This window comes from Mya arenaria, chromosome 2 (genome assembly GCF_026914265.1).
Source record: "Mya arenaria isolate MELC-2E11 chromosome 2, ASM2691426v1".
NCBI lineage: Eukaryota > Metazoa > Mollusca > Bivalvia > Myida > Myidae > Mya > Mya arenaria.
The window spans coordinates 38429235-38573413 of NC_069123.1; the positions used below are offsets into that span (position 1 = coordinate 38429235).

General features: G+C 34.0%; 5 protein-coding genes across 6 annotated transcripts; 2 read left to right on the top strand and 3 right to left on the bottom strand.

Moving 5' to 3' along the window:
• Window positions 1-14797: 14797 nt before the first annotated feature.
• Window positions 14798-18553, bottom strand: LOC128214754 (uncharacterized). Its single transcript, XM_052921391.1, has 4 exons — window positions 18387-18553; window positions 17967-18009; window positions 17574-17684; window positions 14798-15195 (listed from the first exon to the last, which is right to left on the bottom strand). Exons 1-4 carry the CDS (start codon window positions 18546-18548, stop codon window positions 14798-14800), a joined length of 714 nt encoding a protein of 237 aa, XP_052777351.1. The 5' UTR covers window positions 18549-18553.
• Window positions 18554-36174: 17621 nt separating this feature from the next.
• LOC128214763 (uncharacterized) lies at window positions 36175-37593 on the top strand. Its single transcript, XM_052921403.1, has one exon. The coding sequence runs from the start codon at window positions 36175-36177 to the stop codon at window positions 37591-37593; it is 1419 nt and encodes a 472-aa protein (XP_052777363.1).
• A 1247-nt stretch (window positions 37594-38840) lies between these two features.
• Window positions 38841-40142, top strand: LOC128214772 (uncharacterized). Its single transcript, XM_052921414.1, has one exon. It carries the CDS (start codon window positions 38841-38843, stop codon window positions 40140-40142), a length of 1302 nt encoding a protein of 433 aa, XP_052777374.1.
• A 5909-nt stretch (window positions 40143-46051) lies between these two features.
• On the bottom strand, window positions 46052-60577 carry LOC128245666 (uncharacterized). Its single transcript, XM_052963880.1, has 7 exons — window positions 60463-60577; window positions 54343-54458; window positions 53689-53775; window positions 53112-53434; window positions 52686-52728; window positions 52298-52408; window positions 46052-50334 (listed from the first exon to the last, which is right to left on the bottom strand). The coding sequence occupies exons 2-7, from the start codon at window positions 54449-54451 to the stop codon at window positions 49931-49933; spliced, it is 1077 nt and encodes a 358-aa protein (XP_052819840.1). The 5' UTR covers window positions 54452-54458; window positions 60463-60577; the 3' UTR covers window positions 46052-49930.
• A 31572-nt stretch (window positions 60578-92149) lies between these two features.
• Window positions 92150-96423, bottom strand: LOC128203447 (uncharacterized). 2 transcript variants are annotated; one of them, XM_052904876.1, is made up of 6 exons: window positions 96353-96423; window positions 96039-96124; window positions 95464-95816; window positions 94636-94678; window positions 94079-94189; window positions 92150-93292 (listed from the first exon to the last, which is right to left on the bottom strand). In XM_052904876.1, the coding sequence occupies exons 3-6, from the start codon at window positions 95788-95790 to the stop codon at window positions 92886-92888; spliced, it is 888 nt and encodes a 295-aa protein (XP_052760836.1). In that variant the 5' UTR covers window positions 95791-95816; window positions 96039-96124; window positions 96353-96423; the 3' UTR covers window positions 92150-92885. The 2 variants fall into 2 exon arrangements, with proteins under 2 accessions (XP_052760836.1, XP_052760827.1); XM_052904867.1 differs by having other exon boundaries at window positions 96039-96127; window positions 96353-96409.
• Between the last annotated feature and the right edge of the window lie 47756 nt (window positions 96424-144179).

Sequence of the window (144179 nt, forward strand, 5' to 3'; positions counted from 1 at the left end):
TTAAGAGTAGATGGAAAGTTTCTGATATTCATGGGCGAAGGAGATGGAATTTGTGCTGAGTAAAGGAGTACTGGAAGATGAAAGTCTGATATTTGTGAGCTTTGGAAATATCTTACCCCTTAAATGATTTCATCAGGATACGATTTTTTGGTACCGGAATTGGTCATTGTCAATTTTAAAATAATTTTGCTAAATGATTATTTAAATTTCAAGTTCTTGTATATTGTTTACACAATGATGGTCATTGTAAGAGCTGATGTCAATAGTATGCTATGGTGGTCACTTCTGTTGTGATTGGTTATGAAATCCTTTTTACGATCATTCGCACTGTACCACTGCCACTGGCATGTACAGAAGTTGTCAGTTCCTTGCAAAGGTAAAGGCACCTAGTACTGGTTCTGCCCAGGTGCGGTGGTTGAACTGTCACTCTGGGACCCTTCAATGTGCTCACGCCGGGACCCAGAGTATAAACTACTAACACCATGCTATGGTGATTTGTAAAAATATTTCTTGATATCATTTTAACTTAAAAACTAGAAATAAGAAATATACATGCATATCTTAATTAGTTAATGAAATTGCTATTCACTTCACCATTGTATTAACAAAATGCAGTTATTCATCATTTACAGCTTGAAATTAAAGCTGATTATTAACTTAAAATATGATGTTCAAGATAATTGCTGTTTATATTGTTGTTGTTTAAATAAATTAATTATTTAATTGTTTTTCATATATAATAAATGTGATATTAAACTAAAATTTTACCCAAACCCCTGTTTGTGTTAAGTATATTAACAAAAATATACATAGAATATATAAAAACAACTTAATTTTCAAAAAAATATTGGAAAACATCATAGCTTTTATCATCAGTTGATGTATTTAAGTATAATTTACATTGCAAGTAAAAAATGGTGATTAAAAGTCAAATATCTTAAAGCTATCAAAGAAATTTTAATAAAAGAGATTCAGTTACAACCCTTTTGCGCAAAATGTATTTAAAAATATCTTCAATTTTTCAGGCAAAACAGTTGTAACTGACTGTTACAACCCTTTTGCGCAAAAATAAATTTAGAAAATTCCTCATTTTTGTGTGCAAAACGGTTGTAACTGACTGATTTACAAATATCTCTTTTAGAAAATGAATGCAAGGTGTTATTGTGATTTATTCATGAAAAGTACACAAAATTAAATCTATAATTAAAAAACAAATTGAAAATGATAGGAACTAGGAAAATAAATCAGTTTTTATGCTCTCCTGAACAATTTTCAAAATGTCAGTTACAACCGTTTTGCGCTAAGCCCGTGAGATAATGATCATTATCTTAAATCAATTACAAGCCAATTCATAGTCATGCATATAGCCGCCTTTTCAAGATATGATAGTGATTGTCTCAAATGACCAGTCTTTCTCTGTGGGGGTGGGGGCTGTCAGTCATAAGGAAACCTTTAAAAGGCATATTCATTCAGCCAATCAGATGTCAGGTTCAGTGAAAGGGGCGATGCCAGGTCAAGTAAAAGGGGTGGAGCTAATATAAATACTGACATTCAATGAAGATAGATCCCCCGTCCGCCAGGTTAGCTCAGTCGGTAGAGCGTTGGACTGTTAATCGGACAACCCGAGTTCGATTCCCGGGCGGACCAGGTCACTTCTGTTGTGATTGGTTATGAAATCCTTTCTACGACCATTCGCACTGTACCACTGCCCCTGGCATGTACAGAAGTTGTCAGTTCCTTTCAGAAGTGAAGGCACCTAGTACTGGTTCACCGCCCAGGATAGGTTTGCGGTGGTTGAACTGACACTCTGGGACCCTTCAATGTGCTCACGCCGGGACCCGGAGTATAAACTACTAACACCACCAGATAGATCCCCCTTTGGCCTCACAAATATGTTTCAGTCACACTAGGGGGTGTGACAGGGTCAAGCCATAATGGAGCCATAGGCAAGCAGACTTTTATTAACCCAACAACAACAACAGGTGTAATTCTTACCAACTGAGGAAAAAACTTTAGACGTTTTATTATTGCTAATTTTTTTATACAAATTAAATATCTAACAATGACAAATATAAAATATGATAATTCAAGCATAATATTGACACCAAACATGACAGTCATCTTGCAAATGGTCTTGAATAAAATTCCTACACTTTTTATAATGATAATACATGGGACCAATATCAAAACCATTATCCTGTTAAATAGGACAATGGATTTGATATTGGTAATTCGCAGACAATACAATGTAATTAAGTAAAAAAATACACAGTATGCACATCTGGCTTCAAACAAAAATTGTTGCTTAGGCCAAAAAAAAGTATTCATAGTTTCCATTTAAATATCAAAAAAGGTAGGCATACGGTAACTGGTTTTTTTTTTAGGACCATGTTTCTTTGGCAAACTGACCTATATCAGGGAATTATTAAGGTCTTTACTAAAAAAGCACATATTGGTCAAAACACCAAAAACAAAAAAGGATCAGAAGGATAAAAATAGGGTCAGTTGGGCGGAAACAAAGATTTTTGAATCCTTATTTTGTCAATGATGTCATGTCAGTGATCAAAATGATAACACAATTTAAGCCCTGCATTCTGGAATGTGGGGCTAAATTCTTGATTGTGTTATAGTAGGGCCAAAAATAAAATGATTTGGTTAGGGTTACATCCTTTTTAAAAACAGAAAGAGTAAAAAGTATAAAGGATTACATTTTTAAAATACATAATATATATGGGTTTTCACTTTAAAATACATGCATTGTTACAGTCTTGTTTTCAGTAAGTAACTTTTCCTTAAATGCATTCTTTGGAAAGTAATTTAAGGTTTATTATTCAAAATATATGTTAGTCAACTTGTGTATGTATTGATTTCCAACTTTTTTATTTTTTGTTTAAACTTTATGTATTAGAATTTCTTTGCGTAAATACCTGCTTATGTGATAAAAGACTGCTGACTAAAGATTAGATTTCAGATTTTGATATTTCCATTCCAAATTTAATGCTTTACAGCTTAAACTGCTACTAACAGTTTAAGAAAAATGCATAAAACATCAATTTTGGATGAAAGTATGAAAAGCTGCAATCTGATATTTTGTCAGCAGTCTTTTATCGCTGGTTTGCAGATATTTACGCAAAAATTCGCTTGTTCGAAGACAATTTTTTTTTAAAAAGTTGTCAAAACGTTCAATCTGTGAGGTTGCAGCTTTAATATAAGACTAACGTAAATATTAAAAACACATGAGGCCCCTTTAATATTAACATGTCAATATCAAAAAGAAGATGAAAACTGAAAACTATGAGAAAGTGTTTTTATAATTAAAAATAAATTGCTTAAAGCAAATATCTGAAATTAATAATTGTCATGCAAAGCAGCCTGTAATGAATATGAATATTAGATTTTGGCCTTGAACACCTTTTTAAGAAGAGTGTTTTGAAGTAAGGATTATCATAATGCTGAACTTAATATTGTACTGTATCCTTATGATTAAAGTCACTGTGTCTTCCTTATGCTGTGATAAAGATCTCCATAGTAACATTTCTAAACCTAATAAATTAAGTGAAAAAGGGTGTTTATTGGGGGTAATAAAACACATCTTGATAATGGCCAATTAGTTTTAATCTTTCAAGTGTTGGTAGGATGGGAGGGGGGTCTTAACTTTTTGAACTGCCAATATTTTCCTGGTTATTTTGTCCACCATGTCAAAATGATCTGGGTTGTTTTGTCAACCCTGTCTAAATGGGTTGGACGTGTTTTGTCCCCTTAGTCAAAAATGACATGGGATGTTTTGTCCTACATTTTTATAAAGGAGTTCAGAATAAGTAACACATTAGTTTTCGTGCTTATGTAAAATAAATGCAAATGACTTTCATTATAAGTTTAAAAAATACTCTTAACGCTGCATTCTCACAGATTTACCATTTTTACAACTTTTTTTATTTTTGTCTTGGAAAGAGCAAATTTTTGCGTAAATATCTGCAACCCATTGATGTAAGATTGTTGATAAAAAAACAGATCTTAGATTTTCATATTTTCGAAAATGTTTTAGAGCTTAAAACCTTACTAACGGTTTAAGAAAAATGCATAAAACATCAATTTATGAACTTAAATATAAAAATCCGCGATCTAATTTTTTGTCTGCAGTCTTATTAACTGGTTTTCATGGATTGTAGCAAAAATTGGCTTGTTCCAAGACAAAAATTAAAAAGTTGTCGAAATGTTTAATCTGTGATAGTGCAGCTTTAATTATGGTAGCTTTTCAGTCATTTGCCTATATATGTCTATTTGATTCAGTAAATACTTCATAATATTAAAGCTAGGCTTATTAGGATATGCTTATTTTTTTATTGGGTTCTATTTTTAGCACATAACAGCTTCATTACAAGAATATATTAATTATGTCTCCCCCTCTCTGGGGGAGACATATTGTTTTTGCCCTTCACTATTTTTACCCATAAATACCATAAATTAAGCCTTTTCATACAATAGATCTCCATCACCTCTCCGACTCCTTTATAATTTGTGTAAATATATGAACATAATCATGTGGTCTTTAACAAAGATAGAAGTGTAAAAAAGTTTATATCTTCGACTTCAAAGAACTTCATTAATGCTAATTCTTGACCAAATTTTAGTTGCCTTTAACCTTGAAAATAATCGGTTAAATGGCAAGATGTTTGTAATCAAGCTTAACGACAGCGTTTTTGTGACATTGATGAAAGATGGATTTTTTTGTTTGTCTTTTTTTTCAATCGGATAAAAAATTGTACTAGTATCTGATACAGGGTTAATGAAGCAATACGATGGTTAGACGTCATGCTAACCATTGTATAGTATAACAGCGATGAGGAATATGGATAAGTCGACAGTTGACAGGTAAGGACATTGTAAGAAGTGTCATTTTGCTAATTTTTGCTTTAAATATGGCAATATTTTTCTATATTCCCATTTCCTACATGTTCCCATTACAAAATCTTACCTGTCCTTCCAATTGGAAATTTCCCATTTTAAAACTGAACTTTATTCTCCAATTGGAATTTTCCCATTAACCAAATATTCCAATTGGAATTTTCCAATGTTCATACTTACCCACTTTGAATGTGGGAATCCTCCAATTGGAAAGATTCACTCATGGGAAGGATTCGCAAACAAATGCCTTAAATGAATCTATCGGTTTTTCATTTTTAATGAATATATTATTTTTCATGTAGTGAGTGTAAAATATTCTTAATTAAACAGTCAATTTCAATTTTAAAAATTATGTTCCAAATTCTCCCACAATTTTAATAGAGCCAGTTTTCCTATTGGAAAAGCTTGAAAAAGCCATTTTCCAATGGGAAGGCCATTTTCCAATGGGACTCCCATTGGAAAAGTTGACTTTAAATGCCGAAAAAACATATTTCTAAATTAAATTTCAGGAAACAAAAAATATCTCTTATTAGTATTACCTAACACATTTTAAAAATACAAAAATAAAAAACATTGGGTGAAAAATAAAAAAAATAAGTTTGCAAAAATTCCGGATTTGCAAACTTAATCCGGATGCTGTTTATACATGGATTTTACTCTACTTTTGGGAACCTGAAATAATTCTACAATCTTAAACACGCATGATTGTAATGTTTCTACACAATCCCTACTCAATTGTGAAATGCAATATAAAGGTTCAGGGCAAATCATGATAAAAAAGAATAGCACAGAATCTTAACATGGTTATACAATATCAGTACTTGGCTGGTTTTTTTCCTTTATAGGAATTGTATCTTATTGGTTTGTAAAACGAAAATGACATTTAAACCACAGTGGTTTAGGTCCCTTTATAGAAGTTATGTACTAAATTTTATGTTTTTTCTTTGGAATTCGTTGTACTGGTACCATTACAACAAATTATCATTATTCCACAACATTACCACATACTTGCAAGCTAGATATCCTTTAGAATTAATATTTTGCCAAGTAAAAAGGTGGATAAATGTGGCATTGAATGATACAATCTGGTGCCTGTGGTTGTAGTGGTCGTTATATTCTAACAAGCAGTGTTTTTTCACTATCAAATATTTAGGAAAATTAATAAGTGGTCTGTAACAACAGGTGTGTGGTTGTTAATAAGTGAGGGGGCTGTAGGGGTTATTGTGAAAGAAAGAGTGTATGCCCGAATAGGGGTTTGAACCCTGTACCTTTCGGCCTGCCACCAACACCACATCCGCATTGTCATAAAAGCTAGCTCAACAGTGAGTCTGTTGGAAGTGCCCTACCACTACAGGGTGCTGCATAACCACTCACCCTGTCCATAATGCATCAATCTTTGTCAAACGTTTAAACCAATTTTTGCGATGTGGAAGACCTTTTAGCCAGAATGAACCAAACTTGGTCAAACCTTCAAATCAATTGATGCGATATGGACACTACACTCCTCCCTCTTTTACCTTATTAAGGACCGGACCGAAACCCCCTTAACCTAGATGTACAGACCTGTACAGGTTCTGATACCGCCTGTTACCGCCCAATTACATTCAGGCGCAACCGAGTTACTTCTGACATCATTATTGTGAAAGAAAGAGTGGATGCCTGAACGGTGTTTAAACCCTGTACCATTCGACCTGCAGCAGACACCACAACCGCATTGCCATAAAAGCTAGCTCAACAGCGAGGCTGTTGGATTTGCCCGTTACGGTTGACACAACAGGGTGTTGCATAACCACTCGCCCTGCCCCTGTGTTCTTTAACCTATATGTACATTTATTTTTTCATCCGAAATCGGTATCCAGAAAATACATCTAATTTAGCTTCCCGATGAAAGCATGCAAATGTAAAGAAATCATCATTATCCTTAAAAAAATTAAATCTCTGTTTCCCTTTCCAACTGTGTAAATGTCATTTATTATGTCATCAGCAAGTAAAAGTAGAAAGTATAGAAACCAGAAAGAAGAAACAAACAAACACGATTTGGAAAGCATCATACAACAAAACCTCCAATGGCTGACAGTCAACAGATCACTCTTATTCCCATAATCGCAGTGATTTTTCCTTACACGTATAAAGGTATTTTTAAAATATACTGTAGAACGTAATGATAGAATATGCCATGTGTGTTCCAAACATTGCTTATGAATGTTTCTGTATTGTGAATATACGCATTCTAGTGTTGATAGAATAAACACATTCCCCAGTATCTCTGAAGGGCATTCCATAATAAATAAATGGGTAAAAAGACCAAATATTAAAATGTTTAAAATGTACATGTTTTATTTAGTTTTGAATAACATAATGTGAAACAAACGTCCTTTTCAACATGTTTTGGTGTAATAAGGAATGATCTGTCGACAATACTGTAAAGACATGTATTTGTGTCAAAATGTCAAAGAATACCAAATTAACGATATTTTGTAGTTTCTTGTTTACATGTTTTCAAATATGTAAGATATTCATTAAAATAGTGAAAACAAGTGAAATAAAATCACTTCCTCGGTACAAAAACGCAAATATCTTTCTAAAACTGAAACAATCACCACAAAGATACAATAAAATTGTTGATTGGGTGGAATTGAATATTTTGAAACAAAAACATACTAGTATGTAATGTGTAGAAACACTTTTCCCCGTAAAATGCAAGCCAAATAATCTTCTCATTTTCACACCTTCGCATGTTGCAAAGAATGTATGTGCAATGCGTGCTAAATATTCAAACTCAAAACCAAAACAAAAAAAGAAAATTTGAAAAGTTTTATCTTTTAGTCAAACCTTCGAACCAATTGTTTAGATGTGGAAGGCCCGATAGCCAGAATGAACTAATCTTGGACAAACCTTCAAACCAATTGTTGCAATGTGGAAGGCCCTTAAACCAGAATGCACCGATCTTGGTCAAACCTTTAAACCCATTGTTGCAATGTGGAAGACACTGAAGTCAGAATGCACCAATATTGGTCAAACCTTAAAACCAATTGTTGCAATGTGGAAGGCCCTTAAGCCAGAATGCACCGATCTTGGTCAAACCTTTAAACCAATTGTTGCAATGTGGAAGGCACTTAAGCCAGAATACGCCGATCTTGGTCAAACCTTTAAACCAATTTTTGCAATGTGAAAGGCACTTAATATTTATGCAAAAAGCTACAGAAACAAGCTCATAAGCAAACATGTTAAACATAGACCCGGTTTAGTGGCACTGAGTTAACGCCAAAGACATAGAACATAAAATCACAATCAAGAAACATAAAAGATTAGCACAAAACTCCACAAACAGCACAGTGCATACATAATATATATGAAAAAATAGGTATGTTTATCAAGAATATATTAGGTACCACCTTGGAACGGTCAGTAAAATGTAAATTTACTGGGGTTTAAACCAGTTAAACCTCACTCTTATCCCAACAATTCTTAATAAAGAACTTAATAAACTTAAGTCAGAATGCACCAATCTTGGTCAAACCTTTAAACCAATTGTTGCATCGTGGAAGGCACTTAAGTCAGAATGCACCTATCTTAGTCAAAAAGTTAAACCAATTGTTGCAATATGGCAGGCCCTTAAGTCAGAATGCACCATTCTTGGTCAAACCTTTAAACCAATTGTTGCAAATTGGAAGGCCCTTAAGCCAGAATACTCCGATCTTGTTCAATCCTTCAAACCAATTGTTGCGATGTGGAAGGCCCTGAATCCAGAATTCACCAATAATGGTCAATCCTTCAAACCAATTGTTGCGATGTGGAAGGCCCTAAAGCCAGAATACACCAATCTTGGTCAATCCGTCAAACCATTTGTTGCGATATGGAAGACCCTTAGGCCAGAATACACCAATCTTGTTCAATCCATCAAACAAATTGTTGCGATGTTGAATGCCCTTGAGCTAGAATACACCAATCCTGTTCAAAACTTCAAACCAATTGTTGCGATGTGGAAGGCCCTAGGGATAAAACGATGTCGAAAGTCGATTATTTGTGTCCGAGGTCTGCGATAATCAATTTCATTATTCCATAATCGATTATCGCTAATGTACGGCAAAGGGAAGTAACCGTGTTGTGTATGTACTGATTTTCTTTAAAACGGGAAACGGTACGGACTTATACGGGGTTATACGGCAATTAGAAATCAGGGGAGCTAACTCTCGCAACATCCGTTTCAAAATTTCAGCTCACATGAACGAATGTGTCTTTATTAAGTAAAAAATCATCTTCATTGTAATTACAAATATATTTTTTTTTATCCAGTAAAAATAATTATTTATTCAGCATTTCCCCATGTTAAATCTTGCTAGAAAAAAAATTAAATTCATTTCAACATGATGTCATGACAATTGATAAGTATTTCATGTAAAAGATTGGAACATTTTTAGAAATGCTACTTGTAAAAACATTTTGTACTACATTTTTGTTCCAAAGTATGTTATATCTGTTTTAAAGTGATTAAAATGCTGATAAATATGTAAATAATTCATCAGTTTATGGTTGATCTTTTTAATAAATATCAAACTACTGTCTGGTATATACTTGTAGTGTGGGAAGATCAAGTTTTTATTCTCAATAATTTTAGAATTAAGTTATCTTCTAAAAACATTTTACTAAATTATCAATTGTAACCTGGAATGAATAACAAAACAGCATATAAAACATAACTGATTGTAATATGTTGATTCATTTAAAGACATGTATGAACAAACCAATATAGTTTTGGATATATTTGTAATATATTCACTTGTTCCGTTTCGATTATATAATCGATGATTGATCGAAATGGCTCGTCCGATTATTTTCGATGATCGATTATGACTTTGGTCCGATTTTCAATCCCTAGAAGGCCCTAAAGTCAGAATTCACCAATCTTGTTCATTCCTTCAAACCAATTGTTGCGATGTTGAATGCCCTTAAGCCAGAATGCACCAATCTTGTTCAATCCTTCAAACCAATTGTTGCCATGTTGAAGGCCCTTAAGCCAGAATACACCAATCTTGTTCAATCCTTCAAAGCAATTGTTGCGACGTGGAACGCCCTTAAGCCAGAATGCACCAATCTTGGTCAGACCTTCAAAGCAATTGTTTGGATGTGGAAGACCTTAACATAGTGATAGTATAAGCTAAACGATGTGAAAATGGAAGTTGCGTGACTTGAAAATGTGTTTTAAGTCAAAGTGTACCATTCTTGTACCTATTTCAGCTATTTTTATTGAGGTTTTGCATTTTTTTTCTTTCCGATAGTTTGTGCACTTAACATAGCCAATTCTTGTAAGTTTAAACACCTTTTATGTCTGGCGTGGAAGTTGTATGCAGTTTTTACTCGATGCAGAATCAGAAAAAGCGTGCTTTAATATAAGTGTAATTAAGACACGAGCTGTAAGACCCGTTAATATTTATAACAAAAGGCAATTTGTTACCCAATAAGAACGTCCTGCTTATTTTTTTTTTGCAAAATTACCCATCAGGTACACTTGTATACTATTTTAGCAATTCGTTTATGTGCTCATTAAATCACTACTCTTTATATCAATGTAGGAACTCTTGATGTAACACAAACGTCCGAGTCAAAACTAGACAAAGCTTAGGCCTATGGTCCTCAAACATGGCATGGCCAGAATATGGAGTGTGGGGTCACCGGGTCCAAGGTTCAGTTCAAAGTGAATATGAACGCAAAACGTTTTCCGTGTGATAACTCAAAATGCATGGATCTTTGGTAAATAAACTTGACTTGGAGATCACATTGACATTGCCAGTGACCATGCTGCAAGGAGGATACATGATTATCTGCGAATATCAGTCATCAGCTCAGCTGTAGCTTCTTTCCTCGATATACACACTCGAATAAACATAGGCATCCAATGTGAAATGATAAATCAGCATGCATTTCTGTCCATTTAATATTTTATTCAATTGTCCAAACATTCCTGACAGCATGAACTTTCGTTGGGGAGGTCGCATTATGTTTGACAAACATCTCTTGTTTTGATGCTGATTTCATGTACATCAAAGTTTCAACACATCTTCTCCAATCAATATAACATCTGAGGTTGCAGGTACCTTAAAGTAAACTAGCAAACTCCAGAAAGGATGGAAGTGAATCGATGTGGCTTCATGAAAGCCTTTGCATAGTTTACATTTAAATTAAATCATCGTCAAAGTTTTAGCACTTATACTCGTTAGAATAACAACTTTTGTCGAAGGAGAAGAATTTATATTAAGTATCAGTGATTTATTTCGGGAATACTTAAAACACATGATATAAAAATATATTTTGGCCGGAAAAGGGCTGCATAATTATTACAAACATATGATACAGAACAATAGCAGCCAAATCACCCAAAACAAAAACTCTGCCAAAAAAATTAAATTGACAGAGCTACATGTCTAACGGCCTGAATCAAAGATTCGTCAGAAAAAAAGTAAATAACGTAAATAGCATCTAGAACTCTACACTTAAAGTTAAAAGAAGCACCTCCTCTTCTAAAAATATAAGACGACCGTTCCCGCGACTTAAATTCTAATAATGAATACGAGCGCCAAATAAAGGAAATCAAGCGTAGAATTACCGTAAAGGAATTAAAGGTACTAGAGGTACAAGAGTTAACTCACTTATAATTAAGATTTTAGAAGCAAAAAATGCATACTGTGAAATCATTAATGTTCGTGGGGCATTAATGTTCGTGGTTTTCGTGGGTTAGGTGATCCACGAATTCAAGATCCCACGAAATATAAACCCATTATTCACTTTTTCAATTGCCTTGTTACGTACATACTCTAGTATATTATTTACAGAGGTCGCAGTATACAGTGTTAAAACCTGTCTCACTGTATAACTTACGATCATTATTCTGTTAATATATTATAACTGCCTTTAACAAATAATGAACCAAATCAATTAAATGTGTTTTATGCAGCAAATGACAGTTATAAGCACGTGTTTAAACGTGTGCTGTTAATGAAAATCTCCAAGTTTACAAGATGTGCGTGATGAGTGTCTGTACTCGATTTTTAATTTAATGAAATAATTAATCGATTACTAGTTTATTGAAGGTTACTAAGCACCGAAGGTGACAATATACGCATCTTTTCGGTGTTTTCACAGTTTGCAAAATTCTTAATTGGCATTAAATGGCTTCCCCTATCTGTACTTATGATCAGGGTACATCTTCTTTTATTACCTTTATTCCCAATTAAATCGATAAGTGACATGGGTATATATGCACTAATTGGCATGTCGTACCACATTAACGAGTGTCATAAACCGAGTGACGTAGAAGACAGAAATCACGGGCCAGCGCGTGAATATTATGCAGACGATCTAGGACGATCGCATCTTCGATTTTTTTTTCAAAAATGAAAATCCACGAATTTAAGTACCCACGAAATTGTTTTTTTTCGGCAAACCACGAAATTTCATGCCCACGAACATTAATGATTTCACAGTATTACACAGCAAGTTGGTATGATCCGTGATTCAAACGTTACAACACATACAATGCAAATGTTTCTTTTGCAATAAAACATAACAACATTACATTGTGTTTACACAAGCACTTGCTTTTCTTTTTATAAACATTAATCGGTCAGTGTCAAATACAATAAAAACAACATTGTAGCAGTCTAAAGCGATAATACACAATATTTTTGAATAAATCAGTGTCAAACACAGTACAAACAACAACATTGAAGCTGTCTAGAGTAATAATACCCAATAATAATAATATACAAATGCATCAGTGTCAAGCACAATACAAACAACTATCTTACTGCTGTCTAAAGCGATAATACCCAATATAAATATTGAATGAATCAGTGTCAAGCACAATACAAACAACAACATTGAAGCTGTCTAACGCGATAATACACAATAATAATAATAAATGAATGCATCAGTGTCAGATGCAACACAAACAACAACACTTAAGCTATCTAAAGCGATAATACCCAATATTAATATTGAATGAATCAGTGTTAAGCACAATACAAACAACTACTTTGCTGTTGTCTAAAGCGATAATACCCAATATAAATATTGAATGCATCAGTGTCAAATGCAATACAAACAACAACATTGAATCTGTCTAACGTGATAATACCCAATAATTATAAATGAATGCATCAGTGTCAAATGCAATACAAACAACAACATTGAAGCTGTCTAAAGCGATCATACCCAATAATTATAAATGAATGCATCAGTGTCAAATGCAATACAAACAACAACATTGAAGCTGTCTAACGTGATAATACCCAATAATAATTATAAATGAATGCATCAGTGTCAAATGCAATACAAAAAACAACATTGAAGCTGTCTAACGCGATAATACCCAATTATAATAATAAATGAATGCATCAGTGTCAAATGCAATACAAACAACAACATTGAAGCTGTCTAAAGCGATAATACCCAATAATTATAAATGAATGCATCAGTGTCGAATGCAATACAAACAACAACATTGAAGCTGTCTAACGCGATAATACCTATTAATAATTATAAATGAATGCACCAGTGTCAAATGCAATACAAACAACAACATTGAACCTGTCTAACGTGATAATACCCAATTATAATAATAAATGAATGCATTAGTGTCAAATGGAATACAAACAACAACACTGAAGCTGTCTAACGCGATAATACCCAATATAAATATTGAATGCATCAGTGTCAAATGCAATACAAACAACAACACTGAAGCTGTCTAAAGCGATAATACCCAATAATTATAAATGAATGCATCAGTGTCAAATGCAATACAAACAACAACATTGAAGCTGTCTAACGCGATAATACCTATTAATAATTATAAATGAATGCACCAGTGTCAAATGCAATACAAACAACAACATTGAAGCTGTCTAACGCGATAATACCTATTAATAATTATAAATGAATGCACCAGTGTCAAATGCAATACAAACAACAACATTGAACCTGTCTAACGTGATAATACCCAATTATAATAATAAATGAATGCATTAGTGTCAAATGCAATACAAACAACAACACTGAAGCTGTCTAACGCGATACTACCCAATATAAATATTGAATGCACCAGTGTCAAATGCAATACAAACAACAACATTGAAGCTGTCTAAAGCGATAATACCCAATAATAATAATAAATAAATGCATCAGTGTCAAATGCAATACAAACAACATCATTGAAGCTGTCTAAAGCGATAATACCCAATAATAAGTATAAATGAATGCATCAGTGTCAAATGCAATACAAACAACAACACTTAAGCTATCAAAAGCGATAATACCCAATAATAATAATAAATAAATGCATCAGTGTCAAATGCAATACAAACAACAACACTGAAGCTGTCTAACGCGATAATACCCAATATAAATATTGAATGCATCAGTGTCAAATGCAATACAAACAACAACACTGAAGCTGTCTAACGCGATAATACCCAATATAAATATTGAATGCATCAGTGTCAAATGCAATACAAACAACAACATTGAAGCTGTCTAACGCGATAATACCCAATAATTATAAATGAATGCATCAGTGTCAAATGCAATACAAACAACAACACTGAAGCTGTCTAACGCGATAATACCCAATAATTATAAATGAATGCATCAGTGTCAAATGCAATACAAACAACAACCTTGCCGCTGTCTAAGTACATTAGCAAAGAATAAACGCTTGGATGTGTCTGGTTGATGCAGCGAATATAAAAAAAAACATTGAATGAAGTCATTGTCAAAAACAATGGTAAATCAAACATTGAAATTTTTATAGACACAATTTAATCCGTGCTGTCCGATACATACTATTTTACTATGGACAAGTTGAACAGATTTCTTTTTGAGCAGGAAATCGAATTTAAAACATGTCGTACGTGTAGTAGGCAGTGAAATGGTGGTTAGAATTGTTATAAGCTAAATACTTTGGGTCGCTGACAGATATAGATATCCTATCATTTACATAAAACTTAAAAACCGCGGATATAAAACTTGTAAAAATAACATTGTTTGATTCTCTGATGGATCTTTTGCGTTGCATAAGAACACCAAACATCCATAATTTGTCGGACTGCATATTAAGGTTGTGACTGAATGTTTTTGTTGTATTGTTCGTTCCTGTGGCATTAACATGTAGCGTTGAAGATACTATGTAGTAGCCTGGTCTCTTGATGAAGATTTCTCCCTCGAGCTCGAGATGAATGCATTTGTTTTCGGTGAATGTGCGGCTGTTTTTGTTCCATCGAAGTTTTGAATGACCTTTAAAGACAATATAATAAGAAATCTGGTATTAATATAGTGTATTAAAGTTACACAAAGGATCATGCTTAAATATATCTGTCGTTATGTGTGTGTGAGTGTGTGGGTGTGTGTGTGTGCGTGTGTGCGTGCGTGCGTGCGAGTGTGCGTGTGCGTGTGTGTGTGTGTGTGTGTGTGTGTTTTAGACGCCATCAGACTTTATATAGACGTGGCTTCAATATAGAATATTGAAATATCTTGAAAGGTTGTTGGTAATGTGCACATAGAGGATGCAACGCTGGTTAAGGCTACTCTGGTTATAGAACGTGCACCAGCGTACATCACTGTCACGCAGTTCTTCCGTCTGATGTCCCTCAGACTGTGTTTTAGGTGCATCAGCGATATGTTTATCTTTTCGTACTTAATGGGAGGATGTCCTTTTATGTGATGATCGGTCAAAACCTAAACCTTACAAATTTAGTGTCCTGCTGCCTCCGTAACGCCTATGTTAATTGGCCATAATGGCCTTATAGAGCTAATTGCATTCTGCAAGTAATTTGTTCTGGCCCCAATATCACGATAATACTCAAGTCAAATCTCAATCTCAGTCTCAACCCTTTTTATCGAATTACAGCATCATATGATTCAAAATTATAAACGTTTTACCCTTTTTAAAATTGCATTCTCTCATTCATCATGTTGATAAAAAAAATTGATAAATATTTTATAGAAAAAATATTTGAGAGCAAAAATTGTACTTGAGTCAAATTTATTATTTTTGAGTTTGACTCAAGTACATTTTGTGCTGTAGAAATAATTGTTTTTAGAATATTGAACAATAATGATAATGAACATAATGCATGTGAGAATGTGCTTTTAAAAATAGTAAAACATTAGTATTTTTTAATAATGTCATACTGTAATGTGGAAAAATGAGTTGAGATTGAGATTGAGATTTGACTTTTGTGATACTGGGACCTGAAATACTTGGTAAATGTTTACGAATTGAAAAAGGAAAACCTAAAACTACGTAAAAATGTTTTTCTATATAATTTTGAAGATAATCCAACGCTCAAAATTATCGCTATTAATTAATTCACTCATCCCCTTTTTTCACTTTTTTCACCAGCATCTACCTATACTATATTCAAAAATGTGTCATAAAGAATAATTGCTAATTTAGATGGTTTCGACGTCGTATTAAAGCATTTCGTGCAATCATCTCACTGTAGGACTACAACAAATAAACTGCTTTTTTATAGTACCCTCAAAGATTCACTAACTAAATGAAATGACTCGACTCCTTCCGCAAAGTGGATGCATGCTTCCGCATAGATCATGCAAACTGTACATTATAATTAAAACATTGCTCACGATTTTTATATAATATTGATATTATACTAAAGATGTATAATTTGAGTACTTTCGTACATTTTGATTATTATTAGACATGTTTAATTGAGTTTGAAAAAAAAATGCTTTACGGAAAGGGCTACGAAGAGGGCACTTTTTTCACGGGAAGGACATTCAAAATTTACATTCGGATTAAATTGCACATGGTTGTAATTAATATTGTTATTATACATAAATAAATCATATGTGTTAATTTTATATTCTTGAAATTATAATAAAAATATATTTGCTATTTCATTTTGAGAATATCGTAAACGTGTTCATTTGACGTCTATAAGTGTTTTAAGTAAAACTTTTAATGTAGTTGAGTATACATTTAAGTTGATTGTTTAATTTTATAACACAATACACCAAAGTGTTTTAGTCGTTGTGTGCCATAGACAAAAACGTGTAAAGATTGCATTTAATTTTAATAAAAAACATTGACTTGGATCTAATTTTTGATCATTACAGTGCATGTTTTTAACGAATTCTACTAATTTTATGTTTAAACGCAATCAAACTCGGTGAAACATATATATATTTTTTAACACACCAATTCTCATTTTTAAAGAAAGTTTTTGCTAGTTGTAAATAGGGAAATCGAAATTGCAACATCTGGATTAACAGTCAAATGTGTATCAATAGACCGCGGATTCGTAACTACTCTGTCGTTGTATGTCCGATTTATTTAAACATTTACATATGCATATTTTTTTCAGAACACTAGCTTTCTCTACCCTGGGTCTTTTTGAGATATTGGATATTGAACATAAATACATGCAATATAATACACAGGTCAGAAGCTGTACTTTCCCGGCAACCACAATCAATAGGATACAAGTTCCAATACGGCTATGTACATTCTTTTTAAATAACACATACAATTTTTATATATTTCATTGTGCTGTCTTCATTAAAAAAAATTAAATCACATTATATGATCATTTAATTATAATATCGAAATTAGAATCTCACTGAAACGTTGTTGACGGTGTTATGATTACCTTGGACTATATCACTTGGTACGCTATCTACCACTTCAACCAGCTTTGCTGTAGGCGTTTTGATCCCCTGCCACTCACAGTCGGTGATAAACGATTCTCCGACAAATTGACCTATATTAAGGTATTAATAAAACAATTAATTTTCGTTACCTTTCCTTGATTTTTATTAAAAATAACATATATATTTGAAATTTAAAGTTGGTGCATGCAAATGTTATGTTTTAATAAAATTGATAAGGTTTGCTATATATGCAGTACATTTAAAATTCAAATGATTAAAATGAACGTATTCAAACATAAAATACAAATGGGGTGCCAAACTACATTTTTCTAAATCTTCTAACTTGTTCTCATTTATCATTTTAGGTAGATTCTCGTCAATGCATAACTAACTCGAATTTGCTTGTCTGTTTTCCAGGTATTGTTTTGTCATCTCCTGAGAAAAAAAGCAAACATTATAAACACCATTTAGACATATGCACAGCGAACATTTCTTGTCAATCTTATTTTCTAAAGGCAAAACCACGAAAAGGAATGTTGCATTAGTATAAAATATTTGTAAGCACTTCTAACTTCTCACAACAGTTATAAAAATAAATCGATGTTTTATTTTGAGAAATTAAAAAAGTAATGGAAATGACTGGTTTCGAAGTGCTTTGTCATCTACTGAGAAATAAAATCATGAATCCATTTTGAATTGTGTACAACTTATATTACTGGCTTAAGAACGTTTGGTTGATAGTTATAGTAACAACATGCATATCAACTAATTAACTTCTTTTTAAAGGCAAAACCATGAAAAATGTTCATTACGTTTTTAATGCGGAGCTCCATAATTTGGCGAATTGGACCACAGTATACCGATATTTGTCTCCATGCATCAATGACGTGTTCTGTGACAGTGTAAGGGTACGTTTGTGTGATATCATCGCATGTCACACAGTGCATGCTGCTCTCCAATGGCGGCGGTTCCATATGGATTCTCCACGATACAGTCAAGAAGAGTAAAAGGAGTAACTGTACAATTGTCGTTATGAATAATCCAACAGTTGCACGTCGTAATGTTTTTTCTTCAAACGTGCACTCAAGACCCATCCTTTTGAATTTAAACCGAATGCTGGTGGTTCTCATGGTCTCTATTTTCCAAATGTAAAGATATATTAAACTCATAATCAAGTACGCCCAACTTATATGTATCATACTGTATTTGAATCCAAATACATCACTAAGCCAATAAACCAAACGATAAACTATGATACAAATAATGCACAAATAAGAGAAATATAACTGAATAAATTAAAACGTTGTTTTTGTTGTTTAAATAAAATGTTTATATATCTATAACAATTTCAAATACTTGTATGATAAATCGCAACTACTTTCACCTTTTACTGGGACCGTCATAGTTTGTCTGGCAGGGTTACGGTGGTGTTTGTGGTATATCAACTTTAAATGCTTCCGTAATGCTGAAAAGTGCATTCATGGTTTTAAACTGGTGATAATAATAATGGGGCGCTTCAAGCATAAATAAGACACATTTTAAGTTTAGAATTGCAAGTGTTTTGGAATAATTTCAAATATAAAACGAAGAAAACCTTAAAATACAGATAACCCTTAAAATGGCTACATAACGCTATACTATATTATACAATGGATGACGGCATTCAACATTTAGCCACAAGAAACCTCATGTCTCTCGCGTAGGATTTTAATGCTCTCGTCATGGCCGTTTTACCCTAAGGCCTAATTTTTGGTTAATTATGTATATATTGATAAAGACGAATTTTGATATAAAACATTATCAGTAGAGGCGAACAATACATTTCAAATCCAGTCTTCTAATGTATCATCTATTACTAGTTTTGTTATCGTTTTTTTTCATGTAAGATTGAATATGTTTAGTAAAAAAAAAATGACGGGCCACAGAAAACGTCAATTAGAGACAAACTGGCATTGTATATACGGTTGACTATTATACGTATTTCCAAGTACGTTTCTATAACAGTGTATAGCATATACTTACATGATAATTTGCCACCGCCCTCCCCCTTTTTGGCATGAGGATCGGCAGACATTTTGTTGCAGATTTGCGTTTTTCTCTTTATATAGCTAACCCATTTCGAATGCATCAAAATCCTGAATCCTGAAAAATGCATCAATGGTTTTAGAAGTGCAAGAGTTATGAACCGCGACAAGCAGAAAAGGGTCGAGCATTTATTTTTATAGTCGTCATAATTTGTATGTATGTATCTATAGCAATTTAATACACTAACGTGATCAATTGCAAGCGCCCTCCCCTTGGACCGAGCTGGGGACCGGCAGGGTAACTGAGTTCTTTTTAAAATAACCCACTTCAAATGAATCAAAATGCTGAAAGGTGTTTTTAAATTTGTTAAGATTATGAATCCTGACAAACAGAAATAGGTCGTATGTTTAATTTTAGAGTTCTTTGGCAGTATGTCAAATGTGTTTAAAAAACGAAGAGTACCTCAGAAATACCTCAGAAATGTTACACGATGTATGGTGGCATTCTATATAAAAGTATCAAGAAACATCACATTTCCCACGTAAAATGGTGATGAACTTGTGCTGCTCCTTAAAACGTCAATCTGACCAAAATTCACTACTGGAGCGATTCGCCCACAAGCCAATACAGAAACAAACATATATTTGATATGGTCGCAAATCATGAGGCGGTATATGGTATCAAATCACGATGGAACTACTTTGAAGCCGGCCATGGCAGGGGACCGTGTGACGGTTTAGGCGGAACATGTAAAAGACTTGCAGATGAAGCAATGAGAAGCGGAAAGGTAGTCATACAGGACGCAGAGGGCTTCTACAGATTGGCTATACAGTCGAGCATGGTTAATGTCAACTTCAGATTTGTTTTGACCAAGAAGTGTGAAGAAGTACAAAAGAAAATAGAGAAAAGGCCAATTAAACCTATAAAGGGCACTATGAAGATTCATGCTATAATTGGGCTAGGTGAATCGAAGATTAAAACCCGAGAAGTGAGCTGTTATTGCAATGTGTGCTTGTCAGGACAGATATGTGACACTTGGGTTGTCGCAGGTACCAGAGTCACAAAGGCAGCAGAAAAGATAGAACACAGAAATAATAAAAAAGCATCAGACAAAGAGCCGGAAAAGACACCATCGAATGTAGATTACAAGAAGAATACACAAGAAAGCAAGATGTATGACATAGAGGATTATGTTAAAGTTTGGAAAGACTATCTCAACCCATACACAAGTTATTCAGTATCATAAGTCAGTTTGACTCTGCCCATCCGAACAAAGCCGTTGTTTGCGCCATTCTTACAACCAGGTTTCGCTATGTGAAAACCTAATTTAAAAGCGAACAAGCTCGCGATGCACAAAAATCAATAAGATATTTGTCGTGACTTGATTTACTAGTTTTATGTATATACAAAGATATGATAACACAATAAAGAGTGTTAAAATAGCACAAATAATTAAATAAATAATAAGATAAGACAAGTTATGTGTATAGTGAGATAATAACATACAGTGAACACTCTATGCTCTATATAATGGTAATATAACATTTAGAGTTTTTTGATATAGTGTACTACCATTTGTAAATTGCGTATGTTTTTACCATAAATACAGAATGATACGTTTCTTGTACCGTACTTACAATTAAGTTTGAAGGTGAGAATACATACGTCTTAGGGTATGCACACTTATCAAAGGTGGGCATACTAACCTATTTCCTAACTCGCTAAATAAAAATGTTAAATTTATACAGACTCATGATTGATCCTTTTATATATATATTCGATAAAATCAAAATAGCCATTGAGAGTCCTTTAACAAACAATTTACAAAATAAATTATAAGTTTTGCCATTTTCTTAACTATTCAGGCAAAATATGCGAAACAAAATATAAAAGCGCCGCCGTAAATATTATTTTAGTGATTAGTATATAAAAACTCTTGACATATCCTTTTTATTTGATTTACGATATACAATTAATATGCAAAATAAATTAAATTTTGAAATTTATTAATAATACAGGAAAATTCTGCGAAATAAACTTTAAAAGCGCCAGCGTATTTTTCATTCCTTTCTTTTCTTTCAATAGTTGTTTCCAAACTTTGATATCAAGTTGATTGTCAAAACAATAATTAAAAAAAAGCCACTACGCTTTACAAAACGAAGACAAACATTGTAAAATAAACAGCACAATTAGATATAATAAAAATAAAAATAAAAATAAAACCTTAATTATTATCCTCCTTTCTTCGTGACTGATAGACCCAAACTGATCATAACTCACTCCCTTAAACAAATATAACTGATATAATGCTGACATCAGCGAACGTACGATGATTTAGTAATTGTGGTATGACATGTCATTTTCTTATCTAAAATACCTTGTTATCAAAAAATTTATATCTCTATGTATCTAAGTTGTTACAAAATACGTTGTAAACCAATCAGAAAAGCTCGGATACCTTGTGTTGAAGTTTTATAAATAAAGAGACCGAGTCGCCATTATATGTTATTAAAGCTTCAATTAGACATAAAATCGAGATAAACTAAAACTATTCCTACACCTACACTATACAACTGTTAATGAATATCGGCAATAAAAACCACCTATCCTCAACAGGATTCGTGTCATATTCGTAAACTTTGTATCAAAACAAATACATGTACTCAAACGAGTAACATCAATTTATGAGAAACAATAATTTGGGCATTTGTTGTCTGTAAAACATAACAGAACCATTGCGATAGCACCATAACGTTCATAAGTCTGCCCTGAGTTTTGAAAAATCGTACCTGTGCCAAAAACGTCATGTTTTTAAAGGTGCGATTGTCTTGACATGTGTAATTAAATCGGGCGATTATTCTTGTGACAGAGAGTCATGCAGGTTTATTAGAGTTAATCAGGGTCTGCCTGCGCCGAATGGCTTCTCTATGACTTGACTCCGCCGAAATATAAATGCTTTTCAAATGTCAAATTTGACATGCGATATTTAGAGTTTTCAGCCAAACCCATATATTAGAAGATTTAAAGAAACTGAGTTAGATACGGGGAAGTCGGGTGCGAAACCTAAACTATTTTCGAAATTACTTTTCGGATCTTTACCCTGCTCGACGTAAGGCATAATAATTGGGATACAACAGTTCTACGTTTAAACTAGTACCGAGTGTACGCTTTTACCACTGTTACCTCTTTTGGACGATAACTGTCCCATTTTCACACGTCTGCACACTTTAAGTGGTTACAAACAACTTCAGCAATAATTCCATTCAAAATGCACATCTTTATATCAATTCATTCGACGTATCCCCATGTATTTGAAGTTACAGTAAATGATCTTTTTAATCGTTTTTTTGGTGCTTTGATTAGATAGCATACGTTAGACAACTTTTAAGAACTTACACGTTTTAATTCTTTAAGGAAAATGATTTTATTTTTACGAGCAACTTTAGCAATAATACCCTTTAAAATGCAGAGCTTATCAGATTTTGTCGTTTTCCCGCGGTGAGGACAAACATGTGGTCAGTTAATGTATGTTGAAACTATGTTTAGAATATAGGTCAGTTAATGTAGTTGAAACTATTTTTGGATTATCGGAACTAGTCTGTTTTTATAAATGAGAATATGATTGTGCTTTTTTAAAGTTTATTGATAAATTTAATGTTATTAATGTTTTATGTAAGTATGTATAACTGTGTAGAAATAGTACTAGTACTGTTATGAATGCTTCGTACTCTTTGGAGTTTAAACAGGTTTAATCCGAATTACTTTGCTTCACCCAACGTATGCATGACTCGCTGTCGTATCAGGGCATGTGTGCTTATATAAATTGAAAGCCTTATGTCTAAAACTATGCCCAGAATATACCGGAAGAAGCTTTTATGCAAAAAATGAAAACATCTCATTAGAAATATAAACGCCTAAAATCATAAAATGAATAGTATCTTGTTATTGTGTAGCAGGTAAATTACAATGTATAGTATTTGAAGCATTAGCAATGCGAAACCTGGGATACAACTATTTTAACACTACGACAATAATTATATTTGTTTCTTATCTCATAAAAGTCAAATAAAAAATCACCATTACAAATAAGCGTGTTTCAAGGTCACGTCAGGTTTAAATAACAAATCCTGCAGGCGCTGGGACACTTGCGGTCGGTAATAATTTCTGAAACATCACGGGCTAAACTAGAGTGAATATCAGTACTGTGTGTTATCTTCCTACCAGAGCCTCCATTATCTTGACCCTCATTAATCTGATAAATACAACGATCTAAAAATAGTTATATTCTGCTAAAAATAAAACGCCGGGATACATAATTACAGCGCGGAAATAGCCGAACAAGCAAAAACTCATACTCGGACTGCAACACGACCAATCTATTTGTATTGTTTCGACGTCATTCTGCTAAACATAGAGCGCATTGAGACAAAAAATGGGTTAAAACGACATGAATAGAAGTAGTTCTTTTGAGAATGTGGTCTTAAGACTACCTGAGCGCATGCGCAGATAGTCTAAAAATTAAGTTGAAGGTAAGATTAACTTTGCGTTGCACCTTTGAACATTTAATATACACCGTATGGATCTTAATGTTAGGGTAAGGGTTTTAAAATCTGCTATTAACATATGACTTAGAACAATTAACCATTCTTGGGTATTAACTAGTGTTATCTCATCAAAGAACCCGACGGGGATCTAATTACGTAACCCCTGATCCGAAATCCGCCAACCACTAGGTCGTAGTCACTGATAAATCGGCCAAAGTACTCGCCAATTCCTGAACATGACTAAGCATCTCTGTACGCAAAGCTGGTCCTGTGCGTTTCGCATTAAACAGTTTAATTATATTTTCATTGAATCTAAATTTCATGTTGATTTCTTGGCAAGGATATTTCACTTCAACAATGCTTTGCTCGATTTGAAAAAGATGAGATATTGTCATGGCTTAGTTTTGTCAGTGCCGCATTAAATATAAAATTATCAACTTTAACCTTAGCACAACCTCCTTTTTAATTACAGTTAATGTATAGCGCGTTTCATAACTCTGACAAAAGATGTGCGAAAGTATGCGTTGCTTTATTCCCCCTGTTTAACTACAATTGGACGATTTTGGCATCTACTTGTGTCGCTCCTGTTAGTTGATATTTTGACACAGTCATTGTGTAAAATCCAGTATTTATCATCTTTATACAAGAATAATAATCATGATTTGACGCATTATCGTAAGATAGCCAAAAAAAAAAAAAAAAAGTTTAATCTTTGAGAGTGCAGCTTTGAATTGCGAAAAGTATAGTTTTAAAGTGGCACTCTTATTCAAAATCAATACATAAACATTTATAACAAACATAAATTGTGAAGGATAAACTTTTAAGTACTTACTAAATAATGTATTTGACATGTGTGAACTATTAATTACTGATAACACGATTGTAACCGAGGTTTTTAATATCTAAATGCGCACAAATATTAAATGATGGTGAATTCCTAAAGGTTTACAGTGATCACCTATCGTCTATGATGTACATATATCGTGTTTTTCTGCACCTCTCTTCCCAATGCCACACGTTATCCTTCATGAGAAGAAAGAAGGAAATGTTGGAAACGGGTCTGCACGTGGACATTTGCATTTCCTCCTAACAAGAGCCTACGATCTCTTAGATTATAATGCAACCATTAATTAAATGAAGAACAAGTTCGTTACAAATATCCGAAGATTTGTTTTAGCTCAGTATCTCACTTTTGACATATTAATGCCTCCATTTCTGTAAACTTTGGATAGACGTTGGGACGTCTCCACTTTTACACAAACAAATTACTGATATTGTCTGATTTATTAACTGAAGGCCATAAAACGTGTTTATACTTACAGTCAGAAAATATTGAAAAGATACAAAACTCTGGTTATAGGATATGTTGCATTATGTCTTTGATAAACTTAACTAGGAGCATTGCTATTTCCACATATGGCTCCCCATGTGTGTTGTCCTCTTGCTATTTTCTTTTTCTTAACCCAGATCTAATGTTAAAACACTACACTATGTTCACAAGATTGATATCGCATATAAGCAACATCGGAATTGGATGAATAATTATTTTATTATCTAAACCAGTGTTTTCGATGCGTATAAACATGGAGCAAAGCTATCAAGAAATTACGGATCTTCTCTAATTGGTTAGACCTACTAAATGTCATTTTCGTAACATGAAATTTAGTTAGATTCACGTAAAGTGTTTAATATGTTTAATTTAAATTGAACAGGAAATTTTGCCTAACGAGTCGACACGTGGATTTATTTATTTTGCGCGCCAAAAAGGTCCTCTTAATATGCAGCAAATTATGACATATTTTTCTGTTGCATTCTCTCTGGAAAACACACCAGCAACAACTAAAAGGGCCAATAATAAAGCGCTAACTCACACTTGACATTTTTTATTCAAATGAGATTTTTATGAATATGAAGCACACTTTATGCGAAAACTGATAAAACAGGCCTAAATGCTTGCTTATAATGTTTTCCAGTCAAAAGGAAATCATAATTATTGTTAATGTTTGTTGGCTTGTGCGATTCTCTGTGGTTATCTGTTTGATGTTGATGTTTTTGCAGTGTTGTTTGGGATGATGGGTTTCCCTCTAGAGTTTCCATTGTATGACCAATGAATAGATAAACACAAGCTGCATTTATTGTATCAACTTTAAACTTGACAAGAGCTTCGTTATTAATATAGCTCTTGTATGAACCGTACTATAACTCTGACGAAAAAATGTACGGAAGAATGTGTAATGTAATGTCTCCTGATGAACACGGACGATTATTGGCATCTTCTTGTGACGCACAATCTTGCAATAAACATTCAAACAAAGTATCTCAATATTTGCAAATTAATGACATTGGTTAGGTGATTTAATTTCTCTGGTATCCAAATGCCAAATCTATACCTCCAAGAAATGAATTTATCTCAAACATTATTTATCTCATAAATCTTGCTGAATCAGCAAATATTTAAAGATAAACGAGTATTTCGTATTCAATACTGTACTGAAAAGACCAGGAACTCGACTGATAATTGCTCAATATACATATTAACACATGTTTGTTATTGTTTGCATATTTCTAAACGGAGGAAAACTAGTGAAAGTGGAAAATATGAAGAGAACATTTCAAACTTTTTTTTAAAGCTATTTTTTTATGAATAAGACAATAATTAGAAGATCTTCTCATCGACGAACATTTCTACAGATTTTTACAATCTGCTATGTTCATGTAGCTACATACAATATACCATTCCTTGGTGAAAACCTGTACTTTCTATATGTAATACCTTGGGATCGAAAAAAAGAACCTGTGATCCAGAGTGAGATCCACAGTACCGCTCGGCCATCACGGCCGAAAAATCGGCGATTGGACTCGCCCAATCCCCAGTGTGTATAATGACAAAATGACCAAGTACAATTAAGGCTATCGTGACACATCTTCGAAGCTTTCTGTCTGGGAAACAGCTTTTACGACTTTAACAGACAAAATGTACTTTAATTAGCTCTAAAGCTTCCAATTATTTATTTGTGTGCAACGTGACTCAACAACAACCAGCTGTCTTTAATGGTCGACTTTGCTTAAAATTTGGTCTCAATTTGTTAGGCTTTTTTATTGTTTTTTTCAGAGAGGAAAGACAAGGTATTGTCATAGCCTTGCTACCTACAGTAGTTTAATATTTTGTCACACTTATTCTAAAGGTCGCATTAAATATATCAGCCTTACAGGTTTTGCCTCTGTCTGTTTGTTAACCCGAATCCAGTGCTCATGATCTCATACATGGTTCATGTGATTGATCTGACATACTATAAGCAAATATATCAATAACTTACGGACATTCTTTTACTAATATATGTTTCTGATGCGACCCATTAAATGTCAGTTTATTTACCTGAAATGAAGGTAAAATCACTTGAAGTGCTTTAGTATGGTAAATATAAATTGCAAAGGAAAGGTTGCAAACGATTCGGTACGTAGATTTTCGCATTTCTTGCGAAAAACAATGCAATGTCCTCAGTACAAGCGGCATTGTTAAAATCACATACGATTAAATTATATATTACATGGAAGAAAAACTGGTATTCTTTAAGACAGAAAAGTGTAAAATCAATATTCATTCTTTCATATCTTTGTTTTTATCTTCCTAAGATGACAAAATGTGGACAAAAGAAGACACAAAAGATTGGTTTGTCCGATGGAAGTACGTCATTCATACACCTTGGACTAGTTTCCTTCCGGGAAAACATCAGCTGAAAGATTAATTACTTTCCTTGTCTTCTGATGGATTGGCGAAGACCCCGACAACGTTTTGCTTTCAACCGCCACATCTCCTTCTCTTGTCGGCAACTCCTTTTCCTATTGTTGACCCTAAATATCGCGATAAAATGTTCTGAACCGTAATTTGCAAGATTAATAGTATGTCTAGTCAACGCCGAATGTATCATTTCTTGATTCGTTTTTTTTTATATTGAATTAAAGATATTCATTTATTCAATGATAGAAGCAATGTAAATGGTCTTCATTTGTTGAAATATTTCCCGTTTCTTCAATTCCTATAATAAAGTCACGTTCTCGGCGTAAGTCAGCATTTATAGTGTGTTTATTTTAGAATAAAGAAAGAAAGCGTTATTCTGTAACATGTTCATTTTAACTACAGCAATAATCATAAACATGTGAATTTTGATACAGTGCATATAAAACCGATAAAGTCATAGTTTGTGTTACATAAACATGTATAGCTTCAACTGTGGTCTGAGCTGTAGCGGTCTGGTGAAGCAAATAAATGGTCCGAAGTACGAATCCTGCTATATATTTTTATTTCTAATGAACTATTTACTTAAACTATATAATTATTATATGGTATATATAACTATTGTTTTCAATTTATTGTAATACCAAATTGAGAATGTTTATGTTAAGACATTATTATAGCACATATGACTTTAAAATTCATGTTCTAACTTGAACCTAAATTTCATCCATAGCTACCAAAGGATAATGTCATTACTTAAACACTTCAAAGAACAGCGTTTCGAACGAAAATGTAGGGGTTGGAAAATATTTTTATTATTTAATAATTATATTGAGACATAATGATGGATACAAACAATATCGAATTATTAGTTATTATTTGAACATGTTAATTGAACTATATTATTAGTTACACTGTTAGTAGCTGGGGAGCTGGGGGGTATGTGATATACACCCCAGTGGTTTCATACCATGCGAGAGCGAAGCTCCCCCCAGCTACCAACAGTGTAACGAATATATCTCACCGAGTACCTTTAATAATAAGATTATATTAAAATATAATGTATTTGTTATGAAAATATTCAGTGACGCTTAAATATTGTCTCAAAATTATATTTTAAAAAGTACAAAAAGATTATGTAATCAAGTTTATTTGGAATAAATACAATAACAATGTAAATCTAGTAATAACATGGTTTGACAGCATATATATATATTCTCAGTAAGATTATGTTAAATTTTGACTGTACAAGAAAGATGTATCACAGTCAATAAATGTAATAAAAAGGAAAAAACAACAGCTATCTGTTTTTAACAGTTATTTTTTTAACAATTTCTTGAAGGTAACTCCTCAGCACATTTGCAGATTTCTTGTTGCATCAAAGCGTCTCTTCTGAATGAGTTAGCTCCCCTACAGTGAAAAGATAAGCCGAGAGAGAAATATTTCGGCCGCTATTTTGTTATGTCTTTTGTGGATTATGAAAGTTACAGGGGTGGTATGAAACATACTGGAAATTACAGGGGAGGGGGGATTATACACGTCGTGCACGTGACCGCTCTAGGCCAATCGGATATCATCATTCATGTAGGAGGTGAGATATATACTTATTCAATAAGTATGTTGGCTTCTTTTGGAATGAATTTGATGTTATTGCAACACTACAGTAAAATTGAATATATTATATATTACATGTGTATCACAAAGAAAAACTCTATAAACCTAACAATTCTAAAAGGGATTGCTCTGTGTGCAACAGTCGACCTCAGGCACACATGGTTAGAGGTCATTATTTGAAAGATCATTCTTAAGTGAATACCTCCAATTGTTAAACATCCTTAAATATGATTTTATATAACCGTCCTTATGTAATTCATTAATATCGTTAACAGTAGATCGCGAACATAAAGCCCTAGCGAGACTTAACCAATTTACAGCATATAAACCTTTAATTAATATGGATTGTCATTCGGCTAAACGTTTGTTTCTATTTAGGTACCAAAATATTTATCTGCTCTAATCCTCAAATTTCATATGATTAAAGGTATTTCTTGTTCTGGTCTAAATTTTTAACCAAACTCTATTAAAAGCATTCTACTCCTATGTGCAACGAAACTTACCAATAGCAGAAAATATGTCCAGTTTTATGTATATTAATCGTATTATCCTTGTAAAATATTTCATTTATGACGATAATTTGCACAAATGTTAGGCACATTACCTCAATATTTGCCCATTAGCGCCTCAAATTCCTCACATAGATAAGGTGATTGAATTTGTCTGGCGTCAAAATGTCTTCAACATCAACATTTTATTGATATATTCTGATTTATAAGCTTGAGGTCATAACTTCTGCTAAAAATTTCAGTCAGAAAATATTATAAACTGTAATCCTCCACAAAAGCCATATAACTCATCACTGTGAGTATTGCTGTATGAAAGACGTGTAATACGTACAAGCAAGCGCACACTCATTGAACACATTGATTTATGGCGTAAAGTTTTCGCGTCCAATTCATTTGTTAAGTATTTTGTTTACGATTGCTTCCCTCTTGGCGAAGGCATTGCTACGTAGAATTGCTGCTGAGTTCATGTCCAGTAAAATCTTGATGTCCTAGTCTTGATGTTCTGAAAGAACCTAATGACCTCATCCCTCTCTTAAACTATTCGATGGTCCAGTATTTGAAATCATAACGGAACAAAGACAACAAAAACAAAACAAGTTATTGTACTATGCGGTCCCGAGTTAGTAAAACATAAGACATGGCTCTTTTCAATTATTAAGTGAAAAACCATTTACCTTCTTCGCTTTTAACCTTCACATCACCTACTGTTGTTCACAACTTAATATTGTCTGAAACGCAATTGTCAAGATATATGTTCTGTAAAGTGAACGCCGACTGCGTGATTTTTTCCATGATTAATTTCTCTATGGAATTAAAGATGTCTGTGTATTCAGTGATAGAGGTAACGTTAATGGTATTCATGGAATACATGGAGTATTTCCCATCTCGCCAATTCCTTTGTTAAGTCACATTCTCGGCGTTGGTCATTTTATACATTTAAATTTTCGAATAAAAAAAACCACTACTGTTTTTGGTGTTTACCAAATAGTGAAGTATTTCGACTGTTCAATTTATCTACAGCAATAAGCATACAAATTTGAATGCTACAGCATTTGCTGCAATTCTGATTATTCCGATACAGTCATGATTTGTGTTTACCATAACATGTGTTACATATACATATGTTGCTACTACTGAGGAGAAATCTGCAGCTGTCTGCTTAGGCAAACGTTGGGTCCCGATTTTGAGCCCTGTCCCTGAATGGATTCATTTCAAACACCTTTGTTTTCGTATAGTTTTTCTTCATGTTTAGACATTAGTTATATGAAAAATTAATATGAATTCTGAACGAAAGCTTAATGTTACCTAGCTACAGAAAAATAGCGTAATAGCTTATTATTATATAAAAGACTGATTAAAAAAGATCAATGGAAACTCTTAGTGTAGTGAAATGGAATTTTTAATATAATATATGTATAACATAACCATCAATCACAATCAAGTACAACATCAATATTCTTGTTTTCCTAGTTGATTTCAAAACACATCGCGTTAAACCGCCACATCTCCTACTCTTGTCCGCAACATCATTGGGCGGTTCGCCTTAGATGTCCCGATCAATATGTCTGTACCATACAAGACAGATGAATTGGTTATTTAACACAAATTTTAAAATTATTTTGAATCAATGTCTATATGTATTAAAACATGTCAGTTTATTCAGTATAAATAGAAGCAATATTAATGGTATTTATTTGAGCTCGACTTTTCCGGCCACGTCACTGATTCTTATTTTAAGCCACATTTTCGGCTGTGGTCAGTACATTTGTTCTTATGAAAGAAACCTTTGGAAATAGTCATGTTTATTATAACACGTGTATTTTCTACTATTGTCCTAGCTTAAGCAGTCTGGTTAAGCAACCCAGGGGTTCCGAGTTCGAATTTTGCTGCTGACTAGATTTGTTTCAAACCCTTATGTTTTCTTATATTATCTTTTTAGATTTTATTTTTTAATAAAATTGTGTTTTAATCTTGTAATACCAAATTACGTTTTAGGTTTGGACGTAAGTGTATAAAAAAGTGCTTGGAAATAAAGGGTTTATATATCCAATTATATCTAAGGAGAACTAAAAACATTTCCACAGCTGCAAACAATAATTTCATCACTTACTGCTGTATGAAATGATGCTGGTGAAAATAACAATGGCTTTGGAAACTGTTGGCATATTATTTACTAAAACCATATAACATAGATTGCTCGAAGAAGTTTTAGTACTTATAATTGATCACATAAAAATAGCTTTTAGTAAGTATTTGGAATATAATTTTTATATAATTACCAGGTTTTTCTATTGGAAAAAAAGTTTGATATGCACATATGCAACGCTATCGTTTAAATGACTATACCATAATTATAAAATAATTTTTGCGTTTTGACGCGATACCGGGACAATCGTAGTTCTAATACTTGTCAGTTGACGAAAATTTATGCCGAAACTCGCCCAATATAAACCAAAGTTGGTCAATACGAGTTTCTTCCGTTTTAATTGGCTAGTTAACTCGCCAAATACGGTATTCGAGGAACGGACCATTTTAACTGGTTGTCGAAACTCGCCCTAAGATGAGAATGCTTAAAATTATTTTAAATGGGGGCCATTTTGTTTTCCGTTTTACCGACTGTTTTAACAAGTGTGTTCCTTGTTTGAAACATATCTTGAATTCCTTGCCCATAAAATACTTATACTGCTTTGTACGGTTGATATGACAGTTATATTTAGCCATTAAGCTGTAAAATGTAAAGTCTAAGGTCAAGGACAAGGTGACCTTGAGGTGAAAAAAAACGATTAATGCTCAATAACTAGACCAGTTCATGACCTCTATTGGCTCTGAGAGCAAAAGATCAAAGGTCAAGGTCGCGGTGAACTTGAGGTGAAAAAAGGTTTCGCTTTATATCTTTAGAACACTTGCACCAAGGAACTTCGTACTTGGTATGCCAGTTGGTCATGACTAGTTCATGAGCCTTTTGATTTTGGGATCAGTAGGTCCAAGGTCAAGATCAAGGTGACATTGAGTTATAAAACCTTTTTCCCGTTGAATATTTAAAGAAAGCTTGCACCAAGGAACTTACTTATAAGTATGCCAGTTGGTCCTTACTAGTTGCTCCTATTTATTGTCTGAAATGTGGGAACAGACGTTTTATATACTGTTATCACAGCCATGAAAGAAATCATATTGATGCGCTGGTCCATTTGTAGGAAGACTTGAGCTATTGTCACTATCAAAGACTTGGTTTATTACTTTTTCTATAAATTTAGCATCTGGTGAGAAATTTATGCGCAATATATAGTTTGATGCCCCAAAATATATAAAATATTTATGCATTATTATGTCTTACTCATTTGACCTTAATGATCAAATGTTAAATGCATATGATTTAATTACATATATACACATATATACACATATTAGCTATATTATGGCACTTTTCTAACGAGAATTTGTGGCCACTTGTCTATTAAAAGAAACACATTTATGGTTAATACGTTTTAATCTGTACACAAATCGTATAGTGTTTTACTATAAACACTAATATAGTAAAATGGATGTTGCAGGTTTGAAGTTTAGGACATTAGTTGTTTTTGAAGGTATTTTCAGCCATTGAAAGAGCATATTAATAGTTGTGCCGCAGCTAGGAATATGTTTATTAAATTCATCAGCTTTGTAGGTCGCTAACGAGTATGATTCATTGTAGTAATAATATAACAAATTAATCAGGCCCATTGTTTAGATTATTTGCTTGGGATAATCAAGATACGTATACAAAATATATTTAGCATGGTTACCATGAGAATGTTTTGTGTTTTGATTGGCTGGCAGCTGTGAGGGCTCCGGGCGAAAGTAAATTTGGTCACTAAGTGAGGTGCGAGTGAAATGACATGAACGAATGTTTGGGTTTTGTTAAATAAATCGGAATACGTACCAATGTTTAGTAAGTTACATTTTGTAACATTTTTGTTATTTATAAATGAAGTTAATCTACAATATATAACGGAAAGGTTAGTTAAGGCAATTAATTGTTGATGGCTACAAAACTTCAGAGCATTTTCGTAACATTAAGTATTTTAGAATGTCTTGATATTACTCTGTGAACATCTATTTGCTATGTTAATTGCATTATTTGGATTATTATTGTGTATATGATGTATGTGTCTTGATTATTGCGTTTGGGTTATTTCAGATAACCGTTCATACGTTCATACGTTCAAACGTTCCAACGTTCCTTAGCGTTCATTTACGTTCCTATACGTACAATAGTGTTAAGATGTGTTCCATTACGTACTGTTATGCTGACTGATTGACATGTTGATTGTATGGAATAAATGTGAACGAGTATATTACAACGAGTTCCGGTTTATTATGTGAAAAAGCAGATCCCGCGGTTTAGTGACGTTGAAACCGCGACAGTTATTAAACATTGAAATTTGCAATGTGCAAAGTGGATTAAGTGTTTAATTGGATTACGATGTCAACTGGTTCGATACGTGACGTCGACGTCTCTGAAGACGGCAGTAAGAGAGCGGCGATCGACGGTGAACAGCTAAATCATGATCTAGCTAGGAATTCGGCTTTGTTAGCCAGGCAGTACAAAACTGCAGAGCTGCTTATGGTGAGCGAGTACGTGTCAAATTACACCTCGCTAATTGGCATACAGAAAGAAATACGAGAACAATACGAGGTTCTGGCCGTTACCTATGAGAGGCTTATCAGCTCGTTAAGTGGGCAGGGCAGAGATGAACTGGAAGAGTCGTTTAAAAGGTCACAAATTGAATTTGTGGAAAATAATAACATGATTATAGACTGGTGCCGGAGCGTTAGACAAGAACATGAGACTGGCTCATCAGTGTCGTCAAAAAGTAAAAGAGATATTTCTATACAGAGAAAACTGTCTGAACTGAAACTTTCACAATTAAAGGAAAAACAAAGACTTAAGTTACAACAAAAGGAGTTAAACATGAAAATAGAAGAACAAGAATTAATCAATGAAATAGAACGTTCGAAACTTGAAGAATCTTTATGTGACGAAGATGACTTGCCCAGTTTGGCAGACATTAAACCTTTTGTTCAATTGCCAATATTCACGGAGCAACACGATGACACAGATGATAAGAACCACTCTGTTGCAGCGTTACCTCTCACTGAACAACCATCGAGGGGGATAACGTTTGGTGACGTTGTAGGGCAGCAGAACTGCGGTGCTGACGAACTGACGGCTAGGTGTGGAAGCGGGAACGCACCTCGAGGAGACGGCGGAGATGGAGGCATTTTCCAGGGGTTACAAGCGATGGCCAATACCATCCAGGAGAGTTTTAATTTACCGAGACCTGACATTTTAACTTTTAGTGGTAATCCGGCAAATTATTGCAAATTTATGAGAACTTTTGAAACAAACATTTAGAGTAGAGTTACTGATTCTAGGTCACGTCTGTCTTATCTCATTCAATATTGTCAAGGTGAGGCTAAGCGATCTATTGAGGACTGCGTTGTACTTTCACCTGAAAATGGCTTTTCAAGAGCAAAGGCAATTTTAGCTTCACGGTATGGTAAGCCGCATCTTGTCGCGCGGTCCCATGTAGATCGTTTAGTTAATGGTCAGCCGTTAAAAGCAAATGATGTTCAGGGTCTCATGAGATTATCCATAGAAATGGAAAAATGTGAGATTACACTATCTCAGTTAGGTTTTATGTCAGATGTTAATAGCTCTGAAAATTTGAGGAAAATAGTAAAACGCCTACCTATGCACATTAAAACAAAATGGGTTGATAAGGCTAGTTCAAATATTGACGAAGGCCGAAAACCAAACTTTAATGATTTGATGAAGTGTGTTGAGAAGCGGGCTACCGTTGCAAATACTATGTATGGGCAAGATTTAGCTGGTGATGGGGTCAATAAAGGGAGAGAGAGATCTGGTGTGAATGGGCCGAAAAGTGAGAGAGTTACAACTTTAGCCACATCAGTAAGTAATAATGACATTGTGCCAGCAGCGCGTATCTTGTCATGTGTATTCTGTAAGGGTCGGCATACACTGATAGACTGCAATGAATTTAAACAAAAGGATGTTGAATACAAAATAGCATTTGTAAGAAAGCACAAAATGTGCGACAATTGTTTAAACTTCAAGCATATTGCAAAGTTTTGTAGGAAGCAGAGCGGATGTGACGTACCGTGATGCAGAATGAAACATCATGCCATGCTGCATCGAGGTAACCAGAGTATAGCGACGGGCAGTTGTACATCGACGAATGTGAGTGGTTATGGCACAAAGGTATGTCTACGAATCGTTCCGGTAGCCGTGCATCGGGGATCGAAGACAGTGCAAACCTATGCTTTGTTGGATGCGGGGTCTGACGTCACACTTTGTAGCGATTCCCTAGTTAAAAGACTAGACGCCAAAGGTAAGTCCTTTATAGAGTTTTCTATAACAACTGTTAATGGAAGTAAGAAGAAGAAAAAGGGCATAGAGTTTCATGCAGAGGTAAGTTCTATTGACGGACATGGGCATTTGACCCTTCAAAGAGTGTGGTCTGTAGAACGTTTGTCTGTGTCTCTGGATTCACTCCCGAGAAGATTGGAGTTGGCTAAGTGGGATCACTTAGCTGGCATTGAGTTGCCTAATATAGATGCAAATGAAGTTGGGCTATTGATTGGCAGTGACACACCGGAAGCCTTCTGGGTGGAAGAAGAAAGAAGAGGTAAGCGCAGCGAACCATATGCTATTTTGCTAAGATCGATTTTAGGTTGGACGATCATTGGGCCTACATGTAAGGTGTCCGCACATTTAAATGTCAATGTGCATTATCAACAAGCCGATGTATTACAGCAAATGCACAAACTTTGGTCTACAGACTTTCCGGAGTACGTAGCTGACGATAAACGGGAGATGTCACAAGACGACCGACGAGCGTTAGGTATGATGATGCAGACAATAACTCAAGAGGATGGACATTACAAAATCGGACTACCTTGGCGCGATGACCAATGTTTTTCACATAACAAACACATGGCACTTACACCTCTAGCAGGCCTGAAAAGGAAATTGCAAGGAAATAATTATTTGCATAAAATGTATAGTGATTCAATGGAAGGATATATATTGAAATGTCATGCAAAACGAGTATGCGAATGTGAGACAGAGAGTAAAAGTGACAGGATTTGGTACCTACCGCATCACCCAGTTGTAAGCCCACGGAAGCCAGGAAAGGTAAGAGTAGTATTTGACTGCGCTTCAAAATACAAAGGTATGTCACTGAATGATCGGCTGGTTCAAGGTCCTGATTTAGTAAATAGTATAGTCGGAGTACGTACGCGTTTCAGAGAGGAAAGGATTGCGTTAGTGGCAGATATTGAAGCTATGTTTCACCAAGTGCGAGTAATGGATGAAGACTGCCAAGCGCTAAGATTTCTGTGGTGGCCCGAAGGGGACTTAACTCGACAGCCTGAATGCCACCAGATGCAAGTGCATTTGTTTGGCGCAACTTCCTCGCCGAGCTGCGCAGCGTATGCATTAAGAAGAACGGCGACTGACAATGCAGAAATGAATGCACCGGAAGTAGCCACAACACTGGAGTTGAACTTCTATGTTGATGATCTATGAAAGTCAACAAACAACAAGGAAAATGCAGTTTTGCTTTGTAAGGATCTCCGAGAAATGCTCGGTCGAGGTGGCTTCAGACTAACAAAGTGGATGTCGAACTGCCAAGAAGTTGTTGATTCAATCCCACCGGAAGAGCGAGCAAAACCGTCCCTAACTGTCAATCTAGAAGATAAGGTAAGATGTTCGAAAGAACACTCGGTCTTCAGTGGAACATCCAAGATGATGCTTTCTTTTTTGACGTACATCTGAAAAAAAGGCGCCTACACGAAGAGGAGTTTTATCTGTAGCGAGCTCCTTATACGATCCGTTAGGATTTGTAGCTCCAGTGACATTGATTCCGAAGTTGATACTACAGAACGCATGTTGTCAAGGCTTAACGTGGGATCAAAAACGCAATGAATCCGACATAGAAAAGTGGTGTGATTGGCTTACAAATTTGCCAAAGTTGTCATCTGTCCAAATTGAAAGGTGTCTAAAGGCGGGTGACCTTGATATCTCTTCATGCAATGTAGAGCTGCATATGTTCAGTGATGCTTCACAATACGCCTATGGAGCAGCAGCATACATTAAGATATATGACAGACAAGGAAACGGCAAATGTTCATTTGTGATGGGGAAATCTAGGTTAGCGCCCATCAAGACCGTAACCATACCGAGACTTGAATTAGCAGCTGCAGTAGTATCGGTAAGACTGTATCAGATGCTGGTTAAATAACTGGACACAAAGGTCGACAACTGCTATTTTTGGACCGACTCAATGATTGTTCTAGGGTATGTTCGAAATACTTCACGGCGTTTTAAGACGTATGTTGCTAACAGGTTAGCTCTTATTCATGAATTGACTTCCCCAAATGATTGGAGGTACGTGCCCAAAAACATGAATCCAGCTGACTTAGCTTCCAGGGGTGTACACCCGGAGGAAGGAGGGAAACTTTTTATATGGTTGAACGGACCAAAATTTCTGAACATGGAAAAAGATGATTGGCCACATGAACCTGATGGAGTACGAAGATGTTGAAATGAAACCAGCTGTAGTGACTAGTATGATCCAGTCTCAATGCCAGGACGTGGTATCTGATATCCTTAACAGATATTCAGATTGGAATAAACTGCAACGAGCTGTTGCTTGGCTGCTTAGGTTCAAGACATTTATGATACACAGATACTTGAAACATGAAACAAAGGAGATTTTCACAGGTGGTTGTTTGTCACTGAGAGAAATTCAAACTGCCAGGTAGTTGATACTAATGAAGATGCAGGAAAGTGCCTACGGTGACGAATTTAGTAAACTGACTTCAAATAAGAAGATAGCAACATCAAGCTCGCTGGTAAACTGTGTCCAGTGCTTAATGAGGGTCTGTTACGAGTTGGCGGGCGACACTGAATTTTCCGAGGATAGCAAACATCCGATCATTTTACCAAGCAAACACCACGTGACAGAACTTATAGTACGGAAATATCACGAGGTTAATCATCACATGGGAGCTCATCATGTATTATCGTTGACTCGACAGTCGTATTGGATAATTCACGGAATAAGGACAGTGAAACATGTAGTCAGGGCATGCATGGATTGTAAACGGCGCTTCAGGAAAACACAACGACAACAGATGGCACCGTTGCCAGTTGAGAGGCTTACTCCGAACAAACCTCCGTTTACGTATGTTGGTGTGGACTATTTCGGGCCTATGTATGTAAGGGTCGGTCGTAGCCAACAGAAACGATGCGGGTGCCTGTTTACCTGCTTGACGACACGAGCAGTACATATTGAAATCGCACATAGCTTAGGAACAGACTCGTTTGTATGTGCATTGCAACGTTTCATGAGTAGAAGGGGAAAACCAGAAAAGATTTTCAGCGATAATGGTACTAATCTTACTTCCGGAGAAAGGGAATTAAGAGCAGAAATTGCCGAATGGAACAAGAGTCGTATCATGAATGAATTGGTGCAGAAAGACATAGAATCGCAGTTCATTCCTCCATATGCGAGTCATATGGGTGAAGTGTGGGAAAGACTGGTTCAGTCAGTAAAGAGAGCATTAAAATCGGAAGTCAAAGAGCAGCTTTTGAATGACGAAGCACTAAATACTCTCATGACGGAGACAGAAAAGATTGTAAATGACAGACCGATTACAAAGGTAAGTGATGCTAGCAGAGATCCAGAAGCACTATCGCCGAACCAACTGTTGCTTTTGCGCCCAAATACGTGTGTACCACTTGGTGTCTTTAGCAAGAATGACAATTATTGTAAGCGTTGGTGGCGTCAAGCTCAGTATCTTGCAGACGTATTCTGGCGACGTTGGGTAAAAGAGTATGTACCAAATCTTCTTGAGAGGCAAAAATGGCATGATGTTCAACGAAATATCGAGGTAAATGATCTTCTTCTTGTGTGTGATGAGTCACTTCCACGTGGATGTTGGCCTCTTGGACTGGTAAAAGAGGTAAGTAAGGGACGAGATGGTTTGGTTCGCTCATGTAGAGTACGTATGAATGGATCAGTGAAGGTGAGACCTATTACGAAGTTATGTCTGCTAGAAAACAGTGCATAAACACATACATGTTGTTTAAAACGATAGAAGGGTAGAAGTAGTTTTAAAGTAAGCCGTTGGTCTTGTAGTGTATGATGGTTGGTAAGTATACAACATGCATTTGTGTACGTCTTAAAATCACGCATTGTATAACCTTAAGATCCTATTTTGTATTTTGGAGCATTTAATTCCTAGTTGCTTGAGGTAAATTATTGAATGAACTTCAAAATGAAGGTTCATTGAGGGGCGATGTGCCGCAGCTAGGAATATGTTTATTAAATTCATCAGCTTTGTAGGTCGCTAACGATTATGATTCATTGTAGTAATAATAGAACAAATTAATCAGACCCATTGTTTAGATTATTTGCTTGGGATATGATGTATGTGTCTTGATTATTGTGTTTGGGTTATTTCAGATAACCGTTCATACGTTCATACGTTTAAACGTTCCAACGTTCCTTAGCGTTTATTTACGTTCCTATACGTACAATAGTGTTAAGATGTGTTCCATTACGTACTGTTATGCTGACTGTAGACTTGTTGATTGTATGGAATAAATGTGAACGAGTATATTACAACGAGTTCCGGTTTATTATGTGAAAAGGCAGATCCCGCGGTTTAGTGACTTTGAAACCGCGACAATATTTATATTTTCATTATGTCCTTTGAATGCTGCGTATAGTTTGTATTGTATTTGCATTGCTTTAATCTGACCTAAACTATATGAAGACATGTAAATGTTTACAAAAACTGTTATAAGCGACATCAAATAGCAAACATTGAAATATTTTAAACAAAAAAATATACATTAAACGGACTTAAAGTGGTTCAAACTTAGGAAAAGTATATTAAGAACCTTATATGCCATTGGATACTTGATTCAGTAGGGATGATTTATTTGTGCTTATTATAATCACATTTATCCTTTTACACTTTCTACTACTTCTTTTAAGAAAGTTCATCGAATGTATGACATTGATTTATCGCCTTTCCTTTGAATAAAACGGGAGAGACATATGTTATACAATGCTTTATATGAATATGTCGAGAGTTATAGAGTATTGGATACATGTGTTGTTGTACAAAAATATTATCATTCAGAACAGTTTAACTATTTCCTTCACAAATTGACACAACGTTTTATTTTCTCGCCGCCGTCTTCAACCCCGTAATCCCCATGACGACATTGAGTTCATGTCAACAAATCTTATAAATCACCAGATGGAAGTTCTTATATATAAGAACGATTTATAGTTTCTGATTTCGAAGTTATACATTATAACATAAATGACACTAATGGGCCTCCGTAAGTTGGCTTCTGTATAGATTTAATAGATTGTGCATGTCAATACCTTTAAAGAAAAATATTCTTATTCATTGATGATAAGTGTTTTATTGAAACGTTAACCTGTACGATTTATTTCAAGGGCAAATGCTGTCTTATTAAAGCCCACGTATTGAAGTACAAACGTCTTTAGAGCACAGTAGAGTACGGGTTTTAAGCATTCATCGCACCAAATGACATCCATACATGCGTTCTACTTTGATTAATGTGTGTGCAAGATTATCTTTTGAACCACACCGTCCTGAATTCGTCAAGTATATTTTATTGGGAATTACTTTCAGCTTTTTGAATGTCCTCAAACAAAACTATACATATCTACGACGGTAAAATGGCGAGTAAGAGCATGCCAAATGCAGTAGGTACGCATTGAGCAAAAAAACAAACTGTTATAAATATCAAGATTTACGATTTGAATGACATTATTTGTTGTAACCCCACGTTATTGAAATAAAATCTTTGTCCTTCAGTATTTATATTACCAGTATTATATTTAGAATACACTTCATATCGTTACATATTACGTAACACTTTAATGGGGTTTTATGGAGCAGAATTTGGGTATTTATTCGCTGTTTATCTTTCAATTTCTATTTATCTAATTTATATTCGTATTCTTTAAATTCTTATCTATAATCATATAAATTTAAATTGATTTAAACAAGTTTAATTGCTACTTTTTAATTGACAGTTAAACATTTGTATTTTGATACTGCAGAATGTAAAGATCAATTGTTTCTACTTCTTGTTTAAACTACGTGATTAGATATTATGCTGCATACTTCTTCCTTTTCAATTTGAATAATTTAGTTTTAACTTATGATCTTGAACGGCCTTTCTTTTAAGAATACAAAGTGGGTTACATAACACTGAAATAAAATCTATACGAATGCACTTGGACGGATACGAACTGCAATACCACGAATACGAAATCACATTTGAAATTTAAATTTATACATTTGGCCGGGAACCAATATTTCCGTACAAGTCCGTAACTTCTGACGGTGTAACCGTTGAAATATTAAATGGGGACGGATTTCGGTCCATTGAAAATACAAGAATCAACCAACAAAGATGTAGTAGTTTAAAGTCCTGTCGCTGAGTGCTCAATAAATCTACTTTTACACTAAGCTTTAAATTCCTAAAACCGTATTTGACGTGATACCGCGACAATTATTGCACTATCAGTTGTCAATTGACGACAAAAATGCCAAAACTCGCGCAATATCGACCAAACTCGGTCAATACAAGTTCCTATCGTTTTAAATTTTCACAAAACTCGCCAAATATTGGATTCTAAAAGTGGACCATTTTTATTGGGTGTCGAAACTCGCCCTGATGATTGTTTTGAAAGTCGAGTGCCTTGTTTGAAACATATTTGGAATTCCTAGCCTATAAATTACTTCAACCACTTTGTACGGTTTGACATTACAATTATATTTAACCATTCAGCTGTAAATTGTTTGCTCTCAATAACTCAAGAACGTTTGCATACAGGAACTTTATACTTAGTATGTCAATTCGTCATGACTAGAAGATGACTCATATTGATTGTAGAATCAGAAGGTCAATATTCAAGGATGCTGTGACTTGAGGGGGGAAACAGTTTAAAATAAAAATTATAGAACACTTGCACCAAGAATCTTTATACAAAGTTTGCAGGTTAGTTATGACCAGTCGATAATCTTTTCTGATTTGAGATCAGAAAGGTCCAGGTCAAGGTTGCGTTGACCTTAAGGTGAAATAAATATCCATGCTTAACAACTTTTGATCCCTTGGGTCCAGGACCATCATACTTGGTAAGCAAGTTGGTCATGACCAGAACTTGACCTTTTTTTGAAGAGCAGTGGATCAAGATCAAGGTCGCGGTTACCTTAAGTAGTAAAAAGATACATTGGCTATGACCTTTAGCTGAAAAATGACTTTCGCTCAATTTCTTAAGAACGCTTGCACTAAAAATAACTGCATGCTTGGTTTGCCATTTGGTCATATCTAGTAGATGACCCCTATTGATTTTGGGATAAGTAGGACAAAGGTCAAGGCCGCGGTGACCTTGATGTGAAAAAATCGGTTTCCGCTGAATAACTTAAGAGTGTTTGCATGTAAACACTTCATACATGGTATGCATGTTTGTCATAACTACTTGATGACCCCTATTTTTGGGGGATCAATAGGTCAAAGGTCAAATGAGGTAAAAATGGCTTCCGCTTAATCACTGAAAACGCTTGCACATAGGAACTTCATACGTGTTATGCGAGATGGTCAAAACTAGTAAATAACCATTATTGATTTAAAGGCCAGTAGTTAAAGGTCAAGGTGACCTTAAGGTAAAACAACGGTTTTCTCTGAATATCTAAAGTACTGTTGGGTCCAGGGACTTTATACATGGTTTGCTGTGTCATATTTGTAAGTAGATAATCTCTATTGAATTTTGGATCAGTGGATCAAGGTCAAAGTGATCTTAAGGTGAGAAACAATTTGTTGGTCACCATTCCGTGCGTCACAATTCTTTTCGCTCAGTTATTAAAGAACGCTTGGACCTAGGAACTTCATTCATGAAACATGGTATGAAGGTTGGTCATAACAGAATATGACCCCTTTATTTGTTCGTTTGCAGTCCAAAAGTACACATTTCGTGTCCATCATTGATCATATTTCACATACAACCTAACAACGTTGGAAGACAAGCGTTCTTTAAAAAAAAGCAATCTCTAATTATGTTCCAAGTTTAGTGGTCCCTGATATACCGCGTATCAGTACAACGTCTAGACGGCGAATAGCTTTCACTGCATTGCATTCATATTTTTAAAAAATCAACGTTAGTTGTTGTTAAACTGTTGTAAAGAATAAATATTTTATACAATTCCCGTTTCGGGTCTGACTTACCCCTTTACATATATACAATGGTTTGTTACTTAATTTTCTAATTATACATAACACAGAACATTACAACAAGTCAAGGCATGTTTCATTTATTGATCTATTCCAATGTGTACATGGATACATGCATCATCGAATACTTATTATTACGAGCAGGAAAACAAGTGAAATATATACATATATAGATTAGGACTCAGCGACAGTGTCTGACCTGTAACTCACAGGAGGTAGAAATTAATATCTTAGATTATCACTCTTGTCATGAAATGTAATACATTTTAATATGTTAGTATATTTATAATGACAAAAAATAATGTAGCGTTTAAGTTGATCTTTTCTTCTGTAAAATGTATTACTTTTAAGTGAATGTATTGTTCAACAAACATTTTATTGAAATATATTTGTTTAAATGGTTTATGGTTTTGTTTAACTCTTAACTTTTAATGCTTCTATGCTATATCTGGATGATAATTTGAGACAATGACACCGAATTTACAGTTGTTTCATTGTCCATGTGGACTAAGCAAATAATATTTCTTGAGTTTCACGAAAATCAGCATGATGCTGGTCAGACGAATTTGAAGCTTCCCTGTAAAGGAGATAAAGAGTGGTCTTGCATTCATGGGCGCGGTTGCAAATAACGCGCTCAAAAGTTCCACCCTCCTTTAACTATTGATCCAAAACAGTATCAAAGAATTCAGCAGAAACGTTATTACAATATAACTTATTCATTACAACATACCATAAATAAGTATTTAATTCAGAAATATTTATTCCGATGATTCATTACCGCATTAAACTCGATTTCTTTCTGTTGGTTTTATAGGATCTCTACAACCAATCAACATATCCGTTACAAAGGTAGTTAGGCACAGTGCATTTTTGATCCATTTCATTGGTTGGAAAGACACACACCCTGTAAAAACGAAAGCATATGGCGGGCACCAAAAATAATAGTGAAATAGTAGTTTTAGAGAGTTAAACTCTACAAGTCATCAGAAAATGAGTCACTTCGTTCGAAAGACTCACCAATGCATTCTTTTTTGCGCTTTGTCAATTAAACTTACCTTGACTAGCAATCAATCGGCCCAAAATACTTGCGTTTGCAGTAAAATGTAGACTTTTTGTTCATCACCCGAGACTTATAATCATATTATTATATACATAACTGGGTATACTCACATAGACGACACGTTTAAACATAATAAACACAATTTTATCATAGACACTTTTTGTGCACTGATTTTTTTGTGCACGGATTGGAAAACGACAGAATTGCACTGGAGTAGAATACGTGCTGTCTTCAGATTGATGATGCTCATATAATAAATGGTATTTATGTGTTCAATGCATTGAAACTTACTAACTGAAGTACCACAAAGTTTACAATTTATTTAAGTTTTGCAGTTATTTCTAATTTTTCCATTAAAAAAGATTACTGGGTATGTCTACCTAGTAGAATTCATTCCTTATGCGTGATTGGCTAGTCGATGTTATCACGTGATATTACCGAGTTAGGTTTATAGCTTAATTATGTCACCCAAGTAGAGTAGGCAGTTGTAGCTCAGCGGATATGACGCTGGACTGCAATTTTGGCGATTCGGGTTCGAACCCGGTCTCCGACAGTTATTTTTTTACATTTTTTTCAATTATGATATCAAAGCGTAACACATTTTAATAAATAATTGTCCTGAGACTCGTTACAAATAAAAGCTTTTTTGGTGCCAATCTGATGTACAGTCAATTAACATTTATAAACACACTCTAGTTCCTGTCCGTTGTCGTTGATCTAGCCGATGTTTTCTTCTTAATTTTGTCATTGAATATTTTATATGCCCCTTCTAATGCCCCGAACTGGTATGGAAAAGCTTTATTCAACCGCGTCGTGGTTGTTTCAAATAAATTCGTCTTATCTAGCTCTAATAAGTTTCATAAATTTGTCAAATGAAAAAAATGTTCGACCTATTCACGTTGCGAATTTTGTAAGTAAGATTTGTCGTTTTCTAAATTTATCATGAACTTGGAAACGAACGCTGCTTTTTGTAGAATCCATTCAAAAGGATTTTATTACAAAGCTAATATAAATCACATGAACAATTGAAAACGGTTTACATCATGTAAAAGAAACACAGCAAGCATAAAAACTAATAAACAGAACGTAAGCTACGGGGTATATCCAAGGATAATGACAAAAGGTATATTAAATACATCCCTAGGAAAAAAAACAACGGACTTAGAAGATAACAACAACATCAAACATAATCAGAAAAGTTAATCATACTGTTTAAATTTAAGACAACGCAATTTATAATGACCTTGTAGTACTGGCAGATAAGTCGGGGGCGCACCTGGCGCGCATCTCATATAGACCGTCTAAATTTAATCGTTTCTGAGGGAGGGGCGAATGTCAAAAGGTTGTGCCATTAAGTTATGCCGCTCTAACTTCAATTCATGGATCCGCCTGGTGTAGGCATAAATATATTAACAGTAATCAAACATTAATGATTAATTTAAGCATTTTTTCTTACCAAACAATTGTAAATATCTTAATTGAAATGCAATTGTAATGCCTTTTTTAAATAATATCAGAGATGAAAACAAAAAGTAATACCATGGAAATAAATGTAAACCAAAATATTGTTAAATATTTTGAACATCTTAACATGTGTTAAGTACAAGTAATATTAAGAACACGCTACGGGAAATGCATTCGTAAAAACAGTACACTTTCATATATTCAAGATATTGCAGTTGAAAGGTATATTCAATAATAATTAAAAAATTGTTATCTGACAAACCAAAAACTCCTATAATATTTTGTTTTATAAGAGTAAAAACATCTACTGTTGAAGAATGAGTATTTTAAAATACGGACGCAAGCTATTTCAGGTAATAAATAACTGTCGTAAGACAGCTCACTCGACTATACGCCGCTTTGTCTTAGGAATGAATACAATAATGTAATATGTGCCTGTCAAAAGAGATAAAAAATGCAATTAAAAAGTAAACAAGAAACTTCGCAATGCGACGAAAGCATGTATTGAATAATTGACAAAACTTCAGCATTTGTAATGAGCTTCAGTTTTAACTGTTGTTTTTTCTAATTTAAGTAACAGTTACCTTGACGTTGACCCTAGGGACCCCAAATGCAATCACATCATTGGTCACCTTAAAGTCTTCCTTTATACCAAGTTTAAGCAACAGTGATATTGACCTTGACCATTACTCTCGGGGCCTCAAACACAATCCCATTAACTGTTCTATAAACTCTTTCTATAAACCAAGGCTGGTCGCTAAAGTTACTTAAAAAATGTGTGGAGATAACTGAATGAAGGATATTTGAGTTATAAGTGAAAATGCCAACTTGCCCTAAAAACTTTAACAGGACGTCGACGCCGACACCGACGCCGACGCTGGGGCGAGTAGTTAAGCCTCCTTATCATTTTCGAATAGTCGAGCTAAAAATAATTACATTGAATAAAATAAATATAAACTTCATAACACCATGACAACAAATTCAGACTTAATCCACTGGAATATCTAAGCGAAAAATCTCTGTCATCAAGAAGAAGACTGTAATAACTTTCTTATTAATTGTCCGTATCTTGCTAAGTTTTGGTCAAATATGATTAATTACTAGTATTTTATTTAAGAAAAATCAATAAACCAATAAAAACCCCTAACATTTCATACAGTTGGATATCAAATTAAATACAAAAACAATACTATATGAACACTATGTCGAATAGACTACAACACGGTAAAACAATAAAAACTACAGCTACAAGCACTTTTATCATGTCACAGGAACAAGCTCTTTTGTCAAACATTCAAAAAAACACTAGTTTACAGGCAAAAGTTAGGACCAATGAACTAGGGACATTAACGTATGATTACCAACCATTTACAAATATACACACAACAAACACATACCACACAATCATCACAATAGCATTACCGATAAATGATGGGAATACCGCCTCGGGACGGTCAGTGTAACACGTGTTTCCTTGGGTACTTAAACTAGTTTATATGGACATAACCTCACATATTTCCCAATAATTAGTTTACAAAACAATATATATGCAAAAAGCTACAGAAACATGCTTAGTAGCAAAAAGTTTAAACGTAAACCCGGTTTAGTGGCAATGGGCAAACGCCAAAGACATAGAACACAAATTCACAAACAAGAAACATAGAACAGCACACAACTCTACAAACAGCACAGTGCATAATACTATAAATATATATAAATAATTGGTATGTTTATCAAGAATTGTTGGGTACCGCCTTGGAACGGTCAGTAAAATGTAAATTTACTAGGGGTTTAAACCAGTTTATGTGCACAAACCTCACTCTTATCCCAACAATTCTTAATAAAGATAAAACGCAAAAGATAAATCTTATCAAAGTATGCATTAACTTGAGGAAACTTATCAATAAAACAAATAATAATAAAAAACGAAAAGGTAAATCCCAAGTACTTCAATGATTAGAGATCCCAACTCTATCTGCAGACGGACGGAAACAATTCAGAGCACCTAATGCAAATACTTTTCAAAGATACGATGCAGTCATCGTTAGAAACCAAAAACATCACACACAGTCTGCCTTATAAAATAAAAGGTATAAAACTGTGTGAGCATAGAGTTTCATAATAAAAAGCATTGTACTAAAACTGGAAACAAATAAAGAAAAACATTTTTTTTAAATAAATGCGACTAGTTTATGCTATTCTCTCCTTCCAAATGATTTGAAAACTTAAAATATTTGAAGAAATTTAAGTCACAGCCAAAACACAAGTTAATAGTCATAAACAAAGAACGGAAGAACAATTTAAAACAAAAGAAACAAGCAGTGTCTTGATAAATATTGTGGTACCGTCTTGAAAGGGTCAATGAAAGCAGGCTTTCACTTGGAAGTGAATCTAGTTTGCTAAGGCCGTAACTCACACATGTCCCAATATTTATCGATAAAAAACAAAATAAAAAAAATTAACCCCAACACGAACAATGAAGAATAAATTTAATAAATTTACCAAAAACCCATATAAACTGATAGTATTAAAGAAATTATTTCAAGTACTCAAAGATCGGATTTAAAGTGCAGGGATCCGTTTCAATAGGACATCTGAGTCATAGGGTCTTATAATGAAAGAATCATTGCATAAAATGGAGGAAGAACATAATGAAAATATGATAAAACAATAAAAATAAATAAATGTTGTCGAATATCTATTGAAATCTAAAAACGAAATGTACCGAAAACTTAGTATAGTATCTTACATATCTTAAAGATACCAAGTATCTTCACATGATTTCAAATTTATAATTAAATAAAAAAGTATGAATAAGGTTTTTTATCATAAATTTGTACTTCTTATATGTGATGTATGGAATCGATTGCATTAAAATAACATTGGGATTAATGTTTCGAATTATACATGGCACTGTTATACATGTAGGATTGTAAGTGTAGGATATTTTGTTGTATTTTGGCCAAGTTAAAGGATTAATACTTTGTTCATAAGAATAGGTTGATAATACGATTTGTTAAGTTTGCGTGAGATAAGAAGTGTTTCATCGAATTACGGCATATCGTAAGTGTAGTACGCAGTGAAATGGTCATTATAATTGTTATGAGATAAATAGTTTGGGTGGCTTACAGATACAGATATTCTATCAGTTTTATACAGTTTGAAAACCGCAGATAACAAACTTGTATAAACAACTTCGCTTGATTCATTGATAGATCTTTCACGTCTCATAAGAACACTAGTTTTTCCAAATTTGTGGGACAGTAGATTAACATGGTGACTGAATGTTGTTGTTGTTGTTGTATTGTCCGTTCCTGTGGCATTAACATTCAGCATAGAACTCACTATGAAGTAGCCTGGTTTCTCGATGAATACTTCTCCCTCTAGTTCGAGATGAATGCATTTGTTTGAAGTGAATGTGGTGCCGTTTTTATTCCATCGAACTTTTGAATGACCTATTAAAAAGAAAATATATCTCTCATGTCAATCATAATATTGATCGAAAGAAAATATATCTCTCATATCAATCCTAATATTGATCGAAAGTTACACAGAGAGAATTGGACAAAGACATTTGTCGTTTGAAGTGTGTGTGTGTGTGTGTGCGTGTGTGTGCGTGTGTGTGTGTGTGTATAGAATATTGAAATATCTTGAAAGGTTGTTGGTAATGTGCACAAAGAGGATGCAACGCTGGTTAAGGCTACTCTGGTTATATAACGTACACCAACGTACATCACTGTCACACAGTTCTTCCGTCTGATGTCCCTCAGACTGTGTTTTAGGGGCACCAGTGATATGTTTATCTTTTCGTACTTAATGGGAGGATGTCCTTTTATGTGATGATCGGTCAAAGCCTAAACCTTAAAATTAGTGTCCTACTGCCTCTGTAATGCCTATGTCAATTGGCCATACTGGCCTTATAGAGCTAATTGCATTCTGCAAGTAATTTGTTCTGAAATACTTGGTAAATGTTTACGAATGACAAAGGAAAACCTAAAACTACGTAAAAATGTTTTTCTATATAATTTTGAAGAGAATCCAACACTCAAAATTATTGCTAATAATTAATTCACTCATCTCCTTTTTTCACTTTTTTCACCGGCATCTACCGATACTATATGACGTAACAGGAATTCTTTTTGACGGGGGGGGGGGGTTATTGTACGAAAATTAAAGAATGCGTCATAAAGAATAATTGCTAATTTAGATGGAATCGACGTCGTATTAAAGCATTTCGTGCAATCATCTCACTGTATGACTTCAACAAATAAACTGCTTTTTTATAGTTCCCTAACAGATTCACAAACTAAATGAACTGACTCTTTCCGCAAAGTGGATGCATGCTTCCGCATAGGTCATGCAAACTGTACATTATAATTAAAACATTGGTCAAGATTTTTATATAATATTGATATCATACTGAAGATGCATAGTTTGAGTACTTTCGTAGATTTTGATTATTATTAGACATGTTTAATTAAGTTTGAAAAAAAATTGCTCAGCGGAAAGGGCTACAAAGAGGGCACTTTTTTCACGGGAAGGACATTCAAAATTTACATTCGGATCAAATTGCACATGGTTGTAATTAATATTGTTATTATACATAAATAAATCATATGTGTTAATTTTGTATTCTTGAAATTATAATAAAAACATATATGCTCTTTCATTTTGAGAATATCGTAGACGTGTTCATTTGACGTCTATAAGTGTTTTAAGTAAAACTTTTAATGTAGTTGAGTATACATTTAAGTTGATTGTTTAAATTTTATAACACAATACACCAAAGTGTTTTAGTCGTTGTGTGCCATACACAAAAACGTGTAACGAACGCATTTAATTTCAACAAAAACATTGACTTGGCCTTAGTATTTATGATTATTACAGTGCATGTATTTAACGAATTCTACTAATTTTATGTTTAAACGCAATCAAACTCGGTGAAACAAATATATATTTTTTAACACACCAATTATCATTTTTAAAGAAAGTTTTGCTAGTTGTAAGTAGGGAAATCGAAATTGCAACATCTGGATTAACAGTCAAATGTGTATCAGTAGACCGCGGATCCGTAACAACTCTGTCGTTGTATGTCCGATTTATTTAAACAGTTACATATGCAAATTTTTCAGAACACTACCTTTCTCTACCCAGGGTCTTTTTGAGATATTGGATATTGAACATAAATACATGCAATATAACACACAGGTCAGAAGCTGTACTTTCTCGGCAACCACAATCAATAGGATACAAGTTCTAATACGGCTATGTACATTCTTTTTAAATAATACATAAAATTATTATATCTTTCATTATGCTGTCTCCATTATTTATTTTTTAAATCACATCATATGATAATTTAATGATAATATCGGAATTAGAATCTCACTGAAACGTTGTTGACGGTGTTATGATTACCTTGGACTATATGACTCGGTACGCTATCTACCACTCCAACCAGTTTGGCTGTAGGCGTTTTGATCCCCTGCCACTCACAGTCGGTGATAAACGATTCTCCGACTAATTGACCTGTATTAAGGTATTAATAAAACAATTAATTTTCGTCACTTTCCTTGATTTTTATAAAAAATAACATATATATTTGAAATTTTTAGTTTGTGCATGCAAACGATATGTTTTAATTAAATTGATAAGGTTGGCTATATATGCAGTACATTTAAAATTCAAATAGTTAAAATGAACGTGGAGGTGGAAACTACATTTTTTTTTAAATCTTCTTAATTGTTCTCATTTATCATTTTAGTTAGATTCTCATACGAACTCTAAACGTCAATGCATATCTTACTCGGATTTGCTTGTCTGTTTTCGAGGTATTGTTTTGTCATCTCCTGAGAAAAAAGCAAACATTATAAACACCATTTAGACATATGCACAGCGAACATTTCTTGTCAATCTTATTTTCTAAAGGCAAAACCACGAAAAGGAATGTTGCATTAGTATAAAATATTTGTAAGCACTTCTAACTTTTCGCAACAGATATAAAAATAAATTGATGTTTTATTTTGAGAACTTAAAAAAAAGTAATGGAAATGATTGGCTGGTTTTCGAAGTGCTTTGCCATCTACTGAGAAATAAAATCATGAATCCATTTTGAATTGTGCACAGCTTATATTACTGGCTTAAGAAAGCTTTGTTGATAGTTATAGTAACAAAATGCATATCAACAAATTAACTTCTTTTTAAAGGCAAAACCATGAAAAATGTTCATTACGTTTTTAATGCGGAGCTCCATAATTTGGCGAATTGGACCACAGCATACCGAATCGTTATATATTTGTCTCCATGCATCAATAACGTGTTCTGTGTCAGTGTACGGACTCGTTTGTTTTATGTCATCGCATGTCACACAATGCATGCTGCTCTCCAATGGCGGCGGTTCCATAATGATTCTCCACGATGCAGTCAAGAGGAGTAACTGTACAATTGTCAGTATGAATAATCCAACAGTTGCACGTCGTAATGTTTTTTCTTCAAACGTGCACTCAAGACCCATCCTTTTGAATTTAAACCGAATGCTGGTGGTTCTCATGGTCTCTATTTTCCAAATGTAAAGATAAATTAAACTCATAATCAAGTACGCCCAACTTATATGTATATATGTATCCTGTATTTGAATCCAAATACATCACTAAGCCAATAAACCAAACGATAAGCAATGATACAAATAATGCACAAATAAGAGAAATATAACTGAATAAATTAAAACGTTGTTTTTGTTGTTTAAATAAAATGTTTATATATCTATAACAATTTCAAATACTTGTATGATAAATCGCAACTACTTTCACCTTTTACTGGGCTAGGGACCGTTATAGTCTGTCTGGCAGGGTTACGGTTGTGTATGGGGTGTATCAACGTTAAATGCTTCCATAATACTGAAAAGTGCATTCATGGTTTTAAACTGGTGATGATAATAATGGGGCGCTTCAAGCATAAATAAGACATATTTTAAGGTTAGAATTGCAAGTGTTTTGGAATAATTTCAAATATAAAACGAAGAAAACCTTAAAATACAGATAACCCTTAAAATGGCTACATAACGCTATAATATATTATAAAATGGATGACGGCATTCAACATTTAGCCACAGGAAACCTCAAGTCTCTCGCGTAGGATTTTAATGCGCTCGTTATGGCCGTTTTACACTAAGGCCTAATTTTGGTTAATTATTTATATATTAATAAAGACGAATTTTGATATAAAACATTATCAGTAAAGGCGAACAATACATTTCAAATCAAGTCTTCTAATGTATCATCTATTACTAGTTTTGTTATCGTTTTGTTCATGTAAGATATTGAATAGTTATGATTATGTTTATTAAAAAAAATTTGACGGGGCACAGAAAACGTCCATTAGAGACAAACTGGTATTGTATATACGGTTGACTATTATACGTATTTACAAGTACGTTTCTATAACAGTATATAACATATACTTACATAATAATTTGCCACCGCCTTCCCCCTTTTTGACCTGTGGATCGGCGGCAGACATTTTGTTGCAGATTTGCGTTTTTCTCTTTATATAGCTAACCGATTTCGAATGCATCAAAATCCTGAAAAATGCATCAGTGGTTTTAGAAGTGCAAGAACTATGAACCCCGACAAGCAGAAAAGGGTCGAGCATTTTTTTTTTAGTTGTCGGGTTTTGGGCATTACGTAACTAATTAAACACATAAGAAGTACACCAATGGCCCTTAAAACAGTACAAAATGTACGGCGGTATTTTTTTCTTTGAGTCACAAAAACGTCATATCTCCTAATAAAAAAAACTAATTGTACACATGTACACAGAAAGCAAACAAAGCATTTTAAAAATATATTCTAATGTATCATCGATAAGTAGGAAACGTTTTTCCATGTTATATTTTGACTAGTTCATGCTCTATTATAGTACACAATGGGACATGCCACAGAAAACGCTTATAAGAGACAATAGATGAAACAGATATTCAACATTTGATGGTCTTTTATACGAATAACAAGTCCGCATAATTTGTATGTATGTATCTATAGCAATTTAATACACTAACGTAATCAATTGCAAGCGCCCTCCCCTTGGACCGGGCTGGGGACCGGCAGGGTAACTGAGTTCTTTTTAGAATAACCCACTCCAAATGAATCAAAATGCTGAAAGGTGCATAAATGTTTTTAAATTTGCAAAGATTATGAATCCTGACAAACAGAAATAGGTCGTATGTTTAATTTTATGCATAATGTCAAATGTGTTTAAAAAAACGAAGAGTACCTCAGAAATACCTAAAACCCTCAGAAATGTTACATGATGTATGGTGGCATTCAGTATAAGAGTATCAAGAAACATCAAATTTCCCACGTAAAATGGTGATGCGCTTGTCCTGCTCGTTTTACGATATTGCGCAGATTAATTTTTATTATTCATATACAAATAAAAAAATAGTACTATGAAATTTAGGGTTTATACATCCGATTCATTCCAATTTTTTTTCACCCTATACAATCAATAGCGTCATTGCTTACTGGTATATGACGTGAAGCTAATTATAACAATGGCATTGGAAACTCTTGGCGTAGCATTTATTTTACTTATATAGTTGATTGTTCGAAAAAGGCTTACTACTTATAATTCATTGAACAAAAATAATAATTATTAACTAAGTTAGTCTTCGGAATATTTATTGTATTTCAATACGTTTTCTATTGGAATAAGTTTGATATTCTTGTATGGGAACACTATCGTAAAATTGACAATACGGTATATTATTAATCAACTATTGTGTATTTGACGCGATACCGAGACAATCGCAGTACTAATGCTTGTCAATTGACGACAATATATGCCAAAACTCGCCAAATATCGACCAAAGTCGGTCAATACTAGTTTTTTGCCGTTGATTGGCTACTAAACTCATCAATTACGGTATTCGAGGAACGGAATTCTTGACAGTCGAAACTCGCCCCTGAGATGAGAATGCCGTAAATTGTTTGAAAGACAGCCATTTTACTTCCGTTTTATCGGCTGTTTTGAAAACTATATGCCTTGTTTGAAATATATTTGAAATTCCTAGCATATAAAATAGTTTAACTACTTTGCTATTACAGTTATATTTAACCCTAAAGCTGAAAACGGTTTTCGCTCAATAAACAAAAGAACGCTTGCACCCAGAAACTACATATTTAGTATGCCATTTGATCATGACTACAAAATTACCCGGATAGATACTTATGTCAGTAGGTCAAAGGTCATGGTCGCGGTTAACTTGAGGTGAAAAAGGTTGCCGCTCAATAAATTTAGAACCCTTGCACCCAATAACTTCATACTTGGTATGACAGTTGGTCATGACTAGTTGATGGCCCTTATTGATAAAAGGATGAGTTGGTCAAAAGGTCAAGATGACATTGAGTCAGTTAATGGTTTCCCGTTGAATACCTTAATAACGCTGGCATTAATGAACTTAATATTTAGTAATCCAGTTGGTCGTTTCTAGTTGATTGTCTCTATTCATAAGCGGATCATTAGGTTAAAGGTCAAGGCTGTGGTGCCCTTTAGGTGAAAAAATACCGGTTTCCGCTTAATAACTTAAGAATGATGAAACACAGGAACTTCATACTTGATGTGCCAATTGGTAATGACTAGAAGATGACTCCTATTAATTTTAGAATCGGTAGGTCAAAGTTCAAGGACGCAGTGAATTTAGGGGGAAAAGTGTTCAATAATAACTAAAGAACACGTAAACCCAGGATCCTCATAATAAGTATGCAGGTTGGTCATGACCAGTAAATAAGATTTTTTAAATTTTATATCAGAAAGTCCAAGGTCAAGGTGACCTTGAGGTGAAAATATGTACGCTCAATAATTGTCGATCCTTTGGATCCAGGAGCATCATACTTGGTATGCTTGTTGGTCATGACCAGTACATGACGTCTATTGATTTTCTAGAGCATTAGGTCAAATGTCAAAGTATCTTTTAGGTGTAAGAAGATACATTGGTGGTGACCTTAAGCTGAACAATGTTTTTTTTATCTAAATAACTAAAGAGCGCTTGCACCAAAGAACTGCATGCATGGTTTGCCATGTTTTCATAACTAGTAGATGACCCATATTGGTTTTTGAGATGAGGTCAAGGTCGCTGTGACCTTAAGGTGAAAAGAGTTTACGCTGATTAACTTAGTCGTAAAGTTCCCGAACTCTGATTATGATATCCAAACTGTTTACTTTAAAACATATAATACGGCAGTACGGTAGGCACATGTATTTGGAAGTAGTGTTGCAAATTTGACACGAAACAAACAACATACAATTAAATAGCATCATTCTATTACACATAACCATGAACAACATGGAGCACTTTGCACAGCAAAATAACTCGACGTCACATTTAACGTTACGCCTTTTCAATATTTACGCCTCATGCAAGGACACATTTTCGGTGTCTCTCTACCCACTTTTCAAACACATCTCTGAAATACACAGGGTCGTATCTCCTGATATGCGTCCGTGCAGCAATCGCCGGTTCCTGAAGCGATTCGAGCTTCCGGCCTCGAGGCTCACCCTTTAATCTTAATAACAAAGCGAAATCCATAAGAGTCTTTTCTGTTACAGACAGCAATCTTTGAAAGTGCTATTTCGGCACCCAGCGCGCACATATTTTATTCATGTTGAGCTTATTTTTAAAAAAATTATGAACTCTTCCATGGCTCAAATCCGTGGTGGATGCTCTTTCGTTAATCGACCCTCGTATGTCGTCGGTAATAAGTTGGCAACGAGTACCCGAGTACTCGATCGATCGTCCGAGTACTCGAGTACCTATTCACTTCTCGAGTACTCAGAAAAATAATCCATAAAAATCACCAAATACACGATTTACAGACGAAGAAACAGATCTGGTTAGTTTCCAAGAGGACAATTTACGGTCCCTCTAATCCCCGCTGTGTACACAATTGACCCTAATAAAATAGTTGAGAGTTGCAAACTGTCAACAAAGGGCCCCTATTTCCAATTAGCACTAATGTCAATTAGCGAAGTTTTGATAGCGGAACTTTCACCTACACAATTCTATTGTTTACCAATTAGAGACCTTTCACCAAACAATGGATGCTAACGAGCGAACGAGTAGCGACCGTTAGGAGCATTAATTTCTTAATTGGCGTATTTTAACTTTTTTTGTAATTATTATCACAATTGATTGGTTGATATCTTAAATCAAGAATTATGAATATTAATGAGGTTAACAACAATAATACAGTACGAAGTATTTCGTTCATTACGCTATTAATGTTCGTTCATTGTAATTCTGATGTTCATTATAAATCTCGATTATCTAGACGCTCGAATAAAATCCGCGGCCGGGTTTAACTTTCCAGCTATATTGTAGCAAATTTGCAGTGCATACTTATATATAAAATCATTAGAGTGAAATAAAAAAGACAAAATTAAAAGCATGAAACAACATTTGTTTTCCTTTAATTTAATTAAGTACATAATGAAAGTCTGATTTAAAGATGAAAATGACCAATAATACGACCAACGCACAATATACGCCATGAACGATACATGTATACACGATCTTGTCTTTCCCAAATACGAATTAATTTTTTCCGAGTAATCGAGTACTCGATCGAAAAATTGTCCGAGTAATCGAGAACCAATATTACTACTCGTTGCCATCACTATAATAACATATGTTACATCACGAGCATCTTTGTCGCTGGATGTTGGCCGACCGGCTCTTTGATTTTCTTTTGTTCATCTCTACCGTTCTTTTGTCATATATAAAAGGAATTCATTTATTCTTTATTCCATATTCAGTTCGTAAATAGTGAAATACTACCGACATATTCAAGCATTTAATGTTTCTAAATTTTTTTTAGATACATCATTTTTTAACAAAACATTTTTCACATCAGAATTTTGGTTTTTGCAAGTACAATTGTATGCCTTGGTGCATAGTGTCAAACTGTTATTTACTCAATGTTTTGAAATTTGTCACCAAAGGCCAACGATTAAAGATTAATTATTAGTTGCACGGAAAATTGAGCCTACTGGTTGTAAACATTTTGATATATCGAGGGAATTCAATGGCGTTAACAACAAAGATATACTATTGTTATACAATTTCATTTGAAGGCGGCATCGCTGATTCTTGACGAAACGCCAGAGATGAATACTTTATACTTAGATGCCATGAAGTAAATTCTTAATGATTAAGAAGAGGCGGAGTGACTTTCAACCTCATTGGTTGACGCATTGTCAATGACGAAGGGATTGTGTATTGAATGAGTTGCAGAAGGCGGAATATAAAACATGTGCGAATGTTGAAATTCTTAATGATTAAGCATAGCACTCAATGTTTGCTTATCTGCAGTTTTGTTGGCTGAAAATAAAGACAGTATTCTTATAATAGTTTACGGTGTCATCACTAGTTATGGTACTATTAAAATGCAAATATTGTTATAAACTTATAAAAACCGTCATAGCTGATTCACGGCAGCATCGTCCAAGATGATTCGTTATAGTACACGGTGGCATCACCAGTAATAGTGTATATATAAGTTTTTAAATAAAATTTTAAAAGCGATATTGAAGATTCATGGCGGAATCAAGATGATTCGTTTTAGTTAACGGTGGTAATACCAGTAATAGTTTATATGCAAATATTGATATAAAATTATAAAAGCAACATTGATGATTCATGGCAGAATGACCAGATATGATTTTTTAGTACACGGTTTCACCACTAATAGTGTATATAACATTATGTATTTGTTTTAAGTTATAATAAGCGGCACCGCTGATACATGGTGGAATCGCCAGAGATGATTCATTTTAGAGCACGACAGAATAACCAGTACTAGTTAATATATAAACATTGTTATGAAGTCTTAAACTAACATTTTGAAGTTTAATTGTTCTGATGTTAATTCTATTATCGGGCGACATTGAGTCCAGCCGAGGACCGACGATGATCAGTCGACATGGTTTTCAATAATTCACCAAAATGTCATAAGTGTTCGATCAAAATTAAATACATCAAAGACGAACTTAGATATTTTGTGTTTCACGCAGACACATTTTTCCTAAGGTCAGGAAATTGTTCTTGACAAATAAATAAAAAGAAAACTCGAATGATTCCAGAGATTAATGTTTCAAAAGAATTTTGTTCCAGTAATAAAAGGTTCAATGTTATCACTGTTTTTACATTTGATTAATCATTAACATGTATGATGATCTGTTTATATGTTGTATTTAAGTTATCATAATAGTAAACCATAGAAAAGAGAACCAGCTAGTTACCTTTGTGCCTATGTAAAGCCTGTTACTCATGTTAAGAAAAATCTATAGAGGCATTAAATCGAAATTATGTGATTCTGAGAACACCAAAACCAATGTTAAAACTGTCAATCTGTGAAAGTGTATCTTTAAATATGGTTAAAAAAATATTAATTGATGTCTTATCACTATAACAAAGTGTTATTACCAAAACGGTGAAGTCATTCATTAAGGTTTTGAAATGAATTCACAAGCGTTTGTGGGATAAAAAAGTTAAATATCTTTGAAACAAGTCATAATAATAAACAAACCTTAATTTCTAATCCTTTTCTTCGTCAATGATACACTCCAACTGATCCGAGCTCGCTTGAATCATTAATAGTTACAACTAATGCCTGCATGTTTTTGTTAAAGGTTGGGTGTCCATTGCATGCCAGTTTGGTTTTAAAAGGATTGTTAATATTCTATACAATCTTGATCTGAATATCGATAAACGCTTGTCAATCGTGTCTTTTGAATTATGTTTTCAATAATCGTTCTATTAGCAAAATAATCTTTGTATAACTATTCTCTAATATCGAGGTTATGACGCATAACATACCAAAACAATTGGAACATTTTTTTTGACTTGTCTCCAAAGGCAATATGGTAACAGAAAAACCTAGGCGGCATAATTGCAAGATAAAATTGTTCCTATTTCCTATCAAAATAGCAATGTTTATTTAAAGTGACACTCTTATTCAAAATCAATACGTACACAGTCATGTATATCAAACATCAATTTTGAGTGATAAACCTTTAACTACTTACTTAATAATGCATTTATGCAAGATATTACTAACTGAAAACGAAATTGAGACCGTGTATATAATAGCAAAAATAATAAATGAATGTGAAACTAAGTTTGTCATTTAAAGCGGAGCTACAGTTTATAGTAATTAACTTATTTCCTAACTAATTCGCTCCTTTGTTCGATCTGAAAATAATATATAAATTATGCTAGACTGCAGCTTTTTCTTATTAGATGTTTATAAGTTTATTAGTTCCGAATTTTATTGTTTATATAAAATTTTGAATTGACTTTTTTCTTGAAAATGCTTACGTTTCAAGTTCAATTTGAAGATTTAATTATGGAAGTGTGTATCTGTACGATTTGTGTCAAGGGCAAATTCTGTATTATTATTGAAGTACAATCATGCTTTAATTTAATGATTTATATTTAAGGACTTAAGATACTTGTTCACTGGTTTTCAATATTAAATTTCCTCGAACCAAGGGACATCCAAACATAAATTTTAATTATATTTATACAAGAAGTTCGTTAGAACCAGACCATCCTCAATTTGTCAAGTATCTTTATGGGAAATTACGATGTACTGATTTCAATAGATTAAAGTGCAGACATATTGCTCACGAATTCACGCAAAAGCAGCCATTTGTTATATGCGAATTGTATGTACACGTGTTGAAAATGATGTTAAAATTAACGCGTTTAGGCGCATTTGACAATTCCTAGCGGAAGCGTGAGCTGTTCAGGTATCAACTATACATGCCTACGACGGTAAAATAACGAGTAAGAACACACCAAATGAAGTAGGTAAGCATTGAGCAAAAGCCTGTTATAAATAGCAAGTTAACGATTTGAATGATATAATTTGTCAAACCCCTTCGCAATTGAATTAAAACGAACTGTGCACAATTTTTGCCCTTCAGTATATATCCAGCTATGTTTGAAAACAAGTCAGTGCCTTTCACCTTGAAACTATATTTAGCGTACGCATAATATTATACCATATAAGGTAAAGAATATACTAAACTTAATATCATACCATATAAGGTGAAAATAACGGGGTTTCACAGAATTCTTTGTAATAAAGCGAATTTAGCTTCCTCTTCCAATAATTGCAGCAAAAATAGCGTATGTATTCTAAGTATTTAACCGAAGCACAATAAATACTTATACGTTTTTAATTTGTTTGAAAATTAAAAAAGAAAGCAAGAATAAAGTTTATGTCTTACATAAAATAAAATTATGTTTTTTTTTAAGTTAGATAGATGAAATTCAGAGCGATTTTGATTTTATCTTATTTAAAGCTGCACTCTCACAGATTTACCGTATTTACAATAATAGAATGTTGCTACAGCAAATTTATCAAACAAAAAAGCAGATATTTAAATTATTCATGCCATGGAAACAAATGTTAATTTTAATCTTTTTTGAAATAAAAAGTGCCTATGATTATTATTAAACATTAAGCATTATATAAACATTTTAAATGGCGCGTGCAATGCACAAAGGGCAATTGCAGATGACGTAAAACAAGTGCTTGTTAGAATAATCGTAAATCATGTTCGTTCAATAGCAATTATAAATTCATTGTACATATCTTTACGCTTTAATATCTATCAATATCAAAATCATTCCAACAATTCCTACGATAGATACAATACGACTGTTTAAGAATATCGGTGATGAAAAACATCGATCATCATAAAGTACCGTGTCCTATTTGTAAAAGAATGTGATCGTATAAATGTACTTAAAGGAGACATATCTATCTTTGAGACACCATAATTGGACTTTTGATGATTTTAAAAAAAACTGTGCCGGAGCGAATACGATAGCACTTTAATGTCCATAAGTCTGCCCTGTTCTTTTGACAATTGATGACTGCACTATACAGTTATGTTTTGAACAACTAAACGCATTCTGTTCGACCTGCCTATGTTATAACTACGTACGATTCTTCTTTTAACAACGTTATATTGAATTTGTCATGGGTAACATAATACGCAAGTGACTGTATTTTCCAGTCTAAGCTACACTCGGTTACATAATCAAATTTAAAGATAATTAACACAATCTTCTCCCCGCCGTCGTCTTCCTCCCCGTCACGCCCACGAAGCAATTGAGTTTATGTCATCCTATAAGTCATTCATATAAGTCTCTAGTTTAAGTTCTCATTTATAAGAACTAAGTTGCAGTTCTTATTTCAAAGTTTTACCTTACAGGCTTTCGTTGAATGGCCTCTGTAAAGATATAATAAAGTATGCGTGTCATTTTTAAAAGAATAATATCCTTATTCATTTATGATGAGTATTTTATCGAAACGATAATCTGTACAATTTGTTTTTCAGGCAAATGCTGTCTTATGAAAGCATCCATATCGAAATACAAGCATGCTTTATTACAATAATAATTTATGCTTCAGAAAAGGACACACAATAGAGCAAGGGTCTCAAGCATTCATTGCACCTAGAGACATCCATACATGCACTCTTTTTTTTTATTATTGTTTATGCAAGACAATCGTTAAAATCAGACCTTCCTTAATGTTTCAAGCATCCTTTTCGGGGTATAAAAAATGTACACATTTCAATTGATGGATGTGTAAGCATAATGCTTTCAGATTCATGCAATAGAACCGGAATTTGTTTAATGCGAATTTTACGTATACGTATACGTGTTAAAAGATAACGTACAAAAGTGCGTGTAGGCAAATTGACAGTTCTAGCTGGAAGAAAGAGCTGTATAAGTATGAAGCAGCCCATTAACACAAAAATACATGTCTAGAACGCTAACAGATTAAGTAAGAATAATGTTGGACAGTGACCGTAAGACAACGCCCAATGCAGTAGGTACATATTTAGAAGAAATAACAACTGAACTCTTAATAATTGTAAACCTAATGATGGGATCACATTATTTTAATGTTATTTAAACATCGGCAGTGGTTTTCTCTATCATTTCAAATATTGCCCGTATTCAGATAGCTTTATTATAAACTAGGCTTGAGCGTTGAAAATATACATTTAGTATGCACTTAATATTATACCGTAGTATGTAACAATATACCTGAGTTTGAAATATGATTACCTTATACGTTTTAAGGGGAATTATTTTCTTTTGTCATTGAGCGTTTTAATCTTCCTCTGTTGTCATTGCAGTTTAATAGATAAGAACAGACCAATTAGGTGTGTCCTCTAATTATGAACCATATAACAAAGAATACTTCGCGTGTTTTTATTTGTTTAACTATAAAAACAAAGCGTGTGTCTCACGTATTATAAGATTATGTTTGTAATTTAGATATAGAAGTACAAAATTCAGCGTGTCAGGTTTTAAGTAATTGCATTTAGAAAGGTAGAAAATGGAAGAGTAATATTTGATGTTCACGTTTGGATGGTCAGTAGACATTCTTCATACGGTGTAATTAGTAGCGTACTGTTAAATTGAAACAATATTTCGCTTTACGCACTCCATACAATGCACGGTAAGCTGATCAGTGCGGCATCAAACAGTTACTATTCCCAGCTCTCGTGATTGAAATTATGTATTACTCCCGAATCGCGATCGTTGGCTGTTATTTCTATACCTAGGCAAGTGGGTTCAGTAGCTAGAATCTCATTAAAATCATTATCGTAATGTTCACTTTTATAGTTTCGCTGTGTTCGTTCTGAGAACATTTCGCTGGAGGTCACATTACGATGATGCTGAATCGGGGTCTCCCTAACAGAATTTCTTTTAAAATCAGTGACTGCATGTATATCGCACTAATGCGTTTTGAATTTTAAGTGGTAAAACTATTTTAATGTACCTATTTATTTTAAGTTAATCTGAGCAATTTTAAATCTATTCATAGTATACCTCATTGACAGATTGAAAGAATACTACCAAATCATTACATTCCAGGTATCATCGCAATTGTACACACACAAAAAAAGTATTTTACAAAGTCTTACAATGATGAGTTTTAATGAACAAGTAGTACAGGTCCCCGTTCAGAATTTAAAGTCGATTTCAAGTCAATCAAAGTAAGAATCATAACGAGATTTTGGTATTTACAAACACATTTTTTTGCAGGATTAAATTACAATCTCATCTAAATATTGCAGACATGGTTTAAATCTTAAACTATTAGTAAATCGAGATATTTGTACCTATTGTCTTTTTCTTTTATTTTGCTAGTATTACAGTTAATTTTATACTTTGTAAAACTTGCTCAACTAATGACCCCTGAACTGCATGATGCCCCCGCCAATCAGGAAGTAGCTACTTCCAACGAGGATTAGCTATCAAACCAGCAACTAAGCTCAGAATATAATGTTATTTATTAGGTAATTTCATACTGGCAAACTTAATTGTCCGAGGTTAGCTGTATATTTGACTGAGCCCAAAAGGGCAGAGGCAAACACAGCTGACCGGGTTTTGATATATATTGTCGTCAATTGTCTGGTATTGGTACCGCGATTGTCCCCGTATCGCGTCAAATACGTAATTGTTGATTAATAATAGGCTCTCTTGGGGTCTAAACTGATGCATTTTCATCTTCTACATTACCAATTGACTTGCAATACTCTAAAGACTCAGAAAGTTCTCAAAATTGTTCGTTTAATAAAACCATTTTCAAACAAATGTAAAAGTAGTTGGATAACGTATGGTGAGCAATATAGGTATTGTCAAACCATGGACCCAAACCGTTATTTGGCGGAACTGGACGAAGAAATGTGCCTTCTTTCATTCGATAATGGTGCCCGAAAGCAACCAGTAAGACAATTCTATGATTTTAACCAGCCACCTACTTAGACCCAAATGCAGATTTTTAACGATTGCCTGAAATGTTAGAATTATCATCCTCATTGGCTCTGCTCTCTCTCGACCGCTACTTTGGTAGATGTTTGCCCCTCATGGTATATGGGACCTTGCAAATTCTCAAGTCGACTTTCTGGAACCTTTTAATCTCTTATGTCGGTATCCAAATAAAGCAGGCACCAAACTATTTTACAGAGGAATATGGGGGCGTTTATATTGAACAGTAAGAATGAAATAAGAAATTACTGTCTGAAAATATTTACTTTTCGGAAACACAAAAAAAATTCACAAGGAATTATCTTTTGACGGCGACCTTTCGCAGATCGCCGCACTTTCTTAATAAGCGATGTTTCCAAGGCATTTGTTTAAAAATTGAATTGTTGAGATATATCGTAAATTGTGTTGCGCAATTAGTCTATATTTTTCTCCGTACATTTTATCAGGCTAGATATAAAACTTGGAGATAACAATTACAACGACCAGTGTGAATGGTTCGGTTGTAGTTACGCCCCTTCCTTGTTTAAATAATTTACGAAATTCTAACATTGCGAGATAGTTTATGAGTCTTTCTTTCGCTGGTTGCTTGGATTCTGAAGCATGTGTCTAACTTATAAAAAATATTCATAATATTAGTTAACGCTCGCAATTAGTGGATCAAGGGCTTGGGGACGCAAACAAAATAATAAAATACGCCCCAAATCCACGATTTCGGACTAGAAATTGTCAAATATTTCATTGATGAGAACCCCTTAACTCCCTTATCAAAACAGTTATCCCCCCTCTAACTTCGAATCATGAATATGCCCCTGGTGGCTGTTTCTATAGCCGTGGGAAAATCTGAAGCCTAACTTCTGTGAAATGAAAAATAGATAAGTAATATAATCAGTCACGATTAAAATATTCGTTTCATATGATAAAAAGAACGAGTAAATACCAACAATTACGTCGCTTTAAAAAAAAAAACAGACTGCGGGCATAAAAATAATTGGCTGGGAAATTAAGTTTTTTTTCATTCGTCGGTGTATGGAGCAAAGACGGGCATCAGAAGGTGCTGCCATTTTATTATTGAGCAAGTACCAATACTATTGCTTGTATATTTACGGGACAAACATATTGCAATTTTAACACTAGTCATGTGGTCTGATAATGGCTTGATACACATTCGTAATGAGCAAACTCCGAAATATAAACGAGACATCCATCTCATACATACAATACAAAATGCCAATTTTGATTTAATTCTCGTAGGCGCTTTGACATTATTTTCAAGCGATAACAAATGCAAACCAAGCCTCAGACCCAATAACACAGGTGTTCATCTTAGTAATCAATTGAACGAAGCTGATGGATTGTCGACAATTTCGCTAATACAGTTAACTTCAACATGTCTTAGGGTGCAGTTCATATTCTAGTTTCGACTCGCGCATCAAATTAGGTAAACAGGCTTCAGTAGCTTATTACAATAAGCAAACAAACATGTATTTGATTTTGATAAATGCTAATAGTTTATTGTAATTATTATAAAGTTAATTGCCATTTAAAGTATAAAAAATCTAAAATAAGTAAACACAACACAAATTATAGAAAAACAGAAATAGTGCTCTTAGCTTTATAATGTTATAAGAGAAGTTTCGTGAAATTGGGGCCAGGTTTGTCGTTGGTACGCTGTTGCCTGCATTGGTAGAAAAAAGCACAGGACAATACGACGGCCATTACGCTTTAAAAGTGCCAAGTATTTTCGTCGAATCGACTAAGTGGTGTTGCTACTGATTTCTTTAGACAGTTTTATGCCCATAACAATCTTCATTTTGTAGTTTTATCTTGTATTCTTTAGATTTAGCATTCATGAGCTCTTCTGAGATCCTATCTTAGGCTAAACAAATACGCCGTGCAATATTTCGCAGAGATGTTGCCTTACATGTTTGCTTGGTGTATGGCATTTCGATGGAGATAGTGACGTTTAAAACTATTCACAAATAATAATAAATGTAATAATATGGAGAATTGTCGGTGATAATCTCGATTATTAACCAATTTATATTTATCTCATTTTGCATGCGCATGACAACATAGTCAAAGTTTCAGTGCAGGTGTTTAAACCAGCTACAGCAAGGTAAGATCTTGTAAAACATAATCAGTTTAACAACGACAGTAAATGAAAATAAGCTTAATATGGTTCTTTATAAAGTAACAATTTAAAATACTGTTGAACACATGATTACACGTTGCCCCAACTTAAAAATAATTGCACGCGTACTAATTTTCAAAATATCTGCTGGCGCGCGTGCATTATAGTAATATCCCAAATCATATTTGAATAAAAAAGCTCACTGAAAAAAATGACCCAGTACCAGAAAAAAACGAAGATCTACGTGCTTAGATTAATGAGCTACCCCACTACCTTCAGGCTTCGTCGGATGTTACTGTCCTGACAGGAATGATGGAATTGTTATCGCTGAGATAAGTCGACGTCTTATCAAAATCTTTTTGTCGTCGTTGGTCAACTAAATAACGGGCAATTGATGGCATCCGCTTGAGGCACGATCTTGTGTTTTTGAAACAGTTCTAGTGTTTATGATCGCAGACATCTTTTAATCTGGATGCATTATGATGCTATATTTCCAATCGTTTACATGGAAAATATAGATGCATCAAAAAGCGCGGTGAAATACATTGTTGTCTACGTTGATGTATTATATACATAATAAATATACTGCATCGAAAGAAACGTATATAACTGGAATCATCATTTTGTAGCAAAATATGTTATAATTACATGTTAGAGCTCAATTACACAACTTTCCATTTTTCGGTTCCTTGATTTTGAATAAATAAAATAAACTTTCAAGACGTGTTCCTGTAGTTCCAATTTTATTATATATATAGGTGCAATTAAAAATGTCTGAGAGCGTATATGAAAATGATAATTTTGCATAAGGCTTCGAGAACTTAACTTTTAGAATTTTCTGAACATTTTATAGAAGGAATCTATTTTACTATTCACGATATTAACCACGTCATCACGTTACGAAGAAAACATACGTTTCCTAAATAGAGCAGTGTACTTATTTTTTGTCCGCTCCATTTATACTGTCTGGTCATCCACATTCGTTTCACATGAAAATGTACATTTAGCGTAAAAAATATATACATAATTTTTCATATCTACAAGAGAACCTAAAACGCGGTTGATTCAACATTGATAAGCTGCATTCGAAATTTATCAAACACACATTTTTGTCAAAACATAATCATTGAACTATTTGTATTCTGGCAAAAATCAACACATATCAAACAAAAATCATGATGCTAAAATAACATCAGTCTTAAAGTACTACGCATAGTGCAGGTCGCATTGCATTTAATGAATCTAAGACTTTAAAGGTAAGTTATCAGTGTTTCGTTTGAAATATTATGGTATAATATTTCAACATAACACGCACTATACACGTTATTAATACGAGCAACAAAAAAAGTTTGTGTTATCGGCATATATTTGGGAAAAATAGGTTTTTAGCTTGAATCATGGAATCACTGAAAATTTCAAGTTTCTTCTTAAAATAATTATATGTCGTTGCTATGTCATCATTAAAATGAACAACTTTTATAATAAGCAACACAGATTAAAACGTAAAGGAGAAAACAAAAACAACGAATAGTGAAATATCTAAATAATGAAAAACAGCAAGAGGACCATAATGTAACTATATCGCTCACCTGAATATGAATAGCTCTAAATTGTTTGCCTAGTAATACTGTGAAACAGGTGTCCCACAGAGTCTGGCCAGTTTTATTTCCAGGGACATAATATGAGCAAACTTGTTACTAGATAACATTTTTTTCAATGCTAAATACCATATACCTATGTTTTCGGCCTACTGATAAGGGACAGGAAGATTTTCTTTTCGCTGCCATGTCAGCAGAAATCTGCATGAGTTTTTATTTGTTTTAAATAAATCCAACCCACCTGTGAATTTCGTTTGCAATCCGTCTAGTGGTTTAAAAAAAGATATCGTTTGAAGCAAAATGATTATTCACGACGTCGGACGTCGGACACAGAGCGACCCGAAAGGTTTTTGAAGACAAATTAGAGCTCAGGTAATCAATTTTAAAAGGACGGTATCCAAATAGGGCCTCACATGCACAATTGCAAAAATAACTGTAGACAGTTTTTTTCTTTTCATAACCTTAAGCTAAATGCTATAATATTAGGACGCATTTTTCACAGAAACTTAATGAAAACCTTAAAAAAGGAAATGTTTAGTTTTTGAAATGCCTTTGAACATGTTTTAAGTTAAATTTATGGATATGTTTCATATCTGTCATTATCACCTCTCCAGGTCCATATCGATTGAACTTAAAATGGAACAATTCTTTGACCAATTGATGTTCGAGGCAACCAGAAACGCATAGTTCCATATTTTACCTTAATGCATTCACTATAAATGACAACTCTTGTTACATTTTATTTCCCAACCCATCTAATTGAAAGAAGAGTAATTCTAAACATGTTCCTTACCACCCTTTACTTACCACGTACAAACTCCGTACTGTTTATTCAAATACCACTCAGATAGGTATAGAGAATGGTATCATACATTTTTTGTCATTTGTAATCATTTAAACAGCAAAATGAAAACAAAGCATAAAATATAAATCACATTAAAATAAGTTAATTTATTTCGATCATAAATAAACGTTATCATTTTAGCGAGATTGTCTATAATGCGTTTTGATTACGTTGCTTAGCAATTGCAATTCTCGGTTGCTATTTTAGACTAGATCACGAAATTTTAAAATAATTTAAGTTATAATATATATGAGATTAAACTATTCTATGAACCGGTAATCTCTCTCTTTCTTTAAGAACTCGTGCTGTTTTGATCGGGAGAGAAACCCGCCCATCCTTACATGTAATAATAATTAGCCCTGTTGCCCTCTAGAGTATTTACCAGTTATATTAGGAATAAAATATTAATTAAATCAGTTATCTTAACTTTTTCCAGCTATATGTGCCCGCGTTGCTGCTTTTGTATTTTGTAGATAACACTACTGCATCGCAGCGGTTGTTCGAGTCTGGTCCATATGCTCGCTTTTGCGGATTGACGTCTCTCCCAGGGGCGTTTTTCATGATATAGAATAGCCTAAAACAGACTGGTTACAAGAGTTCTTTTATCGCAATCGGATTCTGTCTGTAGTGTCGTCATGGAATACCTGTAATGAACTCCTGCTTTTACATATGCAAACTCTATTTTGAACAATACTTTTGACGATGCTCTGTGTCATCAATACATACAATCTTATCTAGTTATCGTTTTGCTGAATCATTTAATTTACTGGAAACTCATAGGAATGGTGGTTAAGTAGGGAACACTCGAATGTTGCCTTAAAAAGGACATGACAGGCTCAACTTTGTGGAAATCACTTTTGTTTTGATGCATTGGACTGGACCAGACTTGTTTACATTGTGTCAGGGTTTGAAAAGAATGTTCTTCTTTAACATCATGTTTAGATTTTGCTTTTTTATACCATGTCTAAACATGGAACCATTCTGGTGAGATACCAAACATACATTTGTAAGTTTCTATGTAGGGGAAGTGTTATCATAAAAAACAATTTGAAAAGCTCTGTATTGTATTTTTATTCTGTAGTTAATATTGAGTCTGATAAAAGATTGAAAGATAATAGGCTTAGTACTGACTGCCAGATATTCAGTTGTTTTGCTGCTTTTGCTGCTTTTGTTCACTTTTAAGAACATCATTTGGACATCAAAACTAAATAAACTACCTACTTCAAAGCCAAACAGTTTAATTTGCTCTTCACTAGGAATGGTCTGATTTAGTATGTAGATTCTTTTCATATTTCTTTAACAGACTTTGAGCCAACTATAATTGGTTCAAATTCGTCCTCGTTAGCCTTGATTTGATTGGTAGTAAACCACTAAATTGTTAATTTCTTCTTCAAGAGTGGTCTTAACAACATAACGATTTTTATCCCACACAGAAAGATCAGAACATATCTTTGCCAGCAATTACAATTTTGGGAGGAATCATATCTATTTCAGTTCCTTTTTTGGGTTTGTCCTTTCAATATATTTTCAAAAAAGTTATCAATGACCGTGGTGAATTAAAAATCAGGTGACATTTGGCACTTTCTTATATTTTGTGAATACATGGGTGTTTATCTGAGTTCCAAATATTCAACTATGTTCGGTCATATTGATGTAAAATGATTCCATTATATTTGCCACCAGCTTTTGATCAGAAACCAAATTTCCTATGTCGTCTTTGAGTATTATTATTTGATTATCCGATTTATTTGTAGGTTTCTGTGAGAGAAAATGTTTATTTGTCGGCCAGAAGTCTTCTGATTTTGGTCCTCAAATACACGTTCTTGGATATAAACAGCCATATATATTTTTCCCCTTGGTATAAAGATAAGTCATGTTCTGATTTCTATATAAGGGTGATTTGCTTGACGACCCTTGTAGCCAAGTTTACAGTACCTAGAGTTCATAAACGGTGTTCGTTTCCTTTGGAATATTCTGTTTTACTAGGGCATTCAGGCTAATACTTATGATTAAAGTTGACAGTTTAACACATGAAAGACTTTGCATTGGTTTTGCATAAAACATGAACGTTTAGAGAAAATATGTTTCATGCTAAAGTTATCACAAATGTTACGAAGAAATTTAAATCTCTTTTCAGTAATGAAATGTTATTTCAAAGAGCTAACTATTTATATTTTTTAAACATCATATGAATTTAGTATTTATCATCAATAGAGACTTAAAAAAACACCCTGCGAGCCCCTTGTAATATCCAGTTCAGTAACGTATGGTAATGGAAGACGTTGGTAAATGATATCAAAAGAACTAGCGACGAACCCTGATTTTCTCCCTAATCAAATACTCTAAAACTCCCAATCTAAAGATCGGCCAATAATCGATAACTCACTCTAAGATTGACCTTACCTAATTTTAACTTTGAAAAACAAAATCCACAAAAAACTTATTAAAAACTAACATAGTGTCTACATTTCAACAAAAAAGAGAGATGAAACTATAATTTCTATTGAGTTATGATAATTAGATTTTGTTCTGATGTTTTGAATCATCACCTTACTCATTAATTAATGTTTCACTTATATAAATACAGCAGTTAATATATCAATCAAACTATCATTTAAGAATCTTATAATCAGGACTGAACAGAGTTTATAGTTAAGTTTAAACGTAGACTGTGGATAGTTGGAAGAAACAGAGTGCTACCTCTGATAAACCTTCAGCTCTTAAAACATAAACCGCGAAGTACATACATAAGCTGTTTTTGATCCTAAAATGTCGTTTTTTGACGTTTAATATCATAACTTCAATCCCTTTCAGCAATCTGATAAGTCGATTTAATACCATTATTTTGATGTCTTATTAATTGTACAAACACTTTGCTTTAACCATAAAGGAAAGTATATGTTGAAACTTAACACATATCATGTAACGAACATTCAGCAAAAAATAACTATGTCATAAATATAATTGAGTTAAAAAAATGTGTAAAAACTAAACCTTTTAAGACATTTTAAATGATATGAAATGCACATGTTAAGTTTATACCGCTTTTTCAGCACTCTTCATGACTTTGATTACATATTGATTGCCGTTTATATTTTTTTTAAGATCTTTCTTATCTTCTTCAACCGAAAACCTATTAATACAACAAAAATAGACCAAGGGCTTAATTGAGAACAACCACTCTCATTCACACCTAATGAGTTAATCCTCTGTAATCACATAACTGTTCATGTATTTTCGAGTGAAAGGTACATCCGTATTCATAGGTGTGAGTGAGACTCAAGTGTTTTGTGTGAGTGGGACATTTGTGAGAGTGTTTAGCTGGGCCACTTGAACCGCCCTCGAGGATTGGTTGTGAATACGAATTGAATGAGTGTGAGTGATAGATGTACATGACAAGTAGAACGATGGGATTTATCTGATATTTGAAACGAATAAGGGACATCCTCTTTCTCAGACAATAAGAGACCGGGACATGCCATTTTTTCGTGCTGTTGTTGATCGCCTAGCGTATTGATAGTTGCAATTCATCAATGGCTGCAATAAAAGTCAGCTTAATGTACGTGAAGTTTGAGGTCTGGCGGGGTGAATTTAGCGGCAAAGCGGCGTGAAGTTAGCAGCATACCGGCCTAGCGGCGTGAAGTTCGCGGCCTTGCGGCCTTGCGGCCTAGCGGCGTAAAAATGGCGGCCTAGCGGCCTAAATTTGTTATTTATTTCAAAGAAATTGTTCATGCGTTCAAATCAATGTTATTTTATTCATACATAAGGCCACACCAAATTAATGTTTAGTTCCTCGGATTTTTGCCAAAAAAAATGGAGCGAGCGAGCAAAAAAATTAATAAATAAAAGTTTGTCAGTTTTCATAAAAACCGAAGCGAGCGAAGAGCGAAAAATATATTTTTCCTTATATTCAATATAAATAAGAAAGATTGTTCAAAATAATTGCCCTAAAACCCATTTTAATGCCATTTTGAACTGAACCTCTAATGGACATTGGGAAAATGTCAGAAAACATACTATTTATTCATCCGTGTTTAGTACAAACATTATATGGATAAATCTAATTTCTTATATAATTAAAACGTACTTTAATATGACGATCATTCATAATAGTAAATAACCCTGCTTTTAGTAAAAAGTTTGAAACGACTTATATAAATCTACCTGAATCAGTTTAACATCATTATTATGCAACTGTATTTAGACATAACTTAGGATTGATTTTGGATTTGTAAAAAAATGATCACTTACACAGGCATCATCAAACATCAGACTCCATATAACATAGACTAAATTTTGTTTTTATTGTCACAGGAAATGCAATGACATGTGCTTATTAAAACAAAAAGAACAAGGGTATTTTTCAGAGTACTTTTTTCATTATTCAGATGTTTTTATGCACCAGCCAATTGTATATGCCCCCCCCCCCAAGTCCGGAATAGCGGGGACTTTGACTTCCGGTCTCTAAAAACCCGGGTAAAATACCCGACCTGCAGGGACACACTGCTGGTAAAATCACTGCCAAATGGCCCCGCAACCCCGAATACCTATGTGAGGCCTATTCCCGACTATTTTCAATATGAAGACAAAACCACATTCACTAGGCACTGCAGGGCCACCTGAAAGGTCAAAATATTTACTATAATACTTATGTTGAGGTATATCCAGACCAGTGTTTATATCGCTATTTGTGAAAAGATATTTGTTCAAAACTGTTGTTTTGTCAGAATTTGATCAAAAATGAGCTTGATACATCAATTTGGACCAAACAATGACTCATGTTACAGTTAAGTTGACCTGTCCGATTTCCATTCAAAACGAGTCACTAATTACGCAATAAAATCGCTACCAGTCTCAGATACACATGCTTTATTGCATAATGATTGCTTTAAATAATGATCCTTTAGTGCATGAGACGATCAACAATGACTTCAAGCATGCTCAAAACATATTTATTGTCAAAAATAAGATTTAATTTCCAAAATTCGAGCCACATTGTTTATACCGGAAGCCGCCATTTTGATTGAATTTATTGAAACCTATGCTAAACCGATCGATATACAGTATAAAAACACTACGCATCGGTAACTTCCCTTTACAAAAACACGAAAACTAGCGTAGAAAAATTATACTTGATTATTTTTAGCCTTTTAATAAAATTATTACCTGAAAAAAATCTGCTTGGCGATCAAAATGAAAGTGCGGGCGCACAAAAAAAAATATATATATTTTTTACATTTTCAAAAAAATAGGAGCGGTCAATCCGCGAACGAAATATCAATTTGGTGTGGCCTTAACATAGCGGCCTTAAATTATTTTTCTATTTCAAAGCATTTTTATATGAGTTTGTTCTAAAAAACGGTAAAATAATTGTGTTTATGCAAAATTCTACACCCTGGGGCGATTTTGTTAAAAAAGTCGATAAAGCAGTCTAGCGGTCTAGCGGCGTGAAGTCAGCGGCCTACTATTCCCAAAAGCTCAATCCAGCAGCCTAAAAAATGGGGGTGGGTGAAAATGCTGATATTCGGTAAAGGATGTTGATTTGTGAATAGAAACATTAAATGTATCATTGTTTTAGAAAAGAACCATACAAAATGCCTTGAAAAAGGAAATAATTTTAGGATTATACATGGATATAATTAGCGAATGAATGTACTTCTAATCGGGAAATTACACATCGGAGTGAAAACTAACTCAAGAAATGAAGGGAAATAGATGACGATAATAATAATAAAAATAATAATAATAATAATAATAATAATAATAATAATAATAATAATAATGATTATGATTATAATCAAACTGACTGTATGCTGGAAAATACATATCAATTCTCTGATCAAATGAACATGTTGCGCATAACCATGTACATGAAGACAGCGGCCTAGCGGGGTGAAGTTAGCGGCCTGGCAGCTTAGCTGCCTAGCGGCCTGAACGTGTTTCCTATTTCGAAGCATTTCATGTGCGTTCTTTTCTACAACAATGATAAATGTTTTTATTCACAAATCAATATCCTTTAGCGAATATCAGCATGCCCCCCCCCCCTATTTTTCTAGGCTGCTGAATTGAGGTTTTGGGAATTTTAGGCCGCTAGGCTGCCAGGCCGAACCTTCACACCGCTAAGCCGCTGGACTGCTTGATCGACTTTTGAAAACAATGTTAATCCCTCCAGAGTGACGAATATTGCATACAATTAATTATTTGAGCATTGCTTTAGAAGAAATATCATGTACAAATGCTTTGAAGTAGAAAACAATTTAAGACAGCTATGTTAATGTATGAATAAGAAACATTAATTTGTTTCAGCAGTGTTTTCCAATCAAACGCATGAACAATTACTTTGAAATAGTGAACAAACTTAGGCCGCTAGGCCGCCAACTCACAAGGCCGTTAGGCCACAAGACCGCTAGGCCGCTAAATTCACGCCGCAAGGCCGCTAGGCTGCTAACTTCACGCCGCTAGGCCGCTAACTTCAAGTACATTAAGCTGCCTATTCTTTCAGCCATCGATGAATTGTAACCATCACGGTTACTGGGCGTTCAAGATCAGCATGAATGAAAACAAATATGTGATTGGCGCATCCTTTTTAAAATTTGAAAGTCCACGTTATTGAAGTACATGCACTTCAATGGATTATCCCGGTCTCTTAGATAATGTCTAGATATGAGGATGTCACTGATTTGTTCCTTATATCTGATATATTCACTTGTCATGTACATTTATCACTCACACTCATTCAATACGTATTCACAATCAATCCTCGAGGGTGGTTCAAGTGGCCTAGCCGAGCACTCAAAAATGTCCCACTCACGTAAATCACTTGAGTCTCACTTACACCGGTGAATATGGATATACCTTTCGCTCGAAAATATTTCGACCGTTATGTGATTACAGAGGATTAACTCAATGATGTGTGAGTGAGAGTGATTGTTCTGAATTCGGCCCTTAGTGTTATAATGTGTTCATGAACATAAAAGTTTAAACACCTTTCTTTAAAAAACACTGAATTCAGAGATAGCTTGAATGAACAACGAACAAAATACTTTTAAGAAGAACCTTGTAATATCTCAGTGACTCGTTATTTTACCTTTTTTTGTAAAGATAGGTTTATATCTTTTATTCCTCCAGATTGGAGAGCAAAACTGATGTACATATATATATATATATATATATATATATATATATATATATATATATATATATATATATATATATATATATATGTATATATATATATATATATATATATATATATATATATATATATATATATATATATATATATATATATACTTAAACTCGCCAACTTATTGGGACTATAATCCTATCCATATTTATTGGGACCTACTAGATATAATAGTGATACAGGCGTCACTGTCCTATATACAGTATAGATTGACTGTTGGAATGCTATGTATATCAATATACATCAGAAAATCTTGAGACATAGGTACCTTTTTAGTGTCACCAACTTCTTGGGTCAGACCCATCATTTTACTGGGGCTTTAGACCCAATATGTTATATATAATATATAAAATGCATTAAGCTATTGGGTCGAATCGGTATGATTCCACGCTTATCTTTGACACTAGGGCTGAATGAATTTAAAATTTCAAAATGTATGGATTTAGATATAACATGTCTTACTTCTAGTAGACATGATGATCAGATCTGTTAACAAAATTGGATCAGGAACCAATTTCCAAATTGACCCACCAAGAGGCTTAAGTCGTTTCCTGAAAGTGGGGACAGTTGGAGGCAATCAAAAACTGACAGCAAGACATTAGTTTATTTTAACTGAATATTGTAAAAAGAACTTCTGGATATAAAGAAGTATGAACAATCAACCCTGTAACCAATTTGATATGTAAATAGTTTGGACCCCGTCGAGACAGCATCTGTAGTTGTTTCATCCGGATCCTATTTATTTGCTTTGAAGGTTTATATCACTTTGAAATATAAATAGGTAATTTTGCCTCCGACTTCTAGATAAAATAGAATGTTTGACAATATTGACAATATTGTCAGAAAAGAGCATCAAAATATTTTAGTGATAGTTCTATTATCAATTTTAATTATTACATAATGATTGTCCAATTTGTAGGGCTGTGGATCGCCGGTCAAGTGGCGATCCGATTCGATCCACGAGTCAGAGATGACGATTCACAGATCGAACCACGAATCATCAGTATTAATTAACGACCACATAAACACCTTACGAAAATCATTTTCTTTAAATTTGTGTTGTAAAATAATATCTATTTTGATATTTGTGTTATAGCTTTCATCATCTGTTCATCGAAATTCAGTTTGAAAACTAGATGGGTGTTGTTTTCGAGCATAGCGTCGAAAACAGATGTCTACCCTAGCATATGTTTGACCTAAAGAATGGGAGACAACTTTGTCATGAAGTAAATTAGAGTAATGGTTCCTGTACAAAGCAATCCCTCTCATTGAACTTTATCATTCTATGAAGTTTTATCAAATTACATCCAATACTTTTCATGGTATGCTCCAAATAAGAAAAAGTAGCAAAGGGAAATAACTGTGTAATTAGGTAAAGTAGAGTTATGGCCCCTGCATAATGCATTTCCTCTCATTGAGCTTTACCATTCTATGAAGTTTTATAAAATTCCATCCAGTAATTGTCATAGTATGCTCTGGACAAAGTTTACACTATTTAACTATTGAACAAGGGGAGATAACTCTGCAACAAATTGGCTTAGAGTTATAACTCTTGCAGGATGCACAACTTTACATCGTCATCTATGTTGCAAGTTTCAATCAATTCCTTAAAGTAGTTTCTCAGTTATGCTCTGGACAAAGTACACTATAAAAATATTGAAAAAGGGGAGATAACTCTGCAAAAAAATGGTCTAGAGTTATAACTCTTGCAAGGGGCACAACTTCACATCGCCATCTAGCTATGTTCCAAGTTTCAATCAATTCCTTCAAGTAGTTTCCGAGTTCTGCCTCGGACAAAAAAATTCCCAGAAGACTAAGAATAATAAGAATAAGAATAAGAATAACTACAAATACAATATGTCTCCCCCTTTCAGAGAAGGGGAGACATAATAATAACAACACAGCAATGGAAAGATAGCAAATACTAGCAATACCCTTATGACTGTTTTTACTCAGTAGTTTCTTTCTCCTAGTGAATAGCTCACATACGAATCATTTAAGTCAAACGTTAATGCTGGCAAATTATTTATTTTACAAAGTGTGTGTGTATCAGTCCTGTCAACCAATAAGCCCGATTTATTTATTTATTATTTTATATCCATAAAATTATAATTAATTTCTTGTTCATTGTCATTCTGATTTAAGATTTAATTTCAAAACATGTTTTTGTGTTTTGAAAATTCATACAAGAATATCATCGAATCTTATATAATGACAAAGGTTCGTTGCTACCTATAGATTGATTCTTTACTTTCTGTTCAGAAATGAACAGTTTAAAATGGCAAGATAATGAACAAAAACGTTATACTTTGTATAACTTATATAATGTGCAAAAGATTGCGATCCACCGATCTCGGCAATGACGAATATCCGTACACGATTTTTAGGCCTGATTCACGGATATCCGAGTACTCGGATACTCGTAACAGCTCTACCAATTTGGATGATTGGGTTAATCAGTGCAGATAATTCGAATTATGTATACTTTTTATCATGTTTTATACGTTAATAATTGTTACTGTATTGGATAGGGTTAGTATTAATGAAGCTCGTTGTGTTAATAAATCGCTAAACAATAAACATAACTTTTTGTCATTATTATCAACACCTAACCTTAATACGTGTACCACAGTATTTAACCTTTTAATCAATGATGCCATTAAAAGCTTTAACAAACTAAGAAAATCCAGCGTTTTCAAACATTTTGTGGCCATTATACATGTATTTGAGCGTTGCAAATACCTACAGATGGAAACTTTGTGAGACACCGCCAGCTGTGAGAGTCCCAGCATCCAAACTATTTTGCATAAGAATTGACACATCCCATAATTCAATCAGTAATACCAAACCGGAACCGGAAGAGTTGTCAATTTAATCAAGTTCACTACTGTAACCATTATTTACCAGCAAACATTAACGAAACATTAACTCAATGTTAAGGAAATTTCGAAGTCCCTCTGTAACAGTCCCTAGGTCTTGAATGGACCGCTATTCTTGCACACAGTTTGGAGGTCTTAAGAACCTGTGTAAATTACATCGAATGATATCGAGGGATTACTGCCAGAAGGAGCTATGTGCTTCTGGCAGCAACCCCTCGATATACCGGTATAGTGGTATATCATAACAGCGGTAGTAACATTTGCTAGTATAATCGTGAACTTGCAGTTAGAATGAGGTAAAATATGAAAGAACCATTTTAAAAAAATAATTCGGTAATCACTTAACCTATTCATTAGTGATTGTAATCAGCCCCCAAAAAGTTCGTCGATTAATCAGTGGTCAAAGTTGACGATTAATCGACTAAAGTCAACTAAAAGGGACAGTATTAATGTTTGTGAGAAAAGTTGCAAAACTTCATTAGAACTAATGTTGTAAAGGTTAAATGACTACTATAATACTCTTTGATGCTTGATACAGTATTGTTATCCCCCGACACAAAAGTTGGGGGTATATAGGAGGATATAGAGAACTTATAGAAAAATACTTTCTTTCAATTAAAAACTAGTGATAAAAGTGCAGTATTTTTTCGAAGGCAAAGACGCATGCCTTCTACAGTACTAATGAAGCATTTTCGGGTTTGGGCAAATTTCGTCAACGAATATTTGCGGCCGTCATCGTCAAGTCAGAGGGCTACTCGTCAACGATTCGTTGACTTTCTGATTAATCAGTACATCACTACTATTCATGCCTGAATTAATAGTGGGATTTTCCAATTTATTCCACGGAACAGTCTATTTTGATACAATAAGGACAAACTTTCCAAAGTGTTAAGATTTTTGATTTTTTTGGAAATTTCAGGTTGAGCAAACATAGTCCGCTTATCTGGGTCTACACCATTTGCCTATGTCTACTTTTGTCGACTTTAGGCATAAGTGCGTTAAAACAAAAGTGCAGATAGTTCCTTGAGCATTAGCCTTAAAATGGACTTTTCCATGCGATCTATAAAGACAAATTCAGTCTGAGATTTTGGGGGATTTTTTTGAGAAAAAAATATGAATAAATCTAATTTTTTTACAAAAAGTGAAACCCTGATCAGAGGGCTCCATCAGGAGCCCTCTGATCTGGTTTACACGTTTTTGCAAAGGACGCTGAAACTCGTCGCTAGGGCTGAATGGGCTAAGCGAGCACGTGTCACACTGACCGTCTACGCAGTTTCATTTTTTTTCAGGACACTAAACATTTTAATGGCTTAGCTCTACAATAAGCTGAAAAGCACAAGACTGCAGATCTAAAACGGCTGAAAAATGACGTTGTGTGGGAAAAGGACCTTATGGAGGGACACAATGTGCAAAATTTGACCAGACGCCTCGTTCTGCCCGGCGGCTGATCAAAGCCTGCACTTTTTGTCACATAGGACTGTATAGTCTAGTAGAAAAACATTTTATCACTCTGTGTGCAGTATAAACTATAAATATCAACATAAACGTGTGAAAGCAGCTGCTTTATGACGTACGTCATGGTTTGTTCCGCAATAAGGTCCTTTTCGCAGATGACGTCAAATGTTTTTGTCGCTATATTAAGAGGCTGCGGCCACACATAATTTTGCTTACGATAGTTTAACCCTGAACCCGCCGATAAAATTATCGTCTGCTTAATCCAAACTGCTTCAATCTAGGAAATTGTGGAAATATGTCTTGGTATCTGTGAAGTTGCATAGGGGCATTTTCAATGCATCTAAAAACAAGAAAAATGTGTTTGTGAAACACGAATGCCCCCCAGGCGGCACTTTTGTAAAAAAACTCAAAATTTCAAAGGAGCATAACTCCATCAAAATTGCAAACAGAGTTACAAACTTGCACAGCTGGAAAGCTCGTCACAAGGAAGACACATGCCAAGTATTAAAGCTCTATGATCAATGGTTGAAAAGTTATAGCCAAGGTTAAGTTTTCGGTTAAAGGGGCATAACTCCTTAAATATTGCAGACAGAGTTACAAATCTTGCACAGCTGGAAAGCTCTTGTCACAAGGAAGACACATGCCAAGTATGAAAGCTCTATGACCAATGGTTGAAAAGTTATAGCCAAGGTTAAGTTTTCGTGACACAGACAGACAAACAGACAGACAGGGCAAAACCTATATGCCCCCGAATCACAGATTCTGGGGGCATAAAAAGAGGTGGCGCCCACGTTTACAGGCCGTGTGACTATGATTGGAATTTTTAAAGTCTTCTTACGTGAGCTAGCCCCTTGAAGTACGTAAGTTCGGCCACCTAAGCTATAGCTAGTTTGTTTATTTGCACATGCTCGTAAGCCATGTCACCCTGAAATAATTGACCTAAACATGGAACAAAATATCAATTATTTGTCTAAATAGATCTAATAGTGAAGAAAAAAAAGCTTCCGGTCGAGATATTATCAATAGAAAACATTATGAGCAAGTTTGGCGACACAAGGTTCTAAATTCTGGCCTATAAAGTGGTTATTAGGTTATTAGCAAATTGTTGACCACGCTCGTTCACAAAAGCTCACCCCGAGCTGTGCTCAGGTGAGCTAAAAAAATAAAATCGAGAAACGCATTATGGACGGATTTTCCGGGGCAAAAAGTAGGTCAAGGTCAATGTCACATGAAAGGGACTATCCAATGAAGCAACTGTCCAAATATGGAAGCAATCCATTGAAGGATAAAATAATTATAGCACTTTTACCAAAAGATGGTCCTGTGCGGACGCCCGCCCGCCCGGACATCACTATTTTTATAGACGATTTTTTTCGTTGAAAAATCAGTCCAAAAATGTTTGCATGGGTCCTACTTTTTAAAGTCATCAGATGTGCGTTTCCTTCAGCTAGACTCTCAAAGTAAGAGGAAGTCAGAGGTAGATTTTAATCTTGCTTAAAAAGAAACGATCTAGCTTTTAGCAAAATGACCTTGCTTGCCTACGAAAGATTATTCCCCAACCTTTCCAAACCTAGGTGCTAGTTTTAAGCGGTCTGTAAACCTAGGTAGGGACTGGATTTCCTAGCCTCAAGAAACACACCTCCAAGTTAATAATACATAAAATTCAAATGATTTGGGAATAAATCAGACAAAGCTAAAATTTCATTTTAACTTTTATTCTTAAAGAACTCTTTTATGAACTAGAAAACGTGTCCATAGGACACAGATGCCCCCACTAGTGCTTTGTCAAAAATGCAGATTTTTCACTAAATCAAGGCCCATAACTCCGTAAAAATACATTTTAGCTGGCTAAAAATACTCAGGTGCACAAATTGACACCCTAAATAATACATCCATGCAGTTTTAAGTCACTACTACAAACGCTTTTAGAGTTATGGACGACACAAACTAAAAATGCCGCTTTTTCACTAAATCAAGGCCCATAACTCCGTAAATATAAATTTTGGCCGGATAAATACCCAGGTGCACAAGTTCATACCCTGAATAATACATCCATGAAATTTCAAGTCTGTACTACAAATACTTTTAGAGTTACGGATGACACAAACTAAAAATGCCGTTTTTTCACTAAATCAAGGCCCAAAACTCCGTAAATATAAATTTTGGCCGGATGAAAATACCCAGGTGCACAAGTTCACACCCTGAGTAATACATCCATGAAGTTCAAGTCTGCACTACAAAGGCTTTTAGAGTTACAGATGACACAAACTAAAAATGCCATTTTTTCACAAAATCAAGGCCCATAACTCCGTAAATATCAATTTTGGCCGGATGAAAATACCCAGGTGCGCAAGTTCCCACCCAGAGTATTACATCCATGAAGTTTCAAGTCTGAACTACTAACGGTTTTTGAGATACACGCGACACAAACTTTTCGGAACGTACAGACAGACGGAATGACAGACAGACAGACAGACAGACGGACGGACAAAGGCAAATCTATATGCCCCCCCCCCCCTTTTTTAAGAGAGGGGGCATAAAAATACATGTTGTACCATTTATACAACAAAAAGTAACAAAGAGCAAAGCTCGCCTAGAGCTAACTGTTTGAAATAAGTACATCCCCTCCATGTCTAGGTTTTTTGCCCTGGAGTTAGGCCGGACAAAGCTAATTTTGCCCACTTTAACACATCAAGGGGAGATAACTCTGGTCAGGGTCATGTGACCCGTACCAAATTCACAGAGGCGAAAGTTTACAACATGGCCATTAATTTCTGAAAGTTTGATAAAGATTTGTTGAATAATAACAAAGAAGAATCCCGGACAGGGCTTATTTTGCCTACTTTAACACATCAAGGGGAGATAACTATGGTCTGTAGTGGACATGGTGTTTTTAATATTAACATATGATAATAAATATCATGTCCACTACACTGCTCTGTTTGCAACATAAAATATTGTAGTCTGGATATTGTTCTACAAATTACAAGTATAATTCACAAACTATGAAAATGATCTAATAATATATGCATAGTAGGCAGAGTTTTTTTTACATGAACATTAAACAGGTAAAGGGTTAAAATTTAGATAAAACATATTTTCATCATCTTTAATTATGAAGTATCTATATTCAGCCTTCCATTGCATCTCCATTTCAAATATAAGCTCCCTACAGCAAATATTTCAACTATCAATCAGATTTAAACTAAAAATGACTCAGTTCAAATCCTGTGAAATTTGACTAAAATTATCAATTGTTTGAAACAGTATCTATGCAGAATCTATGTTCAGCATACAGGGCACTTCCATTTCAAATATGTGACGTCGTCTGAGAAAATGGGACCAATTGCGGAAAACATGGTGACATTATATATCAGCTGTTTTCACACATGTGTCGTTATTTTTTAGTTTAATCTTCACACACAGAGAGAGAAAATGTTTTCTCTACACGTCTATGGGTGACAAAAAGTGCAGACTTTGATCAGACGTCGCGCAGAATGAGCGGCGTCTGATCTAAGTTTGCATTTTTTGTCCCGCAATTGGTCCCATTTTTTCAAACGACGTCACATATAAGCTTCCTAGGGCAAATATTATTTCATGGAGCAACAGTGCATTACAACACTAACCCCAAAACCTTAACAGATTTCAGCCAAAAAGAATAAGTCCTATAGGCTATTACAGGTGTAATTATGAATAAAATTTAAAACTTAATTTCAATTAAGAAATGAACGCCTTCTCGCGTCTGTTCTCGGGTATATGAATACAACAGGTCGCGTGCAGAGTTCGTAAACCCCGAAGGGGTTTACATTAACTATGCATGCGACCTGTTGTATTCATATACCCGTTGAAATGTAGCGAGTAGGCGTTCATTTCTTATATTTATATTATCATTTATATTATTTCTAATTATATCAAAAGAATAATAGTCGATTTATTGGATGCCTCGAGCGATCACAGTAGCTCATCCTGAGCTTTGCTCAGGTGAGCTAAAACGCGTGACATGAAAAGTGTGACGGACAGACAGATGGACGGACAGACGGCTGGACAGACGGACTAAGACAGACGCCAGAGAAGTGATCGTTTAGTGTCACCTTCTGCCTACAGCAGGTGACACAAAAACCCTAGAACCATCAGTACTTCTGCCCCAGCTCCTGACACAACAAGGTTTTGTTATTATGGGCTATTACTCAATAATCGTCTTGAAGAGACAATTCAAAACTATAAGTCCCGTGCATGGAGGTCAACTCTCGTCTATTATTTCCCAAGACCATAAACATAATTCTGACAACAAAGCATCACAGAGTTATGGCTCTTGGTCAGATTAAAGCCCTTGTGATTGTAAACAGCTGTGTGAAGTTTCATTGCAGTAGCTTCAAGAACAAAGAAGTTATAGCCAAGGTTAAAGTTTTTCATGCCTACACCAACCATGACAATGACGACAACAACGACAATGCCAACTCCTATATACCCCTTCTCGAACTTGGTTTCTGGGGGTATAAAAATAAGCATCAACTACAGACCATGATCATCTATAACACCACATAAGGTAGTCCTTAGCTGAATGCGTTTCAATTAATGGTGCTGACTAGATTAAAGATCACGGTGGCGATGACCTATTGATCGAGTTATTCAAGTTACGGTATTGAGCAGAAATGTTTGAGTGCACAGGCATTCTATATATCAGATAACTGTGACATTGACATTGATTTGGTCCCTAATTAAGTGTTGCCTTGGTGCCCGATAACATAACCTTCAAATTAAAGATAGCTACTGGTAGTATTTGAGATTGGTGACCCAACAATGTATTATACATTTTTTTATATATTCCATGAGAACTCTGAATAATTGTTGGGTCATAAAACAATTGACCCAACAATGTAATATATATATAACTTGCAAAACTCCAAGAATTGTTGGGTCATAATTTTTTAATCCATGGTTGCCCTAAGCTGAATAGTATTAAAGTTATTGAGCGGACAAGAATGGCTAACAGACAAAAAGACAATGTATTATACATTTTTTTATATATTCCATGAGAACTCTGAATAATTGTTGGGTCATAAAAAAATTAACCCAACAATGTAATATATATATAACTTGCAAAACCCTAAGAATTGTTGGGTCATAAATTTTTAATCCATGGTTGCCCTAAGCTGAATAGTATTAAAGTTATTGAGCGGACAAGAATGGCTGACAGACAAACAGACAGAGGGATGGACAAGCGGAAGATGCGCCATAACAAAATACAACCAAAGTTTCTTTGGGCATATAAAAAGAAATGATTAACAAGAGCTGTCACAGTCACATGACACATGCCCCAAAAGGACTGGGTCTAGCATGAAGGCACTTTTTCACAATTGTGCATGCAATAGGGGTTGGGAGTGCCCATTTACGCACTAATGTCAAAGGTGAAGGTTTGTGATTTTTTAAGATTTAACTTACTGACCTACTTTATGACCTGGCCCCACCCTTGATTGAACTTGATCAAGATATTATCAAGAAATAATCCTGAGCTAGTTTCAGGAAGATTGGGTAAAAAATGTGGCCCTTAAAGCCTAAATAGGATTTTTCAAAGATTTGACCTACTGACCTACTTTTTGACCTGGCCCAACCCATGGTCAAACTCGATTGAGATATCATCAAACAAATATTCTGACTGAATTTCAGGAAGATTGGGCAAAAAATGGGGCTCCTACAGGGTAAACAGGATTTTTCGAAGATTTGACCTACTGACCTATTTTTTGACCTTGCCCCATCCATGACTGAACTCGATCAAGACATCATCAAGAAAAACATCCTGAGCAAGTTTTTGGCCCGAGGTCTGACCAAAACTGTCACTTTTGTTTTGGCTTAAAGGGATTCAAAAGAGTTCCTATCCAATTTTGTCTACTATATATGATCATTTTCATCAGGTTTTGCAAAAAAATTAATGACCCAACAGTTCTTAGGGTTTTGTAAGTAGTATATATTACATTGTTGTGTCAATTCCATTTGGTTAGCACTGCCTGATACTTCACTAGTCTTGGTCTGAGATTAAACTGTCTCACTAGTCTTGGCCTGTGAGTAAACTGTCTCAATGGTCATGTTCTCTATGGGAACAGGACTTGTATGAAAACAATTTATGACCCAACAGGTATTCATGTATAATATGTTGTTGGATCACTGATCTCCATTACAGCTTGTAGCTTTCTTAGCTCTAAAGGTAACCTTAAGGGGCATCTAGGCAACATTGTTGGTTAATTCGGAACCATATTAACTGTCACTTTTGTTTTGGCTTAAAGGGACTCTTTTTGGGCCCCTAGCCAATTTTGTCTACTATATATCATCACTTTCACCAGGTTTTGCGAGAAAATTTATGACCCAACAATTCTAAGGGTTTTGCAAGTAATATATATAACATTGTTGGGTCAACTGTTTCCATCTGGTCAGCACTGCACTGCCTGCTGCCTCATTAGTCCAGGTCTAAGATTAAAATGTCCCACCAGTCCTGGTTTGAGAGTTAATTGTCTTACAAGCCTTGGTCTGAAGTTCAAACTACATTGTTTAGTGAACAGGGGTGCCAGGGGGCAAAGCCCCCGAAAGCTCCTGGGTTTAAATGGAAATCAAGACTCAAAATGCAATCTCCTGCTACCTTTTGAACTGTCAAGTGTTATGTATTCAGTTCACAGTTGGGACTTTTCAATCAAATGAATGAAATAACCATTTTGGTAGAAGCTGATAATGATTATCAGCTTCTGTTCGAACGTTTTCTCCATTCACACAAGACTATTCCAAAGTCTTAACACTTTACTCCTAGGCCTGCAACAATACAGGTACTTCTCGGTTCGGTTCAGTTTCGATTATTACCCTCTCGGTTATCGATTATTCGGTTCGGAAATAGGGAACACAAGATAATTATAGAAACACTTTAAAACAACTCATTTACTTGCCAATATTCATCTAATAAGACTAATATATACATCTGTCAACTGTATCAACTATCAAGTTATGCTGCAAGCCTTCTTGAAGAAGCCGAAATGCTTCCAAAGTGCCGATTTTAAAGCAGCCAGTGGATCGCACAATTCAGACATTTTTACCTAACAACGGTAGGCAGAATATTATCGGCAAGCTGATTGGTCCAAATAAGCGGTATAGTCTAATGGGCCGTCATGGCCGTAAATTGACGCACCGAACCGAAATTTTGCGGCGCCAAACCGAAAATCGAACCGAGAAAAAAGAATCGAAAATAACCGAACTTCGGTGAACCGTTGCAGTCCTATTTACTTCATACATTAATTTTAGATCATCACTTCATTTTCTATAAATTTGTATTGTTTACAAATTTATAGAAAATGAAGTTAAAAAAAAAGAGCACAAAATGAACTTGAAAAAAATGATGGTCTGAATACCTTTAAAAATATCATGGGAAATGGAGCATTTTGCTCTATAGGAGCACATACTCTAATTTCATTTAAATTTTCAACCACTTTAAGTTTCAAAGGTTTCAATAGGTGCACTGTGCTTGTGTGGAGGAAGGGTGAAGTCTGAGCATGCAAGAATAAGAGACCTGGTCCAAATTTCATAAACAATATCCGACTCAAGCTTATGTGAAAACTGTATTTGAGCTGAGAAAAAAACATAATTTGTTTTTGACACTTGCCCACTAATTCTTAATGTGTTTTAGAAACATATTGAGAATGAGTGGGCAAGTGTCCAAAACATTTTTTTTATTTTTTTTGGACACTTGCCCAAAATCCGGAATTCTGGAATTTTGTCACCCCTGAGTGAAACAAGCAGAGCAGACCCAGATCTTTAGGAGCTGCCTGATCTGGGTCTACTCTGTTTGCAAGGGCGTGAAAACACGTGATAAACAGGTAAATGGTTGAGAAAGGTGCTAATGAAATTTTCACATGATGTCACATCGTCACCTTAAGTCCACAAAAATGTTACTCCTTCAAAAATGCGAGGGCGTTACATCTTTGTGGAATTATAAATGCGACAGCATGTTGTTATAAAATAGGCACAAGTGGCTAAAACTGCTTCTGGATAAGAGTGGGTGTATCCTTGAAATGTTCTCGAGATATTTTTATCCAGTTTTGAAATACTTTAAAATATGATTTAATAAAATGGAAAGCTTTCGTAACACTGACACGATACTACCAGGAAACACGCTGATTAAACCCGGAAGTGGTACTGTGGCCGTATCTGCGATGCCCATATATTAGACATTCCCCCTGTTCTAGGAATCCAAACATCCGGTTGCGATTCTAATAAGTGGTCAAACATAGGAATAGATTGAGAAATGGATATTTTAGAACATGCAATACACACCTTATCTTAAGCTCTGATTAATTATACACAATTGCTAGTCAGGACTCGTCAGGATTTGTCAGTGCTTTACAAACATCTTTCACAACCAGACAGCAGTGTTTGGAAAATTTAAACACATACACACTTGTTGACAGTTGTTAGATAATACTTAGTGACGACAAACTTGCTTTGCCTATGTGTTATTTTTGGTTGTCTTCGTCTGCTTTCGGATTATACACTGACGAGCAATGAAAACGCAACAAAGACTATATGCTTCAATATCTTTTGAATGCAAACATATACACATCTCTTAAGGTCGTCATTTCATCTAGCAAAGTGTTAAGATTTAATGCCTGCAGAAAAAGAAAATTTAAACAAGGCATTGCCTGAGAGACGGGTGTGCAAGATGTGGTACCCAGAGCAACACAGTTACCACGCCTGTGTCAAGCTGACTGTAACTTCAATACGATGGCTACGGCGCAACACGACAATTTGCAAAGCCGATGACAACTTCCACCGTAGTCCCTAAGTCTTCTTGACACAGTTTCCAATGTTTTGGTTTACCACCGTGTCCTGACCAAGTCTTCTGTCGTCGATTGGGCTGCAAGGAATCGATTACGTTAACGTTGGTAGACATTCTGTCTTGACGGCGTTGCACGCTGTGTACCTTGTCATGGACAGTCTGAAACGGAGCCCGTGACGTTATACCGTTCAATTTGAAGACTGACTTTTCGATTGTTTTATCGTGTCATTGCCTATTTCTTAGAGATTTGCTATTTCAGGTGATTTTCATAAAGTAAATCAACGCACACGTGCAATAAAAGTAAAAACGAATTTTAAAAACGTCGCTAAGAAAGCGTGCGCGTCGCGGACGTTGAATACGCCAGAAGTCCGGCCGTAGTCAGTCATGGTTGATTTCAGAAAACAAAACCCATTTCAGGGAGTAGCATAGGTAACTTATATGAAATATGTCTTGGTCTGTTGTCTACGAAAATGCACGTTTTGTAGTTACACTCAAAAATACTTGTTGCATTTTCATTGCTCGTCAGTGTACCCACTCCCCTATTGTATGTTGATTGTTAACTCATATCAGAATGTCAACCAGCTTGGATCCGAATGGGACGTCCAATTACTCGGCGTCTCATTTGGATTCAAGTTGTATGCTTATGAAGTGATACGATGATGTACAGGAAAGAAATAAAAAAATAAACCATTATTTAGCATTTAAGAAACAGATTTTTAGGGAAGGAGCATTAAACTTCATAGAAAGTAATATTTAGAAAGTTTTCTTGCACTAGAATGCCTGATTTTTTTTCCTGGGATCTATACTGGCTGACATAGGAGTTATTCTATGAATTAAATTATTTTGAGTTACATGTTAATGTTCACATCTACCCAATAACTGATAGAGACACATTCTAACGCATCTAGAGAATGTAGAATGTGATATTTAAAAACACGATGAAACATGGAAACTTTGCTCCTAAGGAGCAAATTCTCCATTTTACATCATATTTTCAAAGCTATTCACAAGCAAAAAAAAAAAATTGAATTATTTATAGAAAATGATGTCATCATCTATATAATAGTACATCAACTAAACGGTTAAGGTGTTATATTGCTACGTTAAGGTTTGTTGTTACTGTGTATGGAAAAAAATAAGTATAACATATACCAATAACGATAGCTTTTCCACTTTATTGTGATGTCCCAATATATTGCAATATTGGGTCAAAATATATAATATAATATACAAATATACACGAAACACGGTGCGTGTATATTTGGCGACCCAACAGTGAAATTGCGACCCAATAAATGTGTTTAGGAATACAGGTTGCAATCACGTATTTGACCCTGCAGATACATTTAAAACAAACAATTATGTTGGGTCCTTATATGTTGGGTCTTTGACCCAATATTGAGGTATGCCCCAATAAATACACCGTGGACCCAATAATTCGGGTGTAAATATAAACAGGGCCCCAATATTTTAGAGGTTTTAAAACTATATACATATACAGAAGATACAAAGGTGATAATATAATGACTGAATAGTACTGTCAAAATACAATGAAAATAATAGTTTGCAGTTTGTCACAGAGTTTTAGAGACGATACCATTTTTTATTCAAATTTACCCATGACATATTATACTGCAATATCATTACTAGTTTTAGATTCCCAACTGACAGGAGCTCTATATTACAGCAAGTGGCAAGGTTGTCTTAGCGAAAATCGAAAATTAAGACCTTTAAGCCCAAGATTATAATTTCAACATCGGCACAGCCTTAACGTAGTAATCTGCACAGCAAAAGTGTCAGGTTCAAATGGCGAAGACTTCTACAGTTGTTGTCAGTAGAACATTTTAGAACTGCCACTGTTCGTTGCTAGTAATGTTTAAACTTTGTAAGAAAGACGTTTGACTTATATCAAATAACTCATCCCAATCAAGCTTTCTTTTAGCCTTATTTCAAAGTAAAAGCATAGTGTGTGTTTTGGAGCATTCACAGCCGTCTAGGTTCTTCGGGAGTACTGCTGAAATATATATTGTTTTCAAGGTCAGAGGGTTCAACTCTTTGGGGTGTCACTATCACATTACCAATACTCCGTGAATTTCTTTGAAACTTAGATTTGTGTTTACATCCGACCGTTTAAAGATACCGTAAACCATTAAATCAATCATTGGCACGTCTTAAAACAAATAAACTTGTTTGCAATTGACAAGATATACGAATTTGTTTTTCGAGAAATAACTTAAATTCAAGCCATGTCGTAAGTATAGTAGGCAACAAAATGGTCACTAGAAAGGTTACGAGCTATATAGTTAGGGTTGCTTACAGACACCGATAACCTATCGTACATTTGCAACTTGAAAACCGCGGATATAAAACTTGTAAAAACACCGTTGTTTGATTCTTTGATGGATCTTTGACTTTGCATAAGAACATCAGTTGTTCCAAATTTGTGGGAGAGCAGATTAAGGCTGTGGATGAATGTTGCTGTTGCTGGTGTTGTTATGTTCTTTCCTGCCGTACTAACATTCAGCGTCGAAGACACTATGTAGTATCCTGGTCTTTTGATGAAGAGTTCTCCCTCAAGTTCCAGATGAATGCATTTGTTTGCAGTGAATGTGAGACCATTTTTGTTCCACCGAATCTTTGAATGACCTATAAAAGGAAAGATGATGAGAAAACTCGATTAAATATTGATCTAATGTTGCACTAAGGCATACATCTCAAAAAACATATATATGCGCGCGCGGAGCTCGCGCGCGCGTGTGTGTGTGTGTGTCTGTATGTGTGCCTGTGTTATTTCTTTATGCCGTACATCGTACCGAATGCATATTCGTTTGAAGTTTTTAACTGTTTAAGAAATGTGTTTTTGGCATATTTGTGTATACATGTATTTTAAACTTTTCATTTTATATACAGTGGTGAGGCGAGAAATCGAACGTGAGAACCATGTATTTACAGACAACTTTTTTACCCATTGACCACGGATCAACCGAATCTTAAACCTAATTGTCCGATTAGCTTTGACACCGCAACTACAAAGAAGGTGAATATGTTGTTTATTTGTTTACAGGCCTTATTACATTATTTGAATCATATCACATGACCATTTAATCTATATTGTTCAGGATTCAGCAAAGTTCTAACTAACACCATGAAAACAATAAAGATAACGCTTCAACACAGCCAATTTTGATTTACTGAATTAAATTGTTTGGAGTAATAAAAAGGAAAGGTTATCATAATTTTTGTACATGCAGCCTCAAACATATTGGTTATTTCACAAATTCACTCGACTATCTTAAAATAATGGTGAAAAAATATCAAATGTTGCAAAATATTGATATTTATTGGATGTTTATTTTTCGGAAAACGGAGGGCGACTGCAAATAATATATAAAAACATTTCTTTTCAAATCTCATTGACGTTGTTATGATTACCTTTGAGTATGTCACTTGGAACGCTATCCATCACTCCAACAAGTTTAGCCTTAGGGATTTTGATCCCCTCCCATTTACAATCGGTGATAAACGATTCGCCAACCAGTAGACCTGTATTAAGGAATTAGATCAAGACTCTTTATATGAACTTTGATAACAAGTTAACTACATTATAAAATTATATGATAACAATTTCCCTCAAAATTAATAGTAAGAATAATAGTACCTTTCCTGTTAAACAGTTAAAATGCTTGTCAAACGTTTGTTTACATAAAATCCTTGTCAATATAATGCCATTGGTGAACGTAACATGATGTCACCTCTGTAAAAATGATTATCACATTCTTCACAATGTCTTGCATTTCTTCTTAAAATATGTTCGATGATTTTTAAATATTTGCAGTTTTATTGTACTGAATATATATAACCAATCGCATCAATTTCATTCAACATGTTTGCTACAAACTACATTTTTAAAAATCAGCAACATTGTTCTCTTTAAACATTTTATTTAGGGACTGTTATCAATTTTAACTGGTTACCAAACAATAACTTACTGGGATTTGATTGGCTGTTTTCGAAGTATTGCTTTAGCATCTCCTTAAAGATGAAACCAAGACAAAACAATTTATACTTTGACAAATTACAATTCACATTACTTTAAACAAAAGAGCCGCGTATTGCCGCTGTTGCAATACAATACTTTTCTACCGGCGCTGTTGTCATAGAAATAGTATTTTTGTTATATACCTAGCTTGCATACTTCTCGAGTAATAGCAGGTTCCATTTTCTTTTGGAGAGACAAAACACATTCATACTATTTTTGTTGCCGTAGGAACCAAAATTTTCACGAACATTTTTTTTTTAAATAAACCACCTAAAAAGAAAGCCGTAATATTATATTACACTTGCAACTCGTAACATATAAAAAAAACGATTTGATGATTGAAATGTTATGGTATTTGTTAAAAGAAAGGAAATGTAACTTGAGAAGGAGTTATATCTAGACATACTAATCATTAACAAAATTGCATATACCTTCCCTGATGGCATTGACCTGTCAAACCACTCTACTTTCGTCTCTATCTTTACTATAATAACTGATTTGTCGTCAACTTACATAGCTTACGAAGCTAATTAAAGTAATTTACATGATGCAATTAATAAGGCACTATCTTGCATTCTTATGTTTGTTTACATGAACTACAACATCTTCAAAAGATGCTTGAATGAATGACAGAAAAAAAACATTGTATTTCAGCTTAACGCTTCTCTAAATTATTTTTGAAATACTTATGTACCATTATGCAAATTACTAAAACGTTTTTGCTTGTATATTCTCTCTTGTACAATAAACTCAAATAAAAACCGTTTAAAAATGTTACGTTTTGAATGCGGAGCTCCATAACTCTGCGAATGGGACCACAGCATACCGACTCGTTATATACTTGTCTCCATGCATCAATGACGTGGTCTGTGCCATTGTAAGGGTACGTTTGTTTGATGTCATCGCATGTCACACAGAGCGTGCTGCTCTCCAATGGCGGCGGTTGCATATATATTCTCCATGATACAGTCAAGACGAGGAAAAGGAATGATTGTAAAGTAATCAATGTGAATAATCCAACAGTTGCACGTTGTAATATTTTTTCTTCGAACAGGCCATGAAGATTCATCTTTTGAACGAGAAATTCACTGCAGGTGGTTCCCATGGTTCTCTTTTTTTAATATCTACAGACTTTAAAACAAATAAACAAGCACGCGTGATTAAAAAGTATCATACTTTTTTTAAATTGAATAACATCACTTATCTATTAGTGGTACCGTAATACAAACCGTAAAGTATAATGATCATAATGATAAAAAATAGATATAGCATTGCAGAAATAACAAAGATTTTTTGTTGTTTATATAATATGATTTTTAAACATATACTTCTCCAACAATTTCATAAACTTACATGATAAATTGCAACTACATTCCCCTTTTACCGCGCTTGAGACCGGTATTCGTTGTTTCGAAGTGTTAGTGTGGTCGCCTTAGATTCTACTTTCAATGCAAACGAAATGCACAATCAATGGCTTAAAATAGGTAAAAGTGCTTCAATGGTTTTAATTGGTAAGAATTATGAACCTTCACAAGCAAAATAAGGACATACAATTTTACAATTGCAGGTTTTGGGGCATAAGTCAAACATGTTTTAGAAACGAAGAAAACCTTAGAAATACCGAACAATTATTTGTATGTATATCTATAACAAGAACATATACTTACATGATGATTTGCAACTGCCCTCCCCTTTTCCCGGGCTTGGGACCGGCACTCTTCTCGTGGCAGGGTTACAGTGTTTTCTAAAAAAACGATCCAGATGTCACCGTTCTAAGAAGAAAAGGAAATTATCGAACACTTTTTGAAAGGGTAAACTCATCTTAGACAGCTATAACATATTTTTTCAATCATTTAAAATAATGTATAATCGGTCTCATACCAGCTCGTATTGATAATTCTAAGCTAAGGAAATACTTAATCTGCGATTTTGGGACCAGCGGGTGTCTAGTTCCTTTAAATACTAAAAAAAATACCCTTGAAATGCCTTTGACCATTACAAATCTTACACATTTATTTTTCATAATGGCTTTTTCGCATTCATTTTTTTAAAAAGTGGAAATGGTTTGGAATTATGAAAGTATACTACTACTACTGCTACTATTTGCGCTGCCGTTGCTGCTGCTGCTGCTGCTACTGCTGCTGCTGCTACCGCTACCGCTACCACTACTATTACTACTACTACTACTACTACTACTACTACTACTACTACTACTACTACTACTACTACTACTACTACTACTACTACTACTACTACTACTACTACTACTACTATTACTACTACTACTTCTACTACTAAATTAAATTAAATTAAATCTACATTCAAATAATGCCCAATTTGTCTTTCTATTATATAATGCTCAATTTGGCATTCGCGATAGTTGCAGTACGCTGGATTGTATATTAATTTTGCGCACTAGTATTCAAAAAGTGTTATCATAGAAACGTTAATTATACTGTGCTTTTATTGACTATGAAAAGGCTTTTGTCACGTTTATGTAGTGAAATTTTAAAAATGTTAATGTTACATGAAATGTAAAGGCATGCGTCAAAGACTTGAATAATATGATCGTTGATCGTCATATTCTTTTTTTATAGTTTTTAAAACAAGGGGAACCCCTTTCTCCTCTTTTATTTATTTTTGATAAAGTATATAAAGGCAATGTAGATTTGATAATCTGATAAAAAGACATGTTCATAACCTGTATATGTTACTATTTGTGGACGACATCACACTGCTCACAACTGATCCTATTTTATTCAAGCCTGACGTGATGCTGTGCAGATATATTCATGCAAATGAGGTCTTAAAATCAATGTTGGTAAAACCAAAATGTTTATCATCGAATAACATAAATCACTTGATCATTTTGTTTGGACTCTCAACACTCAACCGATTGAAATTGTAGATAGCTTTTGTTACATAGGTATACGATTTAACATACTGGAAGTTTAGTAAATGTTGTTAAGTCACTGAAAGATCAAGCTTTCAAAGCATACAATCACCTTTTATCAATATTCAGTAGACTAAAGCTGCATGTTAGGACAGTTGTAATTAATTGACTCCATGATTCCCCCAATTTTTATGTACGGATGTGAGGTCTGGGGAATAAATAATATGAAAGAGGTTGACAAACTTTGTCACTGAAAGATCAAGCCTTCAAAGCATATAATCACCTTATATTCAATAGACTAAAGCTGGATGTTAGGATAGTTGTCATTGTTTGACTCAATGATTGCCCCAGTCCATACGTACGGAGGTGAGGTCTGGGGAATTTATGCTATGAAAGAGGTTGACAAAGTTCATCTCAGGTTTTGTAAACATATTCTGGGCATTCGTACTCAAACATCTAATGCAACAGTTCTGGGTGAGCTTGGTCGTTTTCCTTTATCTATACTATGTAAAATCAGAGCACTTACAATCATATGTAACGTCAAAAATCCCAAAGCTCGTTAATAAATCACATGTTTAATAAACAAGTGAATGCCGCTATTTTCCCATATAGTAATGCCAAGGATAACTGGTCTGAATTTATTAGACTCTCTTGGATTTATCTATATTTGGTATAGCAATAATATTAATAAAAATTGCCCGTTATCTTAACGGCAACGTCTTTATGATCAGTTTGTACTCCATTGGTCGAATACTTTGAATTCGCATCCCAAGTTGGTATGAATGTTTATTAGAGAATTGCATTATCCATACTAAGATTGTGTTCACTCAATGTAATAATATAACAAGTATTTACTATGTAATACCAGTATGGTTAAATCTGTATACCACTGTTTACTATGCTGTCCTTTTTACTCCAACATAGTTCTACAATATAAAATTTCAGGATCATGTAATACACTGAATAAGTTGGTAAGATAATGTCATCATATAATAATATCACTTTAAGGTGTTTCGCTAAATCCATATACACTGCTTTGTTAAGGCGTTCTTTCTCCGTTGATGCAGTTGCATCTAAGTTTAATACCTTCAAGTATATTGTTGTATTGGACATATACAGTTGTTGTGTGTGCTGTTAAAATATTTGTATTGTGTGTGGACCTCCCTCTATATGTTTAATGTTACTTGTTCATGACCAAAGGATCTTATATTGCGATATTGACAATAAAACTTGGCAACTTGTAAAACAAAGTTTTACAGCTTAAAAAGTTTACATGTAAAATACTCGTTGATTTTCTAACAGATTTATAGTAATAACAAGTCCCTTTAACTTGCCTCTGGGTATTTTATCAATGAAAAAAGGCGCGTTTGTGGCTGGCAGTACGAATAGCTCGTGCAGGAATTAATGAATGGTGTAGAAGATCTTGGAGTTATAACAAATTTATTCCTCTCCCAGAGATCATTAAGTATTTTCCAGCCATGAATAAAGGACATCGTGGGGATAATGAATGCCACCTGCGAAACTAGGAATATTAGCGGGAAGGTAATAAAAATAAGTTTCATCAAATGTCTAGAGAACTTTGACAAATTTACAAGAGTGTTTTTTTACTATCTAAACTTTATCCTATTTGGTCGCTGCCAATAATACAATGAAGTTTCTTCTTTGAACTAAACATGTTTTGCATGATATCTTTTTGTCACTTTCAAGCATGTTCCTAGCTGCTGCGACATAAGGAACAAAACCGTTATGGCGCATTGGCCGTTCGTTCGTTTAATTGATTTCCAATAATACTGCCAACGTCAATACATTTTACAAGAAGGTTTGGCATGAAAGGTAGATGGCTGCATTTTAATTCTGTATAGTTCCTTACCGCAATAAATTAATATCTGATCAATAACTCAAAAAGGACAAAGATAAGGGTACACAACATCCACAAGCGTCGGTCATTGCACATTAATACCCCCTGCCTCCCATAAATGATGAAGTAAATCAATCAAATAGATTCCATTTGAAAGATTACAACTAGTGAGCACCGTTTTATTTTCAAATTACACACGACAGTAGGTGACCGCCATTGATTTTGCAGTCAGAAAAATCATGATCAAGGTCACAATGATCTTTTTCACTAAATGATTTCTGACCAATAAAAAAAGAATAAGCACGATGTCCCCATATTTCAAAGGAATGTTATTCATGATCAAGCTATGGTCGCTATTAATTTTAAAGCCGATTCATTGTCAAGACCAGAGTGACTGTTTGTAATAAAGAAGGGTCTCGTCCAATATATTGAAACAAAAAGACCCCAAGTCCGTAAATTCAACAAAGCGGTTATTAAAGATAAGTGTTTGACCCATATTACATCTTTTGTAATATGTTGCCTTACATTTCATTTTATGTATTGGTAAATTTGTCCTTTGATTTGTATGTATTGAAGATCGATAATTTTGTTTTTGAAATGTGTAAATGTACAATGTGTAAAAAGTTCACTTTTCTCAGATTTCTATGTGGCACTTTGTTGACACTGTATGTAGTAATATAGGTATATGAACACCTTCTCCGTATATGATGTCGACTTGCACCTTTAAGTATTACGTTGTCTCTTATCATGTCCTTCGTAAGCTGTAAAATCTATCGTAAAATTTAAACAAGCCTTACGTGCTCCACTTGCTATGTCATTTGTAAATGTTAAATCGTGTATTTTGTTTTTCTCACGGGCCATGTGGCTTATTGAACATGTATTCAAAATAAACCATCTCTCCATATAAATAACAAAACAACCAGCAAGCCGGGGTTGTTCAAAATTTAACAAAATATTGATCATGACTAGTTGTTGACCCATATATGTTAAAGTATACTTATATGTTAATATATTTTATCTTCTTTCCAAAGCACTTAAATATGGTTTCATGTGTAGAAATAGATATGATATGACATTTTTTTTTTAAATGACATATACAATTAATGACATTATAAGATAACACATGTACTGAATATAGTAAGATTAGTAAATGTAGTGATCATTTGGATGTACACTATGTAATTTGTTTATTATTCCAACTAGCATCGTTTGCTATTTATGATAACGTGTACAATCAGTTCTACATTGCGTATAGTTTAATGTAGCGTTTCTTGTACAGTGTGCTATAGATACAGGTATAAAGTAAAAATACATTATTGTGTAATAAACGTATAACTACTTACTAAATAATGCTTTTACGGAAAATATTCAATACTGATGATAAGGTTGTAACAGTGTAACTGTTTTTCTATAATAGTAACTTTGACCTTGACTTTGAGCCTAGACGCCCCAAACATAATTCCACGAAAGTTCTCTCTCCATAAACCCATCCTATTTACCAAGTTTGGCTGGTCACAATACGTCAACCCTCACTCAAATTATTCAAACCGTTTTCTACTTTAGTAACTGTAGTGGCCAGCCAGAGCCCAGTATTGATAAGCCCGCCTCTGTGTATGATAAGCCCGCCTCTGGCTAACAGTTGCATGTATGTTGATAGTTCAGTTATTGATTAGATTCAAGATCGTGTGCGTATGAGTATGAATGTAATAAAGTTATATTAAACCCTCCCGTTTTTGGTCTGTTATATACATTACACTGACAACATTAAAGTAACATTGACTTTGACCTTGATCTTAGGGACCACAAACGCAATCCCGTGAAAAGTATCTAAGAAATATATATACAAAGTTTGGTAAGAATATCTCAATCCATACACAAGTTATTCAGTATCATAGGTCAGTTTTTTGCGCCATTCTTACAACCAGGTTTCGCTATGTTAAGACCTAGTTTAAAAGCGAACAAGCTCGGGATGCACAAAAATTAATAAGATATTTGTCGTGACCAGTAGATGACCCATATATGAACAACTCTCTGTTGATGTGTTTTATCATCTATAGTACTAAAGCACTTGAAATACTAGTTGTATGTATATAAAAAGATATGATAACACAATAAAGAGGGTTTAAATAGCACAAATAATTAAATAAATAATAAGATAAGACAAGTTATGTGTATAGTGAGATAATAACATACAGTGAACACTCTATGCTCTATATAATAGTAATATAACATTTAGAGTTGTTTGTTACTTATGATATGGTGTACTACCATTTGTAAATTGCGTATACTTTTACCTTAAATACAGAATGATACGTTTCTTGTACAGTACTTACTATTAAGTTTGAAGGTGAGAATACATAGTGTATATTTCATTAGAAAACATAGTTAGTTATTTACAGCTGATTGCATTCATTTTGCGTCATTAACGAGTAATAAATCATCACATAGTTTTATGGCTCAAAAGATACACAAATCAATTGATTTTTAAAAGCTTCATTTACGGACTTCACGTTAGAAAGATATGAATTGAAAAGAGGTACACCTATCAATAGATTGTTAAAAGACCGATATGGATTGATAACAGTTTTTACAAGCGCTTAAAAATAAATAATGGTATGTGCCATATTGACGGTTTTATAAAACTGTATTGATAATTGTATGCAATAAATGTTTTAAATATATAAGTAACACGTCTTAGGGTATGCACACTTATGAAAGGTTGGCATACTAACCTATTTCTTAACTCGCTAAATAAAAATGTAAATTTGATAAAGACTCGGGATAGATCCTTTATATATATATATTCGATAACGTCAAAATAGCCATTGAGAGTCCTTTAACAAATAATATACACAATAAATAATAAGTTGCGATTTTCTTAACTATTCAGGCAAAATATGCGAAACAAAATATAAATGCGCCGCCGTAAATATAATTTTAGTGATTAGTATATAAAAACTCTTGACATATCCTTTTTATGTGATTTACGATATACAATCAATATTCAAACAAATTAAAAGTTTTGAAGTTTATTAATAATACAGGAAAATTCTGCGAAATAAACCTTAAAAGCGCCAGCGTATTTTTCATTCCTTTCGTAGAAAAAAATATCAATAGTTATTCCCAAACTTTGACAACAAGTTGATTGTCAAAACAATTATTCGAAAAAAGCCACTACGCTTAACAAAACGAAGGCAAACATTGTAAAATAAACAGCACAATTTGATTAAATAAAAATAAAAATCAAACCTTAATAATTTTCCTCCTTTCTTCGTGACTGATAAACCCAAAATGATCAGAACTCACTCCCACAAATATAACTGATATAATGCTGACATCAGCGAACGTACGATGATTTAGTGATTGTGGTATGACATGTCATACCACAATCTTATCTAAAATACCTCGTTATAATAATTTATATCTCTTTGTATCTAAGGTATTACGAAATACGTTGTAAACCAATCAGAAAAGCTCGGATACCTTGTGTTGAAGTTCTATAAATAAAGAGACCGAGCCGCCATTATATGTTATTAAAGTTTCAATGCGACATAAAATCAAGATAAACTTATATTAATCCTACAACTAATACAATACGATTGTTAATGAATGTCGGCAATGAAAACCAACTATCCTCAAAAGGATTCGTGTCATAATCGTAAACTTTGTATCAAAACGAACACATGTACTCAAACGAGTAACATCAATTCATGAGAAACAATAATTTGGGCATTTGCTGTCTTTAAAACATAACAGAACCATTGCGATAGCACCATAACGTTCATAAGTCTGGTCTTAGTTTTGAACAATCGTACCTGTGCCGACAACGTCATGTTTTTGAAAGTGCGATTGTCTTGACATGTGTAATGACATCGGGTGATTATCTTTGTGACAGAGAGTCATGCAGGTTTATTAGAGTTAATGAGGGTCTGCTTGCGCCGAATGGCTTCTCTATGACTTGACTCCGCCGAGATATATATTCTTTTAAAATGTCAAATTTGACATGCGATATTTAGAGTTTTCAGCCAAACCCATATATTAGAAGATTTAAAGAAACTGAGTTAGATACGAGAAAGTCGGGTGCGAAACCTAAACTATTTTCGAAATTACTTTTCGGATCTTTACCCTGCTCGACGTAAGGCATAATAATTGGGATACAACAGTTCTACGTTTAAACCAGTACCGAGTATACGCTTTTACCACTGTTACTTCTTTTGGTTGATAACTGTCCCATTTTCACATGCCTGCACACTTTAAGAGGTTACAAACAACTTCAGCAATAATTCCATTCAAAACGCACATCTTTATATCAATTCAGTCGACGTATCCCCATTACCATGTATTTGAAGTTACAGTAAATGCTCCTTTTAATCGTTTTTTGTGCTTTGATTAGATAGCATACGTTAAACAAATTTTAAGAACTTACACGTTTTAATTCTTTAAGGAAAATGATTTTATTTTTACGAGCAACTTTAGCAATAATACCCTTTAAAATGCAGAGCTTATCAGTTGGTCGTTTTCCCGCGGTGAGGACAAACATGTGGTCAGTTAATGTATGTTAAAACTATGTTTAGAATATAGGTCCAACTAGTCTGTTTTTATAAATGAGAATATGATTTCGCTTTTAAAGTTTATTGATAAATTTAATGTTATTAATGTTTTATTTAAGTATATATAACTGTGTAAAAATAGTACTAGTGCTGTTATGAATGCTTCTTACTCTTTGGGTGTTAAACAGGTTTAATTCAAACTACTTTGCTTCACCAAACGTATGCATGACTCATTGTCGTATCAGGGCATGTGTGCTTATATAAATTGAAAGCCTAATGTCTAAAACTATGCCAAGAATATACCGGAAGAAGCTTTTATGCAAAAAATGAAAACATCTCATTTGAAATATAAACGCCTAAAATCATAGAATGAATAGTATCTTGTTATTGTGTAGCAGGTAAATTACAATGTATAGTATTTGAAGCATTAGCAATGCGAAACCTGGGATACAACTATTTAAACACTAAGACAATAATTATATTTGTTTCTTATCTCATAAAAGTCAAATAAAAAATCACCATTACAAATAAGCGTGCTTCAGGGTCACGTCAGGTTTAAATAACAAATCCTGCAGGCGATGGGACACTTGCGGTCGGTAATAATTTCTGAAACATCATGGGCTAAACTAGAGTGAATATCAATACTGTGTGTTATCTTCCTACCAGAGCCTCCATTATCTTGACCCTCATTAATCTGATTAATATAACGATCTAAAAATAGTTATATTCTGATATTGATTAGCTCCGATAATCAGACAGATAAACATGTAAATTTAGAAACGCAGATAACATAATAGATAAATGGTATTTGGGAAACAGTAAACCAATAAACATTTTATTGAGTAGGCTTGTTAACCCAGTGTCTCACTAAAATCATTGCTAAAGAAATTGAATTTATGTGACATAAAAAGGTATTTCGAGAATTGAAAATTCTACTGTCCATTTTCAAATGGAAAACAGTTGTTATGTTTTGTATGTGTAAAACTGTACACTTGTCAGAATATATAAGTATTATGATCGAAAAAAAAAATTATGACTGAATGCGTTAAATTCAGTTATAAAATTCACAATATATCTCAATTTATCAATATTTGGAAAGTTGCTGAAGCTTTATATTTTACATAAAGCGTTTGTAAAATATCAATTCATGAACTAAATATGAAAGATTCGAGCTGATCTTTTATCAGCAGTCTTATATGACTTGGCTTCTTATGTTTACTTCGTTATCAGTGCTGTACTGAAACGACGTGATGACCTCATCCGTCTACGAATGTAACAGCCGGTGGTCTAATCTTGATCTAAAAAAATGAAATATTTTTTTACTAGGGGAATTCGATGGGTATTTACCACATTAACATTTCAAACATGTTTAAACTCGATGTGTACATCTAAGTGCAACTGAAATAGTGTAAATAGCAGTAGATTTAATAGGTTAATCAAAGCGCGAGGCGCTGAAAGACTATCTGCGGGCAAATATGTGAGAGTTGCAAATTTTATTTGAACTATGGGAATGGCACATAAATAAAAGTGAAAAATGTGCCGAAAGCGCTTGTGCCCACACTGGGCGAAGAAACAAACATATCTATATCTTTATGGCGTCTTGTGTCATTTTGTTTTTGTAAATGTCACTTCAATCGAAGTAATCCCCCATCCCCATGTATTTAGTGTTACAATGTATGCCCAATTTCAATCGTTTCTAAAGGTTTTTCGTTGCTTTGAATATATATCATAGGATAGGAAAATACAATACATCATATATATATGATATATATATATATATCATTTCCTTTTATGTACATACACGTTTTGTTTAAGGAAAATCATATTTTTACAAACAACTTCAGCAATTATTCCATTCAAAATGCACATCTTTATATCAATTCAGTCGACGTATCCCCATGTATTTAAACTTACAGTAAATGCTCCTTTTAATCGTTTGTTGGTGCTTTGATTAGATAGCATACGTTAGACAAATTTTAAGAACTTACACGTTTAATTCTTTAAGGAAAATTATTTTATTTTTACGAGCAACTTTAGCAATAATACCCTTTAAAATGAAGAGCTTATCAGATGGTCGTTTTTCCGCGGTGAGGACAAACATGTGGTCAGTTAATGTATGTTGAAACTATGTTTAGAATATAGGTCAGTTAATGTAGTTGAAACTATTTTTGGATTATCGGAACTAATCTGTTTTTATAAATGAGAATATGATTGTGTTTTTTAAAGTTTATTGATAAATTTAATGTTATTAATGTTTTATGTAAGTATGTATAACTGTGTAGAAATAGTACTAGTGCTTTTATGAATGCTTCTTATTCTTTGGATGTTAAACAGATTTAATACGAACTACTTTGCTTCACCAAACGTATGCATGACTCACTGTCGTATCAGGGCATGCGTGCTTATATAAATTGAAAGCCTAATGTCTAAAACTATGCCAAGAATATACCGGAAGAAGCTTTTATGCAAAAAATGAAAACATCTCATTAGAAATATAAACGCCTAAAATCAAAGAATGAATAGCATATTGTTATTGTGTAGCAGGTAAATTACAATATATAGTATTTGAAGCATTAGCAATGCGAAACCTGGGATACAACTATTTAAACACTAAGACAATAATTATATTTGTTTCTTATCTCATAAAAGTCAAATAAAAAATCACCATTACAAATAAGCGTGCTTCAGGGTCACGTCAGGTTTCCTGATCCTGCAGGCGATGGGACACTTGCGGTCGGTAATAATTTCTGAAACATCATGGGCTAAACTTGAGTGAATATCAATACTGTGTGTTATCTTCCTACCAGAGCCTCCATTATCTTGACCCTCATTATTCTGATAAATATAAACGCCGGGATACATAGTTACAGCGCGGAAATAGCCGAACAAGCAAAAACTCATACTCGGATTGCAATACGACCAATCTATTTGTATGGTTTCGACGTCATTCTGGTAAACATAGAGCGCATTGAGACAAAAAATGGGTTAAAACGACATGAATAGAAGTAGTTCTTTGGAGTTTGTGGTCTTAAGACTACCTGCGCGCATGCGCAGATAGTCTAAAAATTGAGTTAAAGGTAAGATTTACTTTGCGTTGCACCTTTGAACATTTAATATACACCGTATGGATCTTAATGTCAGGGTAAGGGTTTTAAAATCTGCTATTTACATATTACTAAGAACAATTAACCATTCTTGTGTATTAACTAGTGTTATCTCATCAAAGAACCCGACGGGGATCTAATTACGTAACCCCTGATCCGAAATCCGCTAACCACTAGGTCGTAGTCACTGATAAATCGGCCAAAGTACTCGCCACTTTCTGAACATGACTAAGCATCTCTGTACGCAAAGCTGGTCCTGTGCGTTTCGCATTAAACAGTTAAATTATATTTTCATTGAATCTAAATTTCATGTTAATTTTTTGGCAAGGATATTTCACTTAAACAATGCTTTGCTCGATTTGAAAAAGATGAGATGTTGTCATGGCTTAGTATTGTCAGTGCCGCATTAAATATAAAATTATCAACTTTAACCTTAGCACAACCTCCTTTTTAATTACAGTTAATGTATAGCACGTTTCATAACTCTGACAAAAGATGTACGAACGTATGCGTTGCTTTATTCCCCTTGTTCAACTACAATTGGACGATTTTGGCATCTACTGGTGTCGCTCCTGTTAGTTGATAGTTTGACACAGTCTTTGTGTAAAATCCAGTATTTATCATCTTTATACATGAATAATATTCTTGATTTAACGCAATATCGTAAGATAGCCAAAAAAATAAAAAAAAAAGTTGTAAAACGTTTAATCTGTGAGAGTGCAGCTTTGAATTGCGAAAAGTATTGTTTTAAAGTCGCACTCTAATTCAAAATCAATATATAAACATTTATAACAAACATAAATTGTGAGTGATAAACTTTTAAGTACTTACTAAATAATGTATTTGTGTGAACTATTAATTACTGATAACACGATTGTAACCGAGGTTTTTAATATCTAAATGCGCACAAATATTAAATGATGGTGAATTCCTAAAGGTTTACAGTGATCAACTTTCGTCTATGATGTACATATATCGTGTTTTTCTGCACCTCTCTTTCCAATGCCACACGTTATCGTTCGTGAGAAGAAGGAAGGAAATGTTGGGAACGGGTCTGCACGTGGACATTTGCATTTCCTTCTTACAAGAGCCTACGATCTCTTAGATTATAATGCAACCATTAATTAAATGAACAACAAGTTCGTTACAAATATCCGAAGATTTGTTTTAGCTCAGTATCTCACTTTTGACTTATTAATGCCTTCATTTAACTTTAACTTTGGATAGACGTTGGGGTTTATCTGGAGTCAAAATGTCTCCACTTTTACACAAACAAATTACTGATATTGTCTGATTTATTAACTGGAGGCCATAAAACGTATTAATACTTACAGTCAGAAAAGATTGAAAAGATACAAATCTCTGGTTATAGGATATGTTGCGTTTTGTCTTTGATAAACTTAACTCGGAGCATTGCTATTTCCACATATGACTCCACCTATGTGTTGTACTCTAGCTACTGTCTTTTTCTTAACCCAGATCTAATGTTAAAACACCATACAATGTTCACAAGATTATTATTGTATATAAGCAACATCGTTAATTGGATGAATAATGATTTTATTATCTATACCAGTGTTTGAGATGCGTACATGGAGCAAAGCTATTAAGAAATTACGGATCTTCTCTAATTGCTTTGACCCACTAAATGTCAGTTTCATAACATGAAATTTAGTTAGAGTCACTCTAAGGGTTTTATATGTTTAATTTAAATTGCACAGGAAGGGTTGCATAACGAGTCCACATGTGGATTTATTTATTTTGCGCGCCAAAAAGATACTCTTAATAAGCAGCAAATTCTGACATATTTTTCTGTTGCATTCTCTCTGGAAAACACACAAGCAACAACTAAAAGGGCAAATAATAAATCGCTAACTCAGACTTGACATTTTTTATTCAAATGATCTTTCTATGAATGTGAAGCATACTTTATGCGAAAACTGATAAAACAGGTCTAAATGCTTGCTTATAATGTTTTCCGGTCAAAAGGAAATCATGAATTTACGTTTGGAGTTACATTCAAGACTGAACGTAAATGCGGAGCACTGCATATATTAACAACACGAAATAAGATGAAAAACGTTAGTATAGTAGAAACAGTTGCGATAATGTGACAGATAGTTGATTTTTTGTGAAAATCACTAAACGATAATTTATTGTTAATGTTTGTTGGCTTGTGTGATTCACTCTGGTTAACTGTTTAATGTTGATGTTTTTTGCAGTGCTGTTTGGAATGATGGGTTTCCCTCTAGAGTTTTCATTGTATGATCAAATAATAGATAAACACAAGCTAAACATAAACAGATTATAATTGTGACATTTTTTTTTGTCTCTTCAGTTAGGTTTTCGTGACTTTGACTCATTTAAATACGCCTCATCAAAGAATGTATATACCAAATTTTTAATTTTCAAAGAGACAATGTTGAGAAGACAAGACACTTTAAACTGTAAAGGTCGTTTATTCATTGCGTACAAAAATTACACTGTGATGCTAATTGAACGATTTAAAACCCAACTTTATCTCTTACCGAAGATAAACCTTAAAGATGGGTATAACAATTACCTCAAGATGGCCTCGTTCGTATACATTTATAAGCACACACTCATGTTCATTTCTTAAAACTGTACCAGTGTTAAGAGAAACACCAGGAACTCAGATTAGAGTTTAAATAAATTGTACTTTATCAGCAAACTAGGTTTTACTTTGGTATGCAAGTTACATTAGCACAGCATTACATGCGTAAGTACCCGTGCATTCAAAACTTCATTAATGCAGTCAAAGGCGTCGGTCACCTACGATATTTCCGCTGGTTTTAATTTAAATAAAAATAATTACCATCGTTTTATCTGAGGCAATTTTTTAAACTTCGCTCATTCAACATGGAAAATTGATAGTTTTCTTAGTAATACACTCACGTCCTTATCGATTCTGAAAATGCTGTAAATATTAAACCCTCGCTATCATTCTATAGAATATAAACCTAACTTTATATTTATATGGCATTCGGCGTATCATGGACATCGGCTTGCGCAGGGACTAACACATTTCTCTGCTTGAGTCCACTGATTTCATCATTTGGTTGCCTAATCTTCTATGCTTGAATCTGTTTTTCAGAAACTGTACGCAAAAGTGAGCAACAAAGTTCCCTTGTCATAGAAAATGTGCGCTTCTATTTATATTTCCATGACAAAGTTATTTCTTTTGTTGAAAATTGGCACAATCGTTTGGCTTAGTTGTTCTATATTTGCACAATTATGCCTCCATTTTTTTTCTTATTGGTTAGGTGATACAAATGGTCTGGCGTCAAAATGTCTGCACTTTAGAACTTACAAATGACTTTGACTGGTACATCTGATTTATTAACCCGTGTTCATAAATCTTCCCGTCAGAAAGGATCGAACATTTCTTTAACAAATCACTGTGTGTATAGATGTTTTAAAGACATGCTCTAAGTAACAAAAAAAACGCATCGTCATCGAGCACTATTATTTATGGTTACAAGATCTTGTATTCAATTCAAAATATTTCGTATACCATTTCTTGTCTCTAGTCTAAGAACTTACTACGTACAGTGGCGTAGCAAAATAAAGGCCTTGAAGACATGGCCCTACAACTTTTTAGAAAAAGAATAACCGAAAAAAACCCGCAAACAACCCATATCAATCTCAAAAGTTTGTTTTATTATAACCAAAGCGTTTGGTGTTTATTTAAACTACATGCAGGATGTATTGCTGAAATGTATTGTTATCTCTGCATGTAAAATTAAGTTTGTGTAATGTGCATATAAAATAGATGTAAGTGTGCCTTTTTCTCTCCTGGAATGCTTCTCAATTGCACTATTTTGCTTAGCTACGCCCGTGTACGTTGTGTTGCTAGTCATTTCATATGGTGTTTTATGTTTAGTTTTATCTTCATTTCGTAATCAGCTGTACTGAAAGGACCTCCTGACCTGGTCCAAGTCCTTCTTATAACTTGGCATTTTTACTAGTCATTGGTCCATCTTAAAACCATACCAGAACCACCAAAAGTGTAGTATATTATTGAGTTGTTGCGTTTCGAGCCATTTATTTATAAAGCTTGGCTCATCGTTTATAATTAATGGAAAGAAATGCTTGCACTATGTTATTATTTGGAATATAATGAAGTTGAAATTGAAACCTTTTTAATAATTTTGATAACATGAAATATGTTTTACCAGGATAATAACCCCATTGGCCGTTAAACACACTAACTTTATGCATTTATCCATGTTAAAACTCGTGAAAGGCGGAACATAATGCAAGTTAAAATGAAATAAGAAAGGTCCAAACTTGTGAAACATAACATTGGTTTTAAATAGTAGTAAATACAATATGTCAGGTTTATTTTGCGACGCTCAGATAAACATAAATATAAGCTTTATGGATCTGAACAATGAGGAACATAATTAAATAGATGTGTGTAAAATATGCTACATTTATGAGATGAAGAGCAATTTACCATTCCTGGAAATCAACTTATACTGTCTCGACAAGGAAACAAGAAGGGGGCGCACAATAGAACCTCTGAAATAGAACACAATACCCGTTCCAGTCGGTTTTACAACCGATAACTCGGCAAAAGTACTCGCCAATATCCCAGTTGATCTCATCATGGAGTACCAGCAAGGCTACCGGGACGCGTACTGTATTCTTCGAACAGGAAGTTTATAATTTCATGTTTGTCGAATCTACACTTTATGTTTATGTTTGGTAATTTGTTGGCACTGTTATTCCATTTCCAGCAGGCTTTGCTCACTTTGTTTAATAACGGTCCCAAAAAGTCTTGATAACACGTATGCTCTTTTCAATGAGAAGGCGGTATTATAATGTCTTGGTGAAGTCCGTGCCGCGTTTAATTAATCATCTTAAAACTTGGCACGAACTTCATTTTAAATAACGCTCTTGTGTAATCCGTGTTATAACTCTGACGAAAGAGTGTACGGAGGAATGTGTAATGTTATGTCCCCTGACAAACACGGACGATGATTGGCATCCTCTTGTGACGCACAATCTTGCACAAATATACGAACAAAGTATCTCAATATTTGTTTCATTGACATTGGCTAGGTGATAGAATTGTATTCGTATCCAAATACCTAATCTACTCCAAACATGACTTTATCTCAAACAGTTTTTCTCTCACAAATCTTGCTTAATCAGCAAATATTTAAAAATTAACGAGCATTTCGGATTTAATACTGTACTGAACGGACCTGATTTCCAGTGCAAAATATGAAAAGAAAAATTCAAACTTTTTTTTGCGTTTCGTTGTTTAACATGTAACATATGAATAATATAATAAGTAGAAGATCTTCTCATCGACGAACATTTCTACAGATTTTTACAATCTGCTATGTTCATGTAGCTACGAACAAATTTTCCTATACCTTTGTGAAAACCTGTACTTTCTCGATGTAATACCGACTTGGGATAAAATATAGAACCTGTGATCCAGAGAACGATCCACAGTACCGCTCGGCCATCACGGCCGATAAATCGGCAATTGCACTCACCCACTCCTCAGTGTGTATTATGGCAAAATGACCCAGTACAAGTAAGGCTATCGTGACCCATATTTTAAGCTTTCTGTCCGAGATACAGCTTTTACGACTTTAACATCCAATTATTTATGCGTATACAACGTGACTCAACCACAACCAGCTGTCTTTTAATAGTCGACCTTGCTCAAAATTTGGTTTCAATTTGTTTGGCTATCTTGATTGTTTTTCAGAGAGGAATGACAAGGTATTGTCAAAGCCTTGCTATCCTCAATAGTTTAACCTTTTGTCATACTTCTAAAGGCCGCGTTAAAAATAACAGCCTTACACGTTTTGCCACTCTCTGTTTGTTCACCTGAATCAGTGCTAATGATCTCACACATGTTTCATGTGATTAATTTGATATACTTTAAGCAACGCTATCATAAGATACGATCATTCCTTTACTTATATATGTTTCTGATGAGACCCATCAAATGTCAGTTAATTTACCTAAGATTAAGATAGAATCACTTGAAGTGCTGTTTATAATAAATAGTAATTGCAAAGGAAAGGTTGCAAACGATTCGGCACGTAGATTTTCACATTTCTTGCGAAAAACAATGCAATGTCCTCAGTACAAGCGGCATTGGTAAAAACACATACGATTTATGCACCAGTCAATTGTAACAACGGCCCCCAGGTCCGGGGGTATACCTGGGATAGCCGGGGAAAAGGGCCGTGTTTTTACCTTTCATGTGCCCCCACAGGGCCGGGTGACCGCGGTGGTTTTGTCATAGCGCCAAATTTAGCGGAGATTGGGCCTTATATAGAGTATCTGGGGTGCGGGGGCATTTGGCCGAGGTTTAACCATTAGTTCGTCCTCGCAGGGCGGGGATTTTACCCGGGGTTTGCTGGACCGAAAGTCAAAGTCCCGGCTATTCCCCGGACCTGGGGGCCGTGGTTACAATTGACTGGTGCATTGATTATATATTACATGGTATTCTTTAAGACATAAAAGTGTAAAATCAATATTCATTCTTTCATATCTTTGTTTTTATCTTCCTAAGATGGCACAATGTGGACAAAAGAAGACACAAAAGATTGGTATGTCAGATGGAAGTACGTCATTCATGCACCTTGGACTAATTTCCTTCCGGGAAAACATCAGCTGAAAGATTAATTACCTTCCTTTACTCCTGATGGATTGACGAAGACCCCGACAATGTTTTGCTTTCACCCGCCACATCTCCTTCTCTTGTCGGTAACTTCTATAAAATTCCTATTGGTGGCTCTGAATATCGCGATCAAGTGGCATGAACCTTAATTTGTAAGATTAGTAGTGTGTCTAGTCAACGCCGGATGTATTATTTCTGGATTCATTTTTATATTGAATTAACGATGTCCATTTATTCAATGGTAGAAGTAACGTTAATGGTTTTCATCAGCTGAAATATTTCCTGCTTCTTTATTTCTATAATAAAGTCACGTTCTCGGCGTTGGTCAGCATATTTAGTGTGTTTAGTTTTAGTCATTATTTGAAAGATCATTCTTGAGTGAATACCTCTAATTGTTAAACATCCTTAAACATGCTTTCATATAACCGTCATTATGTAATTTATTAATATTTTTAACAGTTGATCGCGGACAATAAACCCTCGTGAGATAAACCAATTTAAACAGCATCCGGATTAAGTTTGCAAATCCGGAATTTTCGCAAAATTATTTCTTTTATTTTTCAACCAATGTTTTTTATTTTTGTATTTTTAAAATGTGTTAGGTAATACTAATAAGATATATTTTTTGTTTCCTGAAATTTGATTTAGAAATATGTTTTTTTGGCATTTAAAGTCAACTTTTCCAATGGGAATCCCATTGAAAAATGGCCTTCCCATTTGAAAATGGCTTTTTCAAGCTTTTCCAATTGGAAAACTGGCTCTATTAAAATTGTGGGAGAATTTGGAACATAATTTTTAAAATTGAAATTGACTGTTTAATTAAGAATAATTTACACTAACTACATGAAACATAATATATTCATTAAGAATGAAGAACCGATAGATTCATTTAAGGCATTTGTATGCGAATCCTTCCCATGAGTGAATAATATAAACCTTTGATTCATTATGGATTTGTCATTCGGCTGATCTTTTGTTTCTATTTAGGTATCAAAATATTTCTTTCCTCTAAACCTCTGATTTCATATGTTAAAAGGTATTTCTTGTTTTAGTCGAAATGTTTGTCTAAACCCTATTAATAGCGTTCTACTCTTATGTGCAACGATAATTACAGTCGCAGAAAATATGTGCAGTTATATGTATATTATTCATATAATCCTTGTAAAATATTTCGTTTTCGACGATAATTGGCACCATATTTTGGCACATTATCTCAATATTTGCCCATAAGCGCCCTCAAATTCCTCACATAGATTAGGTCTGGCGTCAAAATGTCTTCACCATTACATCAACATTATACTGATATATTCTGATTTATTAGCTTGAGGTCATATAACTCCTACTTAAACTTCCAGTCAGAAAATATTGTAAACTGAAATCCTCTCCCAAAGCTATATAAATCATCACTGTGAGTATTGCTGTATGAAAGACGTGTAATACGTAACAACAACCACACACTAATCGAACACGGTGATTTATGGCGTATAGGTTTCGCGTTCAATTCATTTAAGTATTTTGTATACGATTGTTTTCCCTCTCATAACAAAGACTTGTTATGTTGTCTGGGAGTTTTCGAAGAGAAAATCAAATGTATTGTCATAGTCATATTGTCTTCGGTAGTTTCACTGTTTTCATAAATAACCTTTAAGCCATGTTATATAGTTCAGCCTAAAACGTACTGACAGCACATATGATGCTAGTTTAATAACTTTAGTAAATTTATAAGTAGCGCTATGATCTTTGATAAACTAAAAACAATTAATGATATTCACTTGCGGCTCTCCTGTATGACATTATTTTGCCACTTACTGTGTTAAAACCAAATCTTAAAGATGGTCTCACACTTGGTTAACATGATTGAAAGCTTATCAGCAACATCCTTAACTGGATGAATTATGACATTATAAATTTTCTTTCAGTGTTTAGCATTGACTTAGGTGCTTAAAGCAAAGCTTTCAACAAATTAGAGACACTCATTTACTAAAATATACTTTTTGCTAAAGCCTGTAAAATGTCAGTGTACATATAAGAATTTAAGAATCACTTCAAGTGCTTTAATGTAAAATATAAATTGCACAGGCTAGGTTACATTACGAGTCTGCACTTGATTGATCGCAGTTTATAAAATGTCCTTCTTATAAGCAGAAGTATTAAGAAAACACGATTTCAATGCACATTTTGAATTCATAGCAACCTACTGTTTTAATTTTTTGCAGGCCAAGGTTACGCCTACAAGGTCTTCTCTAAATTCAAAATGCTTCATTCAAATTTTGACTTTTTTGAATGCTGACTTGTCCCAGAAAACACACCAGCAACACCATCAATGGGTGAAAGTTATGGTGTTAACTCATACTTACATTTGATCGAATTTGAACGATCTTTTGGAACGTGAAGAGAAGCAAACTTAATGTGAAATGAGTATATTATGACTCGATCAAGTCAGTCTGTTTGATATTTAATTGATTACTAAAGTTCGAAGGGGATTCATATACGAACACGAATTCATTAGAACCTACGTAATTAAATTTCAAATTACCAATACACTGTTGTCAAATCTACATCAATACTGTCAAAAGCGTATGTCAACTAAGTTATCGCCGTTGTAAATCATTTTAATGCAAAGTATTACTTTTTGTTTTATGTCGTGGTTTTCGAACAATTTGCCTGTGCAAGAGCGAGTGAATAAAAAGTGAAGAGGGCAGCCATAAAATTGTGTTCGTGCAAGAATAGTGTATGCATTCATATTTCAAGAACATTTTTCGATTAATTACATTTTTATTGATGAATTTATCAGCCTCGATAGTGAAAAGACAACTTATTTTCATTTAATGAGAAACGTGAAAAATCAATATCCATTCTAATAAAAAAAAATTGTTTTAATCTTCCTTAGATGACAACAAAGTGGGCAAAAGAAGATTGCTTTGTCAGACAGAAGACTGTTATTCTTACACCTTGGATCACTTTCTTTCCGGGAAGACATCGGCTGAAAGATTAATTTCCATTCATTACTCCTTCCTTGTCTCATGATGGATTGCTGAAGACCCCGACAACGTTTTGCTTTCAACCATCACATCACCTACTGTTGTTCGCAACTAAATATCTCGATAAAATTGTCTGAAACGCAATTGTCAAGATATATGCTCTGTAAAGTGAACGCCGATTGTGTGATATTTTTCATAATTAATTTCTATATGGAATTAAAGATGTCTGTGTATTCAATGATAGAAGCAGCGTTAATGGTCTTCATTAGCTTGAATATTTCCCATCTCGACTATTAGTAAAGTCACATACTCCGCGTTGGTCATTTTATACGTTTTAATTTCGAATAAATAAAGAAATACTTGTGAAACTTCTTTCAAGAACATGTTTATTTACCAAATAGTGGTTTATACATACATGATATTTATCATGTAGAATGTTCAATTAGCATTAAGCAAACAAATTTAAATGCTACAGCATTTGCCGCAACCTTAACTATTCCGATACAGTCATGATTTGTACTTATAATAACATGTGTTACATATACATGTGTAGCTTCTACTGTGGTGAAAACTTTAGCAGTCTGGTTAAGCATTTCAGAGCTGTCGATTTCGAATCCTGACGCTGAATTAAATCTTTATTTTAAAATAAATTTTAGACATTAATTACATGAAATATTACTTGGAAATATATGGTCTAAACGAAACCTAAACCGCTACAGAAAAAAATATCGCCATTGCTTACTGTTATATGAAATATTGATTAAAAAAAGATTAACGAAGGCGCTAGAAACTATTGGCGTAGTGAAATTGAATTTTCAACATAAAACATGTTAACATAACCAACAGTCACAATCAAATACAACATCAATATACAAAGTAATGCGAACAAGGAGTGGATGAGCTTTGTTCTTTTAATACACCAAACTAAATATGTGTTTGTGTTGCCCTATACGTTACATGTTTATCAAATAAGACATTTTAACACATGAAACAAACACTATTTTAGTTTAAGTGTTAAGTATTTCTTAGAATAACCTATATAAAATAGGTTATGTGTATGTGCAATCAAATACATAAATGTCTACAATGTTTTACTACTTAATTTTAGTAATAACTTTTTCGATTTAATGCTTGTCGACTTGACTATTATACATACGTGTAAATATTATACATGATACCGCATATATTGTACATAAAACACTAACATTACCATTTAATATAGATGTAAAACACATATTCTTTATACATATAAACACTATATACTTTATTTGTAACATGTTTGGGAATTATTTTTTTTTGTACTTAACCCCCATATCGATTCAGTGGCAAGTAGGCGGAGCTGAGCTGTTCAGTAACTTACATGCGAACATTTCAGTCGCCCTGAGGCTCTGGTGTATTATTTCAATAACTCGGATTGTCGGTGCAGTATTTATGACAAGTTCAAAACAAATATAGTTCAAATGTCAGTTTCGTAAAGGCCGTACACAAAATTAGCCATACTCATGTTTTACACAATTTTAAATCAAATAAGGTTATCGGTGCACATAATTGAACAAATACGGTGATGAAATTACTATAGAGGCCAAGAGAGCGATAAAGTCGCCTGAGCAATGTGTTGTTGGGGCGGAGGTACATCCGTCATAGTCGCAAAAGTCCGAGCAGACGTGTATATCCTTCCCATCATGCTTCTGTACTGTACAGTGAGGTTTCACATCGTCGCCACGGTAACAGTCACGGTTCACAAAGTCTCACGGCACTGCGTGAAGAAATATAGTTAATAAAGAAATACGTACAGTAACGCTGATAGTGTACTTTTTCCTATGTAACTATACATTAATCTCGTTACAACAGTGAAACAGTGTACCAATCGTTCTGGATTACAGGCTAGCTTAAGCTATTTGGAGGGACACCATGGGTGCGAAATACCAGTCTGTCATACTGATGTTGTTTTTTTAATGTAATTTGGCTTAATTTGGTAAATATATATCCTCAATCGTTTCTAGGTGTTTAAAACAATGATTATCAGTAAAGCTTGATAAATAAGAGTAAAAATGCAGATACAATGCACAAGTGGCCGGCGCCTGTTCTGTATAAATGTGTAGTCATCATGCGTGTCATTAACAGATCATTGTATACAACTTATTACACCTCACCCATTCTGATATACTTAGGACGATACGAATATATGTTTTAACCCTTAATATTACCCGTCTTTTATTGTTGATATACAGTGTAAACAGTCACTGTGACACTTAAACATGATTGTATATAAGTTACATCTATCAATCAATGTTTTTAACATAACGGTGTTTTGGTTTTTATTTGACATATTAACACCAATTCATCAATCACACTCTAGTGAAAATCGTCAAACCGTCCGATTACTTACTATCCTTGTGTTTTGCCTCGTACTTGACGCAGTGGGTTTCGTTTGTTGAGCAGGGTTTGGGGGCAAGGTCACCTTTGTAGCATCGAGGCTCGTGGTACGAGAAACACTGAACACAGCTAAGGCACGCTCCTGAAAAGAAGAGCAAATCAATTTTATGATGGGAGGCCTTATTAGCGTTAGCGTAACACTTTGTCTGTTGTAATAAAAATAAATACAATGATTTTCTTTTAAATATATTATTCACTGCCCCTGCTATCGAACGCATATTTTTTTAGGATTGCTTGCACAACAAACATGTTAACATCGCTCATGTGAGCCATAGATCATCCACAAGTCATGTTTATTTTTGAACTCTATGACGTAATGAAATTGTTTTGGAGAATCTCAGAATTTACAAAACATCAGAAACTGGCCTATATTCAAAAAGGCGTCTGGTTCCGAAACGACACACAAATAAACTGGAATTAGAAAATAATGTTAAACTTTTGAAGGAAATCAGGTAATTTAACAGTCCAAACGTATACAGAATTGGCAATTTTATTATTAAGCTTATATGCATTAGCTCTGGAAAAACATTTCCCAAACCCCAATAGGTTGAATGGACTGGAGTGTAATGTTCCATGTGCAGTCAACCAAGACAGCCAATACACATGGGCAACTTGGTTAAAATTCGAGATTTTCGGATATTTTGAATTGAACAATGTTTCTTAAACATTAAATAAAACACTTTCAAACCATTCATAAGATTTACAGTATATTTGAGAAAATTGTTTTAACTGAAAACGGGGCTTCTTCGGTCAATACACACATTATTTGCTTAGCTAGCATTATGAACAACAATGGTTCAACAAAAAAGGACAAATCTTCCGATGAAACTTATCGTAGCTTCACAGCTGACAGTAAGTTAACAAATGCCTCTAAAATAACACCAAAATCACTACGCCTGTGAACACAGATGGTATTATTTTGCCTTTCACCATCATTGGCTATTCATGGCTATTAACAATGCAATTAAGCAGCAACTCGTGGTATCGTGCAAACGGAAACAGGTTCTTATTATTATGAAGCAAATACATGAAGACAATGTGAAAGTATTTAGATACCCCAACCGATGTGAACAGCCAGTTTTTATTATGTTCATAATGCATCAGGGCAATGTGAAAGTATTAAAAAATATAAACAGCAACTAGTGGTACCGCTGCACTGCAAATAGCTGAATATTTGCATGTAACGAACATCCAGACAAATGAAAGCATTTCAAGCGTAAAGTGCAACTTTTGGTAACGATTCCCTGCAAATAACTTATAATTCACGACATCTAAACTAGTAAGTAATTATTTATTACGATGCCCCCGAGATAATATCATTAAATGGAAAATAAACAAAAATAACACGTCCTAGTGGTACGTGAAGTATCACTATCGCAGACACGTAGCACAATTGTCAAATATTAAATGCTGAGCTTCAACAACAATGCTACAATTGAAAGATGAGTTTGTTACTGGGCTAGTATTCAACACTGTTCTCATCATTTTCCTTAGACATGCCTCAGTGATTCCATTTAGCTTATTGGTCAGCTAAATGTAAAGGCCGATCAAAAACCTTAGTTCCTGATCTGAATCTATAGTTTTAGTTCTAAGAAGCTTATTAAATACGGCCCATATCGTTCATATTGTCATTTAAGGACTGAAATATAAGCATGTCTAAAGCATGTGTTATTGCACGCACGTGTATGTGTTTTGAGCTTTTAGTTCAAATATCATTTACATTTAAACGCGGAAGTGTTCACAGGGAACATAACTGAATTCACTTCAAATAAGTTTAAAATGGCTTTTTTTTCCAGTGAATGTCATTTGCAAAGATTCATTTTATCTTACGTGTTGTGTCAAGATTTTAAAGTGAGACTTATTAAAAATTAATACATACACATGTATTACAAACATCAATTTTGAGTGAAAAATCTTTAAGTACTATAAAAATAATGCATTTATGGAAAATATTAATTACTGATAACAAGATTGTAACCGTGTATTTAATAGCAGAAAGCGCAAAAATATTAAATGATTGGTGAATGCTAAAAGATTTACTGTGATCTGCTATAGTCTCATAAGGTAGAAATACTGTGTTTTATGCTCATTTCTTTCAAATTAAACTCGGTATCCTTCATAAGAACCATTGTTTTCGACATGTATTCATTTTTTTTTAATATTAAAACAATATTATTAATTGTGCTAAATCTAGTTTGGGAATAAAAGTGCATCTTTAAAATCACAAGGACAAGGCAAGGTCATAAAAACATTCATAAATTGAGCAAAATTACCTCTATTTAGTTTGTCATAAACATTATGATATGCAAATATGATAATTTGCCATTAATAATTGTTTGCTGCTATGGTTAAATGATCTGCTTCAGGCAATCTGATCACGTTTGTGCTATAACTGATTCCTTGTTACAGATAGGTTCTTTTTTATAGATTCAAGTCACGAGAGTATGTAGACGGATTAGGTTTAAGCCATTTATAATGAAAAGTTCGTATTAGACGGCCATAAAAGTCGTAGACATAACTTATCAGGCTTTTGCCCTTTTCTTTTCTAGTAACAGCAACAAAAATATGCATTGACCTTTGAGTATACAATGTTAAGGCGGCAAACAATGTATAAAAATGTGTTGTTTGATAATTGTTTGTAATTTAAACTAAAAAACAAACAAGCGTATACAAATTAAAGTAAGCAAATATTAATACAATTGTGCACATTAAGTAAAAATGTTCGGACGGTTTTGGTGCTATGAATAAATATAACTTTACCTCCATTAAATGTTATATCAGCATTGTCTACGTATTTTTGAATTGATGAATGTTAGTCAAATGTTGATTCATTTGCGTATTTATCTAAACAGATAAAAGGCCGAAACATTGACAGACGTAAAAGTAAATGTACCAACTATCGGAGTTTTGAGAAAACACGACCTCGATGCTCTTATATATAAATCAAATACATTATGACACTTAAAATTCATCGGTGTTAATTTATTAAAAACAATCTGGGCAATAAACGCAATCCTGTTTCATTGTGTTTTTTTTCAATAAATGTAAAGAAGTCATATAATCTGGTAATGAAGTATATCCACGATACACGACTATTGCCATTAGCAAAGAGAATAAGAGTGATTTATATGGATTGAACGTTTTCCTCGTGCAGCATTGTTTATCGCTGTGACGAATGACCCTTCTGATTTTTTCTTCGACAAATATACCTATCTGAAATGTTTTGAGAAAAGAAGATATGTAAGAAGGCTTTGCGTTATTTTCATCAACTAAATGGCCATATCGAAGTTTTATTTAGGAAAAATACATTTATTTGATTGTTATACCGTTAAAAACATGACTGTTTAAAGTTTATATGTGTAGTTTTAGGATCACAAGAAATGAAGTTAGACTCACGCAATTATAGGCGAGTCTAAGCACTATTTATAGAAAAAATAAAAAAAATAATGTTGGACAATGTGCAAAATGGTCTTAATTTAATTAATGGTAAGAATTACCCTACATTGTTGTTGAAAAATACACGCATAATACACCTGTTACTAATCATAGAAACATTTTACCATAGAAATTTGTTCTAGCACAAAAGATTATCTTTTTAGGCAATGAGATTACACAGCACAGGGGGTTGGGGGCATTTATGGCATAATTTCCCCAAGAAGACTATTGAAATGAACGTCAAAAATAGCCGATGTAAAAACAGGAAATATTTGAAGAATGGAAAGATTGCCGTCTAATTAAAAAAAAATAGGGGAGAAAACGTTTTTTATTTTGATTTCCAGATACTCGTTGCTTTTCACAGCTAATGCCCTTCAAAACCAATTTGTTATTCTTCTTATAGACTTCATGCTAATTACATCCTTTATTATTCTACAAAATATTTTTTTAAAGCCAGTTTAAATCATTGTCTGATGACAAAACAACAAAACATATGTATTAGACAGGATAATACATTGCCCTCGGACATTTATTCTTCACACTTGCCAATTATCAGCAATATACTATGGTCAACCATGTATTTTTTATAATTATTGAGTCATGCGTTAAAAATAAAAAGTTAGATTATTGAAACTGTCCGACAAATACTCTTAGATATGTTTCTTACAGCTTATTGTGTTTAGTGTACAACGGGAAATAAATGTAAAATTTGGAAATAAATCAAGTCAACATTTATAAATGCCATCAATGTCATATAGTCTGATTTTGCTATAATGAGCAGTTTGATGTGCATTGAGTATTCTATTTTATATAGCCTCGAATGTTAGCACTTCTTATACATCACATTTTGTTGTTATTTTGCTTCAAAATACAGTCATGCGCGAGTAATATAACAAGCTGTGGCAGCCGCACTTGTGAGTTCCCTGTGTGAGAAAAGCAACCAGTGAACTCATTGTTATTCCTCCATTTGCATGCGATTTTTTAAGTCTGATTTGCATGCTTTGTAAGGCTGTTAGTTGAAGTATTGATCTTGGCAATAAAATACGGGTTTAATCGAAAACATCATTTGATTTTTAATGCTTTTCACTGCTTAAAAAGATCCACCAACAATTAAAACCTATTAAGAGCCACAAGATAAGGGGCCCAAACAAACCGAATTACCGTTACAAGATGATGTATTAGCGGACAACAATAAATACACCCCACCTTAAACGTTTTAAAGCAAATATCTTACAAATACAGTGTCTGAGGCATTGACATTGTTGCATTTGAGATTTAAAATTGGATTGCTGCTTCCAGATTAAAGTCATTTGATGTAAGTGTTGTCTGTTTGCATATGTGGTGTCAATCCGCTTGTGTTTGCAGTTAATTTTCGTTTGGGCCCTTGCATTTCGCCTCTTAACAGGGTGTATATTTCAATGTTACATCACTGGCCTGATCATTGTTGTTTTTATTCTCCTATTTGATTTCCTTTGCGCCTCTGAAGGAGAGTCTTAAAAATATTTAAAGAAAACAATAAGCATTTATTGACAACTATGTTTTAGTGTAAACTTATAGCGTCAAAGGCATAGCAACGTTAATAGTAAAAGGCAGTGGCTTCTACAGAAAAGGCTTACCAATCTTCAATTCAATTTTTCGGTCAAGACATCAAAATGACAGAAAATAAAATATAATATGTCAGTGTCATGTAAAATACGGTTTTAGCCCCAAAGACCCACTCATCCTGTCCATATCTCATCGTTTAAGAAAGCCATGTCATATTTGGAAGTCTAAGGGATGATTAAAGTTCTGAAATATATCCGCATACTTATTTTACTAGGCTTTTTGTCATGTTACAACATATTTATCCTAATTACCATGCCGTTTTTTAAGTCCTAAATTGATTTGCTATGTGTACTACATGAACTTTTAAGAAGGTGAAAGAAATGTCACTAAGATGTTGTAACATCGCTCTTTTGTCAATTTAAAACGGAATTTTATATTGACAATTCAAATCAATTTATATTGACCAACCAAAACGTTTTTATTAAACGGAACATGCATTCCTTTGTCAACTTGCAACAAACAACACATAAAAATGCTCCAACCTTTTTGCCTTTTTTACCTATTGCCGAAGATATGTTTAATAAATTCACCAATTAACATAATCTAGCATTAGAAATGATTGAAGCTGATCCGAAAAATACCTTGTAGGTCCAGTTATAGGGGACTATGTCGTCATGAGGAAAAACACTCACTCTCTTGATTGAGAGATTGAGCATTCAACTGTCAGCTTCTTCGTGATCTCTTTGACATTTTCGAAAAAAAATAGGCCGCTGTTTGGTAGCTCATAATGATAAAAACAAAAAAAAGCATCATAGGTTAAATAGAGCATTTATATGCCTAGAATGTTTAAAAGAAGGTCTTTAAGAAGGAGGATTATTGGCTTGACTTTTATGTTTTCTTTTTGTAATGCTGTTAGGAAAGCCTTTGCAATGCTGACAGGCCTGTATCTTATCATGGAAATGGAATGTATTCAGCGTGTTGATGGGGATTCGTAAGATCTATACAATTTTATGAAATAGTTTACAACTAATTGTGAAATTATATTTCCTTTCTTGATAAACTCCATCAAATGTAAGTAAAAGACTACATTTTGTATGCAAATATATGTGTCCTTTGGTTGCTTTGATTTTTTTCACATTTTAACAACCAAATACAATTAAACCTGAAAACGTTAGCGCATTTAATTGTTTTTTACTATAACTGTGTTTATTTGTTACACGCCGTTTACGTTCTGTTTGAATTGAAACAAGAGTAAACATACAAAACAAACACACACAAACTGATTCCCTATAAAACGACTGGTATGCTTTCGTTTTTTAGTCAATTCAATTCAATGCCTCATACAGATAGTCTTTCACGTAAGAAACGGTTAATTGATGGCAGTTGTTGTGGTTTATGTTATTTCTTAAACAACATGGTCGTTCTTTTGATTTATGCAATGTACCTTGATTTTCCTTCTAATAGAAGCAAAATGTTTGTCAGATAACGTCTACTTAGTTGCAACCTGATGCATACAGTCTAATGCGAAGTTAAGCAGCTTGTAATATTCTAAAACTAATTCGGGTTTGAGCAATATCGCCCAAAATATGGTGTAAACTGACGCTTTTAATTGAGACATTCAGCTAATTTTTTGAAGAAAAAGTCGAGGTAAATTTGTCAAATCATAATTGTCGTTGTCGAGCGTCATCGTAAAAACATTGACCTTTGCCATTACTCATAAATCGTAAATGATATTCTCATAGATTTTTCACAAACGTTGCAGGAAATAATACGCATATTTGTAGCAAGGCCCCTAACCCCCACTTTAATTAATTCGTTATTGTCGGGTTTCGCAAATTGATTGACCGGTACAACAACACAAAGGTTGGTTCTAGATCTGCAGGGCTCTGATCGTTATTCCATATCTTTTAAATATTGTACTTAATGCATTGTTTACGATGTTTTTGGCCACTCCTTGAATATTTATTGCCTTGTTTCTTTCAATTCTGGTGTTATGATTATTTTATTAGAAACTACTTCGTCCCTAATAACTCAAAAAACATAAGAGATCTGTTATGTACAAAAATAAATTCTAAAATAAAATCAGTCTGTTTGACTTAGCCATTCCTAAGATTGAAAAGAGAAGTTATTTTAAATTGCATACTAAATTAATATGTTTTATTATTTTCGGACAACCATTCCCTATCTCCCAAAGCATTTAATGACCTCGTTTGGAGGTTTATATTCTAAATGCACTCAACCATGACTGCCATTACACATGAGGAACTTCGAAAATTTCGAATATTTTGAATTTAACGATATTTCTAAAACATACAGTACAACCATTCACAAGTTCTTATTTAAGTGTATTTAAGTAAAATGTTCGAACTGAAAAAGAGGCTTGTTATGAGTCAACGTCAACACACATATTACTTGCTTAGCCAGCATAATAGATTACAATAGTTCAAAGAAAATGTAAAAGATGAAACTTAACATAGTTTAATAGGTGACAGTAAGTAATTAAAGGCCCCGGAAATGACACAGAAATCACTACGCCTTTGTACACCGTTGGTTTTGTTTGGACATTCGCGATCATTGACTGATCACGGTATTAGTGACAAAGACCATATATAAAGTGATAAAAATAATGCTATAAGCAGCAGTTTGTGATAACGTGACAATGAAAACAAGTTCTTGTTATAATGTAGATAATACATGAAGACAATTAAAGTATTTATAGCATAAATAGCAACAGCCAGCGTATGCATCAGGACAAAATGAAAGTATTTAAATTCGAAACAGCAACTAGTGGTACCGCTGCACTGACACCAGCTCAATACTTGCATGTTGCAAACATCAAGACAAAATGAAAGTATTTCAAGGCTGAACAGCAACTCGTGGTACCGATTCACTGCAAAGTGCTTATTATTCAGGACATTCAAAATAATACTGTAAGTACGTGAGGTTTATTTTGTATTATATAAGGACTTAAATACAACATTTTCAAATCGAGTTTGATGCGTTTAAGACTTAATACTTAGCAAATTTAACGAATGTGTTCTTTTATACATGTGTTTGTGTTGTACAAAAGATAAATCAACTTTATTTAATTATATCTTTGTATGTCAATTCAAATTTCATTTGCGCTCAAACGCGAAATTGGAAGCAAGGAAGTGAACTTTATTCACTCCAAATATGTTTCAGATGGGGGTTTTTTGCGATTGAATGGAATTTAACTTTCTGTGCAAAGATGCATTTTATCTTTACCTAAGTATCCAAATTGTGCAGTCAGATGGACAAGAATTGGTAAAATAAACGTTTATAAATTGAGCAATATTGCTTCTATGTAGTTTTTTACAAATATAATATGAAAAAAAATGATGATTCACCTTATAATTGTGTTTGCTGCTATAGTAAAATGTTCTTATTCAGGCTTATCTGGTCACGTTTGTGCTATAATTTGTTCCTTGTTATAGTGAGGTTATCTTTTACAGATTCTAGTCACGGGAGTATGTAGATGGATTAGGTTTCAGCCTACTTGGAGTGTAGTGTCTTCTGTCGGTCTTAAAAACTAAGACTTTGTTATAACTTATCAGGCTTCTGACATCTTCTGATAATAGCTGATGAAACTATAAATTAAGAAATTCTTTTTTAGAAACTGTAAAAAATGCATTGACATTTGAGGTTTTTATTACCAATAAAATGTTAAGACGGCGCACAATGTTTTAAACGGGGTTGCTTGTTAATGTTTTGTAGTCTAAACTTAATTATTAGTAACTGTATCCACTACCCGAGTTATTGAGATTATATACGAGCTCAATGATCAAATATATAAATCAGGGACATCACGAAAGCCTATCTATAAGTCATCGGTGTTCTTTTTAGTTCAAAACTCTGGTCAAGAAACTCTTTCCTGGTCCATACGGGTGTTTTTATCGATCGTTGCAAGGAAGTCGTAGAACAATCCTTTAATAAAGTAAATCCACGATACACGACTCTTGCAATCAACAAAGACAATAAAGGTGATTAATATGGATGGAACGGTTTTCCTCGAGCGGAATGGTTTATCTCTGTGATGAATGATCATCTAGATTTTTCCTTGACAAATAGAACTATAGGAAGTGTTTTGGAGCATAAAATATGTGGAATAAAGGTTAACGTTATTTGCATCAGCAAATTGGCCGAGTTTTGTTTAGAAAATAAATATTGATTGATTATTATACCATTAAATAGAGGACTTTAATACGTGTAAATTGTGAATCGAAAGGTCCGAAGGTAGACCTATTTCCATTCTAACATGTCGTTTTGAAATGTAAAGGCGAGTTTAAGCACTTTTTACACTGCGTATGAAAATGATGTTGCACAAGGAGCAATATGTTATTACATTCTTACTTGAAATTGTTGTCAAATAAAACACACTTATTGAGCTATACGTTAAATGTGCAAATTAAGAATATTGAAACTATCGGACAAATACTCTTAGATATGTTTCTTAAATCTGACTATGTTCAGTGTACAACGGGAAGCAATGTGAAATTTGAAAGCAAGTCTAGTTTGATATGTATAAGTACTAACTTCATCTGGTCTTATCGTACTATAATTAACAGATCAATGTGAGTATTCCTTTTTAAATAGCCTCGAATTTCTATGTTTTCTGTTACATCAAATGTTGTTTTGCTTCAATAAACAGTCATGCACGAGTAATGTAAAAAGCTGTGGCACCCGCACTAGTGAGTTCCCTGTGTGGGAAAAGCAATCAGTGAACTCATTGTTATTCCTCCATTTGCATGCGATTATTTAAGTCAGATTTGCATGCTTTGTAAGGCTCTTAGTTGAAGTATTGATCGTGGCAATAAAATACGGGTTTGATCAAGGACGTCATTTGATTATTAATGCTTATTTGGTGATGAAAAGGATATACGAACAATAAAAACCTGTTAAGGGGCACAAAGTGCCCCAAAAAAATCAACGAATAACCGTTTCAAGATGATGTATTAGCGGACAACAATAAATATTACCCGCCTTAAAGGTTTTAAGCATATATCCATATATCTAACAAATGCAGCAATTCACAATCCTCCTCTTGAACATTCAACTTTTTGTATCTGAGGCAATGACAGTGTTGCACTTATATTTACTTACAAAGGAACGATTTCAATCAAATTTGATTGCTGTTTCCAGATTAAGTTAAGGTATTTGATGCAGGTGTGGTATATTTGCGTATATGGTGTTAATACGTTTGTGTTTCAAGTTAATTTTCGTTTGGGCCCTTGCATTTTGCCTCTAAACGGGGTTTATATTTGAATGTTACACCACTAGTTTTGTCCCTGTAGTTTTTATTGTTTTATTGGATTTCCTTTGTGCTTCTGAAGGAGGAAAAGTATTTATAAAACCGGGCATTTATCGATTACTGTAATTTAGTGTAGGCTTATAACGTCAAAGGAACAGCGACGTTATATCATGGATGAAGGCAGTGGCTTGTAAGCAATTAACAAAGCATTAACAACATTAAATTCATTTAAAATTGGGAAGTATTTGTTCATCAAAGAATGCTAGAATTTTACCAATTGATTTGACCATAATGAAACTGCGATTGTCTTCTATAATTTCCTTCATTGTTGACCAAATTGACATATTGAATCAAAGTCAAAGTTTATGATGCGATTAGTAAATATCTCCATTGATTGAACGGTAATGGAAATTCATTTGAAAGTGACGTGATTCGGCATCATGCCAATTAAAAACGTATCACGTGTTCTGTTTCTTTGATTTCAGTAACTAAATCAAAATAGTTACCAATCACATTTTTCGGTCCCGACATAAAACTGACAAAAAGATAAAACATAATATGTCAGTGGCATGTAAAATATGTCTGCATCCAAAAAAGGCCAAGCAATCCCGCCCATATCTCATCGTTTAAGAAAGCTATGTCACATATAACAGTCTTAGGGATGATGAAGGTATTGAAAAATATCCGTAGACTTCTTTTGCAAGGCTTCTTGTCATGTTACAACGGGTTTATCCCAAATACCATGCTGTACTTTACGGCTATAATAGCTATGTGTTCTACATAAAGTTTAAAGAAAGTAAAAGTTATGTCACTAAGAAGTTGTAACATCGCTCTTTTGTCAATTAAAAAAGGATTTTTATTTTCACAATCCAAATCAATTTTATTTTGACCAAACGAAACATTGTTATTAAGCCGAACAAGCATTCCTTTTTAAACATGCAACAAACTACACATTATAATGCTCCAACCTTTTTCCATTTTACCTATTGCCGAAGATATGTTTATAAAATTCACCAATTTACATATGCTAGAATTGGAAAGTATCGAGGATGGTCCAAAAACAATCTCGAAGGCTGAGTTCTAGAGGGTTATCCGTCATGAGGAAATACACTCACTCTTTTTAATAAGATTGAGCAACTGTCAGCTTCTTCGCGATCTTTTTTTTCGAAAAAGGTATAGGCCGCAGTTTGGTAGCTATGCAGTAATGATAAAAACGCATGGTCAGTTAAATAGAACATTTATATTCCCACAATGTTAAAAGAGGCTTACAGAACATTAGTTTGAAGAGTTATTAGCTTGACGTTTATGTTTTACATTTGTATCGCTGTTAGTTAAGCCTTTGAAATGTTGACTGGCATGTATCTTATCATGGAAATGGAATCTCTTCAGGGTGTGGATGGGGCTTCGTAAGATCTATACAATTCTATGAAATAGTTTACTCCTGATTGTGGTTTTAGTTTCCTTTTCATTGGTAAACTCTATCGATTGTAACTAATAGTCTTCCGAACGTGAGCAAATATGGGAGTCCTTTTTTTATCAATAAAACAAATAATAATAAACGTATAGGTAAACCCCAAGTACTTCTATGATTAGATATCAAAACTCTATCTGCAGACCGAGGGATACAATTCAGAGCACCTAATGCAAAAACTTTTCAAAGATACGATGCAGTCATTTCTTTGAAACTATAAATATCCCACACAGTCTGTGTAAAATATTATAAATATTTATAAATTAAAAGGTTTAAAACTGTGTGATCATAGAGTTTCATAATAAAAAGCATCATTAAACTAAAACTGGAAAAAATAAGGAAAACATTATTAAAAATAAAAGCGACATGTATTAATGTCAAATCATAATTGTCGTTATCCTTGTCAGCGGCTGAGCGTCATCGTAAAAACTGTGACCTTTGACATTTTTCATAAATCGTTAATGATATTCAATTTAACCTTTGCACACACGTTGCAAGAAACAATACGCACATTTGTAGCAAGGTCCCTAACCCTCACTTTGATTAAATCGTTAATATCGAGTTAAGCAAATTGATTTACCGATACAACCACAGCACAAAGCGTTGGTTCTAGCTCTTTAGTGCTCTGATCTTTATTCCATATCTTTAAAATTTTGTGCTCATTGCATTGTTCACGATATTTTGTGTCACTCCTTTAATATTAATTGCTTCGTTTCTTTCCACGTTACGTTTATATCATTAGAAACAACTTTGTCTGTAATAACTCATAAACATGAGTGATACACAGTTTTTTAACAGTTATGTACAGAAATAAATTCTTATATAGGATATGTCTGTCTGACTCAGCCATTCCTAAGATTAAAAAGTATTGTTTGTTACAGCATGAATTTATTTTTAACTTTAAATTGCATGCCGGTTTTAAAAAGTCTCTGTCTATATTCAAATATACGGGATTTTTTTTGTTGGAGTATGTCGCCTCTTAAATTTCTTCTTTTCTACGAAAAGGTACACATGTCCTCTATCAAAAAAAGGAAGAAATTGTCTCAAGGCATTCTGTGTTAACTTCTTGTGTTTAAGCGCACTTACCTGTTATCATGTCACGGATTCGATTTCAAGCTTTGGAGCATGTGTGTTTTGTTACTGGTCACCAAACCTGACAAGTTGTACTCAGGTTACCGTATCAACACAAACCACTGAGTATAACTCTTGTTTTCGTAAGAGGTGTGACTTAATCACCTGCTATGAAGTAAAATGTACACTCTATTTTAATACCTTTGCAATATTAATTTTCAAAGTCACGCATTGACCTGTTTAATTTCATTCTTAGTTATCTCAGTTTTGTGTTTAACTTTTTGCTACTGAGATTGTTTCTGTAGCTTTTTGCATAAATATTGATATTAATAATGATTTAACGTATGGTTAAAACCGGTCTTTGTTTCATTTAACCCGAACAAAGAATTGGCATTTGTACAACGAAATACATGTTGAGTTCCCATATTTAACTTTTTTCAACTTTTAAATCAGACTTTTTCCACATTTACCAGAACATATATATGTTTCCTCAAGGTAGGTCATGGGTATCTCAGGATGTGCTGGTCGGTTGTCATCAGAAATTTGGAAATGTCCAATTCCGGTTATTCCTTGTATAACATCCGCTAACGATCTTTATTAGACAGCTTTAGACCTCCTTATATTAATTGGTTAATAAATCAATTATAAAGGGTTTACTTGTCAATAAATATGCTCACCGCCTATGACAAATGGATATGGGTGCGTTTATCTCCTTGGTGTTTTATTTTATAATTAGTTTGCAAGGATGTCGTTTGTATTTTGGTATTTAGAATCGCATTTCGTTTTTTTAAAAAGCTGCAATCTCACAGATTGACAGTTTTGACATATTTTTAGATGTCTCAGAATCAGCCGAATTTGGCGCCAATGCCTTCAATTCAGTCATATAAGATTTTTTACAATATAAATGACCTTAAATTTCAAAAACTGCCGGAAATGGTATTTGTTTCAAAACGTAAGTAAAATATTTAGCCCTAAAATATGTATGGACCGTTTTAAAACTCTGGCGAAAGAATGTGCGAAATAATATGTAATGTCCCCTGATGAACACGGATGATTACTCACATCATTTTGTGTCGCATAATTTTGCACAAATGTACAAACCAAGTATCTCAAAATTTGCACATTAATGACATTGGTTAGGTGGTTGAATTCCTCTGGTATCTAAATGCCTACAAACAAATAGACTTCATCTCATATATTTGTTCTCATAAATCTTGCTAAATCAGCAAATATTTAAACATTAAAGAGCATTTCGTATTCAATATTGTACTGAACGGACTTGATTTCCTTATCCCTCTCACAAACCTATTATTCCACTCTTAGAATCTTACCAACACAGGATAAAATATCGTTGATGATAAATGAAATTAAATGCTTGTTTGGTGATTGCTATTTTTACGACGACAAGGAAGTTCAAACTATTCCATTGTTAGAGAATAAGATATGAGTGACCAGGTACTCGATTGATAATTACTCAATATACATGTTCACATATGGTTTGCAAATATCTCAAAGCAAAATAACTAGTGAAAGATATGAAAGAGAAAAGTTCAATTTTTAAAGCTATTGATAACAGTTTTTTAGCGTTTCGCTGAACCTCATGTAACATTAGAAGAAGATATTAATAAAAAGATATTCACACCAACGAACTTTAGTACATATTTTTTTTAAATCTGCGATGTACATGTAGTTACCAACAATTAACCATTCAAGGGTGATAACCTGTATTATCTCGACTTGGTATCGAACAACAGAACCCCTGATCAAGAGTGAGATACTAGTACCGCTCGGCCATCACCACCGATAAATCGGCGAATTCACTCGCCCACTCCTCAGTGTGTGTCATGGCCCAGTACAAGTAAGGCTATCGTTATCCGCTTTTTAAAAGCTTTCTGTCCGAGATACAGCTTTTTCAATTTAAACAGAACAACAACATTTAAATCAGCTCTACGGTTACCAATGATTTATTTGTATGTCTTTTAATGATCGACCTTGCTCAAAATCTGGTCTCAAATTGTTTGACTATCTTGATTGTTTTTCAGGGAGGAAAGACAAGGTGTTGTCAAAGCCTTTCTATCCTCAGTAGTTTAACCATTTGTAATACTTATTCTAAAGGCCGCGTTTAATATATCAGACTTACACATTCTGCCACTGTTTGTTTGTTAGCCCGAATCTAGTGCTAATGGTCACATACATGGTTCACGTGATTGATTTGACATACTATAAGCAAAGCTATCAACAAATTACGGACATGCTTTTACTTATATATGTTTCTAATGAGACCCATTAAATGTCAGTTTATTTACCTCAAATTAAGTTGAAATCACTTGAAGTGATTTTGTATGGTAAATAAAACTTGCAGATGAAAGGTTGCAAACTATTCGGCATGTAGATGTTCACATTCTTGCGAAAAACAATGCAATGATCTTAGTACAAGCGGCATTGGTAAAAACACATACGATTTAATTATATATTACATGGAAGAAAACTGGTATTCTTTAAGGCAGAAAAGTGTAAAATCAATATTCCTTCTTTCATATCTTTGTTTTTATCTTCCTAAGATGACAAAATGTGGACAAAAGAAGACACAGAAGATTGGTTTTCAGATGGAAGTACGTCGTTCATGCACCTTAGACTAGTTTCTTTCCGGGAAAACATCAACTGAAAGATTAATTACATTCCTTGTCTTCTGATGGATTGTTGAAGACTCCAACAACGTTTTGCTTTCAACCGCCGCATCTCCTTCTTTTGTCAGCTGCTTGTCTTCTATTGTTGACCCTGAATATCGCTATGAAATGGTCTGAACCATTATTTGCAAGGTTAATAGTCTGTCTAGTCAACGCCGAATGTATTATTTCTGGATTCATTTCTATATTGAATTAAAGATGTCCGTTTATTCAATGATAGAAGTAACGTTAATGGTTTTCTTAAGCTGAAATATTTCCCGCTTCTTCAATTCCTATAATAAAGTCACGTTCTCGGCGTTGGTCAACATATTTAGTGGTTTTATTTTAGAATTAAAAAAAGAAAGCGTTATTATGTAGCATCTTCATTTCATCTACAGCAATAATCTTAAACATGTGAATTTTTGATACTGTAACAGTGCTTATAAAATTGATAAAATCATGATTTGTTTTACATAAACATGTATAACTTCAACTTTATTCTAAGTTGTAGCGTTCTGATGAAGCGAAATGGTCCGAAGTTCGAATCCTGCTGGTAACTCGAAATATTTGTTTTATATCTTTTTATTTGTTTCAAACTATTTAATTTAACTATATAATTGTTCAATGGTATATATGTTTTCAATCCATTATAAACCAAATTGAGTATTATTATGTTGAGACATAAATCTGTTGATATGGAACATGTTTGCCTCTCTTGGAATGAACTTGATAAATTATGTATATGCAACACTACCGTAAAAATATATGTATATTATATATTTTATGTGTGTAAAATATCAATCACAACGAAATACAAGCTTATATAAACAAGCAATGCTAAAGTAATTGAAAGGATAAAATCAATATTTTAGTTGAGATGTGACGTTATTCTTACAATACCCACTATAGAAAAGGTAAGGTGTCTGTTATATTAAATGCATATATTTCTACAAATTAAATTACACAGGGTAAAGAACTACAAATCCGTGTATAAGTTTGTCAACTTGAATATTATAAAAATGATGCCAATTACATTGTAGATTAAACTTTAATTCTATACAACTTCATTATTGGAATTGTAATAAGGAAATGTTACAATAAATTGAATAATACGCAGTTTAACCGTTCAGTAACTAGCATGCGAATAAATTACAAGGATATTCAGTAATACTGCACGTTAGCTATTGAACATTGTCCTTGACGATACGGTACACACATTTTATCACCAATTATCTTCGTGATTTGAATCTAAACACTCGCCCTTAAGCGCCCGTGTATGCTTCCATTACAAATACTTTATAGATGTGAGTTTCGTTTGGCAATACACTACGTATATAAGCATTAAAAGTGTCCACATACAATTTTGATCAACAAAGGCTGTCGGTGAACAAGATAAAAAAAAAACAATGGTGATTTAACTATAGAAGCTAGGAGAATGGTAATGGAGCCTTAAAAATGTGTTATTGAGGCGGAGTTGCACTAGATGTACGCGCAGGCTCTTTGTGCAACTGTCGAACTCAGGCACACATAATTGAAGATCGTTATTTGAAAGATCATAAATGAGTGAATACCTCTAATTGTTAAACATCCCTAAGGCCTAAAAAAAAATATGTCTGTTTCCTGTAACCCGACCGACCGTAATTTTTTACCGCCGACCGCAATTTTTTTATGCCCCAAAATTCGAAAAGTCAGATTTTTAGCGATCTCTGGCCTATGATGACAACGATAATTTAAATATTTTGGTAGTGTCCGAATCGTTGCATAGTTACAAATGTTTCCGGTTTGACATGTTGAAACAATGGCAAAAACCTTAATGGCTGTGACATTAAACTGCAGGGCTTTCAATTGACCTGAGCTCCCGGGTTTTGACGCACAGGAATCGTAAATGACCGGAAATCAACGCATCATCCATTTGTAATATGCATCAGTTTTGACACGGGATATTTCGGTGTGAGAGTCGGTATCATCTGAAAGGAGCCTCAATGCATGATCTGAATGTTTTGTTTAACCCGCAAGAGCAATTTACACCCGTAGTGACAAGTGATTATCGATCTGGAATCTGATCGGTAACCTTGTAAATTAGCAGCACTCAAACTCAATGACGTAATATTAACTCCGCTCATTATGCAAATTAACGGATACCTTCCACTTTTTCGCTAAGTGCAATGGCTTTGAAAAACAACAATGCTAGGATATATTTTGTTCATTTATTTAAAGTGTTTTTTATTATATCTCCAGTTAATTAAAAAATATTCTTATAAGTTTTTAATGAGTTAACAGAAAAATAAACATTTTTCGTACCACATGGTCTAAAAAGCGCGGAAAACAGGTGCACGCTAACTTCCTGTCAATTTTAATGAAAGTGAAAGGAGAAATACGTAGATCGTTGTCAGTGTTATAGTTTAGTTCTATCACGGACCTGGTTTATAGGTCCGTGGTTCTATAATAAAACTGTTATGGTTTTGCCATTTATGAAAAATACGATGTTGCAATACTGGCAATAGGAACGTTAAATGTTTTTGTTTACTTCCGGAAAAAAAGATAAACCTGAAAGTGAAAGTTAAAGTGAGAAAGATGTCGTTGCAACTAAACAATCGCTGGTGCATATTGGAATTTGACGAGGATGCACTGGATTACATAACGAAGATGCATTAACTAAATAATATGTTCGTCAGAGTCAGGACATATTTTTCCAAGTTTTTACTCTGGGAATGTTTTAACCACCGTAGTCCAGTCAAGTCCAGAAAAGGAAAAAACAACAAGGTATTCTATTGAAAGTTACATTGATTATTTTTCATCGTGCTTGAGATTTTTACAGAATGAACAATGGATCTAATACAGCAGATCTTTTTAAAACACTGAAAATTGTTAAAAAAATAATTGTGGAAACTATTTAAGGTACTGTACGTGTACTAGTTTTGCTGTTTTACTGTTTAAAAAAGAAAATGGTATTACTTTTTTATTAGTCAGTCTAAGCTTTTTTGATACTGATTCTAGTCTATTTAAACATATTTCAGTCCAATCTGTTATTTTACACTGTTCGCTGTCGAGTCAGCAGGTAAGGTTTAAGTGTCCAAGCAGTGAACAGCGTAGACCATGGGTCTACACTGGTCCCAAAGATCTGTACAATTCTGACAGCCTCTAAGAGTTAAATGGTTTAGTCATTGATTATAGTCATTTATCAATCGAAGTATTGATTTATATATGTTTTGTGGAGATTCTTGCCTGTTCTTGTTGTAACAGCATTTTATTTTATAATAGTTGTCATGTACATTTAATTGTAATACAACTTGATATTATTACACAGTCTATCTTAAAATAGTCTGTGCAATAATATCATGTTTTATTACTAGAAAATGTATGCATTTTGAAAGTTTTGTTTGAAACATTTGCCAAAAATAAATTGTCTAAATGTTCTTTGATTCACTCTTTCACTGGGTTATATTTGCAAATTGTAAAGATGAACTGCTTCCCTAGTGAACATACTGACAATGGTCAAAATTGCACATAATGTTGCCACCGCTGAGAGTCGAACCCATGGCTTGCCCTTCAACAGGATGCATTCTACAACTGAAATACATGTACCATGGCTAAAAATAACTGATAAAAAATGCTGTTTCTTTGTCAAGCTTCACCTATTTTGACGTGAAAAATTCACTTAGTCTTAATTTATTACAATGATGATGTATTTTATGTTTTGATGGCTGTCAAGCTAGCAGTTTTAGCTTATAAGTGGCAGAAAGATTGAATCTATATAACACACTGATTTCTTATTAAAATATTCACCTGAAATAAACTTGAATATTGGATCATTCTGACATTTAAAAAAAAAAAAAAAAAAAAAAAAAATCCCTACCTACCGACCCATTATTTTTTCAGCATGTTACAGGAAACAGACATATTTTTTTTTTAGGCCTAAACATGCTTTCATATAACCGTCCTTATGTAATTTATTTATATTGTTAACAGTTGATCGCGAACATTAATCCCTCGCGAGACTTAGCTGATTTACAGCAAATAAACCTTTGATAATGGATTTGTCATTCGACTGAACGTTTGTTTCTATTTAGGTATCAAAATATTTATCTGCTCTAATCCTCTGATTTCATATGTTAAAAGGGTTTTCTTGTTCTAGTCTAAATGTTCGTCTAAACTCTATTAAAAGCATTTTACTCTTATGTGCAACGATAATTAGAGTCGCAGGAAATATACACGGTGATTTATGGCGTATAGGTTTCGCGCATTTTGTATACGATTGTCTCTCTCTTGTCGAAGGCTTTGCTACGTAGTGTTGCTGCTGAGTTCATGCCCAGTATAATCTTCATGCAATAATCAATGCGGTTCTGTAAGGACTCTCTTAAACTATTCGATGGTCTATTATTTGAAATCATAATGAAGCAAAGACAACAACAACAAAACATACATTATTGTTCTATGCGGTCCCGATTAGTAAAACATAAAACACGGCTCTATTCAATTATTAAGAGAATAACCATTTGCAGTTTTACACGTTGAATTGATTGCATATATCTAAGTACAAAGAAGAAGTGAAAGTGAAAACTGTGAAAGTGAAAATCGACTAATGAAAACTTGTTAATCATAAAATTGAATTAAGAAGAATTACCATTTCTTGGTATCAACCAGCATTATCTCTACATAAAACCGAATGTGAATCGTACCACGGAATCTCTGATCTAAAGTTCTATGTGCTTACAACAAGTTCGTTGCCACTGATAGAGCGGCTAAAGTACTCGTCCATTACAAAGCGGGTATCAGGTCAAAATGACACAGTAAAAGCTACGTGGACCCGTATATAATGCTTTAAACAGGAAATTTCTATGATCATCGCCTTTGAGATTCATAATAATTCATTTGTTGGCAAGGTTTTTCCACTTAAGTCAGGCTTTGTTCTCTTCTACTATTGGACTTTGCTTAAGTTATGGTTTCAAAAAGGCTTGTAAACACGTTTGTAGTTACGAGGTATCATTTAGAGCGCGTTTCATTGTTGTTTTTAAAAAATGAGCAGATGAATGTGATGCATTATGTCTTCTAGTAAACTGAAAACGGAAGATAATTGGAATCAATAAATATATGACATAGTCTTCGTTGCGGTGATGAACATGTGTTTTAAGCTATATATATCATTTTTTAGGGAAATTAGCAATTGATGTGTGATACCCGTACTACCTCGTCAAAGAATAGAATAGGGATTAAACAATGGAACCGGCCATCGCCCTTGATAAGTCAACAAAAACGCTCGCCTACTCCTCAGCGTGTATCAGGTCAAAATGATCCGGTACCAGAAAGTCTACAAGGACCGGGATTTTACGCATACATACAGGGACCCTTTTTGTTCGCTTAAACGGTTCAGTTCTACGGCTTATTTATCGATTTGTTGGCAAGGTTACTCTTCTTCCGCCAAGCATTGCCAAAGTTATGGTTTCTGTAGTTTTTCACATAAGTATTCACAAAGACTTGTTATGTTGTCTGGGAGTTTCCAAAGAGAAAATCCAAGGTATTGTCATAATCATATTGGCTTCGGTAGTTTCACTTTTTCCATAAATATCCTTTAAGCCACGTTATATAGTTCAGCCTAAAACGTACTGACAGCACATATGATGCTAGTTTCATAACTTTGGAAAACTTATGTACAGCGTTATGATCTTTGATAAACTAAAAACGAACAATTGACGACATTAACTTGCGGCTCTCCTGTGTGATGTTTGTTTGCCACTAACTGTGTTTAAACTAAATTCTAGTGTTAAAGTTGATCTCAGACTTGGTTAACATGATTGAAAGCTTATCAGCAACATCGCTAACTTGATGAATTATGACATTATAAATCTTCTTTCGGTGTTTATCATTGACTTAGGTGCTTAAAGCAAAGCTTTCAACAAATTAGAGACACTCTTTTACTAGTATATACGTTTGCTAAAGCCTATAAAATGTCAGTATACGAATTTAAGAATCACTTCAAGTGCTTTAATGTTGAATATAAATTGCACAGGATAGGTTACCTTACGAGTCTGCACGTGGTTTATTGCAGTTATAAAATGTCCTCCTAATAAGCAGAAGTATTAAGAAAACACGATTTCAATGCACATATTGAATTCGTAGCAACCTACTGTTTTATAGTTTTGCAGATCGAAGTTACGCCTACAAGGTCTTCCCTAAATTCAAAATGTTTCATTCAAATTTTGATAGTTTTGAATGCTGACTTATCCCAGAAAACACACCAGCAACAACATCAATGGGTGAAAAATAATGTGTTAACTCATACTTACATTTGATCGAATTTGAACGATCTTTTAGAACGTGAAGAAAAGCAAACATAATGTGAAATGAGTATATTATGACTCGATCAAGTCAGAATGTGTTCGATCATTAATTTATTACTAAAGTTCTAAGGGGCTGCATATACGAACACGAACTCCTTACAACCTACGAAATTAAATTTCAAATTGCCAATACACTAGATTCAAAACTACATTAATACTGTCAAAGGCGTATGTGAACGAAGTTATCGCCGTTGTATTTCATTTTAATGCAAAGTATTGCTTTTTGTTTTATTGCGCTTATACAAACGTGGTTTTCGAACAATTTGCCTGTGCAAGAGCGAATGAATAAAAAGTGAAGAGGGCAGCCATAAAATTTTGTTCGTGCAAGAAATGTTTATGCATTCATATTTCAAGAACATTTTTCGATTAATTACATTTTTATTGATGGATTTATCAGCCTCGATAGTGAAAAGACAACTTATTTTCATTAAGTGAGAAACGTGAAAAATCAATATCCATTCTAATAAAAAAAAATTGTTTTAATCTTCCTAAGATGACAAAAAAATGGACAAAAGAAGATTGCTTTGTCAGACAGAAGGCTGTTATTCTTACACCTTGGATCACTTTCTTTCCGGGAAAACATCGGCTGAAAGATTAATTTCCTTTCGTTACTCCTTCCTTGTCTCATGATAGATTGGTGAAGACCCCGACAACGTTTTGCTTTCAACCATCACATCACTTAGTGTTGTTCGCAACTAAATATCGCGATAGAATTGTCTGAAACGCAATTGTCAAGATATATGTTCTGTAAAGTGAACGCCGATTGTGTGATGTTTTTTCATGATTATTTTCTATATGGAATTAAAGATGTCTGTGTATTCAATGATGAAAGCAACGTTAATGGTCTTCATTAGCTGGAATATTTCCCGTCTCGACAATTATTCAAGTCAGTTACTCAGCGGTGGTCATTTAATACGTTTTAATTTCGAATAAATAAAGAAATACTTGTGTAACTTCTTTCAAGAACATGTTTATTTATCAAAAAGTAATGTATTCATACAGGATATTCATCATGTAGAATGTTCAATTCATCTGCAGCATTAAGCAAACAAATTTAAATGCTACAGCATTTGCCGCAACCTTAACTATTCCGATACAGTCATGATTTGTATTTATAATAACATGTGTTACATATATAGTGTAGCTTCTACTGTGGTGAAACCTTTAGCAGTCTGGTTACGCATTTCAGAGCTGTCGATTTCGAATCCTGACGCTGAATTGAATCTATATTTTAAAATAAATTTTAGACATTAATTACATGAAATATTACTTGGAAATATATGGTCTAAACGAAACCTAAACCGCTACTGATAAACATATCGCCATTGCTTACTGTTATATGAAATATTGATTAAAAATAAGATTAACGAAGGCGCTAGAAACTATTGGCGTAGTGAAATTGAATATTTAATATAAAACATGTTAACATAACCAACAGTCACAATCAAATACAACATCAATATACAAAGTAATGCGAACAAGGAGTGTATGAGCTTTGTTCTTTTAAAATTCCAACCTAAATAGTTGTTTGTGTTGCCTATACGTTACATGTTTATCAAATAAGACATTTTAACTGATGAAACAAACAATATTTTAGTTAAAGTTGTTCTTAGAACAGCCTATATAAAACAGGTTATGTGTATGTGCTATCAAATGCATAAATGTCTACAATGTTTAACTACATAATTTTAATAATAACTTTTTCGATTTAATGCTTGTCCACTTGACTATTATACATACATGTAAATATTATACATGATACCGCATATATTGTACATAAAACACTAAAATTACCATTTAACATACATGTAAAACACATATTCTTTATACATATAAACACTATATACTTTATTTGTAACATGTTTGGGAATGTTTTCTTTGTTTGTTTTTTCTGTACTTAACCCCCATATCGATTCAGTGGCAAGTAGGCGGAGCTGAGCTGTTCAGTAACTTACATGCAAACACATTACAAAGATATTCACTTATACTGAACACTAGTTGATCGTTGTCATTGACAACATACTAAAAACACGTACACCACCCACTTTCCTTCTTATTGAAATTCTTCAGTCGCCCTGAGGCTTTGGTGTATTATTTCAATAACTCGGATTGTCGGTGCAGTATTTATGACAAGTTCAAAACAAATATAGTTCAAATGTCAGTTTCGTAGAGGCCGTACACAAAATTAGCCATACTCATGTTTTACACAATTTTAAATCAAATAAGGCTATCGGTGCACATAATTGAACAAATACGGTGATGAAGTTACTATAGAAGCCAAGAGAGCGATAAAGGCGCCTGAGAAATGTGTTGTTGGGGCGGAGTAACATCCGTCATAGTCACAAAAGTTCGAGCAGACGTGTATATCCTTCCCATCATGCTTTTGTACTATACAGTGAGGTTTCACATCGTCGCCACGGTAACAGTCACGGTTCACAAAGTCTGACGGCACTGCGTGAAGAAATATAGTTAGTAAAGAAATACGTACAGTAACGCTGACAGTGTACTTTTCCTATGTAACTATACATAAATCTCGTAACAACAGTTAAACAATGTACCAATCGTTCTGGATTACAGGCTAGCTTAAGCTATTTAGAGGGACACCATGGGTGCGAAATACCAGTCTGTCATATTGATGTTGTTTTTATAATGTAATTTGGCTTAATTTGGTAAATATATATCCTTAATCGTTTCTATGTGTTTAAAACAATGATTATCAGTAAAGCTTGATAAATAAGAGTAAAAATGCAGATACAATGCACAAGTGGCCGGCGCTTGTTTTGTATAAATCTGTAGTCATCATGCGTGTCATTAAGAGATCATTGTATACAACTTATTACACCCCACCCATTCTAGGATACTTAGGACGATACGAATACATGTTTTAACCCTTAATATTACCCGTCTTTTATTGTTGATATACAGTGTAAACAGTCACTGTGACACTTAAACATGATTGTATGTAAGTTACATCTATCAATCAATGTGTTTAACATAACGGAATTCTGGTTTTTATTTGACATATTTACACCAATTCATCAATCACAATCTAGTGAAAATCGTCAAACCGTCCGATTACTTACTATCCTTGTGTTTTGCCTCGTACTTGACGCAGTGGGTTTCGTTTGTTGAGCAGGGTTTGGGGGCAAGGTCACCCTTGTAGCATCGAGGCTCGTGGTACGAGAAACACTGAACACAGCT

Excerpts from the sequence above, each read along its gene's own strand:
- LOC128214763 (XM_052921403.1), top strand. The coding sequence starts at position 36,175 with ATGAAACATCATGCCATGCTGCATCGAGGTAACCAGAGTATAGCGACG.
- LOC128214754 (XM_052921391.1), bottom strand. The coding sequence starts at position 18,548 with ATGGAACCGCCGCCATTGGAGAGCAGCATGCACTGTGTGACATGCGAT. Across the intron at positions 18,010-18,386 it reads TGGAGCTCCGCATTAAAAAC|GAGATGACAAAACAATACCT; the intron begins GTAATGAACATT and ends TTTTTTTCTCAG. Across the intron at positions 15,196-17,573 it reads ACCAAGTGATATAGTCCAAG|GTCATTCAAAACTTCGATGG; the intron begins GTAATCATAACA and ends TTGTCTTTAAAG.
- LOC128245666 (XM_052963880.1), bottom strand. The coding sequence starts at position 54,451 with ATGCATTCGAAATCGGTTAGCTATATAAAGAGAAAAACGCAAATCTGC. Across the intron at positions 53,776-54,342 it reads AGGCGGTGGCAAATTATTAT|TATTATGGAAGCATTTAACG; the intron begins GTAAGTATATGT and ends TGCACTTTTCAG. Across the intron at positions 52,409-52,685 it reads AAACAGACAAGCAAATCCGA|GTCAATTAGTCGGAGAATCG; the intron begins GTAAGATATGCA and ends ACCTTAATACAG.
- LOC128214772 (XM_052921414.1), top strand. The coding sequence starts at position 38,841 with ATGAAGATGCAGGAAAGTGCCTACGGTGACGAATTTAGTAAACTGACT.
- LOC128203447 (XM_052904876.1), bottom strand. The coding sequence starts at position 95,790 with ATGGGAACCACCTGCAGTGAATTTCTCGTTCAAAAGATGAATCTTCAT. Across the intron at positions 94,679-95,463 it reads TGGAGCTCCGCATTCAAAAC|GAGATGCTAAAGCAATACTT; the intron begins GTAACATTTTTA and ends TTCATCTTTAAG. Across the intron at positions 94,190-94,635 it reads AAACAGCCAATCAAATCCCA|GTCTACTGGTTGGCGAATCG; the intron begins GTAAGTTATTGT and ends TCCTTAATACAG.